Source organism: Cuculus canorus, chromosome 11 (genome assembly GCF_017976375.1).
Source record: "Cuculus canorus isolate bCucCan1 chromosome 11, bCucCan1.pri, whole genome shotgun sequence".
NCBI lineage: Eukaryota > Metazoa > Chordata > Aves > Cuculiformes > Cuculidae > Cuculus > Cuculus canorus.
In genome coordinates, this window is record NC_071411.1 from 141181 (window position 1) to 272443 (window position 131263).

Below are 131263 nucleotides of genomic sequence, written 5' to 3' on the forward strand. Positions count from 1 at the left end.
GTGGATGTTATGAAAAAAAAAAAAAAAAAAGATATTGCAAATCACTTTCAGGTTGCAAAGTCAAGCACTGAATAAAGAGGAAGTGCTGGAATTAAACTTGTATGTAAAACCTTAATTTGGCCCTTTTGTGCATAAGTGTTATGACATAGACTTTAATTACATGAACACAGACTATTTTTTCCACATCTAAATGCATAATGTGCAAATTCTCAAGTAGTTGACTTGATTACAAGTACGTATAATATAGAAGTTCAATAGTCCATTGATATTTAGTCAGATTGCAGAAATTCCACATATTCATTGGAGCTGATGACTATATCGAGATACTATGCCAAGAGCTGAACAAATGAAATCAGATTACTGCAAATGGAACAAATAGCCAGGAAAAAAAAATAGTAGGGCCACAGGAAAAAAACAGCATGGTGAATACTAGGCAACTGCGTTAGATTCAGCTGAAACAAAGCAAGAGTTCTAAAGCAGCCCACAGATAATATTTAATCTTTCCTCTATTTCCAGTAAAACAGACTAATCAGCATAGTGGCTGCTTTATATTGGATAACTCCAAAGACTAAACCATAAAAATGAGGTCAAAGTATATGTTTGAAATACACACAAAAAATTAGAGGTGACATCTTGGCCTGTAGGTCTTCTTCCAGCTACGGAAAAAAATAGAAAAAGGTTAATTTCAAGGTTAGAACTAACCTTGTTCTATTTTTTTCCCCAGAGCCCAAAGCAGAGCTCATGGCCAGCATGCCATCTCTAATATTCTTTGCTATCTCAACTGTGAGTTTTTTATTAAACTTTCCTCTTAAATTTTGTGGTCAGAATGCTAACACACTGTGGATTTTGTTGCAGTGTGAAAAAGCTGAGCTTGATCTTCTTTTAGTCACTGGTCAACTAAGCATAGAGGCTGGCAAACGTTGATGGCAGTTTTACCACTCTTTTGCACTTCTCAGAGAATAAAACAGAGCAAACCTGAACTCATGCAAGCTGCCTCTGGACAGTAACAGAAGCAGAGCAGGGAAAGGCTTTACTATTCACTGATTTATTTTTACTTTTAGTATCCGAGGGAAACACTTGGAGGTACAGGAACATTTTCAGTTCCTACTTGATAAGTGGACAGAGTACTCTCTACTCAGAGTACTTGGTAGGTGCTCAATAATTAATGCAGAAGTCTTGCCATCTCCCAGCTTGCTGGAAAAAGGTTAGAGACCAGACTTCAAGATGTGGCCTGGCAAAAATTACACATTGCATGTATTACATAGATAATAGAATCATAGAATCACAGAATGCCAGGTTGGAAGGGACCTCAAGGATCACCTGTTCCAACCTTTTTAGGTGATATATCATTTAAATGAGATAGCCCGCACCCTGTCAAGCTGAACCTTAGAAGTGTCCAGTGTAGACGAATCCACCGCTTCCCTGAGGAGATTATTCCAATGTTTCACTATTCTCATGGTGAAAAATTTTCTTCTGGAATCCAATCGGTATCTCCCCAGGAGCAGTTTATACCCATTATCCCTTGTCTTTTCCATGTGACTACTCTTAAAAAGGGAGTCTCCATCCTCTTGGTAGACACCTTTTATGTACTGGTACATAAAGGTACCAGTACAGTAATAAGGTCTTTCCTTAAGCCTCCTCCTCATTCTTCAGATAGTAGGATAAGATTGATTGAATCTTCCATACAATTTTAAACAAATCAGCTTCTCATTTGACATACTCCTTTCCTCTTACTTTTTTTGTCAGTTATTTTGTCAGTTCATTCTCTCTGGCTTGTCCTGTTCAGCCTACTTCCAGGAGCAACCCCTTAAATTCTATCCCATTAAACTCCTCTGCCCCTAGTCACACATTGAGACAAATTCTGTTTACTGGGTTTTCATTCTGTTCATATCACCATAAAACCTTGATGGAAATCAAACAGAGAGAGGCAATATCAGTTATCCTGCTGCAGCTCCAGTCAAGTTTCAAGTACCAGGAAACAATTAAAATCCTATGTCAGAGCTGCATGGCTCACAATGAATTCAGTTCCTGGCCACGTGATCTCCACATCAAAATGTTTTTATAACCAGTCTTTCTAAAACCTGGAAAGGACAGTACATCCCTGGGTATGCCATTGTACTGTGCCTGACTATGCTGAAGAAGTGGGAGGTCATCTCTGGGCAACCCAGCAGTGTTGATTTCAGCAGGTCCGGCCAACTCATGTTCTTAATGCTAGTAATACACAAGTGCACACCCATTCCCACTCACATCCCCTTCAGTCAGCAGGGAAGCTCAAATTGCCACTTCCAACTTAAAAGCTGAAAGTTGCTCTGACGAACAGGTTTACTCATATGAGAATCTAGGAAGTTTTTAGTATCAGCCTATTGTGTTTTGCTAAAGGTTACTTCTATTCTGGTATCTTCAGATAGGTGAGGATATATGGGAGGCTTTGTTTTCATTTTACATGCAGAACTCCCCATATCCCACCTCATTCAGAATCTGATATCCAAGTGGTGCGTTCCATTTGAAAACCATACTGCCACTGAACTTTTTCCTTTGACACAAGTGTCACTAGCATTTACCATGGCATTTTACAGTACATCACACTGGCCTGCAGAACTGCTTGAGGCCATCACCACTCACCTCTCATGACCAGTATGCTGTGCTGTGTATAAAAAATACAATATGCAAAGGCAGCATGTGTTCCTGAGCCCATGATAGTTTGATGTTTTTTTGAAGCATAGCAAATTACTGAAGCTGAGACTTTTGCTAATTTTTCTGTTACGTGAGAAAGTCAAGGAGAATTTCATGTTGTGAATACTTCTCATGGGCTTACAGACTAGAGCGTACCAAATATAGTCGTCACAGAAAAATGTCCTACAGGGCAAAGCTGTCAAAAGCAGTGTCACTCTGCTGTTAGTAGCAGAGCCATGTACAGGAAATGCCAAGTGGCATAGCTGGGCTCTGCTGTGCTGTTAGGGGATTTTATCTGGTGCATTAAAAGCCAAGAAGAAAGGCAATGAAGGTCAGGAAACAAAACATTAAATATTGTAGGGGCTGAACAATATTCCTGTCTTGTACAGAAATATTTTATGGCTGTCCTTATGAAGCCCTTACAGCTATTCTCTGTTTTGAAATGTAATGTGTTGGGAAGAGCCGCACAAATCAGATAACAGTAATCCACTGAGCAATTGGATTCTTTCTTTATAGGCATCAAAGGCAAGAGCAGAAATCACAAGAAGTTTAGCTGTGTAAAAGAATCAGGTCCATGACATGGACATAGAGCTAGATCTGCTTCATTAGCAGTCTGACACTTGTGGGTTTCTGTGGCTTGAAGCTGGTTTTGTGGCCCTTGGAAGGATTCTGGATGTATTCTTTTTTAAAGGAAATGCAATGAAGACTTTCTTGGGTTACAGAAGATGGGATGACTGCAAGCTTTTGTAAGAAACTTGGAGATCCTGTTCTAACATAATGTTTCTAGTAATCAAAAGCTCACTACAGCCAAGGATCTGCAGCATTCACGGGACAGATCTTCGGTTAGGAGCAATCCTCTGTTCACTCTAAAGATATTGCAGGCAAGTGGCATGGTAGCAATCTTAGTAAAGGAGCAAGCTGGCTGCAGGACCCCACATCACAGCCTCTGAGCAAAGCAATTCCAAAAGAACTCACCAGCCCTAATTCCAAAGCACCACACAAAAAGCAATATAGATGCTCCTTTGATTGTGCTTTCCTTAAAACGTAAAATCAGGATAGCTTCCAGTGTGTTTCTTAGGCTGGTGACATGTATTGTCCTGTTTTCAGTTGAGAGGGAAACATCTGCTATTGGTAACTGCCTCCTGTGATCATTTTCAATTCATGCATTGCCAGGTAAGGAACAAAACGTTCAACATTCCAAGCAGCAGAAGCAGACAACGTGGAAGGCATTGTTTCTGCATGAGGAAGAGAGTGCACAAGTAGCATGGGCTTTGCTGAAGCAATGATTTTCCAATCTTATTTGCAAAGCCTGAAACGTTTACCAGTTTTCTGGTAAAAGGGTGTCTATGTAGCAAATAGTGTTGACTATAAAGACGTGGGGTTACAAGGATGAAGAAGAAAATACCTTCAGTATTCCCATATGCTGTTACTTGTCCTCAATGACACAAATTTTCTGGGTTGTCTGTGGATCCAAGATTTCACCATGGTACCTGAAGGCTGACATACCATCTTTTTTATATTGCAGCAGGAAACCTATTTCTTTACTGTTCCAAGACAGCAGTTCGCAGAGCTTTTCTAAGCTAGCTGAGGATGACATTTTTACAGGATTAACAGTCGCAATAAAATACACCGCCAGCTCTAAAACTCAGTTAAGAATGCACCATAAATGGGATGTGACAGAAGAAAATATGAGATATTAAAGAGCAAGAAAAGGGCTGTAATTAACTTAGCTTCAAACTTCACCCATTCGGTGTCCCATTAAATGCTGACAGGCTGTATGCTAGTCTTGTGTAAGTGGAAGGTAGGCTGCAGTCATTGCGTTGCCTACAGTATGCACTTCATGAAACCAGTACAAAGTTGCTACGATCCCAAGCTAAATCACCAGGTTTACTGTCACCTAGCAATGACTGTTTGGAATAATCGTCCTCCATAAAGAACCCATCCAGCAGTATACAGCATCTGCAGTTTCTATTTACACATCAGTCTGCTGGTGAAAAGAGCATAGTGAGTAACAATTTTCCTCGATGGAAGTAACTTGAGATATTTATCTTTTAAATCAGTGAAGTACTCTTGTTTTCAGTGCTCTTCAGATGAGGTCACATCAAGGGCTACACCCCAGCTCTTCGGTAAAATGATACTACCTGAACACAGGACATAGTTATGTTTCTTTCCAAGTCGTTTAGCTGGCAGGCACACATTAGATCAGTCTTCTTGCTCCTCTCCCACAAAACGTTAACAAGCGTGTTCATTATTATTTTTTCTAAAGAAAGCAGCATCTCTGATTTCTCTTCCAATCACATCACCAGTGCCTTACAGCCAATGTGAAGAGTTGCCTAGCAACAGCACTAAGCCTGCTGGGATCGTCCTGCTACTGATTTTTACATTGATATTTGGTTCCCAAGGATGCTTTGTAATAACAAAGAAAGATACTATTAACCCTGTTTTCTTACCTCAGAATTCAATTAATGCTTTTACTAGTGTGAAAGTCACTGCTTTCCAAAACGTCAAACTATTCTATCAGCTCTCTCAGGGCATTTGGGAGCAACACAGAGCAACACTTATTTGGAGGAGGAAAGACTACACATTAGTAAGCATTTCAGGCTAAAGATGTTGCTCCAAGGACACCTAAACTCAATGATAATGTTTCTTATCAATACTGCTCCACAGTAACAAGCCTTGCCATGAGTATAAGGCCTAGGAATTGCATATTGACATCGGAGTGAATTTACCTAAAATCTAGAAAATCTAGGCAAAGGCAGAAATAGTCTTTATCTTTAAGAAAGCAGAATATTGTTCTTGGGCTAAGAAGTGGCAAATTTGGGTTCCATCCTGACTCAGCCCTAATGCACTGACTTCTCAAGGATGTTAATACGCTATTGAAAAGCCATCACTGAGCTGAGGGAGGAACTTTATTCCTCTTTGTTTCTGCTGGACTGAATCTCTTGTTGAGACAAGAAATATTTTTCCACTATTAATGTTAAATATTAAAATGCAAAACCATAGACAAAAATCCAGGTGCTCTCAGCTCCCGTGGCCAACACAATAAGACTCAGTGGGACTCAGACAGAGACAAATTAATTATAGATGGGCAAGTAATCAGAAAGATGTGAAGAAGATCCTAGCACTATGTCCTAGCACTTAGCTTTAGGGAAGACAGGCAATCTCCAAGGTCACAACCTGTAGCCCACAGAAATCGACTGGCGCTGTTCCCCCTATTTTCACAACAGAAGCAGCTCTCTTTAATGAGTCAATTCAAAATGGAACAAACTGTTTGACAATTATCATTCTGAATATTTCCAGCCACGCACAAAACACCATGGAGGAAAAAAAAAGCAAATATTCAATAAACAGAAAATAGATGATTGTTCTAAACTGACAGCTTTCATGCTGTTTATCCCAAAGGATCCTCCGAGCTTATGTAGTATGAAATAAATTTGCCACTGGTTAAAAATGTAAATTCTTTGAATGCATAAGACCCTAATGAAAGGGCTTTTAACATTTCCCTTTTCCTGATTTCCACTTTTCTCTTTTTATCTTCCTAGAAGAAGACGGTGATTATAATTACAGTGGAGACCAAAATATATGCTTGATTTTGTGTTTAAAAAATTATTTGGAAAGTGAAATGGGCTCTTAGTGTATGCGTGTGTGATCGGGCATGTGTATCTGCTTCAACACACGCATGCATGTGATATGAATTGTTTCATGGCTTTTAAAGAATTTTCTTTAATGCACCAAGTACATTTCTTCTTTAAACGCACATAATTTTCAGAGAGCACACAAAAGAGAGAGTCTGCCTATGGAGATGAGAGAAAAATTGCTCTGAGATTCCATGATCTCTTTACTGCTTTTGAGATGCAGAGTAATGCAGACCAGAGCGACTGACTGCCTCCCTAATGAAGCAATGAGGGCTGCAGGATCGGGGCCACTGCCTGCTACGTTCTGCTCAGTTCTGCTCATAGTTAGCAGGAGCTCATGATCATCATGGCAGGGTCAGCGGTTGTCAGGTCAGAGTATTGTACAACTTGTGCTCAGATGCCACTGTCCCAAGGCACAGCACGCAAGCTCAGCTCTGAGGGAACACTAGCACAAAACTCAGACTTGTGACTTAGACAGTGGGACTGAGTGCCGGCAAGCCAAGTCAACTGATTTCAAAGGCCGTTTTTCTTTTTTTTCTATAACTAGGGTTTCCAAGTTCACATATTTCTCACAGAAGTGAGGAACTAAAAGTGAAATTAGTAAAGAAACTAACGGTTTGCCTGAGTGGGAGCTGGGTGAAAAGAAGGCAGTTTGGACCCCTCACACGTCAGTCCTCCACATCCAAACACAAACAAGACAAGCTCCCAACTTTATTCGCAGTGGCTATTCTGCACAAAGTGAACACAAAGGTGTGGACTCTCTGGGTACTGGATTACGTTGAAAAACACTTGGTGACCCCTTCTCTACCAATTATTCTTTTCTGTCTTCTCTGGAGTGAGGCAGAATGAAGAGCCAAGATCCATAGATGGCTTTTTCATGGATGAGGTAAAGTTTTGGTTTGAAGTTAGCAACGTACATCTTTCTCTGCCTCTTTGTTTCTCAGTGATATCAGCCTAACAAGAGCATTAATGACAAAGGAATTTCAAAAAGTATAAAATAATTTGAACCAAACTAGATCACTTGTTGTCCAGTCTACATTTTTATGTACCCCTTGTGTATTAGCACTGAAACAGATGTTGAGAAGCTTTTTCTTTTGTTCCTATAAGTTATTTTTTTACATAGAGAATAAGAAGGGAGGATTATTCAGTGAAATGGTTATTCCCTATTCTCCTGCTAATACTACTGCACTGGTTGAAACTGGTGATAAATTAACATCAAAAGATCTATTGCAAAGATGATAGCAATTCTAGGTATGCTATTTTCAAGTGTTTTTTCCAGAGTTGGCTTCTTTGAAGACAAAAAAGGATTCAAGAGTTTCTCATGACTAAAAGTATTTAATACATTTCTTCCCTGTTGGTTTCCTTATGTCAAAACATGACAGTGCAGCTTTTCACTCTCTGACAAAATAGATTAAATTCTATAAATATAGCATCTTCAATAGGTTGGCTCTTCTCTCGTAGGCTACTTATTTTTCAGGAACCTTATAGGAGTGTTACTGTCTTAAGCTCTTTGTTCCTCTATCACATCTGCTTGAACTTTTCCAAGTACAGATCTTACAGAGGGCATGATGAAAAAAATGAGTGCTGAAATCTTACAAGATGCATTTCCTTAGGAACCTAGGATTAAAATGAATAAGTTCTCAAACACTTTTAGTTAAACCTCTCATTGAAGAACTTGGGAGGATACAGCTTTGCAGGCTTGCCTCTCAGCTCAGCCGGGAGCAGTTGATGCTGAGCTTCCCCGGCTCTCTCTCTTATTCCCACATCTCATTGTTTCTGTACAAACTAAAAGAACTAGAAATCTATTTTTATACTAAGTTGTTCTAGCTAAATACATCCATTGTCTTCTGAAGATATTATATGTGGGTGAACCTTCTCTTTTCATTCCAAACCAGGCTGTGTTTTACAAACAGAGTTTGGAATTCAGACAAGAGACCAGCAAACCTGACTATTCATCAACATGCCACTGTCAGCAGCACACAAGATATTTAATAGGTTTTAAGTTGTCTGACTTGCCCCTTTGGCTTCTAGTGTGGATTCACAGAAAAGATGTGGAGAGAACTTTGCATCCTGCCGCTACAGCTTGGAAGTCTCTGCGCGATAGATTTGTCCAAGTTACTTCTGTTTAAGCATTTACAAATAGCTTGCATAATGCCTTAAGTGTGTTATGGAATTATTGAGAGTTTTGCCTGAATAAAAGAAAGAAGGTAAAAGCTCCAAGTAGGGAGCTCAGGATTTTTCATGTTAGTAAAGAACAGTAATTGAAGGGGTGTGGATCTATTGATATACTTAAACTCAAGTGTTTTGCTCAGCTGGACATACTTTGCCTGTGCTTACTTTCACAATACAAAATTGGCCTCAAAATGTTTCACTTCACATATTGTGTGTGTTAGATTAAAACTTTTTGTTACTACCAAATAATTTATTCACCAGTGTTCTAACAAGACACTTGTTTACTCAGTGTGTTTGGATTCCCTTCCTTTCCTTTTCACACCCAAGATCTAGAAGCAATTTCTCAATAGATGCCTAGAGAGAAACAAGAAAAGGCAATTTAATGCTAGAGAACAGAATACAGCATACTTGGAGCAAAAGTTGCAGCAAACTATAGCTTACAGGTTGCATACACTTCCATGCCTACAGTCCAAAAGGGCATATCAGGGTTTTGAAGAGCACCACAGGGACAGCTGCTCCTACTAGCCATTAAACCAAAGGTGCAACCAAGTACCAATTGGTACTGGATTTTGAAGAACAAGGGGATAGTAATAGGGAGCCTCCCTCTTGTCAGAGGTAAATAGATACCCTTTGTAGCTAATGTAAGCCAGAAAGAATGCCAGATTTAACAGAAATTGCTTTCATGTTCAGGTCACACACTAAGGAACTGTCTGAGTTTCTTCTGGAGCATGGAGGGAGAGCAATCATCTTGCTCAAGTTAGTTATGTCCATCCTTCACAATGCTGTCTTATGGATTAATTTTAAAATATACTTTTCCATCCCTTTACTCAGATAATAGCATGCACTTTGGAGCAGTTTGATTGTATAGTTGCATGACTATGTCCCAAAGAAAATAATTCCCTTACATTGATCTCAATATACTTTACACTAGGCCTTGAGAATCAGTGTGATTTACAGGTGAGGCAAGAAGGACATGTCCATAGCATCTTATGCTACCGTACGTTCATTCTTAAATGTGGATCAGTTTACTACGATAGTAGATAGGTTCTTTTTTCTTCTGGTCTAGCACAGTCAGATACATATCAAGCCAGATGAGATGCTGGCTGAAGTGATTCACTAAACTGGAATAAATAGCTAACTCTGCACCACAACAGTACCACCACCTGGTATTTATACTATTTGTTTTCATTGAATTTGCAATAGGACAACAGGTCTGCAAAGCTCAGTTCTGTTTTTCTTCTGGAGTTGCAAGTGGCCGATTGCTTAGTTGGTGTACATACACTTAGAGGTGGACTTACAGCATGTCTTTGACAACCTCTTAGAGTTTCCTTTTACCTTGCACAGAGTTAAAGCTCCTTTCATTCCTCCTTTTTTAGCTGTGTCTGATTCAGTCATGAGTGGTGTTGCACGATAAGTTTTCAGTCTGAGATAAAAGGATTAGATGAATCTCACTCCTTTTCACAAACCCCCATTGTCTTTAATTCTCTTTTGTTGCAAAATCAGTGCAACAGCAGAAGCTTTCATAGCCGTGGGTAGGGAGCCACTGTTCTAATCTAAATTATATTGTTTTTTTGGTAAAGTGGCTACCTACTGGAATAGCTTTAGAAGTTAGTTTTGCATTCATATACCACAAATCCAAGAAATTCTCAGTTGAAAAGTTCTCTGCTAAAACCCACAGACTGTCATTATCTTTTGTAAACAGGGAACCTCAGGAAGAGCTGACCTGATGCCCACTAAAATCACTGAACAATACCTGTGACCTTCAATGGATATTTGATAAGACTAGCAGTGGCAGAGGCATCCTGCAAAAAAGAAAAGATAGCTCAACCACATCGATGCAGGAAGGTGCCATACTATCATTTGCTATGGATGACGGTAAGAGAAATGTGAGGGTTTTTTTTTTTTTAGATGGCCAAGAACATTACAAATGATTATTAATCTAAGCTCATCAAGAGCATCCATCATTAATGGCATCCAAAGAATGATTTCTAGATTTACTTATCATAGGATAAGTATAAATATCTGAAGAAGTGACCATTGTTGAATTATGGCCCAATACACATCGTCCTGAATAAATTTTAACAGCTTAGCTACCCATTGACATGGCAAGTAAGAGCTCTCATATTTTGCATGACTCAAGGCCAGACCTCAAAAGCTAAAGCACTAGCAAGCAAAGGGCTCCCATTCCCAGCCTTCATAACATTGTGTGGCCAGCTCTGCTTGGCATCTGAGACTTGACTATGGAAAATGCCATATACAGCCACCAACGTCCCCTGCAGAAGAACAGTTTTCCTCCCACGCAAGGAAACACCATGTTTTCCCAGTGTGGGTGCTTGGTATTGACCTAAACACAGAACGCAATATCTTAACATGCTCAAAACATTCTCATTGATGCGTATATAAAGCATTTTATTTTGAGAGCAGTAGATTTTGGCTCTCCTCACTATTAAACCCTTTAGAAAGGCTGTCCAAGAACGCTGCACAGAAGTCAGCAGTTTCTTCAGCCAGACAAACTGCTTCCAGAACTGAACATCTGTTACTTAGCAACTGTGGAGGCAATTTGGGAGTACACACCACCATTGCCACGCTCTTGCAAACCTGTCACAGACCCAGCTACTCTAAGCAAGTAATCCTTTCTGCAAAGGCAGAAGGCAAATGTAAGAAGATTATACATTTCCAGAAATCAAAGTTACTTCAACACTTCTCTAAACTATAGCCAGGGGAAATGTTTAGTGTATCATTTTCTCCACAACAACTGGTTACTGAGTACAACAACTGAAGAGTCAAAAGCTGTTTCTAGGTCAGAGACACAACTTGTGTGAAATGTTACAGTAGAAGTGAATTAATCTCTTGGTCAACAGTACGCCTGCTTGCTTCTACTGTTCAGCTAGGCCACGTCTGCAGGAGGATTTATTCTGTTTGAGAAACTGCCAATAATCTCAAAAGCATTGTTACTCATGTACACACATTTTTAAGGATCTCCATGTTAGATACTGATGGATTTAAGGATTGGCTTAGTCTGCATCATTCTTCCCAGATACAGCAGGTTGTGATGTTCTTGTGTTAGTTGCTGTATTTACTTGTGGTGCTCTGTTGCTGGTTTCCTTCATCCTTGGTTTTCAGTTGCATCTTTCTTAGTCTTCAACTAATTATTTCTAGAAATGATTTAGAGTTGCAATTGAAGATTCTACCAACAAAATCATGACTTTGACTAACTGGTTTGGTTCTCTTGCAAAAAGGACATGGCACATTTACTTTGCATTGTGCAATTTTCGTTTTCTTCATGGGAAGAGGCACTGTAGATGTTAAGTCATCGAGGTGAATTTTTTTTGATCATCAGATCAGCTATATATGTTGTTTTATACTTTTTTATTCTAGTTTTCATGAAAGTTATTGTTCCAAAAGCAAAATATTTTTATTTTGCTTAGCATGATTAGATGTTATTTTTTAAGCTTTCCTACAATTCACATAAGCAGACGTTTATACACAGAGAGGAGATGTTTAAAATTGTTGAACATGTTAACAGTTTTCAAAACAAAGATTTTCAAAATAACTTTTTTAAACAAATTGCTTTTTCATCAATAAGCAATACATTTCCTAGGAGTTCTAAGATTCCTCGTACTAACAGCTGCTTCCTATGTGACTGACAGTTTGGCACATTTGAAGATTTTATTATTGAATTGAATTTATAGGCAGGACAAGTCACAACTTTTCTTTTCCAAGTAGGACAGACAGGTTTAAATAATCAATCTCTTCTTCCCTGTATATCACTTACTTGTATAGAAAGGTATTTAGGTTCACTTTCTGTGGAAGAAAGAGGTATAATGAAGGAAGCAGGGACAGCAAAGACTAGGAATAAAGCCCAGAGCATCTGCTCAACTGTTTCATGAATATTAAAAATAGATTTAACAACACATCTTAATTTTATGGAAGGTTAATACGAGTACTCTTTGAAAATATGGATGTACAGCCTTGAGATATCAGTGCATTACAACAGGGCATCACATCAGGAGAGCAGCTGATTATATGGAAGAAACAATTACCGCACAGGTTATCTTGTAAAGAGATGAACTAGAAAAAACATGCAGCCAACCCCAGTGACTTAACATGGTTTTATTATCCTTCTGACTTTATTGCTATGAAGCTATTCTGACTAAAACTTGATTCAGATAGGTAGGCTACTAAATCCAGCACTCTTTTGGCTTGAAGTGAGTTAGAAGGCAAAATTAATTCCTTTCTAAATAATGTATGTAGGTGACTGCATTTGCCACTAGTACCTCAAGACAGCTGTTACACATCCTCCCATCATTTTTCCAGCATTCGTGGTCACTGTGTCTGGTATCTACAGCTGCCTTCCACTGGTTTTCCCAGCTGCAACTAAGAAGTGTGGTCCTCCAAAGGCTCTTGGGCCCAGGTCCTGAATACTTCTGAGACCTTCTATCACTGACAAACTGTACATTTGCAATCCTCCTTCCTTGTGTGAGATTGAAATTTGTACTTTGTGTATTTAGTGTGAGGAAACAGGGAGCAAGAGGTATCTGTGATCTACACTAAGTTTAGGTGTAGAAATTAATCTACCCTATTGCAGGAGTTTGCTTTTATATTCTACATTTGCAGTCTAGGTTTGTTGTCTAACTATACTGAGTATAATGATTACATCTCATTCCAGCTCTTTCCGGCAAAGACTCCTGCAGCTAAAGGAGCATGGTTTACTTAAAAAGAAAACTTCATTGTTAAAAATCCATAGAAGATCCAACACAAATTCCTAAATGCTTCTCTGATACAGGTAGTTGTTTCTGATGTGGTAGCTCAAGATCTACCCTACAGGTATAGTGGAAATGCATCAGTAAAAGTATGCATGAGGCAGAAAGAAGTGCAAATATTAATAAAGAGGCAGCAAACATTCTTTAATGAAGAAGTGTTCAGAAATGAATTGCTTACATTTCGGAAAAGGAATCTTTGAAACCAAAAATCTAGTGGTAACTAATGAAAGGAGAAGCAGGATTAGAAAACTCTTTTCATAGTTTTTCTGCTGTCACCTTGAATCTTCTTGCATAAACCCTTGAAGCTTGTCTAGGATGTAAATGAATCTGATTGTTCACCATCAGTAATGCTTGGAGTCCTCTAAACACATTAACGGTTAATGATTTCTAATTATGATTTCTGTAGCAATTAAATTATTGGTTTATTTTCAATTATTAAATCAGGATCTTTGCTTCTCTTCTCCGTGCTAATATGCATTTGTCGTATTGGTAGGTAGCCTGAACACTGCAGTGGTGGCATTTATAGATACAGAATGGCTCCTGTAACAGAGCTGGGATTTATTGAAGAAGTGAAAGTACTTGTCGCTGGAAAGTGGTCAGTGTTGGTTTTATGCAAGGCCTGCCACAAAGCAGGTCATTTAATCTGAAGTCAATTGCAATTTAAAATCTCAATGATTTAAAAAAAAAAAAAAATCAATATTTCAAATAGCAAAGAAATCTTATTTGACAAGGATTTGAAAGAGCTCATCCTATAATTACATTGTGAGATGGAGCCACAGCCATATCACTTTACACTCTAAGATTATAAGAGAGTAATCAAGTGTTAAAATACCCTAGCACAAATGTGATAAACACATTATCACTGGGGTCTTTAAATTAGGCTCACCATCTTTCTAAAGCATTATTAGACTTACTGTCACAGTCATTGTATGAAATTCTTGATTGGTGGTAGGCAGAGGCAAGATGATGATTGCAGCTGTCTTTTTATGGGAAGCAACTGGAAGATTTATTATAGGAAGGAACCCCTCATGTATTGCCAGTGAAAACTGCATGTAACTGCTTACACAGCAAGGTGTTACTGACACTATTGCAGGCTGAGAGACCCAGAGTTTCTGCAGACAGCTGCAGTTAAACACTGACATGAATGAGGTGTTAGAGAACTGATGGCACTGAGGTCAATACCCTCCCTGAGACCAAGTGAAGAAACAAAATTACTGCGTGTCATTAGACAAGTGAGTTTTCATTGATTAATTATTTTTACCTAAGCAAAATTTGCATCTTATATTACCTTACAAAGGAGGCTGGCTACGCATCTTTTGATATCACTTCATTTTCAACAGTTGAGTGTGATAAGACATGACAACATCTAAACAGGTCAGTATAATGAGCTGAAAGGCTTGATTCTCAAGCAGCGTGAACAGCTTAAAGGAACTATTGCTTTCAGCAGTAAAATTTAAAGTTACAAGGTGGTGTGGGCTCCAGACAGGAAGAAGTAAATTAAAGATCTAAGTTTTACCATGACGCACAGTCAATTGCATTTTTTGTGGGTTTTCACTGAAGAGTTTGTAGAAAAGGAGAAAGGTTGACTACAAGCTGTTTATTTACATCAAGAGAAGCAACTCCAATTTGAAGTGTAATATTAAAAGGCAAACAATACAAAATGCTTTACCAAAACAAATATTTGTGCTCTGGGAGAGCACTGTGTGCTATCTGTGATTGCCAGCCATCTTACTGATAAGAGCTGCATGAAATCTTTATCTAGACCAACAAATAACTAGATAGTTGTAATAAAGAAAAAGATCAGGGTAAATGCTTACTCTCTGAACTGGCATCAGGCATTCAAGTCCTACACTTGCATGGTTTTCAGTTTAGACTTCATGCTACATAACCTCACACTTACTGTGCTGCGTCTCAGCACCTTTCCCATTTTATTGCATCAGAGTTACAAGACAATTACATACAAGTAAATTATTTCAAACAAACAAGAAACCAAATGAAACCGTCCACCTGTGTTTAGGCTTTTACTGATATTTAGAAAGATTTTAAAAGGACACTGTATTTTTCCATAGATGATTGGCAAGTATCTAGAAATAGGATATTTCAATTCCTAGTGCCTATTATTTTCTGCTTTTAACTAGAGATGGGACATCTAAACACAGCAGGGCTGTCCTATGTCAGAATTGATCCAATTCAGAAAAGTTCCAGTGAGTTCTTAAAGTGCTTGTGATTTTGGGGCTCACTAATCATGAGATGCTCCAGAGTACACTCAGAGGCCACTCTGGATATAGAGTGGATCTCACTCAAATGAGAGTCATCAGTCTCAACCCCAAAGCAGCAAGTAGTAAGGTGTTTGGGGACTGTTGTGTTGGTTTTTTTTTTTACCATGGGGGTGGTGAAACACTGGCACAGGTTGGCCAGACAGGTAGTAGATGCCCTGTCCTGGAAACCTTCAAGGTCAGGCTGGATGGGGTTGAGGGTAGAATGTGTAGCTTCACTTGCATTCTGGAGAGCTTGCAAATACTCTGCAGTCCACTGCAGGTACAAAATAAAACTTAGCCCAGAAACATGATCTCACCATTTTGCTTTAGAGCTCTGCTAGAATAAGCAGGAAGATTTTCATGAAATCTCTTAAGCAGATTTTCATAAAGTCACCAGAAACTTCATGGAAAGCCTTTCTGGACTACTATCTTTTTAGGAGATTCATTTATCCGGATTTATGAGAGTTATGAAAATACACATATGCATGAGGACAGGTACTGCTAGCAGAGCTAGCAAATCTCTCTCTTAAAGCATAAGGTAGCCTGATCTTGGTAGGAATCTTGGTTCCTTCCTGGCTTGGTTTGTAATCCCAGCTCAGTGGATTTTTACATATACTAGAAACTTGTTTAGATGGAGCTGAGGTAGCTTTAAGCTACTTGCACAGGCCCAAGGCTCTAGTATCCTTATCAAGCTGATACAAGAAGCTAGATAAAAATCTTGGTTAGTACAGTACACGCCCAAAGCTCACAACTGAGCTACCTCCCTCAAAAGAGGGTCAATGACAATCCCCACTCAGTAGCATAAAGCCCTTTAAGGGCTGCTGGAGGGAACATGAGCTTGGAAAGTCACCAAAAAAAATACTGTAAACCAGTAAATACTGTTTTAAAGAACAAGTCAGGCTGGACATTAGCATAGACCTGCTTTTCTGTTCTGTAGAACAGAGGTTTCTATTTACACTAGAGATGGAGCAATTTTCCAACCTAATGAACATAGCAGATCATGTCACATAGGTAGACTAGACCCAAGGAGACCAAACTTCAGACAAACCGTCTCTTATGTTTCTCTTGCATCATAAAGACTTCAACTAGAGCTACATCTCACAAAGTACAACCCCCTATCCTTTAAAATTTTGCATGGCAAAAGTGGCATAATAATGCAAGCAGTTAATCCCTTTCGTAAAAGGACTGCTAGTGAAGGCTTCCATTGCTGCTCAGGCAGGACATTCATGACTGTTAGTTTGAGTCAGCTGTGCTTTGAAACACTTGCGGTTAAATGCACCAGGAATCAGCTTTATAATTTGGCTTCTAATCAGGAAAGTAACTGAAACACCTTGAAACAGACTACAACTACCTGTTACAAATTAATTTTTATTTTACTACTGTTTTAATCACAGTATGGTGAGGTTCAGTAAAAGATAAAAACTTTTTAATGCCCTCGGGGAAACAGTTGCCAAAGTGAGGCAAGGTATTAATACACTTGTTACTAAATGAGGCCCACATTGTTTAGTGAATAAAATAGAACACTTCTGTGGTGTTGAGATAGACAATCAGGGATCCTTTGCAAGAGAGACGTGCTGTCTCACTACTACCTCACAAGAACTTGTGTTTACCGCCACCACTATTATCCCCAACACCCCAGCAGTTCGGTGTTTGGAAGAGACCATCATAGAACCCTGAAAAAAAAAAAAATTACCAATCTTTGACTTCTTTCAGAGGACTTTGTCAGCAGCCTTTCATTCTTACCAGGTTAAATAGCTGAATCTTTCCCCACCTGGGGCAGAAGGAGGTACCACATAAAAGTCAAAGCACATTTCTGCTCCCATTCAGAAGACTTCAACATGCAGATCTTGGCCTATTCTCAGCACATTCACTTGCATAACTAAATTTGAAAATGTGGCTAACATACACAATCCTCCTAAATGTGTGTAAAGGCCATTTCTGTAGAGACTATCACATCAATCCAGATAGCTTCTTTAAGGGACATCTCATGGCCATGACATGACAGAATCATAGTAGTGAAAAACAGTATTAAATCTCAGTGGGAATATTTTCAGAATAACATGCAAGTCCCACCTTTGATACCAGCTATCGTCCACGCAATGGGGAGAGATAGGAGTTGGGGGCTTTGGCTGGGGAGAGGTCTGTCTCTGTATTGCATTTTGTATTAATGAGGTTTGGAAACCTGGAAATGTCTAAGAGGACTCTACTTTTCTGCCCATTTAAATGAATGATAAAGAGGCACACAGGGAAAATGCAGGCCCCTTCCTGACACTTATTAAAAGGATTGAGCTGTTTATGTATCTTGAGGGAAACATTAATTGATTTCACATAGATGAGCTGGGTAATGGAAATCAGAGCTTTTCAGCTCAGCCACTAAATCCACTGCAGGTCATTAGTGACAAAAAAAAAAAAAAAAAAAAAAAAAAATCCTGTTGCACTTTGGCAGTGTATGTTAAGCTACCTTATATCACTAATGCAGATGTCAGCATGACCTCATTTTGTGTCACCTCTTCAAAAAGAGCTCCAAACTACAATTTCTAGGATGGTCCCTCTGAGATTTCTACTGGTATCAAAATTCACAAGGAACAACAGCACAGATAAAATGATACCAGGAAATAGTTCGCTATGTGCCAAAACAATCTATAATAGGTATCAACGTACAGGAGCTCTGTCAACTAATTATGTAATCAAAATTTTGTGCAGTGCACTGACATTGTTATTGTTTGACACACATCAAAATTATTCAGTTTGCTATAGCAAGCACACATTTTAGTAGTACTTGCTAGATTTTTAACTATCTGTATTTAGCATAACATGTATTTTTTGAGAACTCAGTAAGTCTGTTTCAATTCTAATCAATGGCTGCAGCCTTTGCACAAACATTCCGGGACTCTTCTTTCATAGCAAGTGTAAGGGATGGGGGAAGAAAGCTACTTCGTCCCTGCTAAAGTGGAAAAAGTAGGAAGAACTAGTCCAATCTGTGTGAAAGTGATCATGGTCAGTGTTTTATTCAGGTTAGCCAAAATATAAAGGGTGGTAGAATCACAAAAAAATGTGTTTGGCAGAGATCAGGATGTTACTGTGCCTCAAGGAAGGATCAGCTGTACCTGGATAATTTAAAACTAATTCTAAGTTACTCTTACAGGAGTGAAGATTCTCTGCTGGCATACTTTAGTGCTTCTCTACCCTCCCTAGCATCTTGAGAGGATAGTTATCTATCTCTGTTAAGAGCACCCACACGCCATTTATAGCTTTCGCTGATTCATCACTTAAGTTCTTTGTGCAGCAACTTAACCCCACTACTTATTGTTCTGTCCTCAGATTAGTCCCTCCCCAATTGGGACATTTTATGTATTGAGCTCATAATGGCAGCATCGTTGGTCCCTAAGCTAATCTATCCTTTGGCAGATAACTGACCTACAACTTCTCACACTTCGAAAACAGAAAGTTGAGGAGAGGATTACATTTTATTGACTTTTATCTGGACTTGAACATGGAGCTTCCAGGCGGTCTGCTGCATTTCTTGAACACATATGGACATGGGACAGAAAAGACTTAGAGTTGACATTTGCCTTGCTTCTAAGTCCCAAACATTCCATGCAACAAAATAAGGTTCTAGAAAAGAAATTCTGAAAGATTCAAAATTCAATGTTGGTTTGTCATCCCTAATGGTTTACTGAAATGAATGAAAGCTAGTTGTGTTTTGCCCAATAGTAACTCTTGAGATGTTAATGGCTTCTTCATGGGACAACTAATACAACAACTTCCATGTTATTTTGCCCTCCTTTTGCTGAGGAATCCACAGCTTAATAGGCTGTATGCTGGTTATAATGGAAGTGTAAAGATTTGTACTGCCAACATACTTTGAGCTTTGTTAGAGTGACATCCAGTGGCATATAAAGTTTTCTTGCCTCTGGCAGCACACAGCAGATAAATATCTATTTGTGTACTACCAACTTTAACAACATTTCTTTTCATGATTACGTAACTGAGATGTTAGAAGGAAATGCATCAGCTGTAGTCTCAGACTGGATTGCCTGAAGTAGGATGTGTAAATTGATTATTAACTGATATATATAAATGACCTGCTAGAGTTGAGAGAAGCAGAACACTCCATTATGGAATTTGTAGACACCTGAAAATTCTGAAAAGCATGGATGCAGTACCCACTGCTGGAAATTTATGCATTTATGAAATAACTAGATACTCTGCTGGGAATTGCAGAATTAAAACCTGAGAAAACATTATCTCTTCTGGGACATATTTTTTAATCCAGCTGTTCTGACAGAGGAAAAATTGCTGGTGATTGTAGGCCAAGCTAGTACTTATCAAGTAGGAGGCAGCCACCATGGTGTCAGCAGTAGAGGAAGACAACCTAAATTAATTCTTTACTGTTCAAAAAAAACAGGGAGACAAAACCAGTCAAACACATCTTTGCCCTTCTCCACACGGGGCACACTAAAATATTGAAGGCTCAAAGCTGTGGTAGAAGTCACATGCCAGAAAGGAGGTTTTGGACCAACTTGGACAGGTTTTCCCATTCCAATAAGAATTAGTCTGTACTGCCACCTCCTCCTGCATGCTTATGTTAAGATTTAGTCATTGCTTTATTTAGCATATACAAACAGACATGCCCAATCTCTCTACCCATTTCAACATTAGATCATAAACATCGCTCTCAACAGCAGGATGTCAGAAACAGGCTCTGTCCAGCAAATATTTTTTATTTGTAACATTTTTATTTGTAATTATTTAGCATTGCTATGGAGAATACACTTCCATCGGAGCCCAGACCCTGAATGTAAACTGGTAGTGCAAAGAACAGAATAAAAAGGACAAAAAGGGAGTGTCTGGCTCAGTAGGCATGACTGGCAGAGGTGTTCATATTTAATGTTTTGCCAGCTTTTGTGATCTTTGTAACTAACTTCTCCCATGAAAAGGGTATTAAATCACAGAGGAAACTTCAAACTTCCCAAGCTTAGGGGGAATATTTTCCTCCTAGCCTGGTGTCCAAATGCTTTCAAAACATTTTTGCCAGGCAGCAAGAGAAGCCAAAAGGAGTCCTATATTCCAAGCAAAGGGCTAGTTTTAAGGTCATGTTAGAAAATGAGATGAAACAAATCCAATTGCACCTTGGCAGCAGCTGGAGACTCCATGGCAAGAAGACTGGCATATCTGCAGAACTGCATGGTGCTACTGAGCATGAGGTTACTGAGGATTTAACTAATGCAATTTCTTTTGTCAGGAGGAGAGGAAAAGTGTGCACATGAGGCGAGCCCTAGGCCAAATGTGTGTACGTCAAGCAGAAAGAAATTTGCATGTTTGAACACCAACTTTTCCAAGAAAGAAGGCACTGGAGTGGAGAGACAGCGATTGTATCAGAACAACTGGTGAGACAAAACCCTGAAAAGTAACAGCTAACAGGCCAGTGAATTTCTCTCTTCCTCTCTCCTTCCCCAACACTGCTCTTGGCACAATGCGGGAGGGGAACAGTGTAGAAAAGTCATTGAGGGCTGACAGATCTACTCCCCACTGAGCTGAGGTCACGGTCCTGACATTTTTACAGAAGTTCAGTCCTAGAGTGCAATGTTCCCTTTCTCCTGGTAAATATCGCTAGCAGAGGAAAGGAACCGGGAAGAGTGCTTTAAAACACGAAAAATTAAGGCTTGTTAATTTGTTACCAAATTGGTTTTGACGAATAATCTTATTCATACAATCATAGAATTGCTTGTTTGGAAAAGACTTTTGAGATTATAGAGTCCAACTGAACCTGTCCACTACTAAACTATCCCCGAGCACTTTGTCTGCAGTCTTTTAAAACCCTCCAGGGAGGGGGACTCTACCACCTCGCTGTGCAGCCACTGCCAGGGTCCAAGAACCCTTTCGGCGAAGAAATTTTTCCTGATGTCATTACTGATAGCTGCTCAGTTAATTTATTTTTCCTGACTTATTCATAAGTGTTCACATCTCATTCTTCTTGGCATGCATTTTATTTAAAGGAGATCAGTTGCAAGCAACTGTAGCTGTCAACCAAGATCTGTATTCTTACCAAGGAGGAGCTGGACTGGATCTCCAGAGGTCCCTTCCAAGTGTGCACGTGTGTACGTGTACGCGTGTGTGATGCAAGCCAAACTCTTGTGCTAGAATGGTGCAAACGTGGCTTAATATACAAGACAAGATTTCCTTTAAAAGACAAAATTCCTCAAGTAATTTTAAACATTTTCAGAAGCAAATGTTGTTCACACAGACAAATCTAGTTTTGACATGCACCCCCAAAATAACCATGTCAGACTCAGAATTTACATCTACATAAAGAAGGTTAATGAACCAGGCAAATTGTACTGCACTGGAAACAAATGCCAAATATTGCTCTTAGGTTTTTCTTGTGAGTCAGTGGCTGCTCAAGGAATGGGGGCACTAAAATAAATAGTGCCACATACTTAGTGTAGTTGGAGCATTCCAAAATGCCATGTAGCTGTCAGTCTGCATGTCAGAATCAATATGCAAACTTATCAGGAGAAAGGCAGGGTAAATTTGGAGCTTTAAATAGTCACCATCTTTTACAGTTGTTTATTAGCAGTAATGGAAGGAAGGCCTCCCTCCGATTATAAATTAGGCTCTTTATTCAGAACTGCACTGTAATTACAGTTTCATGTGAAATTTGTAAGGAAAACATTTATTTGTGGCTGAGGAGGAAAACTAGTCAGAGGTGACAAAACAATTCAGATTATTTGAAAATGCTTGGGGTTCCAATCCAAGAATAAACTTGGAAGCATTAACAAGATTTAGGGGAGAGGGGAGAGAGCGTTGAGAAACAGAACAACAGTGTTAGCTGTAACAATATTGGCAGAAACTTAAGTTCAGCAATGCATCTATCTTGAGGAATCACAGAATCCCTAGAGCAACCCTGAGGGTCCAACCTCAGTTTTTAATCAGCTGTTTTCAAAGAACTCTCAAACTAGAGCTGAAGGATCCTGCTAGACCACCAAGGAAGCCTCCAGTGAAGGCCAGTAAGGAAGCATCGGATTAGCTCAATGCAGCAGCAGAATGTCCCTCCACAATTTTGTACCACATGTATCACAACAGAGATATTTGCAAATATGTCCTTATTGTGGCTTAACTTTAACTGGAGGTAAAGTTAACTATGAGATCACTCATCAGAACTCAGGTGAGATTTAGTTGTGTTATGATCTAGACTATCTCTCAGACACAGATGAGAGCATAAACGCCCGAGAATGATCACACTGGTAATATTTGCTCACATACTTTGAAAAAGCCATGTCATTGCCCTTCCCTGCCTGTTTTCTGGTAGGCCGATTCTTCACTTGGTAGTCTGTTCAGTGCAAAGTGTGACACCTTTATTTTCTTCTCTATTTCATGTGAAAATTGCAGTTTAATTCCGCTCCAAAGAAAATGGCATGAAAGATTTTTTTTATCCCAAGAACACTATGGCAACTTTTAATTTTGATATGATACTAATGCCTCTTAATCACTGGGAAAAAAATATTACTGTGCACATCTACCTTGTCTTTTCCACAGCACATGTTGCGAGATGTCACTTTTTCTTATACTCTACATCTCTACCTTTGCAGTTTTGACAAAAAATTAACTCCACTGTGCCAACTTCTGCATAGACCTTTGGGGATATTTAATAAAGAAGACATTTTCTTATAGCTGCTCTGTAAAGACTACAGGTGCAATCTTCACACGATGGTTAGGGTCCAAGGAAACCTCTCTCGACTCGATGTCCCCCAGAGCAGTTGCTGAGCCATGGGAACAAACCGATTTTATGTTGGCATGTGCTGGCCACCTAATGATAGTGAAACCTAGTCTTTGACAAAAAGAATCAGAACTGCACCAAAAAAAGGTGCAACTGCAGAAAGGACTTGCAGATCGATTTACCTGAGATGGGGCACATCAGGTACATATAAAGAACGAGGAAAACAACAAAATTGGCCTCCACTTGCCTGCTGCAAACAGTGGGTATGCAGGTGGTTTTCATATACAAACCCTTATGTTCACCAGATTTAAGCTAGTTCTAACCAAGAGGTGTCCCCACGGCACTGCAGAACTGCTGCCAAGAGACGCCTTCCCAGAGCACCTCACGGCCCAGCAGGCTGCTGTTCTCTGATACCTAAATTCCCCATCCCATCGAGAAAGGGAACTCTTCCCAGGAAGTTCTCTGCATCGCCACAAAGCACAGAGGAGAGGCTGCAAACAGCATGAACTGTTTTCCCTGATTTCAGCTCTGAAATGGAAGTTTCAGTGGGGGAAAATGCAATTTGTAAGTCAAAGATTTCATTCATTGTTTCTATCTCAACAGGAAGAAACAGTCTCTCTGTATCAGCTCATTGCAGAGAGAATTGCATGCAAATGAAGAATAATAGAATGCTGCAAGAAAGCTGCTTGCAAAGAGCTCTGGCTTCCCTGAGTTGACACGTTCCTTGGGTAGTTCTGTTACTCTCTGAACTTCCCACACTAGCTTTTATTTAGTAACCAGTCTAGAGGTGCAGCAGGAAGTTCACTGCCCTCAGTGCTGCATCTTCACTCCATCCTACCTACACATTGTTCGCCAAAACAGAACAAACACTTCCCAGAACAGAACTGTCTATTCTACCATTTGATACTTTCATACAAAACCCCAAAACTCTGCAAAAGCACAGGCAAATTAAACTTCTTCAGCTGAATCAGTAACAGCTTGTGCTTACCCTACCTTGATATGTAACACCAAATCAAAGGACTGCTAAACCCACACAGGCTAGTGACATACAACAAGACTGCATCACACTAGGTATAACCGTTCCCAAGAGGAAAAAACAAGACTTTGGGAACCCTCTCTGAAAAAAAAACTTTAAAGAATTTTAAGCCATCCTACTTTAAAATCCAAGTAATTGAGATTATTTTTTTTAGCTAGCAACAGCACTGTAACACATGGAGCAGGATTACAATTGAAACTGTGCACAAGTGGGATAGATAATACAGAAACTTGTGGAGGTTGAACTTGGCAAGGTGGGATTAACTGACAAACAACCTGCATATTCTGTTAGTCCAAGTCCTGCAACAATTTTGCCAGTACAGGTCACAGCACACTACGGCCTCCAATGCAAGCCAAATATCCATGAACAACTACAGACTAATTCCCAAAGCTACAATGCTACAAAACTAATTGAGGTGAAACTCTGTAACACACTCCACACTTACCAGTCCCAAGCTGTTATGTCGTTGAGGAAGCAGCCACAGTCACTGCATCCATGATGCCAACAACCATCCAGAACAGTACTTCCTATACAATTCTTCCTAAAGAGCGTTTCTCCTTACCATCTCTTACATCAATTTCCTTTCCCTCCCCAATCATGGTTGCCATGTGTTGTCAATTACTTTTAATTAATCCAATCAGCTAGTAGCCTCCAACACCACCACCTCCTCCTACTGAGAAGCAGAGACTGTATTCTGCATTGCACTGAAGGGGAAGGCTACAGAATCAGTAGGCCCTAATTGGGGAGGGGGAGGAGAAATCTGTGCCACGAGAGCCCAACAAAGTGTTCAATAAAGCCTGGGGCAAAAACGTGGCAAGTTTAAATATAATCTTTTATATGTAAAAAGTTATATTTATATATAACCTTTTAAATATAACCTGGGCAGGTTTTCTGGAAAGAATCTCTAAAAGTAAGCAGTAAAAATTAAAAGCTGATTTAAATGTTCCTTGCAGTGCATCATGCTTTCATCCCTGCAGACAACACAGAGCTTAGTTGTTTCTTGTAACAGCCTATTCTTCCCTTGATTTCAACTTAGTGACCTGGTACTGCGTTATTTGGCTTGTAATTTTTGCCTGCATTTCAACACAGCCAACAAAACTAACTTCAATGGGAAAGTGAAGAAAAAAAAATGCAAAACGCCAAAGCCAAGCAACCTGATGAAGCACGAAATAGTTCCTGGGCATGTTTCTGTTGAAGTTAATACGTTTGTTCTTCCAAATTAAATTAGGAGCAAGTGAAGAGCAGGGCTTGATAAGAAAGAACAGCAGTGTTTTAGGACATCTAGTTGCAGAGCTCAATGCAGGGCCATGCTCTGCAGCACCTTCTGTGCTGCCACTCACGCAGCTGAACTTGCTTCTGCTGACAAGCCCAGTTCATAGATGGAAGGATGCAAACACCAAAACAACCCTGACATCTCCTGTCATGTATGAATAAACCACGTAATACCTTTTCCAAGTGCCTAAGAGTTGTGAAGACACAAGTAGTACAGTGTCTTGACTGTGTCCCTTTACCATGCCTTGTGTTGTCTTGCTCAGTTCTACCTCTCACTCATGCACGTGAGTGTCAGGGCTTCCTGGTGCCAGTGCTGATCAGCGCACAGCTGAATTCTGCATCACTGGCTGTAACCAAACTTAGAACTGCCCCTAGAGGTGGCTGCCTTGCTAGCTGTACTTTGTTCTTTTGAGCATGGCATATTTAATCGCAGTTTTTAGCTCTTTTGGGGAAGAGCAGAGGAATGATTAATTTCTGTACAGTATGACACAAAATGGTGGGTGTTTTCATTTAAACAAAAAGCGATTCAGCCAGAAGCTCTTGGTATTTCTGATAAAGAGGCTTTGCCGATATGACACTAAGAAGAAGCACTAGGCTTTCATATGAGTGCTGTAGCTACGTGCTGGGCATGGACAGTGGGGGTGGCTGACTGCATTAACAGCAGGCTGATAAAAGAAATAGAAATAGAAATATAGAAAGCACACCCTGATATTTTGTCACTAACCATTTATAGCAAGGAACTCTTCTCTTTCTTTGTGCTTCTCTTCTTGTTTAACTAGAATACCACAGCTGCAAGCACTCTCATTTTAAAAGCTCTGTTGCCAGATGAGGCCAAGAACCCTGTAATGCTGCTTGGCTGAGTCCTAGGTCTACCGAGGGCTGCTGCTCCAGATGCAAGGACATCAGCCCTGTGGGAAGGGTGCCCATCCTTTCTGCAGTGTCTCTACTGATAGGTAGAGTAGCTGGTACAGTCAGAGAGGAATCAAAAGGCTTTGTAAAAAAATCCATAGCACATTTTCCTTATTATAGCCGCGCTTCATTAATCAATATGAGAAATGGCCTTTAAGAAAAGAACTTGATTTCCTGTGTGGCGGGCTCCTGTGTATAGGTGCCTCAGGGATTAATCAGTGTGCCATGTACTAACGCAAGCATTTTTCCCTGTAAATGGGCCAGTGACATAGAAAGAAGCATATGAAAGCATGGTACCAAAGACGTTCAAAGGGGCAGCATTGCCTGTGACAGTGGCCATGGTGGGAAGTTTATTTTAATTCATCATGTACCTAGCAGCTGGGAGAGGTAATTCACCTCCCCTATACTCCCTTTGGCACTGGTGTCTGCGTGGCTAGGCAATATGCTGGCCTTACAGAGGGATGACTGCACGCTCTTTGTGGGTTGAAGTCTCAGCCACACAGTTCATGAGGTGGCTCTGTACAGTGCTCTGACACTGCCTGATACAACGCAGGCCATGGCAAAAACAAGGCCAGAAATGGGGAGGGGTGGGAAATGCAGCAGGTCTGCTCTTTTCCATGGCAACAGGAAACATACAAACATACAACATGTTGTATGAAATAACAGAGACATATTAGTTGGGAGGTCAGGAAACCTTCAGATTGTTTCAGCCACAAATTTACTGGATGAGCTCAAAGAAGCTGCTAAACCTTCTCTTACTGGCAAGTTCCCAATTAGAGTCAAGGGGACAGATGTTTGTCCCTAACAGGGTAGCTGTGATTATTTGTTAGGTGAAGGTCATGTAAAATACACAGAATTACTTTCGCCCATTTCCTTTAATTTTTTGAAAACAAGTAAGTAGACGAATCTTGTGCCCTTCAAAACAAACAGAATCTTTCTTTGTGTGTAAATAAAACCTTAGTGGCTGTTCATTTTTATTGTATTATACTTAATACTGCAGATATTCAGCAAAAGGGCAATACTGTTTCTACCACATAAAAAATCATGATCGTGTTTTTTGCATTTTCCCCTTCACATTGTTTAAAAAAACCAACCCAAACACAAATACTATTAGGAAATGTACCCTCCCATATCCCACAAAATAATACATTTTTTTGAGTCAGTAGTGTGTTAAATGAGTCAGATATTAAACTCACACATTTATAAGCACAGCATGTTAGCAACTGTGAAATGGTTTGGACCATGCCAGACCCTCTGTATGTGTATAAAGCTATGGTGAAATTGTTCATAGCAGCAGGATAGGAAGCGTGTTCCATATGAAGTACGTAGTTTCTGTTGGAGATGCTTTGAGTGCAGCAGACAAGCTAAAATGCACAAGTCAATTTTTGCTGTTACAGCAGCATATTATGATTCAAAGGGCAATCTGGACTCATCTGGGGTCTCCACTGTGTGTCTAATGATGGCCAGTTAAAAGGTGTGGGTTCTACCTCTTGGCACACTTCACTGTCCTGATTGCTGAAGAGAACTGCATTGAAATCACAGGCAAGTGTAACCTAACAGCACATCTACATTTGGACATCCCACACTGATAAGAAAATGTGTTGACGTTTACTCTGGGAAGGAACATAATCCATGCCAAGGTCCCTTTGTGGCTTTGGGGCCTTAGTTCTGCAGCTCAGGGACTGGAATAGAAATATTTATGAGTCATTGGAACTTCCAAAAAATGTTAAGGCTTTAGAGTGGGCATTTTTTCAATGACGACATAGAGCTTTCATGTGCCTTGTTGTATTTTCTGTAGTTAGATATCTCAATCTGTGCTTTCAATCCTGGGAGGATTTCTCATCCAGAAGCATCACTTCCCAATGGGATGGTGATTTTTACTGGTATCCTCCAGGTTTGGGTGCCAAGCTGACGACTCCCTCTGAGGGAGGCCAGCATTCACATGATGATTCTCTACCTTCCTAAAGGCAGGCTCCTTCAAAATATCCTTACCTAAGCACCTAATGAATTGATGACAAAGAAGCAGGACTTTGATATTTTAAAGTGGAGTTGTGGTAGAGAAGTTCTCTCTTAGACTTCCTCTTTACCACATGGCAAATACAAATAAGATTAAGTAAAATCAAAGATCTATTAGATTTAATAATGTGACAAAGTGATTATATGAAAATCCTTTTCTAAGAGGTAACCATAGAACCTCAAACAAATGCTGACCGTGCACAGCGCTATTTAGTATTGAGATACACTTTGTGACTTCCAGTGAAATGCTCTCCTCTGCAGCAGGCCAGCAGCCGCTCCCATTTCTAACAACTCCAAATGCCAGTAGCTGAGATTTGGTGATTCTGAACTGCAGAGAAGACAGTGGATATTGTAACATTTCCTCTGAGCTGTTCTTAGGCTGCTCCTTTGTCCCTCCCTATCACCACACTCTGCAGTGTGATACTAGCATTCTACCACAGGTCTCTCATACAACCATTAAGAAAAAACAGGACAAGAATAAAAAACTAATGTGTCTGGAACAAATAATAAGGTTTGGAATATCAGCAGGAAAAAAAGAAACAGAACAAAGATAGTCTGGAGATTTGGCTATTGGGACTCATATGCACACCTCGTGGCAACAAGCACCACCAGCTGGAGTCACATACAAAACCTGATTTACATCAGAGGGTCAGTGCATAGCGCTGACAGAATAAAATGGCCTTATCACAAGCTAAATCCTGCTCCTTTTGTGGAACAGAGAAACCACAACATCCCTGAGTTCCCTTCATCCTGCACCATAGAATCACCTCCTGGAGCTCTTGTAGAGATTCATCTCCCTGGAGAAGTGGTGGATTCTCAGCACTGGAGATATCTCAGAGTTGTCTGGACAGGGTGCTGGGCCCTCTCGTCAGGATGGTGCTTTTGCTAAGGATGGATCAGATGATACTTGGAGTCCCTTCCAGCCTGGTATTCCACAAGTCTATGATTAAGGACTGATTACTCTACAAAATCAACTCCTAGTCTGAATTCAGCGCAACCCTTGGTACCACTCAGCACTCAGGGCCTCATCTGAGAGTCTCTATAAAAGTGCCTTGATGATGAGAAAAGCTCCGTCATTACAGGATTCTTGGTTTCTTTAGGGGGATGAGCAGATGTGCAGACAGGCAAACGGATAAAGAACAGAGAGGCCAAGGAATGCAGCGCGCTAAACCTATGCTGTTCTTCCTCTCAGAATGTCTCCATGTCTCTAAAGTAACCTTGATCTCCTGTTGTACAAGCACAGTACAAATGCTTGTACATTGGGAATGAGAAGTGTCAAGCAGAACGAAGTAGTGGCACATAGTAGAGGTCTCCTGATGCAGCACACGTCATTGTAGAGACCATTAACTTAAAAGAGCAGCAAAATTCATAGCTTGTAGGAAATGTTCTCTATCCAGTCTCCAGAAAAACAGTGACTCAGAAGTGGGCCCATCTCACCACATTCTTCAGCCCCGCTGAAGCAAACTGAAGGTGAAGGGAAGGCGATAGAAGCAAGCTGAGGTGAACCTTAAGAGCTTTGTTCGGTTGCAAAACTCAGGCTGCTCTGGCCAGGGGAAAGGCTGAATCACCATGGCGTGAGGCAAAGTCCCTGGAAAGGCTCCCTCCGATTCCAGTGGGCACCAGACACTAGCCGCAGTTAGATAGCAGCACGCAACAGCCGTACAGTCTTCCCCCATCCCCTCACAATTTCTTCCAGTATGAACAGGATATTCTGGTCCCCTCTATATACATACATTGAAAGCTGAAATGGTCTGAATGCTCACAGATTAGAATGCAAAGAGCTATATAACATTACACCTGCCAGAAATCAAAGTAGAAAAGTTTTACAGCACATTATACAGGTTGCTCTAGCTTCTAAAAAACATTTACTGAAATCACCATATTACAAGAAGCCATCGCTAACGTACCGTATAATACTAGTTCTTTTTCTTGTACATAATCATTACTTACATAGTAATTTAAAAAAATCACTTTTAAACAAGTATACAATTTTCACTTTAAAATTAACTGGTTAATAAAATCTTGTGCAAAACAAGCCAACTTCTATAATTAAGTGTATTTATTTATTTATAAAAAAAAAACCAAAAAAATAGTTCTTTCAGAAATGTGTCTCTTTTTCTGTAATCGTTGAAATGGTGCCATCTCCTTTCAGTTTGACATCGCAGTCATTTATTGCTGCAATGTAGGCTCCTCCTCCAAGTTTGCCTCTCATTTTCAGATCTGAGCTAGGTGTAGTCAACTTCCTGAATTTCTAGAAAATTTGAGAAAATGGAAATTGTCATCTTTTTCTTGGTCACAGACTCACATTCCTTGAACAGATGAACTATAAAACTCTTTTCTCTTGCATGCCTGCTTCTCATTTCCCTGCTACAGATACACCCATAAAACTGCCCTGCTGCACCAGTTCTTCACAAATCACACCAGACCAAAGGCTGGAGAATAAAGGAGAGAAAAAGTCCAAGTGCATTTTCATGCTGATTTAGAGTAACGTTCCCTTCTCTGAATAAACTCAGCACAATGGTCTGTTGTATACATTTTGTTTCTCATGGTACAGTCAAAGGCTATACACATTGAAAAAGTAAAGACGCCAACTTTGCAGAAGTGCATTAAAGCTAGAAAAATTCATTATGGACTTTTTTTTTGTTTATACAGCCACATTTTTTTTTTGTTTATACACCCACAGAGAAGATTTCCTAGGAGTCTCCAGGCTGCACTGAATCAGCTTTAATGGAGTCATTTCAGCACAGGTTGCCATCAGCCGGCTCAATAAACTGCACGTTAGCTTCTCTGCTCAGGAAAGCAGGGACTCTTACATGGAGATACACTCAGATATATTCAGAAAGTCCTACCTGTTGATTCTGAGTGGAGAACAATTTTGAAAGTGTGGCTCTACACTGAGAGACAGATCTTTCAGTCATGTTAGATAATAAGTTAATGAGCCCTGCCTCCAAGATGCAGAAATTCCTACTGTCTTGTTATTCATGCTGGCATTATTCAAGGGAGTATCAGAAAAGGTCTTATGCTTTATAATCTTAACCTCAGCCTAGGCTTGAGAAAACTTGATACCAAATGTTAATACATTGCACTGAACATTTCTTTTTGCCTCTATTTCTCACTTAGGCTGCAATCAGGAAAAGCATCCAGAAGAAAATGGAGAAGACTCAAATGCCTCCCTCCAGCAGCACGGAGAGGCCACCCCAGCTGCCACGGAACAGGTACTTGGCCTTGCTTTTTTGATTAAATTGTGCTTTGTGTCAGATTCATACTCCCTTCCCACTTCTTTTTTCAGTATCATTAATCTGAAATGTACCTTACCTCTATCAAAGTGCCTTCTGTCTTCCACAGCTTAATGCCAATCCACAAAGGGATGCAGATCATGGAAGAGAGTGCCATCATCCACCCTATGCCATAGCCCCAGTCAGGGTATATATACACATTGTTGTATTTCAAAGGCTTGTATTTCACTAGGAAGAAGATGAAGATTCCCTGAAATAAGCAGGGACACATATTAGTGGTGTTTGAAAAAAGTGCCTATGTAACAAGAAAATGGTTCCCTGTTTAAGCAAGGCCAGTCTCCCTAAAGATGGAAAGTGATCAGAGAAAAAAACCCAAACACAGCAATATCTTCTTTTATGCACAGCTTCAATAGCATGACTCAGTAGCTTCTGCAGAAACTAACAACCTTTCAAGTTTAAATCCCATTTACCTCCCTCTCAGTGACAATAAAACCTGCACTTTGATGGCAAACAGTACCTGGGCAGGAAAGATTAAGTTTTGCTACTGTGAACCAGCTGTGATTAAGTAACAGAAGCTGCGTTCTCTCCAGCCTGTCATGATGAAAAAGGAAAGCCAAAATTTTCAAAGTTGCTTTAATCCACTGCATCTGCAGCTCTGCAGGCCAGCTCTTTCATCCTCACAAAAGCTCAAGCCTGTCTGAATTTGACAGGAGTCTCATCAAGCAGTTTGGACTATTTAAATGTATGAAATACAGAACAGTTACTGCATGATTTTCTCTGAAGTGGTGAAGACAGCGCGTAAGAGCAGGTGATATGATGTTGATTGCAGAGTTGGTGAAAATGAGTCAGAGATTTCCCCGCGTTTGCAAATGAACTGGCAGAGCTCAAGGGAACCTGGAAGTGCAGGTGCCCCAGCATCACCATTCTGCAGGTGCTATCATTTCATAGAATCATAGAATCACTATGTTGGAAAAGACCTCTTAGATGATCAAGGCCAACCATTCCTATCTGCCACTAAACCATGTCCCTCAACACCTCGTCCACCCATCTTTTAAATACCTCCAGGGATGGTGACTTAACCACCTCCCTGGGCAGCCTGTTCCCGTGCCCCATGACCTTTTCTGTTAAAAATTTTTTCCTGATATCCAGTCTGAACCTAGCCTCTTCTGCTACTTTTGCTAGAAGAAAAAATGTCCTGTCTTTGAGAAGTGATTACTCACCCCAAAGAGAGGTAAGGAAATAGGAGACCAGAGCCGCAAGGAAACCCGCACAAGCTTGGAGAACCTTGAGTTACACTGTGTAGACACAAGATGCACTAGCAGTGCAGTGAAATAAAGCCTCTGTTGTACTTGCAAATGTAGGGTCCTGAGTTTTTTGGGTTTTTTTTCTGTTATTGTAAATGCTAAGATTCCTCACAATTCACTGAATATTTAACAATTTTTACAGCTCCTACAAAGCTTTTTTTAAATTAGAACATGCTACAAAGTAATAGGTGTTTTTCTCATCTGCTCTGAATTATTAGCAGCAGCAAAATTAAAAAAAAAATGCACAGAAAACCCTCTTTATGTCTAAAACAAATTATTTGGATATTCTGTACTTACTGCGCAAATACCTGGAGTTAAGACCATCCAGCACCATTTAATCAGTGAGAGAGGTTTGTACCCAATCATATCTTCAATGTTTTCATAAAAGCGATTGCTGCCTGCCCCAAAAAAAATGAGAAGCAGATGTAGAATGTACAGGTAAGAGGTTGTACAGGTCAGTATTTGAAGCAGAAAAGAGAAAAGCACAGGTTCTGATAGAGCTGCAAAGACCAAAGCTGTTGTCTCTTTCCCTGACACACCTCTCTATCACTGCTCATACTTGTGGCAGAGATTGCTGCCTACAGCCTTATCTAACCAATATGAACAAGAGTGGGAGTGGGTGAGTTTCCAACAGAAACAGCTCCTGGTCACTAACAGTCCGAGCAAGCCCAGGTAGAGGACACAAGTGCTGCAAGCTTGTGTATGAATCGCTGGATAGCTGGGAGATGTGTGATCTGAAGTTCATGCACTGTTCTACAAAGTAAAACTGTCAGCCCTTTGCGTGCAGAGCCTCTTGAGGATGTCACCATGAGCAGACACAGTGCTGGGGAGTCCTCTCTTGGCTCTGCTGGCAAGCAGAAACAGCAGAGCTAGCAACACTGCTATGTCCCTTGTATGTGAGTAAGGTGGGAACTCCCACTTCCTTGCATTTACCTGTGGGTGTCAGAAGTGGAAGGGAACATGCCCTGCAGAGGCACTTTGTGAGAGCAGACAGACCCATTGCCACCCCTACTTTCCAAGGACTTCCTTGGCAAAGCAAGATAGACGTCTGTCTGACAAGGACCAAGGTGTGTGGGGGCAAAACTGATTCCACTATCTTTGTTAGTTGGAGTAAAAAAAGAGGCATTTCTGATTTTTGTAGGGTGTGGGAATGTGGAGGGCCCCACTCCATCAGGGTACAAGACTTTCAAAACAGCTTTCATGCAAAGAGAAAACTTTAGTAAATACTGAAGCCCACAGCAATTTTCAGCAACTCACCATAAACCCAGCCTATGCAGACACACTCAAATATGGCAACAAACAGAAGGCACATGCCACTGGCTGCATAAGAGTCAAATAACTGGAAGACGTACATCCCACCCTGAAAGGCAAACACACAAAAAGGAAAAAATATTGTGTTGGCACCACTAGGAATATTTCATAGCAAATACGGCTTTAATTACATAGTCAATCTGTTGGTAAGAAGTAAGAATTACCGTGACTCAAAGCAAGCTTTGTAAAATGTTTTCCTAACAAGTTAAAAATTGTTCTCCAGATGGTTTTAGAATAGCAACCTCTGCACTTCCAGAAAGAAGAGCAAACAAAACCCGGGCAGAGTCCTAAGCTGGCAGAGCATCCATACACTGAGCATGCTGTGCTGTCAGTGACCCGCACATGGTGGTGCCAGAGTTCCAACTAGTATGAAAAAGGTAAAGGGGCTTTAACTGAGACTTCCTCACTGAGTTTGGCTATGACTCAACTGTTACATCTATCACAGACACAATTCTTGTCTTCTTTCCCTGTATTTTTCACTCACTTACAACAGTCGGATCTGTCTGGTTTTCTAGAGCCTTTGCCTCAAGGTATGATGAGAAGAAAACCTATGAAGTCCAATTAATAACACCATGGATAACCTGACTAATAGAATTATATGAATAGTATGACACTACTTTCTATGCAAGATACTTAATCTTTTATCACGACTTCAGGTACTGATCAAACTACTGCCAAGTGCAGTCTGTGTAACCTCACTAGGAATCTCATTGCAGCCACTGTCTCCTTTAACACCAACAGCCATCCTCTCTACTTTGTCCAGTTACTTGTACCAGACCTTTTCTTTTGAATAAAATTAATAATCTTTCTTATGAGGAATTTTCAGTTCTTTCACTGAAGTATATAAAACACAACTGCCCCTGCTTCATGCAGTGTGTCATGTCTCTTATCAGAGAGAAAAATCTGGTTAGCCTTATTAGAGAAAGTGATAACCGATTAGCCTGGTACAATCTGGTGCTGGAAAAACAATAAAAATTCTCTTTTGTCCTAGTCTCCACTTCCCTCCCCATCTGTAGCTATTCTTTCCTTGAAAGCGTATCTAACGCCAATATATTCTCATTAGTTGATTTATTGTATTCATTGTAAAAACTCATATACTGAGAACTAACATGCTTACAAATGCCTAACACCTTTTTCTGGGGTGGAAATTGCTCATTTTCAGTAACAAAGCAATTTGAAAGCACATAGACTAAGGACTGTGGATCTCTGTAGAGGGAATGTAAGTGATCCTAGATGAGTCCATGAAGCCCCATGATTTTGGTTCACTGGGAAACCCTGCCCGAGCTTGCTGCATAACAGAGATACAACGTGGCCCTTCACGGGTAATACAGCCAGGCTTCCTCACACAATCATTCCTAAGACACGTAATTTTGCAGCTGCTAATGTGTGGAACTTTTTATTTGCCTCGCTCCCTGGTACAGGGAGACTCTGAGGACCCAGCAAACAGCATATGGGCTGCAGAGAGGGAATGCGAAAGAGGCAGGGACTGTTGGTAGAACTCTCACTGTAAGGCAAGCACTGAGCAGCAAGACCAAACTCCTACCAAGTTCCAAAGGATACTTCTCGGGGAAGCAATTCCTGCTCAGAGGTTGGCTGTACTGATTGACCTGGTCAGATGGTGTCAAAATAAACGAGGTTTCTATTTGAGTCTTCAATTTTCACTTCAACTTCTTTTTTTATCTGTTTCTCCAAAATTAAGTTGTTTTGGGCTGGTTGGTCCAGAGCAATCACGCAAGAAAACACAATCAGTTTATCTGGTTGGCTGGTGCAAAGCAGATGGAATTTCCTGGACATTAAAGTATTTCCTAAGCTCAGATGAAAAACTGAGGATACTTTTCACAATTCAAATGTCACAGAGCACTTGAGAACAGTCTCTCAAGTATTTTGTAGTCATATTCCTGACTACTAAGTTTGTCTGTGGTAAATGTTCTTGCATTTTACCTGTTATGATTATAAACAGAAACCCATTTCCTTTTTTCTGTGCTGGTTCAACAGAGTGTGTCTTACCTCAGTTAACATTATTAGGCCAATGAAGTATGACACAATGGAAAGGCCGAGGATCAACAGCTCTCTTCTGTAGCCCCTGCGGAAAATCTTTGGGTACATATCTACAACAGCTGTCACGATGCTTTCAACACACACGAACTAGAAGAAATGATAGGAAAGTACAAATCAAATAAGTGTCTTATCTGCAGTTGGGATTTGGATTTACTACAAAACACATGGAATATCTTTCTATGTTCCCATCATAGAGAGCGGATGATCCCTGAGGGCACTCTAAAAGCAGAAGATCAAACTGAGAGGAACATCATTTCGGAATTAACAACACCAAAGCTATGGATTTCCAGTCCACCGCCAAATTCAGAGAGTTGAACCCACTAACACTGTCTCACAACGTGTTTGTCCTGTAGCAGATGGATTACATAATAAAGAATTTTTTCAAATCTGGCTTGAATGGGACTTAAATAATGTACACACAGTTCACAGGACTGCAGCAGCATGTCACTCTAAGCCTCTAAGCATCCTGTGCATCTGTTACTCGAAGGACACACAGTGCTATGTACCTGCAAGCACTGCTGAATGAACCGCTTTTTTCTTGGAGTTCTCTCCGTGTTACAGGAGAGAGAAGTTCAACAGAGCTACTGAGGGCCTGAGCCATCTGATGGTGCAGTGAAGGAACAGTCTTACTAACTTTACAAGTCAGCAGAGAGCAAGAGGCTCGAGCTTCTGGCTCGGGGCTCGAAAGCAAGGTTTCTAATGTAGGCACCAAAATTAATGCTGAAATGTAGACAATATGAAGCTGCTTCACTGGAACAGTCAAGAGTAGAATTCAAGAATTGCTCATTTTAAAAAAGACTTCAAAACTTTTACTAGATTTGGAAAAAGAACAGTTACTGAAACGCTAAGTTTAATGATTGGAAATGTCATGCAAAATATGCACTGAAGAGCTTTATTCTATAGCATACAATCATAAACTTTCTGAACCAAATCATACTGAGAGCTGAGCTGCATGCTAAAAATGCCATCTACGTTACATTTTTCATCAAACAGTTTTTACAATTTTTATGGTCACATAGGAAGGACAACTCCTATGCCATCACTTTGCTGCAGAATGTGACTGCACATTTCTTGCTATGATATCTTAAGTATAAATACATCACAGTAATGTATATTATCACTATCTGATGTTCAGATTCAAAACTCATTGCAAAGTGCTTTAAAAATAGGAAAAGAAGACATGCTGATATTTTACTGGACTGTGAATTTTAATCACCCATATTTAAGTTCAAACTAGTTTCCATGTTAATAATGAAAGCTGTATTCAGGCTGAGTATTCACGGTGAATCATATAGGAATCTCCACTATGACATAAATAAGATTTAATATAAGCAACTTGAATCAATGGTTTTAAACAAGGAATTAAGTTAGGGTTCATTCTTTTGTCAGGTTAGATGCTGTTTACATCAAGGACACTGATAGACACAAGATAGCAAACCTGACAAAATAGTTACGTGGCATTTGTTTCATACCTGACTGTCTAATCCAAGGAATATAAGCATCATGAAGAACAGAGCTGCCCACAGAGGAGAAAGGGGCATCATGGTAACAGCTTTAGGGTAAGCAATGAATGCGAGTCCTGGTCCTGAAAGGGAAGAAGAGAAGGGAAATGGTTTCTATTTGTGTCTGTGTCTGGCTGAGATGGAACCAACTTTGTTCATAGCAACTGGTACAGTGCTGTGTTTTGGATCTGTGGATAGAACAACAGTGCCAACACCAACATAGTGGCTATTGCTGAACAGTGCTTACACAGTAGCATTTATTAACTGTCTTTGTCTGGACCCACCAGTTTTCTCACTTTTTCCTCTTCCTGTTCTCTTCCCCATCACCCTGGGGTTGGCACATGAGCAAACACCAATGTGGATGCTTAGCTGCTGGCAAGGGTCAAACCTACCACAACTGGACTTTTCTTTTATGGCTGATAAGAGGAGCTAAGCATCAGATTGAAAACCTTGACAAACTGCATCTCTAACAGTCTCAATTCTAGGTGATGAGGCTCATCACTAATGAAGACTTGCTCGGCACATCAGTTCTTCCTACATCCTGTCCAAGTGTCTGACAGTCCAGAATTTTGTTCAGACATCACTCTCTATGTCCTTCTTCTTTGTGTGCATGTGCAGCAAGACTCACTGACCAGAATAAATAATAGCATGTGGTCCTATGATTGCCTTAGATGACTTAACATATTCTGGAATCTTTTTTCCCCCTAAGACAGCACTGTACCTGACAATTTGTGCAAGAATGCAGTCCATGCTAAGAGCTGCAATTTGGAAGCCGCACTTCCTGCAAGCCAAATGTCTGCTGGTTTGTTGACAATTGGCTCCGTATGCCCAAGTGCTGCTGCTGGCACCTACCGTTAATTCATTGGCTGCATGCTCACAGACAGAAATAAAGCATTTTGGTAGCAACACTGACAATTTCTCAGATGTGCTAAAATACCATCTCATGTAGCTCATATTTTCCTGCTCTGATTTACCTGTGCCCATTTTTTCAGCTGCTGCAAACTCTCACGCTATAAGAGCTTTTATTGAAGTCAACCAGCTTTCACAGCAGGGGTGCAAAGGCAGGATCACCAGGTTGAGAAAGGAGCACCTCTGTGCTCCTACTGCAGTAACTTCAGCAGAGACCTGTCAACACGATACTACTTTTCATTTAACACAGTATTTACAAGCTCCTAAATTTCCAGAGTTGCTGCAGTCTTTTTACCTTTTTCTATATAGTTTCTCTTAACAGTGTAAACCGGTTGAGGGCTTTAGGAAAAGAAATATTTTCCATGAGAATATCAGTGAAGCTGTACTTGCTTTGCAGATTTCTTTAATTTTCCTGCTAAGCTTGACTCACTTCATGAGAGTCATTTCTCCTTCTCCATAGCTCAGCGTTCTACTGCTTTTCTTTCTAGGCAGCTCCCGTTCTTTCTCTTCTGCTGAATTTTAAGTGATGCTTAAAGATGTCACATCCACAAAGGTGCTACAGAACATGTCCAGTGTCTGCCTCACTCCAAAGGATTGTAATGAGTATTAGATGGTCAGTTCTAATAGAGCTGAGCCTTTGTGCCTTTCTGGACTCAACCCAAGAACTTTTATATTTCATGAGCCAGTGTGTCTCAGTGAGTGTCCCTGGGAGAAAAACTTACTGATGCTAGGAAATGGCATCAGCTGTCTGACGGTTAGAGATCTGGATTTGAGTACTACACATTAAGAGATTCCAAAGATTTCTCCTAAACAGCTGTTTTCTCATCATGCTAACTGCTACACCATTTTTGTCTTTTTTTTATTTTCTTTCCCCCCAGAAGGAACAAATATTTGTGTGGATTTCAGTCATTTAAAGGAAGCTGAAAGTTCCTTTCATGAGGACATAGCTCTCAAGAGGCACAACTGAGCAATGAATCTCTGCTGGAAAATCTTCTGGGTGCTCAGCTGGAGTAAGTTGGTGTTACAGTAGCTTCTTGACCATCAACTTGGTGCTATGCATGGTAACACCAGTGTTTGTCACCCAGAAATGCATGACCATAAAACCAGTTAGGAACTCTTCTTATAGCAGTTACTCCAATGAGTCAGGTAACAAGCTTTGTAAAACTAGCTGCAAAATGGCCAACTTACCCATAAGACTAAGTATTCTGACAGCAGCCTCTGGGCATTTTATCTTTACCCAGAAAACTGCTTTTGGAACTCACCTGATTCTGCAACTTCTGCAATGGGCACACCTTGTTCATAAGCCATAAATCCAAGAACTGAAAAGATAGCAAAACCAGCAACAAAGCTTGTGCCACTGTTCAAGCAGCAGAGCATGATGCAGTCTCTGGAAACAGAAATAAAAACCAGTGTAGTTGATCTCCAGAGCCTGGGTTGCCCTCATACACTGAGCCCTAGGTGTAACAGAATGCCAGGCTGCACGAATGGGCACAAAGTTGCTCATTAAGAGTAAGCTCCCAACTCTTATTATGGCTGAGAGAAATCAGTCAGGAGTAACATTTGCAGAAGATACCATCATAACACCCTTGCTTGTGTTTTAACTGGCTGAATTGCAAACCTGTTGCTACTCACTATTTTTTGATAGAAACTTTAAAAATATGTAAAAATACTATGAGAATAGTGTTAAGAACAATTTTTCTACAGCAGTTGTAACAATGTATTCCAGAGAGCATGAAATGATTTATAAACTATATAAAAATTGTTCCTGGAAAAACATCCAATGGGCACATCTTGGCTAATTCCATTCCAGTTACAGTATGTTGGCAATACACATCCATACAAAACACAATTCCAGTTTGGTTTATAAACACTTTTTAAGAAACTGTGGTAATGAAAAGCACCATAAATAATCTAAAAACTCTGTCTATGCCTCAAAAAGGGGCTAACAAGTAGGCAATGCCAGTGTGCAGACACTGATCTCTCAGCCCTGTGTATCCTGCACATCAACCAATGACAACTGCAAGGCCAAGGAGAAGAGAGATTTATCTTCCCAGATTGGAAATGTCACAATAGTAAAGTCACTTTAAAAAAAGGAAAAATAATCTTGCAGAAAGGTGTGATCTTTCCCCAGAGCTCAGTGAAATACTGTTCATCCTGCTTCCAGACAGCACTTCAGGCTTGAGAGATAATGAAGCAGGAATGATTTCTCATGATATGCAGTCTTGTAAGATGGTTTGCTATGAGAGACAGCTGCACACTTGAGAAATCTAACGTAGACACTTGTAAGCAAATGAGGATTCTAAGCCATTGAAACACAAGGCAAGCCTGTAGCTCTGCCAAACCTACAGTGCAGTTTAGTTTATCCTACTACAGATCAGAAGGAAATCTTTGCGCAAGCTACCTCTGAGAACAAATAATGCTGTAAAATCTAACGGGTTCTGAACTCACATCTGCGATCACCATTCCCATCTTTGACAGATTGGTAGTTTTTTGATAATCAAAGACAGTTTGTACTTTCGAAGTCCTGGCATAGTTTCTGGGTCCTGGTGCTTGTTTCATTTGGGACTTTTGTCCTGTAACTTTATTTCGTCAACTCATTAAGCTGAAAGTGAGGTGACCGGTTCCAGCATCTTCTTCCTTCACTAATGAGCCTGCACTGCCTCCCATGTGTTCAAAGCACTTCCTGTTTCTGTGCCTCACCTTAGCTTTAGGCATGTACCCTCTGAGAGCAGGAAGCAGACACATCTCAACACTGCCAGTGAGTGACCAGCTGAACTACAGCCATTGGGCCAATAGAGGCTTTGGCTTGCTCTCATCACCTTATCTACAGTTAATTTTCACCATTATTTTGAGTTAATTGATATATTTATCATCAATAAATTGCCAACATTTGTCCAGATGTGAAACAGAATTCAATGCTCCCATTCGTAGATCAAGACTCAAACGTGGAGAAGCCCATGGATATCCACACTTCGTTAACGCATGGACTCTCTAGCACTGTTTTGTCTGCTAGCAGAGGTAAATACGTCCTTTAAAACACTTTCTGCAAATTCTGGAAACGGTCAGAATTCTAACCTGTTATTAATTTGCTTTTCATATGAAACACCTTCCTGTAGTTTTGCACAGCCAGGCCAGTTACACACCTTGGATATTTTACAGCAAAACAGCCATCTAAAAGGAAAGTAGGAGCACAGAGCTCCCTGTGCATTGCAGAGCAATACAGCAAAGGAAAAGATCATCTTCCTAACAGTCCTTCTCAGTGCATTTCAGCACTCAAGTAGCTCTGGAGAGATTCTCACCCCAGCTTATCTCACCTAAGAAACTGTTGAGTTCAGTGGTGAGAATAAGTGCAATGAAACCCTGTTTGTGTCAGAAAGATGTATTTTTCAATACTTTTTTGGGGAAAAAGGAGATGCTACTTCAGTGGGATGGACCTGGTTCTTCACCAGTCCTTGGGGAGCAGCCTGTACTCCGTAGATAAATTTTAAATAAACCCGGGTAAGTACTTGGGCGCTTCCATCACTGAAACCATGCAAAACTAAGGTGTAGGAGACGTTACCTGTAGCAGTTATTATTGTAGTTGTTGTAACTACCCAGGGCTGTCAGGCACCCCAAGCAGATTGCGTAAGAGAAAAATATCTGAGTACCGGCGTCCACCCACACCTGGAGACAAAACAATGGAGTGGTTAACAAAGGCCAAGGAGGAATCTCCTTTATGCATGTATTGACAGCAAACCTGCAGAGGCAACTTCACAGGGTCTGGGTAAGTTTTGTAAGGCACAGCCTTAAAACAAAATATGCTGTGAGTTAAATTCCCTTCTCCTTCCCAGTGGCATAAACAAGGAGTAACTCAGCTGGTCCTTATGAGTTCAACCTAAGCTCTGTATAGGAGAAAATTTCTGGAGAAGCACTTCACCCAGCGTAGAGTCTTTAACAGTTTTATTAACACTATCAGGTGTTAGCAATTGCAACCTAAATAGAATCTCATAGATAATGGACTATCTCATTCTCACTTGGTAAGATTTATTAAAATTAAAAAATTTAGTGTGAAAAAGTACTCCAAAGACAAAATGTGCCATTCAGGGATAATACTTTTATAAGAAACATATTCTGTGGTCAAATTGTTTACATATTCGATAAAAGCTGAATCAGACAGAAGAGCCCTTTGTTTTGTTGCACTACATGACATCAATCTATAAATTCCATCAGCACCTACAGCTAATGTCTAAACAGGAAGGAGGCAGTAATGTTATATATAAATGGAACAATAGAATCAATGTAGCTTCTTTGGGGCTGATACCAAAGAGAATCAGTGATGTTTAATTTGTGATGACCATTAATATTTCAATTTCAGGTTTCTGGAATGGTAAAACCATCTACAACTGATCAAGGAAATGGCCAATAGGGAAATAAATTCAGGAACCATAGGTAGATATTTGGTGGCCGGAAAAACACAAGAGATGGACTATCTGTTGTATATTTGTCACAACCTTAGACATGTAAATGTTCTGAAGCCATGCAACTGATATTACAGATCCGTTATTCCTGTTTGTGCCCCAACAGCTAGTGACCGTTTTTTACTTACAAGACTATTTTTTCCAGTCTCAGAACCCACACCTCTTAAGTAAATGACAATATCACTCAGATGAACTTCTGAAGTCACTAGGAAACTAAGAGTCGCTCTATGGATTGAAGTGTGCTGACACATTGTAGGGTAATGTGCAACTATAAAATCCATTCCCAACACATCCCTTAAATTGCTGTTTATTACATTCCTCTGCCACAAGTTACACTTTCAGGTATATATGAATGTATCTTCTAAGAAAAATGATAAAATAAGCAGTAGGAAGAGGACCGAATATTCTACCTCTCAGTCAAAGTAAAGTACTTTTTTTCCCAGCTTATTCATGATGAAGACTCAGCTACATCACAAACTATTACATGTGGCATGGCATAGCATAGCTGACAACAGCAAGGAGAGAAAACCAGGATGGCAGGCAGGCTGTTGTATGCAGCCTGGATTTCTGTGTGCTGGAAGGACAGCAACAGGTCTATGTGTATGGTTTGGGTTTGTTTGGACACCTTCTTGTGTGCTAACCAAGGTGACATGTTGTACATACACATGACACCCCACCAGCCAAGGTGGCGATTCATTCTGGGTATTTCCAGTGTCAATGCAGAATGCTGTGTCAAAACAGGTGGAGAAGAGGCCAAAGCGCCTGCCCCAGAGCCACATGGAGCAGGACACGCAGTGCCTGTAGATCCTCCTGCAGACAGCACCAAAGTTTATACCCTGGGCAACTCACTGCCATCAACTGAAAGCTCTGTTCAAAGGCAGGAAAAAGAAAATTGTAACCAGTTTTCATTTATTCTCTAATTGCTGTTCTTGTAATCAACTGAATTTTTTTCTTCAATAGCAGCTAACACAAAAATCAGCTGAATATCTGGGCTATGTAACTGCACAAAATACATATTACAGCTCAAAGTACTGTTCTGTTCTCAAAACAACCCAAACTCTTAGAAAATGCAGATGTTCTAAGTGAACCAACCCATTTCTTGCACGCATTCTGCTCTTTTTCTGACTAGCAGCACACTGATAATGTATCTTGTCCTATGAATCCTGATGAAAATTCAAACAGGGAAGAATAAACTTTATTACTTTCATTTTCCCACATAATCAAGACAGTTATTGTAACTGCACAGCTTTTCATCTTTGACTGTAATTCAGCAAAAAGAGACTGATTTTCTGATCCTGGTATAACTTTAGTTTTTTAAAAAAGGTCCACAAATCTTTTCAACTGAGTTAATTAAAAAAGACACATTTATTTAGAAATCAGACAAAAAGATACTTCCCAAAATTAAACTGGTTAATCCCAGGGCTCACAATGAAAAGCTTCTTACTGCCTAGTTCACAGGTTCCTGACTGGAACTGAAATCTTGGAACAACTGGTGAGCAGTAGGGACTGTTGCAATGCGATTTTATTCTGAGTAGAGTAGGACCTTAACTAAAGACACAGGTTAAAGCTTCTCAGAGGTTTTAAGATGATATTCATGATAAACCATTCTGGAAGTCGCTGCCTCAACCAATATACTTTCAATAGTAGTTAAACATATTTTTTATATACTTACATTCCATTAACTATGCTCCTTTAAAAGAAAAATTTCGATGGCTAAAGTTATCTAATCTGCACCTATTGAAACTGCTAGAAGTGGGATGTAGAAAAATAAGGCTTGTAAATCAGACTATTCACTGGAAATGTGCCTGTCCTCATGCTGCTTCAAAGTCGCAAGGATGTAAAAGACTTTTCAAAGTCGCAACGATGTAAAAAGTTGCAGTGGATGTAAAAGAGTTTAGCACAGAGTTTAGCACCATGTTTTATTAGTGAAGCACAGCTCCCCCAGGCTTATCCGGATGGCAAGAAGTGCACTAAAATATCTCTCCGTTAGCTCCACTCAGTCACCTCCCAGGAATCGTGCCCCTCCTTCACAAAAGTGAAGTAAAAAAACCTGCTGGATCCAAGTGCGCTGGCACCAACAGTGTTACCCAAAATAAATAAGCTCTTTAACCCCTGCCCTCTGTCCCCAAACGCCTTCTGGGGGGGGGGGGGGCGAAAAAAGGAAAACAAAAGAAATAAAGAAAAATTACCTTGCTGCTCTCTCTCAACTCAATGGGAAACAACACTAAATGGGAAACTAAACCAAACCAAAATATGAACTGTGTATTGTGCAGAAGCAGCAAAAAATGTTGAGTTTTGGACACAGGACTTGGTTTGTTTCTGCAGTTTACTACCCAGGGGGTTTTAAACAACACAGTTTCTGAAAGCTGAGCCTTCATTAGAGCAGGAAAACACAACTTAAACGGCCAGGCAGAAAATGGCTGAATTAAGCTCTTTTTCCCTGTCTTTAATGGTAGTGATTCTCAAAAGATTAAAAGTAGGTTAGACGAATAATACAACAGCTATGTTTCTAGTGTCTACCTGACACCAGCTTTTGTAGAAGTGAATAATTACATGAAAATAACTTCCTTTCCACCTCTCTTTGGGATTTCTGTGGGTTGCTAGGCAGTCTCTCTCCTACCTTCTGCTAATGTTACTTCCAGACAGGATGAATGCAGGGTATTCATTATGAGAATGGTGAGCTGAGGGCAAGAAAGACCTAAATACTTGAAGTTCTGTTTATTCATTGCTGCCTTTGGAGACCAACACTATAGCTCAGATTACTTTATGCATATTTAAATGCTAATTTTCCGAGGCATAATTGTTAGCCAAGTACCACCCTGTTAAAACCTGGCGACTCTCCTCGATGCAGGAGCCACACCAGTAGCATGTGTCTGCATTGCCAGCCGATGTTGAAAGTCAGGTGCTGGAGCAGTGCACACTGAAGTTCCTCCTGGGCCCCAGAGGAAGAACTCTTTCACTCCTTTTGACTGCTTTTCATGACTGAAATGAAGTTTTCTAATGAGACTGGTTTACTCTCCTAAACTCCTTAACCCAGAACTTAGGAGATATTGTAATTGCTTTGGCACAATTCCACAACCAGCACCCACCAAGTACTGTTGTACATCCCAGTTTGTATGATCCTGAGTTCACTCATATAGGTTAGAGTGTATGTTCATTAAAAATAGAAATAAACTTTCTCCAAACCCCACTCCTCTCTGCAGAGCTACCAGCTAAGACAACTCAGGCTTACCTCCCACTCAGGGCAGTGAGCCTAGGCAAGGTTTGTGTACTCTTATATATGGTCTTTGATTTCCAAACTCTGATCTCAGGCTTCCGAACCTGTTTCTCATTTTGACATCGTCAGTTACCTCACTCAGCACAGCATTATTACAACAGGAGAGACAAAAGAGATTCAAGGCTTTGGATTCACTTCCTAGTCAGCATATCCCAATGGCAGGTTTCACACACACAAACTAACACCCTGATTAAGAGAAATCCCAACCTGGAAAGAACTAAGGTGCTAAACATATTGCATTTTGCATTGCTATTTTCCCAGTTTCCTACCAGCTGTCTCCCTCACTTGGCAAATACCAAGGACAGCTTGCTGCATGTCTTATGCACCCCACACATCCGTACAGCTTTGCCTCCAACGAACATCTATAAAGGAGCAACAGACGGTAACAACTTCCAGCTGTAAATCTGATATATCATTAAAATTCATAAACTGTGACTAGTTTATTAAAAGAGCAATCTCTGCCTCCTACTTCACCTTCATTCTGGCAGGGAGAAAGTTCAGATGCATCCAATGCTGTTCGCCTACTTCCATTCCAACTTCTCTATTACCTTCATTTCTAACGGGCATCTCAGATCTCAAGAGGGCTTTGTACACTGAATACTCATGTGCCTCTGGTTCTCCATAGCACTGAGCTGGAAGCTGGTGGTTTCTGCGTGGTTATGAGTCCAAGAATTTTTCACTAACTTTATGATAAAACTTGTCTGATTTAATTTACAGCCGATAGCTACAATAGTTACCTCGCACACACGTAAAGCGAGTTATCTCCTCGTACAGAATCTTCCCTTGAAATACATACATCGGTTTCCATTGCTTTAGTTCTGGAGCCTAAGGTAAGGAGATGGCTCATGCTATAAGATGCACAGAAACATTCAGGAGATACTTGTATAAAAACATTTTTGTCCCTATGAGAAACACAATTTCTGAGGAAAAAAATGTCACTAAGTAGCTGGAAAAGTTCTTCTGTCACTGAGCAGTAAGAAATGAAAATTGTCTTCAGTAAATTGGCAGCTTCAATTTGGGAATCTAGCAAGCTGGAAATCTTTTAAAAAGGTACTGATAAGAGGCAAAAACATCATTAAATCCTGCTATCTCATGGGAACAACATCTGTTTTTCACAGAATCATTTCTGTTAACTGCATACCGAACATACAGAGTTCGGATCAGCAGGACAGTCTGCGTCATTCCTCTACGATGAAGGCTGCCTGTACTGACAGTTCTTGGTTACTGAAAATACTCCAGCATTGTGGGAAGGTGGAGGCACAGACTGCCAGAGCACTGACACATTCCAGCTGTGCTGTACAGCTCTCTCACAGCATGCCTTAAAAGTATCAGAAGTTTTGCCTCCTTGCATACTTGCACCACATAAAGCTTCAGGAATTTGGAAATAAAAGAATTTGATTTTTTTTTCATTCTATGCACAACAATAAAAAAACAGAAAAAATAGCCATTGCCTTTCCTTTTTCAATAGAGAGGATATTTTCAGTGTCCCAGAGACATCAGGCTTTGCAAGGCCCTTTGGGGGTGTGCCTGTGGGCTGAGGCAAGCTCAATGCAATTTGCTATAAGTGGTAAATAAATAAATGCAGAAAGGGCAGATAACTAATTTCTAAAATGAGAGTGTTAATTAGTGTTCCTCTTTCCTAACACGCTACCACCAAACACTCTCAGAGTGTGATACATGGCTGCTCCCACAAACACTGTAATGTGTACAGACAGTCAGAGGAGATCCCAAATATTGTCCCCCAGTTGTGCTGAGGGACTGATGAGAGAGGCCATTCTGACTGATTCCTGGAGTATTCCAAATCAAACTTGAAATGTTCTCACGTTGTTTTTCTTCAAATATTCCATTTGCATAACATGTACCAGAAAGCTGGGCTCTTGGGGCTGTTTTCATTCTTTGGTTTTTGGAGGGAGGGTGAGGCAAGGGTTTTAGCAGACATGGCAGGGTTCCACATCCTTGGGCAAGCCGGTCATTTCAAGATGCCTACTTGCTGTTAAAGAGTTGTGTGACTGCAGTATCACAGTGACAGAACAGATCCTTCTCTCGGGATTCTTGTTCAGCGTCCTCAGAGGCTGGGGGACAGTGGAGATACTAAATGCAGTGTTCAGCCCTGACTGAAAACACTTGCAAAAGGTAAATATTTTAGTCATGAATCATTATTCAAAGAATTCACTTAACCCAGAAATTAAGAGGAAACTATATTTAGGTTATATAGCATTAGGTTAAATGTTATTTAATTTAACTTCTTTAAAAATAATAACTCTCAAGAATTCTTCCTAAGCAATCTTCATAAGAATACTTATCTTTGAAACTGTGCTTTTAATAAATCATCTGAAAATAAACAGTTTGAAGCAGAAGAAAACACAATTATAGGAGCATAGGAATTATTTGATCTTGAATTCTTCTTTTTATTGAAAACAGCCTAAACGTCATACTAAACTAAGTTTTCCACAAGTGGATTTCCACAGCAAGGCCATTCAGTGTGTCTGAATCCCTGTTCGGCAGCCTCACAACAACGGAAGATTTTAAAACCACTATGGCCACATGCAGGCGCAACTATTCCTTCCGCGCATGGATGATGCTGTGCTGCAGGGCAGAATCCAGCTGTGCAGGCATGCCTGAACTGGAACAAAACCCAAACACTGCTACAGGAGCAGGTAAGAAGTGGCTTAGAGTGCCTGCTCAGTCAGTCTCTGCCTAACATGATGCCAGAAAGATACTCCCCAAGCAGATTCAGTTTATGTCAGCACAACTCCTGCCTGTAGAGCAAACACAACTCCTGCCTGTAGAGCAAACCACTGGCGCCATCAAAGGGGTAGCATCCAAAGCACCATTTTCCTAGAAAAGCTACTATTACATTGGGTTTTTTTCCAGAATTCTTGTGTAAGTCAAGGGTTCTGCTCCTTCCAGCTGGTGATTATAATATAGTTATGATGCCAAAGTCTGTTTGCCACCTCAGTTAGAGTCTAATGAGGGTGCTGAAATTGAGAACAGACTCGAGTTCTGTTGTAGCCAAAGGAGAGAGATTGGCTTCTCAAAAGTTACTCAGTCATTAAGTGGAATAAACTGCCCTCTAGAGGAGCCTGGCTTCTCTCTGCTGCTTACACGGAGAATCGACAGTACCACGTTAAGGTTCTTCACTTATTGCGTGAACTCTGACCTTCAGTTATTCTGCTACTCTCATGTAGCAGTTGCCAAAATTATGGGCTTGAGGGCTCTATATGCAAAGTAAAAGAAAAGAAATACTTATCTCTTATATTAGAAAGACTTTAAAATTGAGCTGGATTGGAATAATTTAATTTAATAATTGAAAATAATAATAAAATTGAATATTTTCTAAGTGGTAAATAAAAGCTTGACATGACAAGCTTATCATGACATCTTAAAAGCTTATCATGACATCTTCCGTTCAGAAATCCTTTTCATGACACAGAGGATTTTCCTGACTGCAAACATCTTGCTAAAGAAACTCTAGTGCTGGCATTTAGGTATCAGGACAATTGTAGTGAATACAGTAAAATAAGCATAAACAGAAATTCCGCCAGAGAAATTCCCCATTTAGGTGACTGTGCTATCTGGTCATTTCACTCAGAAGGTATTGTTGATCTGCAGATCTGACAGATCAAGACTTAGTATGCAAGGTGTTCTGTCTCTGCAAGTGCATACACAGGTCTCGCTAGCTCCTGATAAGAACTGACTTCAGCTGGAGAGTTTGTGCCAAGGGATAAATGGAAGAAGTTTGGCTCTATGTATCAACTCTCTAGCTTGTTTCCCAGGTCGCATTCTGCAATGAGGTCCAACAACCCCTCTTCCGTAGAGCAGGCTGTGCAGAGACTGACCAGCACCGTCCATACAGAGCAGCAGGCAGAGTGGAAACACCTTTCTCTCTCAAAACTTGTTCTCCATTTTTAAATATTTTTTTTTTGTTCTGGCATTTTCTACAGTTGCAGCACCAGCACTGAAGGCTGTTCAGGGCGCTCAGTGCACTAAACATTTGATTGGTCACTTTCTCAGATCAGATCAGATCAGATCACTGCCTTTCCCCAACAGAGTCAGGGAGATGGCACTGAGACTCAGTCAACTTGTTCACAGCTGTAGTTTCTACTCACACATCCTCTTTTTTGATGACTGCAGTCAGCAATAGACTGTATGAATGTGCTCTGTCCCTACTGACTCCCCACCGAAAGCAGCTGTAAGAGCACGGCTCCCTGACCCACAGCATTACCTTCTCCAGCTACTGACAAGAGCATAAAAGCCAAATGGCAAAAGTCTGCAGTGTTGCGTTGCTGAGAGGTGAAGAACTTATTTTCCCTTCTTGACTGCTCTGGCAATATGCCGCAGGTGGGCACCTCAATGCTGGATTTGCGCCTGGCTGCTGGAATTGTGCCACTGGCAGCTGCATTTCAAAAATTAAGAAACCAATCAAGTTTCTATAGCACTACCCAATGCAGAGTTCATCGCTCTCTACTTCCAGAACCTGTTCCCTCTGCTCCTTCTGTCCCTTCTATACTTGTCACTGGAAACATGACAGAAGCTGCTGGTAAAGCTCAGAAACTGCAGAAAAAATAAATTCCATTGGTCATTGGCTCCTCATTTTTCTTGGAAGTGGTCAGCTACCGTGTGGCTGAAGGTGATGTCAGCCTACTTTGATTTTCAAAAGCGGTTTGGAAAGAATCTGTCACCAGAAGCTCTTTAGGAAATCAAGTACCTGTGGTTTAAGAAAGGTGTTTCTGGAAAACTATCCGATTAGAAAACTCTGTGATTCTGTGTGAAAACAGATCAAATGGGCTAGAACTTCTTCAACTGAGGTGGGATATCAGTGCAGCTTAGCAAGTCATGAATGAGAAGGAAAGAAATGTACTTTGTTCACTGCCACTGCCAGTGCAAGAACTTTTGAATCATCAGATGGAGTTCCTAGGAATCCAGTTCAAAAGGAATGAAAGCAGGTAGCTCTTCCAGACACTATTAGCAAATCTGTGGAACTTGTTGCCAAGAGATGCTGGGGATACCAGAAGACTTCCTGGGCTCCAGGGAAGATCAGAAAAATACATGGAAGGGAAATCCATTGAGGATTTCTGAAGATAAAAAGCCACACAGACCTCAGAAAATCACCTGGGCTGAAAAGACCTGGCTGTCCAAGAATTCAAGGGACAAATATTGTATATTCCCCCACAAATCCTCTTAGATCCACTGCTGGAGACAGCATACAGGGCTACATGATCTTTGTTCTACAGAAGTTTTTATGTAAAGTATCATTTCATACACTTTCAAGCCGATACTGTGTGGTTTGATGCTTACTTTCTATTCTATTCTGCAGAAGAAATCATCACAGTGAGTTGACTGTCCATCCCACTAACGCTATCTAGTTGTCTTCTTACACTCATTTCTAAAATTTTCTTAATCTCACCTGATAACACCAGTACCCAAGCAAGGATGATTGTGTTTCCAGGCCTGTATAACTCCTGGCACAACTTCCCCACCAACCCATGCACAGGATAATGAAAACAATGAGTAATTGCTATGAAAAGATTAAAGACATCAGTTAAACTATGAATGTGTAGCAGCCAGCTACTAATATGTTATCTTCTATTCCAATAAGCGTGTTCCGACTAGCTGGCATATAGTTCATCTATTTTATAGCAGGGAGGCAGGACAGTGGACCTGCAGGGTGGACACCCCAGGACAGGGAACCTGCCAGCAGAAGCTGGATGGAAATGATCCAGCAGAAACAAGCTGGAACCAGGTTATAAGTGGACTCTCGTATTTTGCAGTTCACAATTGACCAGTTTGTAATTGATTGAATTAATTTATACTTTTGGCCTCCCACATCCTCTAGCAGTGAGTTCCACCATCTAGTTATTCATTGTGTGAAATAGCACATTCTTTTTGTACTTTTCTAAACCCACTACATCTCCATTTTCATAGACTTCTGCCAAATCCAAGGCTAGGTTCCAGCAGGACCTCCTGAGTTACTGGCCAACTGCCACACGAACAGAGAACAGTGCTTTGGCTGCAGAACCAGGAGAGCTGTGCTCCAGTTTCAGATCCAACAGTGTGTAAAAGCCTTTTTTCTGTTGTCTTTTTCACAAAACCCCACCAGTGACTGTTGGCCATGTACTGCTCTTCAGAACCACCACTGCTGCTCAGTGAGCAGATCAGTCTTCCAAGGAGCATCACAAATACAATACAGTTTTCTGAAAAGTTACTCCAACCACTTAATTGCCTACAATCCTAGAATCATGGTCTGGCTTCCCGCCAACATCCACTGAGTATCTTTACTACCGTCTGTTTATTTAAAAAAAAATTTATTACCTAAAGACCAAATGGAAAAAGCCTCAGACTCCATATTCGCAAACAGAAACTCCACTTCTTTGTCCTGTAGCCTCTTTCTCCCTGAATTTCATCAATGATTAGGTACTGAGCAAGCAACAGTCACTAAGTTAAGTATTTTACAGAATCATAGAAGAACCAACTTAAGCTTTAATCTCTCCCCATGCTCTCAACTTGCATGTGAGTCAAAGGCCTGCAATCCTAAATGTACCAGCTGGGGAGAGGTAGGGATCCTGGTAGCGTCTGCAGGAGACAGCTGTGCTGCTGTCAAGGGTGTGCAACCAAGACTTGCAGGAAGGAACTGGGTCTGGTGCACCAGGGTCAGCTATGGCTTGTTGTCTGGCCTGCGACAAACCTGACTGTGGGTGAATGAGCACAGCCATAGCTCTGCAACTGGCAGGGCACCGACACAAAGATGATAACTTGGTATGTGTCTCCGAGTGAATTACTGGTGAATAGTAGCTGGAATTTGCTTGGAACCAGACTGAGAGCCTGGCATCTGCCCAGAGTTATGTGCCAAGAATCTCTGAGATTCCTCTAGCGCTCTTAGAGCGACAACTTATCCAATTTATCTCAGATATTGAGATTCTTTTTTGAAAGGTGCATTTTGGGTTTTCTGATTGTTCTCAGTTATAAGTCACGGAGACTCCACCTGACAGTTCAATGAAGTTTGTATCACTCAGTGAGGAGCTACTGACAACATCCAGCTCCATGAGGGGATCAACAGGTACGAAAATTAGGATGAGTTCCCTAGATAATTTTCATAATTAAATGCAAGGAGGGGGTGGAGAAAGCCAAAGTAATGAAGCAAAGTTGGTTTAGATTTTCAGCTATAAGCTTGCCATCTCTTCCCTGCGACAGATTTGTCTCAGAAAAGTTAGTTTGGGAAATAAACACTGTACTGCTGATATCTTAGGCTTATTTTAAACGCTTATCTGAAATGTTCAAAGAACTGATGTGCTGGCAGATGTGCTGTATTTTTCCTCATACCCAGTCAGGAGCATGGAGTGATACATATGCTGCTCCAATCCACAATCATCGTTGATACTGTCGGTCCCTCAGAATCACTCCTTGCATGTCCTCCCTTGATCTGAAGGACGACTTCCTTCTCCCTGATACCTCCCATCTATAGTACTCAGTACAATAGGATGGAAAGAAGACAAAAAGAGACCATGTTTTGGTCTATTTCTACCCCCTTCCCACTTGCTGCCAACTCATTTAGTCTTGCATGCTTCAACTCTACACTTTGGTAATACACACTCAGTTCTTTCTTCTGCTGCCACTCGGATGACTATGCAGCTAAAATAAAAATTTGAGCCAGTCTGTAAAAAATCCCAACATAACAAACCATTTCCCTTGGACATAAATAGAGTGCAATATTAATATTTCACTATTTGGAGTTGTGTTGACAGACTGGGTTCTTTAGCAACTGACCTATTCAGTGACTGCATATATTATATTTGTAAACTTTTTGTGACCTAAACTACAAGAAAATCTGCAGGTCAGTGGAGTTATAGAAATACATAAATACAGCTATCAGAGATATATCAGTTCTGAAATCATTGCCTGATCAGTCTCACCTCATCCAGGACAGTAAATGAGCCCCTGTGTTACTTAGCCTTTGCCTCATTCACTCGAGCTGAGGTACCTGCCTCTGCTTTGGCTGCAAGACTGGGGCCATTCCAAGTGCTCTACAGAATTCCTGCAAAAAGGAATTTATAAGATTGATAGCAAATGGTCAGTAACTGAACTACACTTCTGGGACACGTCTCCGTCTTCACTGATGAGAGGCAGCCATCTACACAGAGCCTTGCTTACACATGCCAATTACACACATAACGTTCAGTACAAGGGCTGTGGACCACCTTATCTACTTTGTTGTTATTTAGATCAAGATACAGAACAGATCATTTCAGACTGTAATCCCTAATCGTGTCCCCCATTTCCTGCCTTCCTCCATAAGATAGTAACTCCCTGAAGGCTAGTGCCCCATCTATATCTTCGTCAGTGCTTCAGCTGCTGCAAACATTTCCCACCTATGTTCTGCACACCTGCGTGGATCGATAAACAAGTTCATCCAGACCTCCAGCCTAGGAAAGTAGTAGCTTTCACTGCACCTTTCTGCAAACATCCCTCAGAGTCACCATGGTGTTTTGTTATTTTACACAGGGGGATTTAAAGTATTTCAAATGTATGAGTTGTTTTAGAGTGACAGGAACTGTATACCCAACTGGCAAATTTTATTAAACAAGCCACTCAATGCTCACTAAAATTCTGCTGCAAACCTAGTCCTTTTTAGAGAGAGCTGGGCAATGAAAAAGCTTTCATTTATGCCATAGAACTGTCAGAAACTTAAAGTGAAACTGAGTTCAACACAAAAAAAAAAAGCACTGGAACAAAAAAATGCCATTTAGGAATTGTATTCATGATCCACGCTTCTTGACACTAAGGGGGCTACCAAAATATTGACATTGATCAATACTTAATTTTGCATAAGAATGAAGATTCAGTTTAATTTATATTATTTGTACATTCATGTCAAACAGTAAAAGCATTTGGCCAAAACCTATAGAATCACAGAATCACTGACATTGGAAAAGCCCTCTCAGCTCATCCAGTGCAACCGTCACTCCCAATCCCACCGGGCCTGCTAAACCAAGTTCCCAAGTGCCACGGCCACACACTCTGTGAACCCTTCCAGAGATGGAGACTCCACCACTACCCTGGAAAGCCTCTTCCAACATTCACCACTTTCAGTAAAGAAATTTTTCCCAATATCCAATCTAAACCTGCCCTGGCACAACTTAAGGCCATTTCCTCTCATCCTATCCTAAGTTACTTGGGAGAAGAGACTAACACCCATTTCATCACAACCTTCTTTCCGGGAGCTGCAGAGAACAATGAGGTCTCCCCTCAGCCTCCTCTTCTCGAGGCTAAACAGTCCCAGGTCCCTCAGCCACTCCCCAAAACCCGTGGGCTCCACACCCTTCCCCAGCTCCATTGCCTTCCTCTGGATGCCCTCAACGTCCCTCTTGTACTGAGGAGCTGAAACCCTCTGAAAGGTTATTTTGAGAAGTCAAATGTTATTTCTCAGTTTTTAAATGAAGCATTTGACTTTTAATTCCCAAACAAGATTTTGTTTCAAAATGTAATGAATATAGTTATAAGAATAAAGAAAAACACCTCTTTAAAACAAAAATGCTTTTAAACCTCTGGTCTGTGAGAAATGTTTTGTGTTTGTTCTACTAACCCATCAATACGTGAACACAGAACTTAGTGCAAAATCACCAGGAACCAGATCCTGCTTCCCACTCTTAACAAGTTCAGCCGTGCTTTCTTGATTCCAGTATTCTCTGAAAAGTTCACACAGGTTGACAATAAACAAACTAATGAAAGATTGGCAAACCCCTACCCCAAGCATCATCTGCATCTCATGATTTTCTGCCAAGTCTGCAACAAATTGACTTAATGCATTTTACTGCCTCTCTCTTTGAGACAGTCAGAAGCTTTCTTTCCTTATCCTGATTTACAGACCTAAATTGAAGTAGTAGGGTTTGGTTGGCACCAGTGTGACAAAACACATTATTGCCTCTGTTCTCTGGTGGCATAAAAAGATACACTTGCAGTCAGGATTCTGGTGCACATGGTCACAGAATGCTCAGGTTATTTGAACCTCAGTGTTCAAAGTAGCTACTATGAACACCTGTATGGAAAAATATGTTAACATATGGAAATGCAAGACTGTGAATACAGATAAGGAAGGTATCTTTAAAAGTATTAATGACCTTTGCAGGAATTCCTATATTACAAAATTCTTTGCAATTTAATGTTAACACAGTAATAGAATTTGTTTCTTAGAAGACTTTTATTTCAGAGAAAAGAAAATGAACTGTAACCTCATGTCATGTGTTGCACTGCAGCACAATCTGAAGTTAAGGAAACATGTTGACTATCCCATCCTGCCACTTATCATCACGGGCCATTTCAGTGATGCAACTTTAGTATATTTACATATGTGTGTGTGCGCATGCATACATTTTATCAAGCATATGGAAAATACAATTATGCAATGCTGGGTAGTTGACCACTAAGCCAGCTTTAATGGCCAAACCAAAAAACATGGTTTTTTGGGGGTTGGAAAAAAAAGGGGGTTGGAAGTGCATGATCTTTAAGGTCCCTTCCAAACCAAACCATTCTATGAATGGAGTTACTTTATGCATAAGGAAGCAACACCTAACGATTCAGCACAGGCACTCAGAGTAGAAAGCAACAGAAAGCCACAGCTGCCCATACACAAATCTCCTTATCTTTCCCACTTGCTCTTCCAGATCTGGATCGTGGCTGTGAGCTGCCTGGCAGATGGTGACCATTCACAATGGGAGAAGCACATTGTTTTCCCATTTGCACATTAAGGCAGTGTGCCCACAGCTGTCACCAGTCACTTTCCACCTTCCTCTCCCACCTTTACGCTCCTCACTTTCTGTCACTTTTCCTCCCCTTTCCCACACTGCCCTGGTGAATAAATTACAGATGCATGCACTACTGTCACACCCTCTATATGGCAGCAGATACAAAAAGCATGGTAAAACAAGGGAAGAGCAGCAGTAAGGGACATGTGGATGTAAGATGCCTACACAGCCCAGAGCGCAGTGCAGTTCCCCCATCTTGCCTATTCTGCCTTGCAGAAAGGCACCTTTTCTGTTCCTGTCTGCCTCCTTGTTTTCTATTTCCATTAGTTTGGAAAATACCTTCAGGGGAGAACTTCTATACCAATCTCCTCTGGGCTATTTTTCTGAGGGAAAAACATGTGTGAACCCAGCCCCATTTGAGTCTTTCAAGGCTTGGGCAAACCCGACAGCATGGCACCTCTCCAGTGGCAGTCTGTGGGGTGCACACAATACACTTCAGTATTACTACTACTTTATGTTGGATTGTTTTGAGAATCCACTTGTTATTCCATCTCTAGGATGGAAATAAAACGTTTCAGAAATGTCTGGGAGATCAGAAAGCATACGCTGCACAGGTCTCTAGAGAATAATTTTTAGAAGCACTCAATTTTTTTAAATGGTAAAATAACAGATTTTCTGCAAGCTGTACATCATTCCACTGGTGGAATAATCTTTCCTTTTGTTTTTCTTTTTTCTCTCCTTGCTCTGGAACAACAGCAACAAGAATCCTGCTAACAGTTCTTAAAATAGCTATATGTTTCCAGTGCCTCTGACTATATGGCATCATTTACTCACTTGTGACCATCTCAGAACCAGCGTGGAATATTTATTTCCTTCACTTACTGACTATTCTCACTGTGCAAAAGGTCCTTTATTATTATTCCTTCATAACTATCCATATATCACTTGGTATTTTTTGTACCAATGCTTAATATCATCTGAAGCAAATGACTTTTTAACAACAGCTTTCCTCTCACTAGGAGATGGTTGCTAGAGCAGCTGACAGGCTGGAGTCACTGATGTTATTCACAATTCTTGAAAATGTTCCTAAGAATGTTAATTAATTTATGCACAAAATGGCTTCTCAAGTTTATCTGATACTTCTTTTCAGGTGCCATCATTGCGAACAGTGAAAGATCTCTCACTTTTACACCAATACACTGAGCTAATGCGTGGATCTTGTCTCCCTCCAGTGGCACAGCGCACTGGTCATAAAGTCTCATATTGAAGTGCAATCAGAGTTTCCCCGAAACTCAGGTGTCTCTCCATTGCCAAGGTTGCTAAGGGGTTGCAGGGACAGCTGGAAGAGATTTCGTGTGGCCTAGAAGTCCAAGGGAAATTATTAAATGACCTCATTCTTTCAGCAAGTCTCTTCTAACTGCCAAAACCTGCTGTTGCCTACTCACTCTGCTGTTGCTTGTGTAGCAATAGCAAGAAACAACAAAAAAACATGGGGTGGAGGAGACCAACCATTTGTTCAGGGCTGGAAATATCTCTCCAAAGCAATAAATACTTGGACTCCTGAAACCACATTTGCTATATAAAAATTAACAGGCACAAATTTATGCTGTTGAAAAAACCAGTTGTATATGGAGGCACAAAAATGGCATGTGATGTTCACTCATAGACACCAGTGCCTTAGCAGTGATGTGTTCAATTTACACTGCGTCCATCCCACAGCACAGCTAAACATACATTAAATCTTTGCATAGTGCAATGACTTTTGTGGAGAACAACTAATAAGCTGTTCCACGCATGGCGGAAAGTCATCGTTTGTCATAGAAGAAACCCTGTAACATTTTCAGCTGAAAACTCTTGAAATGTATGTGCACAGTCACTGCGAGAGAGTAGTGCGCATGTTCCCTCACACAGTGGAAATGAAGCGTGTTCCCATGCTCACCTTCAGTCTTTTATGGGAGTAGTATCACCCCAGGAGAGATTTATGGCTTTGTTAAACAACTCTGCCTTTTCAGTAAGAGCACTGTCTTACACCAATTTGTTGGTCTCCCTGCTCTTTAAAATCGCATAAACAACTGTAATGACAAAGCCCTAGCACACCGTAACATTTCCTCATCGTGGAAATTCTAAATTGCATTGTAGGGCAAAGTGTTTCTAAATATCACACCAGCATATAACCTGTGCTTACCTTGCAATTTAAAATCTCAGTAATTCGTACTGATGGTGCGAACAGCAGACTTTGGGAAGAATTAATTCTGTTGCAAGTTTAGATTTAAAAAGTTTGGGTAGGGGATTATTATGCCACAACAACATGAGAGCTTCACAATCAGCAGCAACACTTCTTTCCTTTCATAGAAATAAGTTTGAAATTCAGTTTCCATATCAAATAAAAAAAGACTGTTCAAAGATGCATGCATAAAGTGAGAGTTGTAGTTATATAGGCAGTGAATTCAGCAAAAGGTTTTCATACCTATGGCTCTTGTATGGATGAATTTCTGGCATTTCACTCTTTTTTAAATTCACTGCAACTCACACGTGCCACCACAACTGGTTCAGAAAGTGAATACAAACAAAACAGGGAATGGGAAGAAACTGGTAGGAAATAGAAAATACCACAGAACAGAACTGCGTGGGTGTGATCGGAACTGGACATCCTGCTCTGCTAAATTACTACTATATTTCCCAGTTAAGAGTTTGGGTTTTTTCAAAAGGCTGCATGGACTCTTCTAACAGTCACAAGTGCAGTGGGTTGCTGGAGGTGTTCCTAGACTGTGGAGTATTAAAAGGCTGGTAAGATGCAGGGTGAGTGCCCTGCCTCTGAACCCCACCTCCAAGGACTATGCTTAAAAAACAGGCTTGTCCCTAGAGCTGAACATATCTCCTGAAGCCAGGTTCTCATTGGACTACAAGTTTATCACTTGTTACATTTCAAACAAACAAAAGCATCAAAAAATTCTCCAGCAATCAGGTATCATTTCATTGCCAACACATGACAGTTGCGAGGTTTCAATGTTAAGGAGTAGTATGCTTTGATACATACTGTACAGGCCCAAAACCCACTACTTGGGAATCCACACAGTTCCCTTCATTTTCTGAGCATGAAACCACCCAAAAATTAAATCACGATTTCTTCTACAGTATTTTTCTTGAAAGCAAGCAAGCCCTAACACTTCTGTTTAACGCTGTTTAACGAACAGCTGCCTTCGCTGTGAACAGCAGGAGGGAATTTTTATTTCCCCTACCCTTCGAACACACTGGTCCCGTCCAGCCTCACGGTGGCGATCATATAGTGAGAGTCGCTCACTCCCAAGGCTGCACGGACCAACACTGAATCCAGCTGGCTTGTTTCTCCTCCTGTTAGGAGACTTCCCAGTGAAGAACTGGAGTGGCAGCACTGCTGCAGCTCTCAGTGCTAAAACGACTCTGCATTATCAATCACTGGAAATAAAGTGTTCAGGGAAGATAAATTCCTAAATGGTTTTCCAGTTTGGATTTTCAGACCAGGATTTAAAAATACATTATCTCTCCACCTATAGAGTATTCTGAAATGTCTCTGACACATACGCATATTCTAATTAGCCTAATTTGACAGCAATTGGTTATAGCTTTGGTGGGTAGCATCTTTTTTAAAAATGTAACTTTATGCATATGCACAAACATGCTATGATGATGTTAAGGAAGGACTGAATAACTAGCAAAAAACCCTCACGCTAACCTGGAAATTAAGGAATGTATAATGACAGCTACTATTTCCAGGGGAAAAGAAAAAGTGCATTTTACCAAAAAAGGCGTTTTCCCTAAAGCAGACAGCCCAAGTACCAAAATGTTCTTTCTCTCTCTAAATACAAAGGCCATGGAAACTCCACCTCAGTGCCACACAGGAAAACACAGACGTTTTTGAGGCAGAAGGCAAGGTAAAACCAAGAATCAGCATTGTACTTTGCTACTGCTTTTTGGTTTAAGTTGATGCTCTTTGCTGTACATTTAGGTTTTGGTACTTGTTTTTAAGAAGGGCAAGAAGATCCAGTCAGCTACAAGCCAGCCAACCAAATTTCATGCCAGGGAAATTTATGGGAGAAGTTCTTTTGGAAGCCATTTTCAAATTGGGCGGAGAACCCATTGCAAGAGCACCCATGGAAAACAATGGAAAGGTCTGCGCAACCGCCTGTGCAGTCGTGGCTATCTCACAGCCCAATTCTCACAGCCCAGCTACTAGAGGTCAGCTCTGGAAGTGGTTCTGCCATCAGAAATTTTATTGCCATTTGAACTCTTTCCCACTGCAAATAAAAGATCAGAGAAATTTAAAATCAATCCTAACTGCGACGGCTCAGATATTCCTGTACCTTATGTGTAATTTGCCCTGTGATTCATTTATTATGTTTAATATTCACAGGAGAGGATATCGGAGATGAAGCACAACCTGTATTCCTTCCTTATAGCAATGTACTCTCATGTGCAACTCAGCTGCAAAACCTACATCAGTCAAATTTGTTCAAGATGCTAGTAAGCACATTACTCCTTGATCCATCAAACTGGTATGCCTGTCAGTCCCCAAACAATTTAACCTCTTCCATGCACTAATGTTTGGAAAATCTGTTATGAAAAACCAAATGCTGTTCCCAAGAAGGAGCAGCAAGCACCACACACAAGAACAATTACATATTAAATCACTTAAATCTGTTGAGAGACAACCAGTACCATATTCTGAGTCAAAGTTGCATACAAAACCCATAACAATCCAATTAAATTTGTAAAATACTTTCTTTGTGTAAGTTATAACTCAGGGAAGACCCCATATTTAAGCTATAAGCAGTACCTGTATCTTCCAGATTGGGGTAGAGGAGCCAATATTTCAAGCCAATTTGAGCATGAAGGCTATAGTGAACTTTACTGTTAATGAAATAGCATTTCTGATGCTAAAACATTGTACTCCACTACTATAATGAAAAGTGATTGATATGAGCTCTACAGATACACAAGACAAAAGATGGCATTTTCAGACCCAGGGGATTCAGTCTGCTGAAAAGACAGAATATAAAAATGAAACAGAGAACACAGCACTTGAAAGCTAAGAGGAACTGAAAAAAACACATGAATAGCTGCTTAGAAAGCTATAATGAACCATGGAATGCAAATTATACAAAGACAAAAGATTCAAGAACTTCAAACTAAAGTGAGCCTTGAAGAGAAAATTTATTTAATCCACAGTAAACATTGTTGGCACTGTGGTTCCAATACCGCTCTCCTCATACAGACACAGTGGTGTCCCTGGAACTTTATTTAAACAGACCTCCAACTGAAGAGGAAAACAGCTCCTGCCAGTACACATGCATTATGTTTTGTATTTGGGGAATAAATCCAAACAAACAAGAGTAAAGATGAAATGCCAGGATTATTTTAGTTGTCCTATACCTACTTCTTGGCAAAAATCTCTAGGATAATTTGAGAAGAGACTTATGGAACACAGATTTTTGATGCAAAAATGCGTGGCTTTGTACATTATTAAGCTCTACATTTCCATAAAATGGAAAATGTCTATATATCTCTCTTGTTACCATTAAAAGTTGCAATAAAGCTCAACCAATTTAATTCTACTTTTTAAAAATAAAGCAAGTTGTGTTAAATTCTGGTTTTAAGATTGAGAGCCAAACTTCCTTTATTTCTTGAAAACTGACCAGAGATCTTGCCCATAACTCAGAAACCTTTCTTCAAAACTTGATTAGTCTCAACAAAGTATTTCTATTTCAATGAAACAGCTTTTTTCAACCCCAAAATAATTCCTTAAAGCCATTTCATCACGCGTATTACAGTTACATTACCTGTATTGGCGTTCACAGTCTCTGTTATGGTCCATTTTACTTCAGCTTCTCTCTTGTGCTTGAACACTGAGTCTAACATACGGCAACGTGTCAGCAAACGACCCACTGAACAAGAGCAGACAGTCGGCTGGCTGCAGTGATCTGTTAAAGCCTTCCCAACACATTCTAGCATCAGCTGAGCTATACGTGTGTGACAAACAGATACACGCACACGTGTCTGAAGCTCTTTGTACCTCACAGACTGCCAGGGTTAACACTATGTTCTTTGGGAATTGTCATGGCAACAGTGTATTTCTTTACAAAAGGAAACACTACAGTAAATAGGCATATAAATCCCTTGTAGCCTCACAACAAAGTTGCTTAAGCTTGTGTGCCCTCCCTCAGTGAAAAACAGAAGCAAGGATGTCCATGGCAAGTGAAAAACCCACCTACAAGGTGGATCCTGTTCACTCCACTCTCACACACTGATGGACCAGCAGAAGAACCACCTCCTACTCACATGAGGTCGATAGACTTTGCAGGGGGAGGGATCACCATGATGCAGCACAAGAGAAGATTGCTCAGCGAATGCTTTGTGAAAGCAGTGGGTAACGAGTTGTCAGAACCACACAGAAGGGAAAAACACCAGTTACAACTGGACAACATGAACAGATGCCATCCCTGTTCTTTGAAGAAGCATATGACAGCCACATTTCTTGTCTCTGCTAAAACAAATAACCAGGCATGCACCAGAGAATCCTGTTGGTTTTCCGTTACTAAGCTTATTCCTCGGGTGAACTGAGGCCACCCCTAAGCAATCCAGCTGCTGGAAAGCCACAGCACAGCACCAGAGTTCTCACACCACTTCCATAACTCTTCTTTCCCTTCCCAGCTATGCTGTCACGGGATAACGCAACCATGGCCAAGTCCAAACATGGCAACACGATTAAACTTAAATTTAAAATTTTCTGCATCTTTTTCTTTGTAGATGATTTTTCTGTAGAAATATTACTTGTTTAAAGTGAATTTTACATGCATCAGTCATTAGAGACGCTTCAAGGAAACAACCTGAAGGGTCCCCTCATGTTGACACATTTTTACTAAGTGGGTTAAAAAAATATTTTAACAAATATTCCCAAGCTTCCTTTCTGCCTCTGTCTCAGGACTCATTTAATATTTTAACAGTCTTACAAGTAACACCATTCAAACATCTTTTACACTGCCAAACCAGATCAGTAAAATGCTGTCTGCAACGCGTCAGGTTTTGTAGAGCTTGTGCCATCTGATATCAGACAAATGATATATAACAACTGTTTTACTGTAATCATCTGTCACTGAAAAAAACCAACTAAATCCAGTATCTCCATGTTCAATTCTACTCTGGAAACAACAAAAAAGACATAGTTGCTGGTTTGAGTACTTCATTCATGCTTGATTGCGTATAGAGCCTTCTTCAAAGACAAAAATCACCTGAATGGTTAATTTCTCTACTGATCTTGACTGATATTGAGATTTGGAATGAGCAAAGTCTGTGTTCAGACTTTAAAATAAAGAAACTCTTGCATTTTTTCCCAGTCCAAGAGGAGTAAGCCACATGTAACTTGGTCCTACCTGTGGGTCAGACAGTCGGGAAAGGTCAGGGTACAGGTAGAATTTTATCCCCTCAGCAGCACCTGGTAATGTTACTCCACGAATCAGAAGAATCATCAACATGATGTAGGGGAACGTGGCTGTTACGTACACAACCTAGCAAGAAGCAGAAAACATTACAAAAACATTTTCTTCCAAATGCAACAAAACTACCTTGTTTCAACATCCATTTTGCCTTTAGATAAAAACCAAAGCCTTTCCCGGAGAAGTATTGATGCACTGTTTGTAGGTGAATTTCATCCTCCAAACATATTCCCTTCTAAGCTGTTCATGTCTTGTAGGAAAGGCTAATGTTTTTTTTTACAGAGGGACTGGGAAGTTCTCAGTGTATTCTTCACTCTCTCCCTGTGACAGGCGATCAGACACTGTGCTACAGCATACCTGTACACTACACCACGTACTGTTCCAAACACAGAAGCGGTGAAATTGACTCCTAACAGCAAGGATTAATTGCAGCATGAGTATTGTATAATGACATATACAATGAATTCTCCGTCACCCAGTAACTGCTAAACTCTTATCTCATACACTTGCATTGCCTGCATCCCTGTTTTTGAGGAATAAACATTTCGTCAAGTCTAAAGGTTCAATGCTGTGTATATCTCCTTGATATTTGCTTTAGTACCCTTATGCAAAGCAGCTTCAGGCAAGATTTCCAAAGGGCTCAAGCCCAACAATTTCTATTTTCACAAATATGGCCACATTTTTTTTCAGATATGTTTGCTCTGTGTCTGGGATTAGCAGAGCTTCTCTGGAAACCTGCAAGAAGTGTTGTTCTCCAATGGAAAAACTGAGCAGAACTGATCCCATTTTACAACCACAAACCTGAGAACAGTATATAGCTATTCAAACTTGGAGATGGATTAAATAAATTCCACATCATTATAAATGCTTCCTTTAAAAAATAATATCCTTAAACTTAACTCCTCACCATTCTCTATAGCCATTTTTGCCTGCAAGATGTAAGTATAAAATACCCTAGCACAGATGATAATCTTACACATCTGCCTTGCACAAGTCAAAATTACTTAACAAGCTGCAACAATGGGGAAAATCATGTGGTGAAATATGTAATCCATATGGGCCTCAAAAATATGCATTTTGAATTCAGAAGCTCATTACCTGTCTCATTCCTATGTAAATGACAGATACATCAGAGAATGTACTCATGAAAAGATTCCCAAACAGAGTTTCACGACTCATGAACTGACTTTTGATTTTCAGACTGTGCTGAGTATTTCGCCACAAACATGGAATCACCTCACGTGTGTCTCAGCCAGCACATGCAGAAATGGAGGAACAGGGCAGATCTCCAAACAGGTCCAGCTGCCCAAGACATACTTACACAGTTGACTGCGACTGACTTTCACGGGAGGGAAGCACCTAGGTATTTTTCAGGTGTCTTACCCCTTTGGAAAATACAAGCCATGATTCTCCTAGGACAAGGAGACCACTATTTCCTATAGGTCTCAGAAGCCTGAACTGATGAATTCATTGATCAATAAAATGCAAAATGGCAAGCTTTATCCCACTGCTTACATTTAACATCAATGTTAATGGAAAGAGAAACTGATGTGACTGGCTGAGTTCAAACAGACCTTGTCTCAAAGATACTGCTCTTCACACTTAGGTTTCAAATGAACTGGATCATCAGTCAGTGAGAAGTAAATAAGAAACACAGGGAACAGATATGGTCCTGCTCACAGTCTTATATTGGCCAGAAAGGATGGAGCAGCCAGCAACCGGTTTTCATGTTTCTGTATTTAATTCTTTCCCAGGTACTTTTTTTCAGCAGACATACACATTTGATGACATGGAAGGTATTGAATCTGAATATCTGTTATGACATTAAAGAATAACATTTCTGTGCATCATCTTTCATTAACTGCATTGGTCTGCAGTCTGCTATAGTGCACATTCTGCCACTGCCCTGAAATGTTTCACACCAGTGAACAGACTGCAATTTTGTACGGGCAGATTTCTTCCCAGGTTTTTTTGGGTGCATTTCCTCCACCAAAGAAAAGCTGAAAGCACCCATCTCTGTGCCCAAGGGAGGTCAGGACCCTTGCGCAGCAGTCTGTAAGTCTGCAGCAGCCATCCAAGCTGGTGGAGTTATATTCATTTGCTTTTCCAAATACCTTCTGCAGTGTGCCCACAGCTATTAACAGTATTGCAAGTATGAGAACCACTCTAGCACATTTTTTTTTTACCGTGAGGGTAGTTGTGTCTCAGCTTTAGAGAGAGATCAGAATTCTTCCTTTCTGGTTACGATGCAGAAAGCGGATACAAATAGTGCACAATTGGCTCAGTGTTTCTGGCAAAAAACACTAATGCAGGCATCCAGAACAACAATGAAAGACACAGCAAGGAAGTATGTGTGGAAAGAGCCCTTCCTGAGGCAGCTGACATTGCAGACAATTAATCTGCATCAGTGCTGCTAAAACCCAATCTGTACTGCAGTAGGTCTGTGTGTAGTGTTCAGAGCAGGGAGGGACAGCCACCGCTTGCAGGAGGTGTGTGAATCTCCTAGCACTTTGAGCCACTTCATTTAATTGCATCCAGTGTATCAGTTGCTCATTCTGTCATACTTCTCAGGAGCTCAGAGGTGAGGGAGGATGAGGCATTTTAGAAATCAAATGCCATTATTAGTATCAGCATCACATCTGTAGGCATTAAAAGTTTCCTGAATTGTTTTCTTTTTTTTCAACACATCAAACCTCTCTGAATATAAATGTGGACACAACTGTTTCTAATTACACTGCATCCTGTTTTAATTGACTTTAATTGCTTGGTACGTTAATTTGCATTCCAATGCGCCAAATGCTTTTTTTAAACTCTTGCTGGAGCAAGGCCTGTGTTTCAGCGGTTGGAAACGGAATAAAAATTTCTGGCATGCTAGTTTTTGTACCAGGTTCTCCTATTACAAAATAATTAAAAGACAAATTTACAAAGGTATTTAGACATACAAGTATGTAGAAAGGCACCTCCTGGGACATCTAACAGCTCTCAAGCATATTTAGGTGCTTAACTGAAAGCAGATTAGAACCAAAGATCCTGAGAACAGATATTTCATTGACCACTATGAAATTAGGTACCCAAGTACTGGAAGTAAGTTAAGAATCAAGTACTGCAGCTTCAGATACCAAAACCTTAAGAGGCTTAGATGGCTGTATCATCCAAGGTTAGTTATGAAGGTATCAAGGTATCTGTGCAATGATTTCATGAGTAAGGCACCACAAAGATCTTGAGAACTGAACCAGCTGCCAGTTTCCATCTTTTCATACTCAATTATCTTTACAGTGCCAATGTGGTGCACAGGTTCCAATCTAGCTGCTGGAACTGTTGAACGTCTTGTCCTAACTGAAAAGGTGCTTTTCTGAGCATCTGCCCAGGTCATGCCCTAGAGGTTCAAGCGAAGGTGACTTGGCTTGTGAGAAAGCGTGGACGAAATACACTGTAGCTCTGCTGAGAACAAGGAAGGAGCCCTGCATGCAATGAACTCAGCCACAAACCACAGAAATCTAAAAGCCTAAGAACAGATTCCTCCGGCTAGAGCCCCTGAGCCTGATGTTCACACACTACCTCACAGTAGCATCTTCGTCAGGTGAGTCATGAATAGGGAGCAGCGAATGTTAATCCTTTACTCGGCTCTCACTGAGAACGTAACTGAGCTACAGTTCAATGAACAAATAGGAACTTGCTGAGGCTGAGAAGCCTAGGAATTCTTTCCGGCAAGCTGCGATGTTTGAGCCTGTTTGCACTATAATGACCCGACTGTATTTTATAAAGGGAACAGAAGTGTTTAATTTTACACCCTCCCCTCAAATCTTCTATTGCTCGTTAGGTTATAAATGCAGGTAGTGCCAATGCAGGAATTGCCATCAGTGTGCCTGAACTCAGTGTCAGGAGAGGTACATGGAAAATGAGACCTGATCCCATGCCCTGTTCATCAGTATAATTCATTCAGTGTTTTGAGCCTACTGGCCAGTCCTGTAGCCTGTTTATTTAGCTGACACTGTGACACCAAGAACCAGACTGACAGCACCAACTTCCTCTGTCAAGAGGAACCCACTCCCACTGGGCAGTCCTCAGATCTCAGTGATGTACAAGGTTTGCCTACACAGGACACAGAAAAGAAAATAATGCCCACACTATAGCGCACTCCTGTGTGGAGAAACAGTTTGGGACCAAAATTGCACCACCTGAGTGATGTGACAGGGACAAGAGTAATTTTTTTCCTCCTTTACAGCAGTGATGCAGAAGAGCACACTCATGCAACTACAGAAATCTTATTATCTTACCCCTCCTGGCAGATCTGTTTTGTCTGTGGGCACACCAGGTTGCACCAATTTGGACATGACTTCCATCAACATTTAAAAGAGATCTATGTGCCAGAGCTAAGTGGGACACCTTGGCTCAACCAATATTTTTCCAGTTTCACAAAGTCTAACCTCCTAGAAGTTTTCAGCAGATAACTCTATACAAGCATTTCTTTTCCAACCCATAATGGTATACAACATTGTTCGAAAAAGAGTCTTTTGCTGATATGACCCTATAGCATCCACAGACAGATAAGTGACAACTGAAAAGAGGTATTTTCAACATTAATTGGATTTACAAGAAAAATAGTACAAAACAGTACAAAGGAATGACCGCTGATTTATGAGTTTTCAAACAGTATGTCAAAAGGGGAAAGAGAAGTTCTAGATCTGTCTATATTTTAAAGCTAAAATTATATGTGCAAAGAAAGAAACTATACCAAAAACCCAACAAGATACCAGATGGGATCTGTATGATGTATGATTGCGGTAGGGGACAGGACATAACACAGAACCAGCAAAAAGGCCGATTTTTCCATTTTCTCTACATTTTACAGATTTATTCAGTATCATCTTCTGTTTGTCTTGTTTGTTTATCTACAGGACAAAGTCTGCTGCGAAAGGTCCTCAATGAGACTGCTCACCAACTGCAGAATTTCTTCTAAGCTAAGTCACACCTGAATGCAAACAGTTTCACCTGGAGTAGAAAGAGCTCAAAACACAAGAGGTAAGCAAATTTAATGAGATTTGAGAGGTGAGAATGAAGTATCAAAGAGGAAAAAATTCACTGGGAATGCAAGATGAGTGAGAAAATAGGGGCCAGGAGAGGACATTTAATGAAGGTATGAAAGAACCTCATTAAATGCACAGTGACCATGGGAAGCAAACTTCTGCATGACACCACAACAGCAGAAAGGAGTAAACGCTTAAATACCACATCACACTGAAGTCATTGTCGGGGGGGACAGAAAAATCTCTATCAGAGCTGTGCGAGTCCTTATTTTCATCCACGTTGTGGTGAAGGCAATAAATAAATAAAAGTCCAAGTCAAACCAAAACAGTTTCCTTTACAATGAAATGAAAAATCAACTCTATAATTCATTTTGAATCAATAAAAAAAAATCTCGATTTTCATTCCACTTTGCCATTCTTTTTACTGAATGGTAGGAGGAGAGATCGCTCTCAACTGAAAAATGCTTTAACAAGCCAAATTAATTATTTATAAGTTTCATTTCAGTATTAAAAAATTGGTGAAAAAATGTTTGTTTCCTATTTTTTTCAGCAAGAATTATTCTTTACACTGAGTCTGACTTTATGAACTTTTGAGTAATTCCCAAATTCCATTTCAACAACATATTCTGTATTCAAAAAACTGTCTACCTGCAGTCAAAAGTTCTAAAAGGAGGGAGGGAAAAACATGGTGGGAGGTTTGTCTCAGTGCTGGACCCTAGTGCTGTAGCAGCCTCTGCCAGGCCAATCCAGGCATCAGGTGAAATTAGAAAGCAGTGACAAAGTACCAAGAGCAGACGATATCAATGCACTGCAGCAGCTCACATTCCCAGTTGAAGTGAGTGAAAAATTCACTTAACATGATAAGCTATTTCTCCTCATAAATACTCCTTTAGCAGCATTAAGTTTTCTAAACATATTACTTGAAATTACTTCTTGGCTAATTACCACAGCTGGTTTTGTTTCCAGATTGCCCAGGACCACTGAAATCAAGGTCTGTCTTATTTCTGCTAAAATTGCTCTTCAAGCTTGCAGGTTAATTTGATGGGGTCTACAGGCCTCGTATTTAACCAAAAAAATGAACCGCCTACACCAAATGTAAAGCTAGATTTCCATGTATTTCTGTAAAACCCCCCGAATTTAACAGATACTGCTGCCTCCAAACTTTCCTTTGTTAGACTACCAAGAGAAACCAACCAGAAATGACCACAGGAATGGCCTGAGAAATCTCCAGACAAATGTCTTGGAACATAGCTGTATCTACTCCACAGTGCTGGTACATGTCTCACCACACTGCAGCAACACGTCGGGTCCTTGGTTATCCCCACTTCTCGACTTGGTGGTTGAGTACAATGAGAGGGTGCACAACTCCCCATGTTTCTGAAGGAAACTTGCTATGTGAGCAGAAGGGAGTTTCAGTGACTCTGCAGAGACTGCCCAGTCCATACATCTGGAACACTCACATTAAGAAGCTCTGCTTGGACAGATTTTCCCCTCCAGGTGGACATAATCAGTAAGGCCCAATCACAGGGAAGGAAACACACCAAAGTACACATGTAAAACTGACCACGTGCATGCACAGCTTAATAACGACCTCATAACTTACAAGGAATGTGCCAACAGCATCTGAAAAAGTGGTACTGATGATAATAGATGGGCTGGAACCTGAAAGAATATCTTTAAAACAAAGCTCCACGAATCTGTTCCAGACTGAAGAGGCTTTCATCAAATTCATAGTAAAATTTTACTCAGGCATCAAGAGAAAGGACTCACTTTCTCTAGATTATGACTTATGGAAAACTATTTGCATGATTACCCTAAGTTTATACAGTCTACAAGATAATGCATAGGTCTCCAGCAATTTTTGAAGACCCTGCCTGGCTTAGGACAATCCGCAATTTCAACACAGGCTGGGGGACAACGTGATTAGAGAGCAGCCCTGCAGAGGACTTGGGGCGCTGATCAACGAGAAGCTTGACATGAGCCAGCAACGCGCACTGGCAGTCTGGAAGGAAAACTGTGTCCTGGGCTGAATCAAAAGACATGTGGCCAGCAAGGCAGTGGAAGGGATTAACCCCACTAGTCTGCTCTCATGAGACTCCACCTGGAGCCCTATGTCCAGTTCTGGAATCCCCAACAGCAGAAAGATATGGAACTGTTGGAATAGGTCCAAGAGGCCATGATGATGATCCAAGGGTTGGAGCACCTCTGCTACCAGGATTGGCTGAGAGAGTTGGGGTTGTTCAGCCTGGAGAAGAGAATGCTCTGGGTAGAACTTATAGTGGCTTCCACTACCTGAAGGGAGCCAGAGAAGAAAGCTAGGGAGGGACTTTGTACAAGGACAGGTAGTGATAGGATGACGGGGAATGGCTATAAATTGTGAAGGGGGAGATTTACATAAGACATTAGGAAGAAATTCTTCACAATGAGAGTGGGGAGGCCCTGGCCCAGGTTGCCAAGAGAAGCTGCAGACGCTCCAACCCTAGAGGTGTTCAAGGCCAGGCTGGATGGGGCTTTGAACCAGTGGGAGATGCCTCTGCCCGTGGCAGGAGGGTGGAATTGGATGGGCTTTGAGGTCCCTTCTAACCCAAACCATTCTATGATGCTATGATTCACCAGTGAATCCACACGGTGCTAACCTGGCTGGCCTGAGAGGGACATAGCCTGAAGTAAGAAACTGCATTACTGCCAGACTGTTTCATCATTGCTGATGCATTTTTTGTGTTCATTAAGTGCCAAAGGAGGAGGGCAAGAAGACTTACTTCTTAAATCAGCAAATGCAACTCAAGTGCCACAACTTGAAGCCTTCCACTACTGCTGTTTCCTCATCTCCAAAAGTACACTATCCAACCTCGGTATCCATCCTACACTTTCCAACCACCTGAGTGACTTCAGAGGAGTTATCTTGATAATAAAAAGTAAAGGATGCAACAATTATAATCTCTAACATGCCTAAGAGTGTGCTATCACATTGTTAATACACTGCCAATGCAAAAATTCCAACAGTTGTAAAAAGTGTGCCCAAAATAATGTGAGGCAAGGGGAGTCTGCAGTGTAATTGTCAAGTACAGAAAGTTGCAGAAAACCCTTAGCAAAATGAGCACTATCGTTTGGCAAGCACATACAGCTCTGCCAGCGTACGTACAAGAGAAACCACCTGATGATACAATCAGGGCACTATTGTCCCTAGTACCTACAGGATGTGGCGGATTTTTTGTCTAGGGTTTTGGTGGGTTTTCTTACCGTGAAGAGGCTTTTGGTTAATTATTTTATCTGCACTACAAAGCAGCCAGCTTCAACTAGAACGGTAAATGATATAATGGCATCCTGTAATTATGATTATCTCAAGGAATAAAGTTAATTTATTGGTTTTGTCAACATTTGAGCGCACAAAAGGGAAGACCTGCCTTGTGGTTGTGGGCAGTGAGCAGAGGACTGAGAGAGATGAAGCAGACTTCAGCATCTCAGCTAAGGCTCATCACTATGAGAAAAAGTGTTTACGGAGAGCTCCCTTCAAGTAAGGAATTTGCAGAGCCACAAATATCTCAAAATTAAAGTCTGCTATTTAATCAAGTAAAAGCCAACTTCAAAAATCAATCAGGAAGAACTTTAAATATAAATTAGGACTAATTAATCAACTGAAGGTTTTTTCATTTTGAAGAGGTCTTTTAAAAGCTCAGGCTTTTATAAATCAAAGTTGTTCCTTTACAGAATCTTCCAGGATTTTCAGACTTGTGGATGCCACCGGGTTTCCCTTTATACTCAACCAGCCAGATACAGATATTAGTTACATGTATGCACAGAAACACAAACTCTGCTTAAATTACGTTTAATACGGGATGACTGTTCCCGATATAGGACAATCCCATTTCTATGAAAATAATTCACAGAGGGCAGGATTACCCCATACCAGCACCTGCATTTCCAATGCTGTTACTGTTCGCACGGGCCGGACTAGGGGGCTCAAAAGGTGCTGAACGAACTTGATTTCTTAGCTGCTCCAGCCAGGCCTTCCAGCTCTCACTGGGGCATCAGTCAGTAGGCTCTGACAGAGTCTACTGTTTGATGTGTAAAGCAGATAAAGATGCAAGGATCAGAACAGGGGATGATTTTTCTGTCACACAAAACATTTGTCAGATCTTAAATCTGAACTGGAATAAACTCAAAATTTGTTGCCAACTCAATCCTCTGACCCAGTAAAGATTCGCCTGCCCTCAGACCACTTACTGGATCTCATGTAATTACCAATTGCTCTGTAGAATGACTAATTTCAGGGAATCAATGTTTCCCAGTGAACTAGAGCGCTACCAGAACGTTCCTTATCATTCCCAGCTCAGACCCAGTTCTGCTGGGTTTTCTTCACTTGTTTTGGAAAAAAATCAAAACCTCCAACACTCCTTCTTCTCCCAGATGGCCATTTCCACTAAGGAAAAAAAAGATGACTGCACGCAGCCTGGAAAGCACATACGACACTAACAACCAAAAGGGCTGGAAGGTAAGGGCTTCTAGCTAGAGCTCTTCCTCCTTCAGGAGATAAAAGTGCCAGTCAGCAAAGATCTAATACAGCAGTTTGAATGTCCTGTCTGCAAAAAGGCCTTCACTAGGAAGGAAGCAAGAGATCAGGCACTGAAGCCAGCATCTGAGTTTTCAAATAAATGCATGACTACATCAGAAATTATTGATAACTGCAAATATTAAACCATGAAATATCAATACAATGGGAACAAGAAATTCCTCTGCAACTTTGCACCAAAACTAGTCACACACCAGTGTAGTGTCTCAGTCTTCCAGGCACCCAAGCAGATATGTTGGTGGCCAGCTGTAAATGATTTATGAGGTCAATCCTGCAGTTTTCGTGGAGTACTGCAGCATTATTTAATGCTAGGCAGTAAGTGCTGGGAAAAAAGTGATTTGTCAACAAGCAGGCAAAAAAGCACATCCCTGTAGCACACTCATACCTCTTCTTCCTCTTCTTTCTTTCTTTTGGTAATTTCTGTAATTGTGAAACTGCCTTGTGTACAAGACCAGGTGACCTGTAGAGGCTCTTCCAACTGAAATGATTCCATGATTCCATTGGGAGGTTTATGATTTTTAGAGAATAATAGAGACCTTACTGTTTATTATTGGAAACGGTGTGTGTCTGCACACAGGATGACAATTTTCTGTCATCCACTGAGGAACACAGGCCCTTATCACCATGGTGACATCTGAGAGATGTATTCACCATAAAGCATTTGCAATACTACTTGTGTATTAAGTATAATAACTATAACAGAAACATAATGATAGCCTTACCACTTAAACTAACAAGTATCCTTGTCCTTCAGACCCCAATTCTCCACATTTCCATGCCTTATGGCTATAGCATCCATTATAATGCAGTCAGTCACATCTTTATTTTATTTAAAGGCTTATGACACTGTAACTTCCCTATTAAACAGCCTCTAAATCCAGCCCCTGTGCCACCTCAAGGCTGGCCTGTAGGACACTTATCTGACACACTGTGCTGTGCTTTAACTGTGTTTTTGATCTGAGTTTCAGTCTGGGAAGAAGAGGTGGTATGACGTGCAGGAAGACAGGGATGATCACACGATGCAGACATTGGGCTGGAAGCCAGTGTGACTGAAGAATATGTTACAGCCACAGATTTAACTTTCTATCTTAGGCAACTGCTTCAATCTCTCTGCTCTACCTTCATCCCCTTGGTTCAACAGAGATCTCTTTTGTGCAGATTTCAGGGCAAGCTCTTTGGGGAAAAGAGCCATCTCGATGGGTTCGTCCAAGACTTGGTACACTGCGATTCTCACCTCAGTGAGGCACTCCAAGAACACATGACATGCAAACTAAACCACAAAAATATGTACTAACCTGAACTGAGGCGAGTCATCTCGGATAGCAATGAACACACACCCACAGGAAATAACTCACATAAGATGTTATTACAGTTAGATCCCTGTGTCAGACTGCTATAGCAGTGTCTTACACATCCTACATATGACACAATCAGGCTTCTACAGGGTATTTTGAGGTTTTGGGGTTTTTTTTTTAACCACATGAGTTTTTTTAATTGCCCAGCAGCAGAAGTGAATAGCAGGTACATGGCAGCCAGCTCACTTCTCAGGGACACATTTCAGTTACCAGCATAGCACTAGCAGCTGTCTGAGGCTGCCTTTGTTGCTCGTGGAGCTATTTGTTTCATTAAGCTTTCCCGTTCTTAAGACTGAGTTTGGATTCAATCCATGCTAGCTGACACCAGGGTGGCATACAGAACTAAAGTTTGTAAATCTCACAAAACAGCCTTGTAAATAAACCTTCTACTACAAAGACATCTTTACATTGTAGATAAAGCCTGTGCTGACTGCAGAAGCTAAAGAGCCTGCCTTCCCACTAGCAGGAATTCGATGCAATACTAATCTTTGCACGCAGTGCCATGGGGACCGATAGCTACGAACTACTTTGTAAACTGCTATGAATGAGCCAATCATGAAACTATAGAATAGCACCAGCCGAAGACAAAGTCCTAGGGGAGAACAGGGGACTCTATCTACCCTACTTCGGCTGAAGAAATAGGAAACAGAAGCATTGCTAAAAGAATCAGCACAGTAAATGGATACCATCTCTCTTGTTTCTGTATTCTAGTTGAGGGAGCAAGGAGATACCTCGAATGCTCTTGCTGAGTAAAAGATGCAAGTAATATTCCAAATATATAAACCAAGATCCAACAAAAGCAGTATCTGTAAGGATTTCTGTGCATACATGAAGAGATGAGGACATGGGAAACCACACAGTTTTGTAGAAGACAGGTTTGCAAAGCCTCAACAGTTCTAAATCACAGATACAGGCAGTGTGTCATGTATGAATAATGTTTTAGCCCTGACACATGTGCATCAACAACAATCACACTAAGCAGAACAATTCATATTTTGGCTCCTGTTTGATTTTCTTCTGTATGGCACTGTTCACTGATCAATTTTTGAGTGGGGGATGTGGTAACTTGTAAGGAAGGGCAGATTCTGTGAAAGGATAAATGAAACATGAAGAGGTCACATAGGAACAAATGACTGAAACTATTGTATTTCACCTATTTTATTGGGTGACCATATTTACTTTTGATAATGGGTAAAAGTGCCTAGCAATCTCAATGGAAAAAATAAACTTGTGTTACTTTTAGTCAATCAATACATTTCTCCTATAGAGGTACCTCCATGTCAGTCTGTGCCTTTTGGCTTCGCCTTTAATTTTCCAGCAAATTTCACTTCATCACCACTGCAAATACCACAGCTGGCTTTCTGCCTTCCTCACCACCCCTATTTCATGCATTAGGTTGACAAATAAGTGATGTGTCTGCCCCAAAACTTTCACATCTGCATGTGCCCTGAGCTGCCCTGCAGTGCACTGAAACATGCTTTGGACTTGCATGAGCTGCAGACCAGGGCTTAGATCCAGTCTAAGCAGGCATTCACAGAAAAGTGGATCTCCACTGCTAAGGTGAAGCAGGGAAGGTATGAAATCACAAAGATATGACTCTGATTTCAGTTTACTATTTCACAGTCTCCGCAGCTGCCAAACAGAAGTTTTGGAAAACCACTCAAGAGAGGCACAAAAATCTCCTTTTTTAACAAATCCAAGGTGTCCTTAAATGCTCAGCACACAGGAGAGGGGAAAAAAATAGCAGTAGCTGTTTTAAAACCTCACATAGTGGAGGCGGACAGCAGGAACTCTGCATGCATCTCATGAATGTTCTACTTTTTCCTTTGAATACAGAGATCAGTCTTGGACAGAGTGTTAAAGCCTCTCCATGAAGGGCTATTCTTTGCTATTGCTTTAGGCTAAAACAAAACACACTTCAGGAGATACAATCATTGCTGCCTAGTTCCTTTTCCTGGGCTCCTACAATGGACCCCAGTTTGGTTTTTTTTCTCTTCCACACATCTCTTTTTCTTATTTTTTCTTTCTTCTGTCCTTTACTCTTTCTTTCTGCCTCATTGAATTCATTAAGGCCTTTACATAGCCTGCTATTGAGAAATAAATTTTCTTTCAGATTTCTTTGGACTAGTGAGTAAGTGTTAACTGCTGGCAAGCAGGGCTTAACTCCTGATGGGAGGGCAGGGAAAAAGGTATGAAAAGTCCATATCCAAATGTGGGGTCTTCAAGCACAGGAGTTACCTTGCAGTGCCTTGGTGGTAATCAGCTCAAGTAAAACATCCCAATCTTAGAAGTTTGTCCACCTCTGTCATGCATTGGTCTTGATACTGGGTTATCCTTCTGTTGACATTTTCCACCAGTTAACATACTTTTTTCAGTTATTTTCCTTGGTTTAGGTCCACATCCAGTCCTTTTTGCACCACTGTAAACTAGAAGATGCTCTGACGCAAACAGACACCTACGGATCTGTTCACTCCTGGGGGGTTGGACTGGAGGAGTTCCACCCAAACCATTCTATGATAAATTTGAAAACTAGCACACAGATAACTTCAGATCTAAGATTGAACAATCAGTGGCAATAACCTCAGAAAAGGCACAAATACTACCTGAAATTACTTTGATGTTACACGTCTCTTGGAATGGAAAACTAAACTTTTTTGTGAAAAAGTGATGACTTTCAAGAACAGTAATGGAAAAGTATGAAACATCTCATTAACGTGCCATAAGCACTTCATTTGGAACTAAACTTTGTTAGCTTTAACATATTTAGTATCTTAGAATATTAAATATTCATAATCTGAGTAGATGAGTTCTGTGGTAGTAGTAGATGGAGAATGACAGTTTTAGTTTATGACAGCTTTTAAGACTTGGATTTTTTTTTTCACCATGCATTAAGATGCAGTGTAAAAAGAAGAAAAGAGTAAACCAGCCTCTTGAATATTTCACAGAACACACCTGTATCAAAACAGTAAGTCCTTCTCTCTCCTCCTTTATTTTGTCTGCTTCCCCTGTCCTTGTTCTCTCCAGCTATTCTGACCCAGACACCTTCCTTTGAAAATGTTTCCAAAAGTGATAAAACCTTCAGAAGTTTTCTGCTTTAAATAAATATCATTTAATTAAAATAATTCAAAGTAGTGTTTAGCAAAATAACCTAAACCCACTTTTACTATTATGATAAAACCCCAGAAGTTAATCTGCTATGTTTCCCTGAAGTTAGCATATAATAAATTCAATCTAGTGTGTACAGCTATGATTGACTGAGTGTAAATATGAACTTTTGCAATGCCAATATATCAGAAATGGAAACTGCAGCCCAGAAGACTGCTCTGTCATCTGTACTCCGGAGCATTTCATTCCTTTGTAGCAGTCAGGTGTTGTAGATGCTACGTCTTTGCCTCGCTGCTCTGGGGAGGCAGGGAGATGGCACCAATTTCCAGTGACTTCGGCTGTAATAAGTGGCAAGTGTAAGAATATTAAAATCCTTAAATACATCTAAAAGTATAAGCTGAAGGAATCTTGTGTAATACATTTCCAAAGAACAATAAAAATCTGAATGTAAACTGTAGGAATGCAGAAATGTAAACTACCTCATGTCTAAAATCACCAGAGGCTCTCCCTGTGTGCAGATTATTTTTATCAGGACTGTTTTGCAGAAGTTCAGCGCAGTTTTGCACCACCCTGCCTGTGTGCATGCATGTGAATTTCCAATACATGTTTTTCCCCCACCCTAGGGTCAGATTACACTATGGTAAAATAGATCTCCAGCTTAAGACATTTTTTCTGATGGAAAAAAGGAAAATGAGTTTTGCTCAGTTTCATTTCTCCACTGCCAGCTGTCTGCTCCTCAGACAACTCTGAAATTCCTTATGCCTCCTTGGAGTGCCAGCTTCAAAGACATGTGGACACTTCTCTTGTTATTCCCTTACATTACCTTCACTTTTCTAGATTTTTCTCTTTAGGTTTCTCCCCACCTTGTTCCTCTAAACTATTCATGCCTACATGTATCCCCAGCCAACCTTCCTCAGCATTTTTCCTGCAGTGACTTGATAGAAGTGGAGCTGCAGAAATATGTGTTCAAACACCGAGATGAAAAATGCAGTCCCAGATTGCCTGGCACTGTTGGCAAATACAGACAGAATTCAGCAAACAGCTTCAGCCAAAATGCTGATAGGAAGAAGGATGTGTGTGGCTGAGAAAGCTGAAAAATTTCACTCAGACATTTTCTACATTAAAAACCACTCTGTATTGCAAATATTTCATTTATAAACACAGACTGCTAAACCAGAAACAAACAGAAAAATCCAACCATGATTCCAAACTCAGCCATAAACAATTGAAAACAGAAAACCAGCACAACCCAGTTCCGATTCCAGAGTTCAAAGATTGGCCAGTAGTGTAGTCATTAAATTAACCAAATCAAAAGGAACCAGTCCCATATAACAGAATGAGGGAAAAAGAAAATCATTAAACCCAAGAGGAATAAAACAACACCAAGTATGACTGATTGCTAATTACCCAGTAACAATTTATATGCCACCAAGTACAGTTACTTACAGCAACCCAAGACACATGGGAAATCCTACCGTTCCCATTCGCACAAACGTAAATGCTGCCACAGGTTTGGAACACAAAAGAGTCATAATCAAGATGGCACACAGTTACACAGTTTTAGCCTCACCTTTCCAGTAGACTTTGTTCCTTTCCAAATGCAGAAATAGCAGATAGTCCAGGCAGCAAGGAGGCACAGTGCAAGCTCCCAGCGAAGATTCCCAATATGTTCAATACCATCAGATATAGCCAGCACCCTGCGTCTTCCAAGGGGGGGAAAAAAAAAAAAAAAAAAAAAGAGAGATGATAATATTGAAGTCAGCCAGCACCACATATAAAGCACTGGGCTAAACCAAACCAGCTCCAAACAAGGAGACTCCCGGATACTAGATACTGAGCACGCACCGTGCGGAGAGATAAGAGACGGAAGAAACAGAATACTTTCAGTGGATTTTACATCTGGTTAAAAATGAACAAATGTTTAATTTTTCCCGGTCAAAACAAAGTATAAATCATGTAAACATTGCTTTTGTACAAGGTAAAAGTCAAAGAAAAAAAACCAAAATTTCTTTGAATTAATAACTGACACAAATAAGTCCAAAATAAAGAAATTCAATAATGTTTTTCTCAATTGTATTTTTTAAAAAAAAAAGTTCAAACCTTTATTTTTACTTGTAACATTTATTGTCATAAATTTCATTTGCTAATTGAAACTATAATGTTAAAAATTTTCTTTTCAGATCTGTCAAACATCATGACATTTTCTAGATGTTTTTTTTTTAGAAAATGGTAACATTAAAACATTTTGGTAACCACCAAACACACCTCTTTTTCTGTGAAAAGCAGCCTGCGAAAATACGTATTGCATTTACTGTTTGAAAATAGAGTATTTGAAACACCAGCCACTCAGTTCTAAAAACAGAAGTCCTCATGTGTTTTAGGAACAACCCTCACAGCTCAGACACTGGGGCCAGGCTTCACTCACTAAACAAGAACAAGTGAGAGCAACGACTTCTTTTAAAAAAGAAAACAAGAATTTGGGAAGTAGTTAATGAGAATGATTTTTTTTTTTTTTTAATGTAAGAATTACTCTCTTCTCAGGGAGATGTGCTGTCCTTTTATGCCCTTTAATTTTTACTTTAACCAAACACTCAGATTAAAGAAAATGTAAGTTATTTACCAGCCCATCAATAAAACACAGGTACTCCTGGGTTTGTGGATAAAGAGGTTAAAAGCAAGAGCAAAAACTTATTCCTACAGTGCTCAGTGATTTAATGAATTCTCTTGAAATTTTTCGATTGCTCTTCACACTTGAAAGATATCCTATAGACAACTAAAGGAATTTATTTTCAGGAAACTCAATTTTCCACAATAATAAAAGCATGATTTATCTGCTATGTGAGTCAGAAGTTGATATGGATTGAAATTCCATACATTCAGAGATTTAGAAACACGTCATTATTTTTATATAACTTAAAGACCGCATTTGGCAATTTGCTAGTTCTATAAACAAAACTATTTGTTTCAGTCATTTGTGCGTTTCATCAGCTTAATCAAATGTCTCAGGGACTGGCCATGGCTCATTCCGTGTGCATTTCCATAAATATATTACAGAATCACAGAATGGTTTAGGTGGGAACGGACCTCAAAGCCCACCCAGTTCCACCCCCTGCCATGGGCCTTGAACACCTCCAGGGACAGGGCAGCCACAGCTTCTCTGGGCAACCTGGACCAGGGCTTCCCCACCAAATACAGGTATTTGCACAGAAGATGACAGTTGATCAGCAGCAGCTCAACTTCTACCTAAAAGCTGCTATGACCTTGCCCAAATTACACAGGTAACAAAAAGAGACAGCATAGCTTTCTCTCTGCTTCCTCCTCTTCTCACCACTGCAAGTCCTCTATACTACCTTGTTCTCCCCTTTTAATGCAGGGAAGGAGAGAGAAAGAGCAGTAAAATGAGCACTGAAAGAGATGTGTTTGATTCAAAATAACAAGCATTTGGAAAAGAGTTCTACAACAGCCAGGATGATGGTTGTTTCCACCAACATTTCAGCAATTGTGATTGCACACAGTAAAGCAGAGCAGAAGGGAGTAATCTATGCAGATTGCAATGGAAAGAGTTTGCAAACGCCTCATGAATGCTGTAAGTGAAACTACTCTTGAACAGAGGGTATCAGTGACACTCTAAGCAACCCCTGGCATCAACTCCGTGGTCTTGTAAAACAAGGCGATGAGATCCTGAGACAAACTACAAACTTACAGTGGTTTTATATTCCAATTACGAGATGATATTAAAAGTCAAAAAGAAAACCAGTGATTTTTCTGAGCACAAGGTGCCCTAGTTAGGTAACTAGAGAAGCCTGACAAGTCTCAGGAAAAACACAGGATATAACTGACACAGCCAATTTCTATAAGTGAATCAGACTCATAGGTTAAGGGATGAGTTCAAGACATTTCTCTGTGCTAAAACTTTCCATCTGTAAAACTGGAATATCCCAGGAGGGGTTAGAACACCAGCAACCACCTGACTTAGCAAATCTGCCAGACACAATATAGAAAAGCCGACAAGTTCAGTAGCTGCCTCCTAGATTTTGCTTCTTGAACTCTGCACATTTTCCCAAAGGAATCACGCTTGTCTGTCCTGAACAGCGCTATTATAAAATACAGATAGAAGCTGGAGAGCCTGTTTTCACTTCAGCTGGTTTGGCTCATACTTGTGCAAATGAGGAAAAAAAAAAAAAAAAATCTTTTTCCTTGCCTGTCTCAGAGGCTGGGGACCTTTCACTAAATCTAATCCTACTAGAGCTAGGGAACTTTAACTAAATTCCCCCAAAACTACATGAGAAGAAATACCCTAACAGCCGTTTCATTGGAATATCTTGAAACTTCATCGCTAGAATTCATGCCTGCCACTGGCCTAAGACCAGAATGTGCTCACCTTCCAAGGAATACTACGAACACCTCTGCCTCGCAGGGCACTAAGGAGAAAAGACACTGGCTTCAGGAAGAGGTTACCTAATGTTCCCTTAATAGATGCAAATGTCTGGAAATCATCACAAATTTAAAGAAATAAAAATAACCAACAAGGCTGATAGACAAAAGTCAGGAACCCCGTAGCTGCGAGTACCAGGTGGACGCAGCTGTAGCTAACCAGGTGAATTACTACGGAATATAAGATCACTGGTTATTACAAAGCCATTTTAAGCAGAGTAACTTTGAGGGTACCAAGTTTGCTGCCAGCAGCTTCAGACTATGTGAAACATTTGCTGTAAAATGATTTGTCCTGCATGGAGTCTGAAGATACCAATCATCTATTTTTGGCCCTCAGAGAAAAGACAAAGGGATGAGAGCTTGAAAAGATTTATTTTAGGTATTGTGCTTGGTTTTCTGTTGTTGGAGGTGTTTGGGGGCTTTTTGTTTTGTTGTTTAAAAACACTCAGCAGTCCAGGTTCTTGAACTAGCCTGGGAAAGAAGCCAGGGGACTGGTGGTATCTGAGCATATTGAACAAATATTGAGGGCCACAAGCTCCACTGGTATTCAGGTTACCATGGAATGCAAAGGTTAATTCAAACTGGAGCAAGGCTTTTCATTCAGTAGTAGCAAACTATTAATTCTACACAGAATATTTTCCTAGTAAATAGAAAATGGAATTTAAACTAGAGTGGATACATGATGCGTCTCACACCCAAGGCACACTATGTTTCAAGGTTTCACCACCTCTAGTAAGACATTTATACCTTGACTAAATGCTGTTGAAGAAAGATCTTTACTTTTCTTCCCATACATAACACAGAAAAGAAGCGATAAAAGTTACAAGAATCTAATGAATAAAGTTAAATTTAAGCGGAATAATAGGACATGCACGTGCAGGCTGGCATTCTTTATGTTTCTTGTTAGCTGTTGGAAATGGAGATGCTTGTTCACAAGGTTATTTACAAGCAGACTGAACAAAATCATGACTTTATTACTACAATATATTTATCCTGGTCATAGCTTATAGTGCCAACTGTTGTATGCCTATTGTAAGCTTACAGTTTAACTGGAATCCATACAGAAGTGTTGGTATAAACAAATAAACATGGAGAGAGTCTGGGGATGAGAAGGGATAACGGAGCCACAGAAAAATTTCAGCATGCTGCAAGTACACATAAAATATCCACAGCAAGAAACTACAGACCGCACATCACGACCTCTTGCTACCTGCATTTGAGGAATATACCGTCGCTAATGGTTTCCTCTGTTCTTTCAATCAACATCATTAAACATGTTTATGCCTGAGCAAAATTTAGAAAGATCAAATCCCACGAGGATATTATTTCAAACGGTATTATATTCTAACTGCAAATGCTTTTAACTTGTTTGTGGCTGTACTAAAACACCTTTCAATGTAGCAGTTCAGTACCTCTGACGGGACCAAAGGACCCTACACTGTTGGAATTGCTGCAGAGACACATATGAGGTAACTGCTACTTCTGACTACTCCTAGCTTAAAAGTAACCGTTTACATCCAAATTTGAAAACTGATGTTTTGAAAGCTTACAACACTACACTCTCAGCTGGGGGAACACTACATTGTCCTGAGAAAGAGCATTGTTATTAAAGTGTTCCAATATGCGAAGCTGTCCCAGGCTTTTGGGTAGAAAGAGGATTCACTTCGGCCAACACATTGTTGGAAGGAATGTACCAGGAGTACTTATTGCATTATTTCATGATCTGGAAACCTGAATAACAGATTCAATCTATTTGAGGAAGGTCCCTTCATGTTCCCTCTCTGATTTGGAACAGTTTCTAAGACATAATTCTTTAAATAAAAAAAACCCAAAACCCAACAAAAACAACCCAAAGAGACGAAGAGCATCTCAAGGACACTTCTCCATCTGTATTTGTTCAGCTAGGAGCATAGTTGGCAATGTTTCTTTGTGCTCTGGGACAGACCTTGTCCTCAGAGCATTCTGTGGTGAATGAAAGAAAAACAAAATGAAGCCACTATGCAGCAGTGGTACTTCTGTACAGTGGCCTTTCTTACGATATGCTTTGGTATGCTCCTATGCTCCTCTCATCCCCACAGATTTTCAGATCCAGTCCATATTCAACTTGTGAATCTCATTACTGAGCTCCTGGTACAAAGAAAGCAGAAAATATCTGAGTGCCAGTTCTGCATAGATAACCCATCAGTTGAGTAGAAAATTATCAACATCCTCCAGACACCCTCTATTCCTGTGTTCAAATGAGTTCAGGTTTCTATCCAAAGACATGTTTCCTAAACCCTCATCCTTCTTTCCCTCATTGCCTTTCATACAGTTAATATTTTCAAATTTTTGTGCGAACTTATTGGTTTGACTATTTCACATCCAAATGTATTCAAGTATTATGTGCAAGTATACAGTTTCTGACACACAGAAACTTGAGCAGATATTAACTGAATTCTGAAAATGGTGGGATTCAGATTCTACACACCAGAATCCTCTGTGGGTACCAGAGAGCTACCAGCATCCAAGTTTCCGGTAAACATCTGCACAAAGACAATCACACTGCGGATTGTTGCACTGTCAGATGCTCATTAGTAGATTCTACAGTTAGCAGCCATAAAATCAGCCTCCTTTGTATGACCATAGCAATTGCAGTACTTCCAGACACACTGAAAGGCCGAGATGTTTGCCAGGGACACACAGAGAAGTAGAAGTTACACTCATTTTGTCAGAGATCAGAGGCAGCTGCTTATCTTGTGTATTTGTGACACATTATTTTATCGAGAGTGCTCACTCTACACCTATAGCAAAGGCTTCAAAACAGCAATTTTTAATTATTTCCCCACCAGCCACATTTGTCCTCTCTTGTCTGAATCACAGCAGCTTTCCCACCATTAGACAGAGAACTTAAAATCCTGAATGCTGAGGCTCACTCGACAGCACACCCTCCCCAGGCAGCAGTTCTCCAAGTTCTTCTGTAACTCTTCCAACTGCAAGTGGCTTTGAAGGGTCTCTCGTGTAGTGAAATTGCTCTTTTAATTCTATGGAACCAACAGCCCTGCTGAACAACACTAAAGTTCTCCTGTGCTGAAATGTTTTCAGGAAGCTGTGACATTTCCCTGCAGCTGTCAAATCTGTGCTAACTGGTGTCTAATATGGAAGAAAGGCAGATCCACGCACCCAGACTGCATAACTCAAAGGTGGGCAAGGAACAGCTGAGAAGGAACAAGCACATTGGAAAGAACGCTTATTTCAATAGTAATAATACATAAACATATAGGTGGTAGTATATATATAGACTCTTGCTTAAGCCAAGAGTCTCCCATTTACTGACCAGATACACTAAAACCTCACAAAGTAAGAAGTAACAGCTAGGAGAAGGTGAGCTTACCAAAATTACATGCTTCCCACCTTTCTTTGAATACAGAACACTTTTCTCTCATGCAGTAAAACCCCCAGTATTAAATAGGGTGTATAAGGTGCTAAATATTTGAGATAGAGATACCCATTGTCCTACATACTCATAACTTCTGATAATGTTACTTATATGGTAAACTTACAAAATCTTTGCTGAATGCAAAGGATATAAAAATTTGAAACCAAAAGGTTAACAGTTTACTTACTATACACCTCAGGATTTTTTTTCTAAATATATATACACTATACAAGGTAAAAAGAAGATTTATCTGTTAATAAAATGAAGGTAAAAGAGGTAGTCTTGTTACTTCCTGAGTCAATTTATTATGGCATTTATTACTCACACTGTTTTCCACTGTTTCCCTTCTCTGGTGTGGTTTATTACCTCTTGACACAAGAAAACATACAGATTGGTGCAAAATTGCCTTATGCATAAGGTATAGCAACGTTCTACATACTAGCAAAATGAAAGTTGTGAAACATTTCTCAGTTTTAAAACATAAATCAAACACCCTATTCCATACTTTGCTGGACTGTTTATTAAAAGGTAGCAGCCAAATAAAGTAAAGGAGATTTTCCAAGCTCCACTGAGTAGCCACAATCAACAAAATGAAGAAAAATTTTGGTTAGAAGAGAACTTACCTGATGCAGGGCTTTGACAAAAATGTGTAGGAGTCCTCTGCCTTTTACCAGAATGGAACATACATTTCAACAGTGACAACCCTTATAATTGCAAGTCCCAAAATATAACATATACTACATACTACTCCCATACTACATGTAATATGCACTGCATTGCCTACACAAATGTCAATATTTAGTAACACATATGACACAGGCTGCATATTAAATTGGTTCTGATCGTACTTGCATCTGTATTGTGCAATCTTGAACCTTAGTAGGAGCAGTGGAGACAAGTGTTAAGAGGGGACATGGCACAACTGGCCTGTGCAGGAACCCTCATTTGGCTGGCAATCCTGTGGAGCTCTGGTTACATGATGATGTCATGGGAAGGAATGACCTATTAATACCACACAGTAGGCATGTACATTCAAGAGAATGTAATGCCTTAAAAATAAATCTTTCCCCTCAATATTTTAACCTGTAGGAAGCTAAAAATGGGCTGATTGTGTTCGTTTTTTTTTCAGCAGTGTGGCAATCACTGACACACCTCCAGAAGAAGCATGGACATAATCATGAAGCTGAAGAAAGGTGATCGATCTTCCAGTGAGTTTGTTGCAGATTTAGTTGCTAAAAGTACACGTACTTCAAAATGAGTGCTAAACTCCCACTGGAAGTCAACATAGCTGACATTTACACCATTCTGAAAGTTATACATGCAGAATTGACAAAGGATACAGAATCCTTGTCGTGTACAAACCTCTCTCTTAAGTTTTTATGTAAATTCTAAAATAGGAAATATAACTTACCTGCAAGGCTTCTAGAAGCGCTACAAATAATCCTTGCCAGATATTGCTGGATACCCACTTGGGCCATCAGAGCTCAACAGTTAGAAAGATGTATTTCAGCTCTTACAAGTACTTAAGAATCTATAATAAATTCTCTCAAAATATGAGAATTCTTTTCCGGAAATCCACTTAATTCCATACTTGGCTTTTTTTTTTTTTTTTAAAGCAGCAGACAATTCCCGGGGGTAAGATTAGTGAGAATCCCTCAGCTAAAGCATTATGCATAGCTCTAAAATATTTACCTCTTATGGCATATTCTCTGTGACATACACATATCAGAATGAATTATTCCTAGTTGAACAGCATTCGCTCCTGCTCAGCCTAGTTCCTTCTTCTTCAGGTCCTGAAGAAGGGTTGAATGTTGCTTCCATTCATGATCCATTTTTAAACTTTTAAGAATGATCTTGCTTCAACACACTTCCCTCTAAAATATCTAGTACTGCTTGCTAACAATGACACGTTGGTAGAGTTGAAATCATTAAAAAATAGCTGTGAAAGGGACTTTGGGAGAATACCAGTCACCTCCCTTTCCACGCAGAGGATAACTATGCCTGCATCATCGTTTCAAGACCTACACTGATTAATACTCTGCAACCTTTATAGGAATGCCATAGCAATATTTAATGAGTCTTCCTCAGAAAGTTCTCTTGACACTGCAAATCAATCTCCTTGCTGCCACAGAAGAATACAGTGGAAAACAATGAAAAAAAATAATAAAAAAAGAGTGTGTTCAATGTACTTTTTTTTCACAACAAGAACATTTCTCCTATGAGCATTTAATGAGCAAAAACCCTAAGCAATCATCCTTTCTGTTAATACTCTAAGTCTAAAAAGCCAAAGTCAGGAAATAATCCTTAGAAGTATCTAAACCTTTTTCTTTCTTTTTTTTCTTGTGATGATACCTATCTCAGGCACCCACCCAAGAAGCAAGAGGTCAGGAACCCATCCTGTACGCCAAGACGAGCTAACTTTTATAAAATTAGAACAAGTTCAAAGGGAGATGGCGAAATTCCCACCCAAGACAACACATTCCAGGAAGTGGAACACATGTACTCCATTTCTTGCAAGCAAAATACAACGAAGAGAGCCTTCTAAACACCAAGTCATTAAGGCAAAGACAACAAAACATTATTGCTTTTTTTTTTTAATAATTCCCTCAAACGTGGATGCAAGTGCACAAAATCAAATGTTTTGTTTAGAATGAAATAGCAATTACTTGTTTCAAGCAAACATTATGATGCCTTCAATTAAAGTAACTTTTTATCTTTGGACAAAGCTGACTTGCATACATTTTCTTGTTTCTTAATTGACACAAAATTTGCGCAACCTCAATGATAAATAGCATGAAAAATGGCTTAGGCCTCTCATACTTAGCACTTTGATTCTTTCTGTGGCTCAGAACCCCTTATGCAAAATGGGAACAATGACCTCATTCAGATTATGTGAAGGTAAACTGATGTGTAATTAATCAAGAAAACTGATTGCAAAGCCACTGATACCATGAACAGACTATGAAGCCTTGATTAAATTAATACCTTTGTCAGCAGAGCAGGAAACCAATAGTAATGAAAATATATAACATAAGAAAATGAACAAAGAGAACAAACTACTGAATACTTGCACAGTTCTGGCTCCCTGACCATTCTCCTGCAAGAATAAAGCAGATGTACCGAAAAATATTAGGCAGCCCCAACTAAAGATGATCATATTCACAAAAGACGCAAATTTAAAATTGCCCAATCTTACTTCTACTATTTGCTAATACTCAAATACTTGACTTTGCATCTTTTAATGTATTTTTTCTCTCCACAGTAAAAACACTTAAGACAAAAACCAAAGAACATGGAAGTCCACTTGCCTGGTTTATGGTAATGTTTATCCCTCAATATTAAGAAAGTGATTTAGCATTTTGACACCTATCCCAATTACTTCTTTCAACTGAAACTGGCAAAGTCAGTATTTGTGAGGCAAAACCAGATAAAACCTCGCGTGACTCCAAACAAAAGTAATTTTCGCACTGCCTCTTACAAACTGAACAGCAATGAGAAAGTCTGGCACATCTTGATGTCCTATGAACCATGCACAAAGGGCACAGTTCCGAGGGGTGCTGAAAGTCTCTAGTACTGAACCCTGCAAGATCAGGCCCAACTTGCTAATGACTTTTCATAGGGCAATGGGGATTAACCACAACATGGCTTCTGCAGTCATTTGCAGCCTGAATGAAACAGGAAAAACTCTCTTTTTGACTTTGCGAGGCAAGGGGTTGTGCCTTTTCCTTTTCACTAAGAATAGACCCTTTTCTTTTCCCTGGACAAAACATGTTTTTTCTCACTAGGCTTTACTTGGAAATGCTAAGGATGTCACCTCCTTCAGAGAATGACAGGCCAACAACTAGACCTTCTTTTACAGAGGACTAAGTTGTTGTTATACAGCCAATAAAGAACTATTGAGATGGAATCGACCACAAAGCCATGGGTCCTCTGTCTGTCTAGCTCCCTTCTCAGGCACTCGAAACTTCAGATTCCCATCCATGGTGACAGACTGGAGGAGCAGCCAAAAGTGCACAGAGACGTGGCTGCTGCCCCCATACCTGCCAGGCAACTTCCTCTCTTAGGGAAGCATATAGACAATGGGGTAGAGCACCTGCTCCTCTCTGTTCTGTTTCCCAGTCTATAAATACAGCCTCATCCACAGTCACAGCTCTCTTTCATGGGACTGCTTAAACATATCGAAAATTACCCAACACCTCTACTATTACTGCAGCTATCACTATTAACTACTTAAAGTTTAGACATGAAAAATTCTATACGTCATACCTTGAAATTATTATTATTTTTTTCTAAGAAAAACCTTGACCAAGCTATCCAATTTGGATTAGAGAAACGCCGTAAGTGGCAGTTAACTGGACAGTTGCTGAATGCTACGCACCACTAAGAAATGAAGAGTGAAAGTTTCAGACTATTACCTGCCGTTGTTTAGAAGAAAGCATCAGAGTTTGAATAATATAAAGTGAATTTGATCAATTCAGCAGCTTACCCTAGAAAACTGCACATGCAGATGGAATGTTACACTTAACAGGGCAAGGTCTTTTTAAGTAAGGTAAGAAATCCTTCAATCTCCAAATTTTTCCCAGAGTTGTCAACACTGATAACTGTAGTCAGCGGCTAGTCTGCTAACTCAAATGAAGTTTTAAAACTTTAACATGGACAGACATTCCTAATCAGGAAAACAAGTATAGTCCAAACTCCCAGACTCTGCCTATTGCTCCTTCATCAGGATCAGACCATTTTTTGCTGTAGACCTATAGAGAAGTTGTTAGCAATTACAGGCTCACAAAAATATTTCAAATTTTGAGGTCCTTGCACATAGAATAAGATTCTCTGAGTGTATCAAAAGGAGAATACAACCTACTGTAGCATTTCTCTTTAGTCTTAACTTTCTTTTTCTTTGAAATATCAACCAATCCATCCCTGACAACGAACAGGCCTTCACTCTGTGTGATCCAGCCATCAGAGATGGTGGAGAGTGTTGGATTATCAGAGGAAGAGAGTCCATACCTGCGAGGGCAGCATAGAATCAGGATCCTCTGTGTGGACCTCAGGAAGAGTAGCTACTCGTCTGCATGCCAGAAAAGCTTCATGGAACTGCAAAGTACCCTCTCAGTAATCACTGCGCTTGGGTGAGTTTGACTTCAGCTATAGCAGTAACCAAGGCCACAGAGGCAATAACAGCTAGAAATGTTTCAGCAGACAGCTGAAGCCTTTATCTGCAATCCTGAAACCAACCAAGGATTTAGATTTGCTTCCAGTCGTGAATAAAGAAGGGCTGAGCCTTCTAGGGCAGATGATGGAAAAGACCTAGTAGTGCTAGTTAAAAGGGGGAGGGAACACAGACAAAAAAAAAAAAAAAAAAAAAAGACTCTTTTTCAAAGCCAGAAGTAAAGTCATCTTTTGGGACCTGGTGTATTTATGCACACACACACAAAACCAAATCCAGCTTGTGCCCCTGCTACTGACCTCTGCTGGCATTTACAGAATGCCAGGCTACTCTGCTGTGTGATATAGAGCAGCCTGTCTACCCCTCATCATCATTAATTGAGTCAGAGCACTGGGCTTGAAACACAGCGCACTGCCAAAACAGTAATTTGTGCAAATATGGAGTCCTACACAAGCATTTGGGGTTGGGTTTTCGTTTTTTTTTTTAATTTTTTTGTTTTTAAATTAAAAATTTAAAATTAATTTTAAATTAAATTTAAAAAAAAAAACCTGAAGATAATGCGACTACTCTAGAAGGCTGTGGTAATGTGATATAATTATCAAAGGAAAGCTGTAACATCAGCCCAACAGTTTACAAATGCAGTATTCAGTTCTACATGCAGTGAGATGGCATACAGTAAGCAAATAGGGTCACTACTCACAATAATTGCCACTTTAATTCACAGATTATCTCAGATGGTAACAGACAAAATACAAATCAAATGAAACCCACAAATCCCAAACTTTTTTCCCCCAGCTGACCTTTACATCATAAATTGGCTTTATGTGGCCACAACTTAGAGGAGTTTCAATGGCAGACTTGACACCGCAGAGAGCAAAGAGTAAAGGTTATGAATGGTGTGATTGTTCATAAGGAAACCAGGGCTCCCTCCTTCCCTTCACAGGCATCAACTGAATAAAATGTGAGGAACCTGGTCATTACGCAAATTAATTCAGTGCTGTGACTGGTTACTGCAGCAATGAAGATTCTCTCCGATTAACCACCAAGTTCTGAAAACAGGAGCAGGCATCTGCTCTGCACAGGCTACCCCATGAACTCTCCTTTCACTATATGTTTCACAAAGAGCTTTTCCATACATTTATGATTCCTGATACTACAATTTATAAAGTAGAGCAAAAATACGTGAACAAGACCTCTATCTCAGTTAAATAACATTTCTGGGAATGTTTATCTGCAGACTACAAGACAACTTACTGGACAAATTAACTAGTTCAGTAACAGATTTACTATGTGGTAACTACTCTCTGATCTACACTGCCCATCTACACACAAGGAGCGCTACTGTGCATTTATGTACATTTAAGGCATAACTTAATTATAATCTTCTGTTCTTTCTTATTAGTTATTTTAATGCAAATCCAGTCCTGATACTTAATAAAGCTCATTCTTCCACTTCTAAACTAGTTTGTCATATCTATTTTAACTTTTCAAGTCACGCCAACTTAAATTTTAACAATGCAAACACCTTCAGCAGGAAGAGTGTACATTTGTTTTCACAGTGGGTAAGACTAGTGCTGGAGAAAATACTTTGCTCATTTACTCTAACTATATGAAATCTTAGCTGTAGTGATCCCAAAGAACTATAAGATATTTTTGTCAAAAACAATGAATTCATAGCAATAAGAGATGCCATCTGCGTGCTTGTTTATTCTCAAACGTTAGCTGGGCAGTGGGTAGAGTAGGTATATTTTGATTTAGCATGTTAGGCGTTCAGATTATCCAAAATTTTAATGAGAGAAGTGTATGCATTTTTATGCCTCATTCAGATTTAATTTGTTTGGGTTTTCTTTTCTTATTCTTAAGCAAAACACTATTACTTCCTGAAGCAACAACTACTATCCATAAGGTGACGGTAACTGGTATAGCAAGATAAAGAGGTTCAGACACAAAGACAATAGCACAGCACATACTAACATTCAAGAAAATGACGTCTGCATAGAGTTCTCCATTCAAGGATAGTCTGAATTTACAGTCCTTTTGAAGCGTAGCTATTGCTGTCCCGAACATAAACCAGAACTCTGAACACAAAGCCTCAGAATGAGGCTCTATCTCAATAACAACATTAAAAAGATTAGAATGGGCCCTTAAAAACTTTCAGTAACCCAGAATTTTGCAATACACTGAACTGTGAGATGACTTAGTTTTAAAAGCAGCATTCCATTTCTGTAGCTGTCCTAAAACACACTACACACTGCAAGGAATAAATACACGACTACACATGCACTAGTTAAATTTTTATAGTAAGAAAAAATGTGTGTCATCACAAAAGCAGACTATATTTGTAGAGATATAATTCTCCTCTATTACTCTAACTACAAATCAGGAGCAAGGAGACACAAGAGAGTTAAACTCTCCTATTATTACAGCTTAACAACTAACCCTTACATAGTCCTTTAAAAAATAAATGAGATACAGAAGCCACAGTATTATTACCTCAAACAAGGAAGAAGATGCAAATCTCAAACTCTTAAGAAAAGAAATGTCCTGGAAAAAAACCAAGAAATATTTAAATATTTCTTTCTTTCACCTCTGTCTCCTCATTAGTATGGGTTTGAGGTTCTTTCCTCCAGCAGCAGGAGCCAAGCTCCCAAGCAAGTGGCACACTTTGTTCTATGTTCTTTCAGGATATGGAATTCCTTTCCTTGTATCCTCTAAAAAAAAAAAAAAGTGAAAACTCTCACCCTGACTCTCTCTGGCTGAAAATTTCCACGTGAACTCACATCACTAAGTGTTACAGGGTTACATGATACCTAAACACATATAAATGATCAACATATTAGAAGATAACAAATAGTCTAATCAAACAAAGTTTATGTGCACTTACTCCCAGAATTCCATCACTGGAGAAGTGGCATTTTGTAAAGAGACTTGACTGCAGTTGGTCATATTAAGTTTTTGAAATTCCACACAGTTTTCTATAAAAGAACAAAAAAGAGATTTCTATATTGACATGCAAGTACATTTCTTCTTATGCATCTTCTAGTTTATGCATCTTGAAAAGCTCCCATTCTGTAATACATTTCCGCTGTGTGGTTAAAGGATTTCTGGGTATGTTAAATGCCACAGCTGCTACTTCTGTAGAGCAGTACTTTGGTCATCATATCCCACGTCTCTCCCAGAAAAATAACCACGCAGTATGATACATTCTCTGGTAACACTTTACAAAGGCACAGCTGTGATCGCAAGGGCCAATAAAATATTTGGGGGAGGAAAAGGTCACTTTGAGAAACCAAGGCAATTGATTGGGAATTACAACACACTCCTACTCTGGCCGCTGGTTCAAAGGCTAATGGTAACAACTGGCTTATGAAACACTGCTAGCAATGAGAATCCACTCTGGATTAACACAGCATGGGGAGAGTCACTCTAGATTATGATGATGATCTCTAACATTAGAGAAAGGATGCCAAAGCAGCTCAGCATTGTTGAGGTGACACTTGGTATTTGAATAGTGATCAATACTGGCTGCCAAAGCTGATACTGAAGTGCTCCATATCCACTGGGCCCAAGACAAGTTCCCTAGCCTAACCTGAGCCTCAAGATTTCAGCTAGCTTTAAGTGTGCTCAAAGAATATGAGAATTGCTGACAGACAGTGCAATTTGTACATGATGCGAAATCAGACAGTAATAAAAATAAATTAAAAAATAAAAGCTTCAGGAATATGGAAATATGGGCATCAGTGTGTATTCCTGCCACAGATGTTTGCAATCTTTATGTGCAATAAGCAGGGCATTGCAGATAAAAATATCCATGAGAGGACAGGTGCAGAGCCCTACACTGCTAACACAAATACACACCTCATCTTTCATCTAAGAGGCTGCTTTGCACACAGTAAGGATTATTTATCTGACTAAAGTTTCGTAAGTAGCTTGATGAACATTGTCCCTCAACATTCAGCATTAAAAAGAGCGAACCCAAAGCTCCACACGTAATATTTTCTCCTCCATTTAAATTTCAACTGATTTCATCTCAGTGAAAGAGCAAGTCATCAGCTCTTCAGCAGAATTCACTTACTGTATTCAGGCAGAATAGATATGATTGCAAATGAGAGTCTTGGGATTTAACCAGAATACCTTACAGAATTAACAAAACCCAAAGTTGTCTTCTGCTATCTGACATGATATTCTGCATGAACAAATGCTTATACAGTGACCTAAACTGAAAAGGTATAAATCAGTCTTCAGGATTCCTTTGTGACTGTGTAGTGTGATGTGACTGGCCCATTTCCACAGACTTTTCTACCAGAATAGTGTTGTTCCTGACATTTTGATATATGAATCAACTACTTGCAACTATTTGCATAGCAACAATCTCTACTGAGGTCATACCTGTATTCCAGTCATGCCCACAGGTTGCCCAAGGAAGCTCTGTAGTAAAGCAGTTAAACAAATAGAAGATGGCCCACGCTAAAATGATGATGTAATATACATTTAGATGTGCCTCTATAACTTGGGTAGCATATCCGATGCCTAGAGAAAAAAAAGTGAGACAGAAGAAAGATTTTACTTTTCAGGTAATTTTAAAAGAATTACTTACTGCTTGAAGTTAAGATATGCTTAAATTTTTACACATTTATTTTATTTTACTTCATATTTAACGCATCTTCTTGTGGCAGAACACAGAACTGTTTATTACCTTCAAACAGGGGGCAAACTTTCCTCCAGCACGTAATGCCTCCTTCACTAGTAAACTGACCCAAAGCCGTCTCCAAGAAAAACACTGGTATTCCACAGCAAATGAAGAAAACCACATAGGGGATGAGGAAAGCACCTACAAGCAAACATGGGTGGTGGTGGTATTGGTTACAATGAATACAGTTTCTTAGCAGCATAGTGAGAAATTAATTTTCTTTATAAAGGAAGGTTCAACTATCAGCCACCTCTCAGGCCTTGTGCTGAAAGTACAGGAAGAGTTTACTCCTAGCCCCCAATATCACATGTTAACCTGTAAGCCAATGTCACAGACAAACAAAGACCAGACCAAAGTTCCTCAGTGTACACTGAATTCCGCTCATGTCTCTCAAACACAGAAGAGACCACAGTCTTGCTCAGTCACAGATAGTTCTGCTCTGACCATCACCAAGTCAGTCTACCCTATGTTGTCTTTCTCACAGTTCTCAAGAAAGCAGGAATGAAGAAGTGTTATGAAATTAAATCCAAGAAGTCCTTTGCATGTTATTTAGATAAGCCTAATGATAAGGACCATCAAGAAAGGCAATGATGAAACAAACTTAGGAGAACAAATTTATGATGATCTACAGGAAACCAGGACTTGGCCTTATCAGCTAGAAACATTAACAGAAAACTAGGAAAATAGCAAAGCATCAACATTTTTGTTAGATGCTGACAGTGAACTCCAGCACAGATAACAACAAAATCTTCTCTGAATAATACATAGAAGAAGGATTGCATTATTATTGATTGATCATGTTGTTAGGTACGGCACCTGAAGAATGTGGCTGTGAAGTATACCAAAGCAAAGACATCAGAGATAGGTATGTTAGACATAATGCTACTTGCTAATAAAGTAGATTTTAGGTATTCTATTTAGAATTAAACCTAAATAATGGGGAATAAAAAACAACCTTTTGACTATGCAGAGAATTGGTTAACATATAAGGCATAAAGATTTTTTTTCCTCATTCCCCAAGTACTCAGGCTTTCTGATGAGTCAAAGAATCAGGTGAAAAGCAAGTGACTACATTTTTAGACTAAAAGAAGGAAAAAAGGAAATAAATACTGAGAAGAAAGCACAAAATAACTGATTGTGCTATTTTTACTTACAGTGAGAAAGCTTTACTCGTTTAACCATCAGGCTGGCGCAGCAAAGTACTGCACAGAAAATTTTATCTGAAGGTGCAGGAAAATTCCAAAGCATTAACTTTCTAATTATGCTATCAAAATAAAGGTTAGTACCACACACAGTGTGTTATATCCAGACCTCAACCTGCTTGCTCCCAAACAAATAATCCCAGAACACTAACTTCCTTCAAAGCTCCCATTAAATGATGTAAGCATCCCACCGTTCACTCAATTTCAAATCAACAACATATGCTAAACATTCAGAAGTTCTGGTGGCTGCAGTTTTTCCTAGGAAGACGTGCTTTACAGTGCTGTCCACCATCACTTGCATTGATTGGTTCTCCTCATTACCAGCAACAGTAGCATCTCCTGCCTCCATTGGGAGTCTTGAAGACCCCTTTGATCATTAATGAACAACACCTTAACAGCTACCTCTCTAATACTAAATCTCTTTCAGAATATTAACTATGAACAAAATGTTTCTGAATATACTTCAGGAAAGTTTCTACATCTACAAGGCAAACATGTATCCTATTCATGATCTTAAAAAAAATAACATACCAAACCCCAAGCACCCCTACCTGCAGCCGCTGTCATGCTTTACTCACGTTGATTAGAAAGCTGAAGCAACTAACTATAGCTGCTTTGACTTTCATCTTCCTCAGACCCAGCACCTCAAGAGAGATCTCCCTCTGAGTAGTCTCTTCCCTTAGCCAGGAAATTTGCTTACAGTTTAATCTCAGATGCATCTCAAAGCAATAAATGTGGATTTCACACAGAATGTAATCCTTGCATCTAAACTATGGTTTCTCTGGATGATTTACTGTGCAAACAGTTTGAAGAAAATCCTCACAGACCAGAACTGCTCGTCAAGATCAAATTCAGCTTGGCCCACTCACACACTCAATCACAGCAAGTTTAACATGGCAACTTGTTGAAATTGAAAGTACTAGCTTTGACTCCATTTTCCCAACACTGTTCTACAACAGGTATACATCATGACAATTAGAGGACACTAGGCTTCCTAGCTTGCAAACTGATCATATTCCTAGAAATATCTAATTCTAAACACTCAAAGAAATTAATTTTCCTAAAACCCACTAAATATCCATTAAAACAAATTAAAATGATAGAAGCTTATATCTACCCTTCCTTCCTGTTACCTCTCAGCGTGAACACCAGAGAGAGGTCAGACCTCGGAAGTTCCACAGTGCTGCTTCCATACTCACCATGCACTAAGTAGTTTTCAGTATTTACATTTCGTGCATTAAAAAAGTGGCACTCTGGTCTAATTCCAGCAGGACATTCCAGAGAGTTAGAAAAACACCAGTCACAGACCAAATCCTCACTGAACAAAACTGAAGGTGATGGCAAATTTCCTATGGTGCCAGGCCATGGCCAATTAAACCATGCACATTAATTCTGTTCTTAAAGAAAGAGTGGTGATGCAGTATGATATTTAAGTAATTACTTTTTCACTAAATCATCCAAAAACATGGTTAGAATTTTTTCTACCTAATGTTAGCACCTTAAAAACAACAGCAACACACTGTGAATCTACAATGTACACAAAAATTGGCATATAAAGGTGACTGTATGAACAGAGAAATCTTCCTTATATGCCAAGAAAATATTTCTAACCCTCCCTCTGCCAAAATTTCTCTGGGAAAACTTTGACAATCAACAAAAAAATGCATATCATACCCAGCATGTTAATATATAGTACAACAGTACTTGGTAGCATCATTCTGAGAACAGGTGAATTCCCATTATCTTAATTTTGTCAGCATACAGATACATAAAGAACAGAGCTACAGATCACGAATACATCTCGCACAGCAGCATTGTCCTTGCACAAACAGCACAGAAGACGGGCCCAAACCACAACTGAGTTCAGACAATCAGCCTAGTTTTAGAGGGACAAGGGAAAGAAACTTGGCACAGCAAACCAAACACTGAAGAACAGACCTTTGCATGTCTGCAAAACATCTTATTTTTCTCCCAGACTATATGCTTACACTAACACTGATTCAGACCTTAAGTGGGGAGACTGCTGAATCCAGTCCACAGAACTCCAAACTAAATTTCTAATCCACTTTCTTTCCTCATTCTCAGAAAAAAAAGAAAGTAGTCTTCAGCATTATCAAAAACATTATTCATCTTCTCCAAAGTACACTACAGTGAAAACTAAACTGACACATTCTTATATATGTCAGACAAACCTACTTAAGTCTGCTCAGGTCTGTGTTAACACAGAAGAAAACACAGTGTACTGACGTAACCGAACACTAGCTTCTTCTGCATTAAAAATCTTAACTATGTCAATTTACTATCAGAAAAGAGACTTGTTAAAGTAAAACACACAATATCTGGGCAGAAGAAGGAAAGAGAAACACCACAACTTTTTCTTAGTTGTCAGATTCTGAATACTTCTCTAACCACACATCAATCACTGATAATCACACTGCAATCCTGATACCTGTCTCTTACTAGCGTAAAAAATCACTGTATTTTTAACTGTTTCTTTCCCACATGTTTATGGCAAGCTGTAAATCAACATATGATGCCATCTTACCTCCTCCATTTTTGTAGCAAAGATATGGGAATCTCCATACATTGCCCAACCCAATAATCTCCCCTGCCACAGAAAGCACAAATTCAACCTTATTGTTCCAGTGACCTCTTTCATGAACTTTTTTATCATTGCTGTGGACGAGGTTGGTACTTGAGGCTTCTTGGTCCAAAGCATCTTCTGGTTTGCCATTAATGATAGGAATAGTCTTTTCAGCTGTCATGACTATTTAGCCTAGGGGAGAACAGAAGAAGAACATACAGAGTTTTTAAGCCATTTGTTAGTAACAACTTTTAATGACTAAAGAAAGCCCTCAGCATATCACTGTCTTCCAATTGCCTATCACTGTCTTCCAATTGCCTACGTGAACCTGCAGGTGAAAGTGAAGGAGGCAACTCTGCGAGGCTAGAAAAGTTGTAAAGAAAAAAGGGCAAAGGGCGAGGGGCAGGGGAAATCAACCAGCTTAGCAGTACAAGGTTTTAAGGCGCAGATAGAGAAGCTCTTCAAAAATCCCTCCCGAGGCGAGTATCCTAGCTTGACAGACCTACCAGAGGAGAAAGATCTGCACCTTCCAGAGTTGTGTTCTCACACAACTGAGAACAGAAGGAAGGCATGTGGGAAGGATCCCTGAAGGGCTGTGGCCTGCCTGGAGCAGTACGGGAGCTCTCGGAGGACTCACCCAGGGCTCTGTCTGCGCGGCTCGGAGATAGACAGGGTCTCCGCGGCTGCCGCTCCTCGCCGCAGGAGGCACAGCGGCAGAGGGAAGGATAGCGCGGACAGCGCTGGGATAACGAGGATCCGGGAAGCTTCGTCCTGTTCTGCGACTGCTGCCCGGGGTTAGGATGCTCCCCGCTCTCCTCCGCAGCCGGAATTTGCAAATGCCGAGCCTTCCTCGGAGCGATGGGATACCACCGCCTCCTCCCCCTCGAGCTGCCCCGCCGGCTACCCCCCCCGCTCCGCCCAGCATCCTAGCCCCGTGCTCCCCGCCCCGCGCAAAGCAGCCACCCAGGGACCCGGGCGAGCGGGGGCTGCGCAGAGGCGGGGAGTGATGATAAAGAAATGGGGGGGGGAACACTTAGAAAGCGGGAACGAAAAAACAGCCAACACGGGCACTTCTAAATGGGGGGGCGTTGGTTAAAATTCAATCTAAATAGAAGCAAGAATAGAAAAAAAAAATGTAATTCAAATCGAGACTTTTTTCCATTTAATAACCCTCCCTTCATTTTTTGTCCGTTTTTTACAGGTCAGTGATTTCCATGTCTCTCAACCCAGACCAAATACCTCTGCTATCGTCTTCATAGCTTCTCCTCAGCAAGCGACAAGCTCCTACTCAGGTTTTAGCTTCACATCTTCACCCGCATCCAGCTCTCCACAGCAGCTATGATCACCAGTATGCTGCTCTGCAGCTACAGGAGATGCACTTCGGAACGCTGGCTCTGAAATCCTGGATCACATTTAAGTGTGCCGGAGGATCCTGCCCCAGAGACAGGGTACTCTTCTATGTGAATTCCTCTTGCCCTCCAGCTCCTTGGAGTTTATATAGTGCCAGGAAACCTGTTATCCAGTGCTTTCTGAAGACAATGCAGAGATGCCCACGGATGGACTTTGTATTAACGCAGGCTAACTCTGGAAGCTGGAGACTGCTCATACCCTGCTCGCACACATAGCCGCACTGTGTTTACGCACTGAAGCTCTGACTTGCATTGAAGTTTTCAGAATTTTGATTTTAAATTCTGCATGCGGCCAGAGCCTGCGTTGGGGCCTTGTCCTACACTCTGCTTACAATATATTACAGAAACACCTGTGTATCTGCATGCAATATATCATATAGCGGGTGCAGGATGAAGCCTTTTTCTTATTAAATACAATCATACACAGCACGAGTTAAATATACACTGCAAAATTAAAAATGCCAGCAGTAACACTATGATAGAACTGCAGAATTCTAATTTTCTTTGTTTTAAAGTATCCTCCACAGATATCATTACTGGAGATGGGGTTGGGTTTGGCTGGTCCTTTTGTGGGTTTGTTTTAACACAGCTGGTATTCATTAACTGAGGATGGAATAGACCCTTTTTTCCCAACCTAGCTTTGTACACACAAAACTCAACCTTGAGGGGGTTTTGTTCTTTTATTTCCCCCACTTCTTCAAGTAGTTTTCTGCAGGAATGAAAACGGGCATTGTTTTTATGTGTTCCAGCCAGGCTAAGCAGGCTCAACAGGATACACTTAAACATCAAAGCTGAAATGAATTCTCATTTCATCCCTGAGAGAGTAATTCTAAAAACGAAGGGAAGTTAAGGGTCAGAGAACATTTAACTGATGGTTCAGCACATGGGAGACCACTAGACTTCAGACTCCTAGTAACAGACTGAGGAGGTCTGCTCCAAAGAGGAGTGTATAGAGTGACTGGCAGGTGCAAAAGGTGTTTAATCACTGCTGATTTGTTCAGTGTTTGAAATTATTAATTCCCAGTGACAAGTATTTTATTCACTGCTGTATTCTTGCACAAACTCCCATTCAGTTTCCTGCCAATTTAAGGGTTTATGGAAGTAACTGCTAGCTGCTAATCTTTGTGAATATTGTACTGGAAAGCAGCACAGTGTTTGCAACATAAAACTTCCCAAATTTCAAAACAAGTTGATAACTTTTTTTCCCCCTTTTTATCTGGTGTAGCCTCCTCTTTTACAATGAAAAAAAAATAGTTCTTCAGTTACATGTTACATCTCAGTTCCTGCACTAACCTTGTGTATCACATGCTCATAAATTCATGCCTGTTTCTGTCAGTCTGCTAGGAGGTCTGCATGGGGCATGCAGTCAGAGCTCAGCTTGGGGACTGGGATGAGAGCAAATCTTGCAACAGGACTGCGCTGCAAGGCAAGAAACCGATAGTTACCAATATCAGAAGTCTGTTATTAGTAAAATCAGTATCTATTACTAAAACACTAGCTAGATAACTAAATCGGCATATATTCTGTAGAAGGGCTAGCAGCATTGTACATCAAGTAATCTAGTCATGTGAAGCAGATTTCTTCTGCATTGTCTACTCCATTCCTGATAATGTAGCACCAGTTCAGCAGAAGCATTTAGAATTGCTGCCTCCAACCTCCTCATGAGAAGTAAGCTTCCTGGTGATTCCTCTCAAGTCCCATGTTAAAATGGTGTGACCTAACGAAGCAATTCAAGTTCTACCTTATTCAGGGTTATCTTGATGCTCCCAAGGAAACCCTTAAAACACTGTATGGGAAGTAGATGAGGTGGGAGGGAAAAGCAGATGTTTCTGCTAGCCAAAGGTGCTGTGAAGTAACAAAAACTTGTAAGACTACATTTAATTAGGTTTATAAACTAAAATTAATGAAGATGAGGAATTGATATATCAAGTAACTTGGGAAAGGAACCGCCAAGAAAATACCATATTCCCACAGGATTCTGCTGGGATGCTAAAATACAAGGCCTAGGTAGACCGAGGAAAATAACACTGTACCCAAGTTTGTTTGGTTACTGCCAGAACTCATATTCTGCCTACTTTTCCATTTATTCTGTTCTGAGACTTTACCTGGTCCATACTTTCAAGACACAAATGCACATAGAGGAAGATTAACGCTTCTGCTTTTGTCCTCCTTAGTGCCCAACTTTGACGTAATTCCAAAAACACACTAAGAAAACTGCATGACACAGTTGTGCATTTTGCTTCTCATGCTTTGGATGTATAACTTTTATTGGAAATCACGATGCTTTGTGTACCCTGTGCTTCAGATCCTTGTTAGGATGTCTCATTTTCTGTAGAACTACAGCTGAACAAGAGTGAAGTATCTGCTACACTGCACAATCTTTTGGCCCATAGAGTGTTGCAGTTCTCCTGAATAAAACAAAGAGGTAATAAATAGCTGTCCAAACCAGAACTCATTAGAATTAAAGCTCCTATGAACAGAGCTGATTTTCTAACGGAGACATCAAAACTATGATCATGCAAATATTTAATGTCAGCAGAAATCACGTTGTATAGCTTTGGAAATGAAAAGGCTTGGGCTTGGGACTGTTTCTTCTGCTTATTAAGCCACTGTAACTGTTGATTTCTGTGTTGTTTCAACAACACAGAACCCTGTGTCAATATAACTGAAGGGAAGGAACAAAAATCCCCTCCAGATTTAATAGCTTTAGTTTAGATTTGATGTAAGCCAAATCTGCGCAAGCCTTATGTAAAGATTTCAGAAAGTTAGAATCCTCATGGGTAAACAGCTACACAAAAGCAAAGAAATACAATAAGCATTTCATTACTGATAGTGATCTGACACAATGCTTTGGATCAAAAGCCCAAGATCACGAAGTAATCTGTAAGACACCCTTAGCTATGCTATTAGATAGGACTTAAGTCAAAAAGCAATAGGCTGTGTGATTCGTGCCTCATCAGTTTTCTGCAAAGGGGGAAAAAAAAGATTTCTTTATTGCAGATTACAACTTTAGTTAAACACCAACTGATTGTTGGGTTTCTATTTAGAAGGGCTTAACAGCTATCACTGTAGATCTCTCTCTCATATTTACTGCCCATGCCTCACAATGGTTGCATACTGAATTTACAGTTCAATAGAGCTGTGAAAACCACCTTTTCATCTATTGATGTTGCCCTTTGAGGGCCTTCTCTTGTCCCTTGCTGCCAGTCTGAGATCCCCATTTTCCTTCTGCTGCAAGCATATTATTTTCCAAACCATCTTACCTTCTAAGCAGGAGCTGGTGAGCATTCCACAACACTTGGAGGGAACCCCCAACAGTGAGGCTGATATACACCTTTTAAGAGTTAGCAGTCATCTATCCAAACTGGAGACAGACCTTTTCTATGTTGTGTCAAAGCCTAATCTGCTGATTTAGCTCACAAAAAGCAGGTTTTAACTTTTGCTAGCACTTAGAGCAGTAAGAAAACCAACAGTAGGTAAGAAGCGGGTTTGGGTTTTTTTCCATGAAAAAAAAACATCCTCATGCCTCTGTCCTCTTGTATGAGGACAGGCTGACTGAGCTGGGGTTGTTCAGCCTGGAGAAGAGAAGGCTCCAGGGAGACCTTAGAGCAGCTTCCAGTACTGAAAGTGGCTACAGGAAAGCTGTGGAGCGGCTCTTGATCAGGGACTGCAAGGACAGGATGAGGGGGAACAGTTTGAGGCTGAAAAAGGGGATATTGAGATGAGAGCTCAGGAAGAAATGTTTTCCTGTGAGGTTGGGGAAGCCCTGGTCCAGGCCGCCCAGAGAAGCTGTGGCTGCCCCACCCCTAGAGGTGTTCAAGGCCAGGTTGGATAGGGCTTTGAGGAACCTGATCCAGTGGGAGGTGTCCCTGCCTGTGGCAGGGGTTGGAACTGAATGGGCTTTAAGGTTCCTTCCAACCCAAACCACTATATGATCAAACACACCCTATGTATTCAGTATTTGTTTACATTTCAGCTCTGTAAGGATTTTAGAGTTTTAGAGACAGCAGCATGTGTGAAGTTCTCTAGAGCAGAACCTGTGTATTTATACAGACACTAAGCTACTGCAGCTGCTCTAGCACATGAATTACATATGGCAACTTGGAGTAACTCAGCAAACAATCCTTTCTTGAGCTGTCTCGTGGTATACCACTAATTAACAATTAATTGCCTTCAACAGGATTCCTGCAGAGCAGATGATGTGGCACTGCAGAAGTTTCAGCCAAGTTGCATTTCTGTGCGCTGCTGAGAAGTAACTAAAGATTTTTTTTTTACTACTTTGCTTTTTAACATTGTATTTTTAATCAGAAATATATTCCTTTTAATTTTTTTATGATACTGCAGAACTCAAGTACTGAAGAAAAAATTTCTACTAAAATACTTTCTTTACACCTGTGAAAAATCAGCTGTTAACTGACATCAGGCCAACTCCCATAGATTTATATTTTGTGATTGGGTCAAAATGCAACATAGCTGGTAGACTGGAAAAAAAAAATTGCAAACCCACATCCCACTATGCCCAGCAATAGCAACATTTCAGCGTTTTAAGACACAAAATAGAGAATACTCTCAAATGTTATAATAGTCAGCTACTAAAAAGTACAGCTTAAATCCGTGTTGAACAGAACACTGCTGGAAGTACTTGGTGCTGTTGAAATGGAGAATAATGGGTCATTGATTTCTGGAGTGAAGGAGCAATGAAAATGTTAAAATGAAATAAAAGTATCATTCTTTATTAAAACCGGTAAATATTTCAGAATAAGAATAAGTGGACCTTTTAAATGCTTAATGTATCAAAGTTTGGAATTTTTCCTAGCACAGAAATGACTAATATCTTGCTAGGTTGTAATTCATCCTGGACTATAATGTAACTCTATTAGTTTTGGTAAAATTATGCTCTCAATTAATGTGTTCCAATATCTCTAAGAATAAAAGCTGACTTGTCTTTTTCTGTAGGAAAAATTACTTATACTGAGGAATGCTAGGCATCAATTTAAAAACCAATTGTTTAAAAGTTTAGATTTTTCTAAATATTGCTCTAGTCATCATTTCCTGATGACTAGGGATGTCTGGTTAACTAAAGCAGGAAGAATACTCATAAAACTGTCACCAGCTTAATCTCCTCTTACTAGATGTCACCTTCTCTACTTGTCCCATTGAAAAAGGAAGTCTTTGCTGATGGAGTCGAGGCAATAGTCTAACATCGCCTAAGATGGAAGAGCACGAGTGACAGAGTCACAAATAACAGGTCTTCATTAGCCCAGGTATTAACAAGGGTACATTTTTTGAGCGTATCATTCTGTCTTGCAACCAGCCTCTCCACCTGTGACTGAGATTAAATATTGCTTTAAGAGTAGAAAACTGCATACAGAGCAGAACAACTATTTGATCTGCAGAGGTGTCCATAATCACAACCTTTCATCTTTTTACTGGCTACAGGAGGTGCTGCAGGTAAGCACTATGCAATTTTTGACCACTGCATCATTTACAAAACATTCAGCACACTCAACATCTAATGCCTGAAACTAATTTCTTAATAGATACTTTGCAGATTTGGGACCTAAAGATAAAATTTTTGGGAGCTAAATTTGTAAGGTGGCCTCCTCTCTTCTGCTGCAGAGAGCCAGGACATGGCACTGGATCAGTTGTGTGCAGTTTGAAAGGGATTTGTGCATCTCAAACATTGACTGTTGGGATGATTAAAGTAGCTATGGTCCCCTTCAACCCAAACCACTCTATGATTCTATGATATGGCTCGTATCTCATGGCTCTGAAAGTGCATTTATCTTTCCAGAACATGTGAGTTTCCTCAGTTCTTTACTAGCATTACATAAGTAATAGAAAGTCATCATAGGCATACTTAATAGAAAGTTTTACACCAGAGTTTGTTTTTAAAAGGAGCAGTAAGGGTTTGGAGTGATTAACTATTAAATGTAACTAATTTCAGGTCCTTGTTAGCAATAATAAGAAAACACTACATTTCAGATGCTTGTTCTCAATGGATTTTCAATTGTAAAATGTTTTTTTTGTTTTACATCTTTTTAAGCTTATTAAGAGTTTCCCAGTGCAGTTCTGGGTTTCACAAGAGCCTTGAACAAGGAACCATGCGTGGTGACCTTCTGCTCCTGCTGAGCTGGTCAGCCATTTCTGACAGAGTGACGGTTCTGCCTGCTTTCAGTAAAGAGAAAACTTCTGGGTGTGAGACATGGTTTTACAAAGGCAGAGAGAGAGTTTCCAAAGCAGCTGCTCTCTGCTGTATTGCTTGCACATTCAGCTAAAAGGAATAATAATGCTTGTTCATTGCTGTGTGGTCAACAGATCTGCATCGCAGACTGAACGTTACACACAGACTTTGTGAACTGCAGCACAAATCACTGCACAGCAAACGCTACTTTACATGGAGAAGGACACTGGGTTTCCTGCACTGACCTTTCTTGCAGGATTATGTGATTGTGTCACAGCACATTAACTAACGGAAGCAGAGTGACAGCCTCCAGCAAGACACCAATTTAATGGTGTGTTGATTGTGACAAGTGTCAATTGTATACTTGCATGTATGTAGCATTTTGTTAACAAAGTGGCTCTATGTGATTTCTTGAATTACTTGTTTCAGTGCTACTTTGCTAACAGCATCCTGAAGTTCTAAGTCCCCTTTTATGTTTGCAAATCAGAATCCTGGCCGGACATAGAAAACAACCCATCTATGAGTCCATTTGACTACAACAAATTTGGCTGCTGCCTAATGGCTTGCTCAGGAAGCGTTTGGGTTGCATTAAAATGAAGACGCCAAAGAAAGTTCCTGAGCTGCATTCAAAATCTGATGTTAAAAGGTCAAAATACCGTAGTGACTGGCACCTAATCTGTATAATGGCAGAGCAGAAGCTTTCAGGAACGCCTTTTAACACCTTCAAAATTTTCCACTGTTTATACACAAAGTATACATCTGGACATGATTAATGTCATAGTTCAGAGCTTAAAATGGCCCCTTGCTTTCACTGTGTTTTTTTTTAATTAATATTGATTGACTTATTACAACATATACCAGATCATGCTGGGTATTTGCGGCACTTTCCAGATGTGATACATAACTATTTGTATGTGGAGTATTTCTACAGTCCCCTACACTACTCCACACCATTTCCACAGGCACTTTCTGAAGAATGTAAACATGCTATGCACAGGAAGTCCGCTTTTCATCAACGAAATTTTGCTCTGTCCATTTATGTTGTTAGCTTGGGAGCACAACGCCTAATTGCTGTAAGGAATGATTCATGGAGCTGAACAATATCTCGGCAGTTAAAAAAGAAACACAGCCAAAATTGCTCATTTTCATTACCAGCTCTGAACTCTGCCCAGATGTGCTGTGATTTCATAAACCTTCTAAGGGGATTTGTGCAGACAGTAAATTCTGTCAAACCCAGGCACACCTCTGGCTGAAGCTGTTTTCTCATTAGTATTTGGATGCTATCTGATATCAAAATTAGACTAATTTAAATGCCTCACCTAGCCAGAAAACAGATTTTGAACTAAGAATTCTGTTTCTACAAGGACAATCAATGTGCAACGGCAGATTAAGGACAGAGGTAGCAGCAAGAATGCTCAGGAGAGTGAGCTTCCCCATCTACAAGCATTCTTCAGCCGGGTGAATCAGAAGTGCCTCAACATGACTGCTCTGATACCTTTTCAAAGAGGCTGGTTAAGTCTCCCACTGACTCTAGGAACAACTTAGAAAACGTATTCTACGACTGTTTCCCTCAAAGGGCCGAGACCTACAATTTATAGCTAAATCCTTGTTATGTCATTTATTTTTAAAAAAAGCCTCCTATTGTCAAAGCGTCATGCGTTGAGAGAATGGAAAGATACAGTTGTTTAAGTCTATGGTTTGCAGCAGCTAGTTAATTGAAATTAACAGCTATCAAACCAGGTCATATGACTGCTGCTTCCTTGAGAACAGCTTGCTGCAATACAAACAGATACCACAGAGTGCTGGTAACGCAGAAGTTACTTGCTCCTTGCTGCTATTTAACACTACTCCAGCAACAGACCTCTCTAAACAGTCGGCTTCCTCCATTCCCTTATACTCTTGAGTGGTCACTCCATTATATAGAAAATAGGTTTCTCAGCAGGAGGTGGATGACAACAAAGTAGGCCCTTGGCTCAGTCACACAGTGTTGTCAGAGCTGAATATCTGGCTAGAACACAACTTGATATTCCTTAAAATAAGTTCATTAACTCTTTGACCTTTTCTACTTCCTAGGAAGATCAAGCATCAATGCAAACCAAACACAACACTGGACCACCTAGGATGCCACTGCCTCAGTGTAGAAATGAGTGTAGAAGTAGGAACCAGCCTCCTCTTGCAGGCTGAAGAGAGAGTACACTGCACACAGTGAAACCAACAGAAGAAACTAACATTCCCAAATCCTCTTCTGGTAGGTACACTGTTACAGAAACACGCTTTCTCTGCCGAGTTACGGTACAGATAGTCCCCTTGCACGGACCTCCCCACCTTCTGCTGAATTCCCAAGCTGACAAGTTGCTTCCATGTTTATCACTTCCGCGAGGAACAAAATTACTGGAAAAAAGTAATAATTCTGCCTCTGCTGCAATAGCACGCAGTTTGTTGCTATTGTTAATCTTTAGTAACAGTCTAAACTGAGCAACTACATACCCTGGGTTGAATGAAGTAGAATGCAGCAATGTCAGACTTGCCAGAGCTTTGCATTTATAACACAGTCGAGCACATTTTCAGATTTCAATTACGTGACTGATACATGCAGAAAAAAAATGCATAAGAAATTACTTTCAGCCTGACTGCTTTCTTGAATTATTTTGCAAGGACTTTTCAGGAAGTCCATCATGAATTTGTCAAATGCTCTGAGTAATACCCAGACTTATACAGACCAAGAACGTAATTATATGCAACATTTTGCAAATTTCATTAACAGAATTTTTGTCTGAATGTTAGCATTTTGCAACACTGTAGTGCTTTTCATGGAGAGCTCCTGTGCCCAAGGAAGAGCAGAATTTATTCACAGGAATTACGCTATGGTAGTAATAGGTATGCAGACTAGCTTTCACAGACATACACGTCAACATCCTTTCCAGTTTTCTTCCACATACACACCGGAAAAGCAGACCTCCCACTATACAGATGTTGGCATATTTCACTGTGGTTCAGTCACACCTTTGATTCCGAGCAACAGTGCCCCAAATCACACAGAGATTCTCTAGAATTAAAAACAAGGGGTATAGAACATTATGCAACTAGAAACCAAGACTACATTGAAATACATCCCAGGAAAGGAAATGCTGTATTTCATATAAATCTTCCCTGGAAGATCAAAGTAATATGCATTCATTTGATAACCAATTTACTTTAAGTGTGCCCATGGACAGGAAATGATCCACAACTAATAAAAGAAGTTACACACAGTATGGAAATAAACACATCTGGCAGCCTTACAGGGACACTTTTCTGGCACAAGAGAAATATACTGCATTATTCTTTGTGGAGTAATCTGACCTTTCAACATCGAAATCAGAGGAGAGGAGGAAGAGGAGAGGAGGAAGAGGAGAGGAGGAAGAGGAGAGGAGGAAGAGGAGAGGAGGAAGAGGAGAGGAGGAAGAGGAGAGGAGGAAGAGGAGAGGAGGAAGAGGAGAGGAGGAAGAGGAGAGGAGGAAGAGGAGAGGAGGAAGAGGAGAGGAGGAAGAGGAGAGGAGGAAGAGGAGAGGAGGAAGAGGAGAGGAGGAAGAGGAGAGGAGGAAGAGGAGAATCTTAGAAATTGGGAATCATCAAGACGTGAAATGACAAAAGCTTGTAAGAGAGTACATTCTCCGAGCCAGGGGAATTTCTGCTTAGCCTTGGTACAAAAGGCCAGACTATAGAAACATTCAATCTCAGTGTTTTAAAAGCAGAATTGCTACTGCTCTGTAATTAGACGATGTGTATGTGGAAACTTGCGTTATCACGGTTTCTACAGATGTCCAAAAACACTACCTGGGGTAAACAAACAAAAGGGATGATTAGACCCAACTCCAGGAATCCATTCAGTGCTCCAAAAGGAAGCTTACTATCTGTCATTGTTCCTAACTTCTAGATTTTTGTTCCCAGGCTGGTCAACAATTTGTTTTGATAGAGATGAGATAGGGGAAATAACCTAGAATTATATTACTCACACTCATTTCATTAAAAATTAATTGAGCCACAGAGTTAATAAATAGCTGTTGCAAAGTTAAACACCTCAAGGGAAACAGTCTGGAGTTATTATTTGTCAAGAAATTAGAGCTGTATTAATAAATTCTTCTTCCCCACATCTCTCCCTTCTCTAAAAAGAGGAAATGGAGATAGAGCTTTGTAGGGAGCCAGCAGATCATGTTACTACGTTTTAGAATTACGTGTTGGAAAAAAATGGTTAGCTACCTGATATGCAATTATTTTTAGAAGCTGAACATATCATCAGACAAGTCTGTTCTGCATTCCCAGAATCAAGACAATACGTCACACTCAGACTGGATACATTTGTGAAGCCTGTGGACAGGGTTCCACTAGTGACAGTGCATATCAGCACTGGAACTGCACAGGAGGGCTATGATGCAAACCATAAAATTACTTCAGGCAGCCAGAAAACATACTAGAGAAAAGAAAAAATCTAAATGGCTTTCTTTATACTAATTCCTGCACTTCTTCCCAAGAAAGGCAGAACAGGAATACACTAGAAGAGTGTATTAAGCAGAGAAGCTTAATGTGGCTTATTACAGGAAGGGAGGCTTAAACATAGTTTGTCCTCTTGGCAGGAAGAGAAGCAGTCGTGTGGAGGATAGACAGCAGAATCATTGAAAAGGCATTCATTTAAAAGAAAATTAACTGTAATTTCTGGAGGACCTTGACTTCACATTACAAGTTAGGCACTCAAAATGGTGCCTAGAGTGTAATTTTAGTCTTGGTTCCACAAAGAATAGAACTGCTCCAAGAGGAACAGAAATAGATTGAGTGCTACCACCAAGTACAGCCTCCCAGGCTAAATATCTGCACCTCAAAAACCCCTCTGCCAGGCTGACTCTCTAACGTAAATGCACAAGTAATTCTCCTCAGGGATCTCTGGGAAGTTAAATTCTTTCCTCAACCTGGAGATTCTTGCTTTGCATCTCAGTCTTGCTATAAGCAAACCCTTTTCTTTGTGTTAGAACCTTCCAGGCTGAGAAAGTTTGCTTCAAATCCCCATCACTCAAGCCATAAGGTATACAGCTGGTTTTGGGGAGGAATCGTCTCATCTTCCCGGCAAAAGCTCAGCCTGACCTATAGGGTAGCAGATGAGAGTGTATGAACATGCATGCAGTGCTACTGTCCTTGTACTGCAAACTGGGAATAAACATATTAAACTATCATCTGTTGCAAGATGAAAATAAGAAACGTAACTGTCTCATTTAGTATAAAATATTGATATTTAACAATAATTAATCTCAGCACTAATTAATGTGAAGATAAATTGTTCAACTGTCCGTTCTATCCATGATACTAGCAGTCTTAGACAAGATGCTCTGAAACTGCTTATTTCTAACCCCATAAGAAGGATTAGGATAGAAGCAAGAGACGACAGTGCCATTCCAGATCATAGCTAATCATTCTTGTTTTCAAGCCGTGAAACTAAAGTTTCTCCAGTATCCATGTTGTAGTGAACCAAGCACAAGATGGGAGGCTGGCTGCTGTCTCCACACTAAAAAACTTTTTGACCACATACTCACAATGAGTAACAAGCATTTGTCAACGTAGTGAACTTCAGCTTAGACAATATATGCTGAATTGTTCACCGAACCAGTACTAAAATACCCGGTGTATTTTCTGGTTATGGACCACCACCTATTTTTATACATAAGAAATGAAGGCCAAATCATTTGTCAGAAGTATTGTGCATTATTAAATGATCAGTCTCTCAAGTTCTAAAAACGTTATGAAGAACAAAAGATCTCTCTCACTCACAGACAGGCAGCGCTCACCATGAGTTACGGCAGCAGCAGAATTACAGTGACCGTGCTTACAAAACCATGCACCGAATTTAACAAGGTGTCCAAGTATTATTTAAAACTACTGTAAAAATGGAAGGTTTTGTTAGCCTCCTTTATAGATGGAATGGAACCTCAGTGGGTCTTCCTAGAAGAGGCTGATTTTACCTGAATTTCAGTGAAGTGCCCAGAACCACCTGTCCATCCCCTCCTTAGCCCTTACAGCAGAGCATCGGTGGAGGAGATCCAGCACCTTCGGTGACCTCGGCGGCCCCGTCCCCTCGGGGCACCGACCCGACTCGCTCTGGCTCCAGACAAAGCGACGCTCACCCGTGAACGGGAGCGAATCCCGACACACGCCACGCGTTCACTCGTCTTTTTCAGCCGAACTGGGAGGAAGCTACTCACGCACTTCATAAAACTTGCATTTTCTGGCAAAGACAAACGCGCCCGAGAAACGCTCGCCAAGCATGAGCCCGCGACGGGCGCAGCTCTCCGGCCGCGCTCTGCGCCCCGCGGGACCCCCGCACCGCGCTCTGGGGGGCTCGGCGGGGCTGCGGCCGAGAGGCAGGAAGCGCGCTCGAGGCGCGAGGCAGAGGGAGGCGGCGGGAAGCGCGCGCGGGGCGCGAGGAGGCGGCAGGCGGGAAGCGCGCGCGGCACATGCGGGGTGCGGTCGGCGGAAGCCGCGCGGGGCGGTGCCTCGTGGTCGGGCGTCGCCGGGGGCAGCGTTGGGTCGCCTTGGCGTTGGCTTTGTTCTCTCGCTGCCATAACGAACAAACTCCCGTAAATCTTTAATAGCTGACGTTTTTATTCTGTATTCGTTGAATTTAACGAGTTGCAGCTGAGCAGCCTCGTTGCCAGTGGATCGTGGGTGAAAGACATCCTGCACATGCACTTGGCGGTGCAGCCCCTTCTGCCGTGCCTCCTGGGGAATCACAGAATCCTGTAATGGTCCAGGTGGAAAGGGACCCCAAAGTCTGAATTGGGGACAGAAAAGGAGTAGCTATTGAACTTCTTACAGGCAATAAAAGTTGGCTGCCGCTGAGGTTGTGGGCTTGTAGCGTAGCTGTACAGCTGGCGTGGAAAGTGTATTATCCATCTCATAGCAAAGAAGGTAAGTTTTTATTTTTTTATTTTTTTATTTTTTTTTGCTGCTGATAGGAACACTTGTACCAGCTCAACAATGCAGGCTCCCTCTGGTGGGTCATTTCGTTAAATAACAAGGGTTTTCCCTCAAAAAGATTCAGTGCAGTCTTATTGGAGTAGAACTGTGTTTAAAAGTATGTAGGTTCGTATACGTTTTCTGTAAAGCTCTAATCAATAAATGCTTTTACTATGAGTAACTTTAAAGACTTCGGGCTTTATGTTGTTGCTATGCAAACTGTGAAAGCATATGGAAATGCTCAGGTTTTATATTAAGGCCTTTTAAAGTAGGCATAAGTGTAAAATACATTGTAGGTTTATTTCATTAAAAAATGCTGAATTTTAATTTCATCCCTGCTTTATTTGCACAATAACCATCCTTGTAATTACTTCACAGCAGATATTTACTTACAGAGATACAGGAATAAAATTAGGTCAATATAAAATTAAAAGGTTTTTAAAACAAACAGCATAAATGCTTGGAAGAGCTGGTCTTGGACGTGCATCTGTGTTAAGCACGTGTCTTGTAGCTCAAAAAGATCTCCAAGTTTAAAAAAAAGAATAAAAAAACCCCACAACAAACAAAAAAAAACCCCGACATAAAAGCCCATAGGATTGTGCAACTAACACTGCTTCCAGCAGCTGTGCCGGATTGTTCAGCCTTAATTCCATGTGGAAATACCCAAGACCTACCAGATTTTTACTTACGTAGTTAAAATTTCATAAATAGCTAAATATAGCTTCCTCATTTGGAACTGCTGTTTGGTTTAGAACCTTGAGCAGAAGCAAGCAGTCGGTAGGAATAGGTAACTTGAGTACACCCAGCATGGTTTCCTTCAGAGTGCAGTTAGCACTGGTGATGTCTAATATAGTCTGACAGCCCCTTGTGCCAGTGCCGACAGAAGTTAGGCTTGATGAGGCTAGTGTAATATAAATGTGTCATTGGTATAAATCTTAGCAGAACTGCAAAAGCAACCAGTGCTTCAATGGTACCTAATTTTGGCTGCAGGTATTTTGCTACAGCAGAACAAATTCTGGTTTTACATACATTTGTTTTGCTTCAAGTGTTCATCTCACCAAGTACTGTATTAGAGAGTTTGTCCCTGAATCTTATTAGGGAATGTTGCCTATTTCTGAGGTGACCCTTAAGCCCTTACTCAGTCTGATATTCCATAGCATTGCAAAATGTGGAAGTATTGCAGAGTTGTTTCTCTGCTTTCTTGTCCTGTCTCCCTTAAAGTGAGTTGGAATTGTCAGAATATTGCTAAAGTGAGTTGTGCCTTTAAGAAAGGTTCTTCAGCAGTTTGTTTTATATTTTAGGCCAATTTCTCTAGGATCCTTACCTAACCTTTATGGTACTGGAGAAAGGGGAGGGGGAAATGGTTGCTAGGATACTTGCAAAAAAAAGCAAATTAGATGCACTAGAAATAAAACAAAAGGATTTAAATCTCTAAACTTTTGAGTTAAACACCGAGTTTCAACAACTGCCAGAATTTTGTGGTTCCTGCCTTTGAGACAAAGAAACGCAAACTATTAATAGAACCCGAATTTTACAGGCATGCAGGATTTTAAAGCATTGCCCCAGTGCATCAAGTTTAAGATATGCTGAGCTGTGCTTTTATTTTTCTATCCATGTTTGGATGTGGAGCTTTGGAATTCCGGGTCTGCCATAAAACACCAAGCTTCCAGCTGAAGGAAGCTAAGTCTGTGAAACCAAGTAGAATCAAAGGCTTCAATGAAAGACTGACTTTTTAACAAGACTGCTTAATTCTGATTTTACATCATTTTAGTTCTGAGCTATTCTTCATTTATAGCTTTGGCAGCAAAAATTCAACAAGAAAAGTAAAGCTGAAGATCTAGGCGCATTTCCTACACTAATATTTACATCATCTTGATTCAAACTCTTGACAGGAAATCAGTCCTTGAATATTTTTTCTGCGTCTTTAGTGTAGTACAATTACTTCTTATCTCAAGAAAATGTCTTTTTACATATTGAAGTCCAACCATTCCTAATACTCCCTAAACCATGCCCCTCAGCGCCTCATCCACCTGTCCCTTAAACACCTCCAGGGAAAGTGACTCAACCACCTCCCTGGGCAGCCTGTTCCAGTGCCCAATGACCCTTTCCATGAAAAATATTTTCCTGATGTCCAGCCTGAACCTCCCCTGGCGCAGCTTGAAGCCATTCCCCCTTGTCCTGTCCTCAGTCACTTGGGAGAAGAGGCCAGCTCCCTCCTCTCCACAACCTCCTTTCAGGTAGTTGTAGAGAGCAATAAGGTCTCCCCTCAGCCTCCTCTTCTCCAAGCTAAACAACCCCAGCTCTCTCAGCCAGTCCTCATAAGACTTGTTCTCCAGCCCCCTCACCAGCTTCGTTGCTCTTCTCTGGACATGCTCCAGAGCCTCAACATACTTGTTGTGGTGAGGGGCCCAGAACTGAACACAGTACTCAAGGTGCAGTCTCACCAGTGCCGAGTACAAGGGGAGAATAACCTCCCTGGACCTGCTGGCCACGCCGTTTCTGATACAAGCAAAGATGCCACTGGCCTTCTTGGCCACCTGGGCACACTGCTGGCTCACGTTCAGTAGTCTGTCAACCAACACCCCCAGGTCCTTCTCCAGGCAGGTTTCTAGCCAGACTTCTAGTCTGTAGCACTGCATAGGGTTGTTGTGCCCCAAGTGCAGGACCCGGCATTTGGCCTTGTTAAACCTCATGCCATTGGTCTCAGCCCAGCAGTCCAGCCTGTTCAGATCCCTTTGCAGAGCCTCCCTGCCCTCCATCAGATCCATACTTCCACCCAGCTTAGTTGTCATCTGCAAACTTGCTAAGGGTACACTCAATGCCTTTATCCAGGTCATTGATAAAGACATTGAACGGGGTTGGACCCAGTACCGAGCCCTGGGGAGCCCCACTTGTAACTGGCCTCCAGCTGAAGTTAACTCCATTGACCACCACTCTCTGGGCCCAGCCATCCAACCAGTTTTCAACCCTGGGGAGTCACGGATGGGTGGAATTGCTGGCCTCAGTGCGTGGTTAGAGAGAGGTGAATGTGTGTCATTTGTCTATGCTACAGATGCTGTATAATAAAATGCACCTCTGTTCTTCACATTGTCAACAGTTGTCAGAATTCACTTTTCCTGCCTAGCTAGGGTTGTTTCCCATCGCTCTTCCATTCTGATGTCTAATGCCAGTAAGAATTTGTTCTGCACCCCTCCTGATGCTGTATAAGTCACAGATGAAAGATGAGGGATTCCTTACTTACAGAAGGAACTGAAGATTATGATACTGCTCTGGCTTACTCTTTCCTTTCTTCTGAATCAATACATGATACTTCACATGCAAAAGATGTATAGCAGGAGCCTTTCCCGATGTAACTGCTTTTTATTTAGCTCTTTGATTCCTTTTTTCAGCCATATATTTTTCTTACTCTTCTGTTTACCTGTATGGGAGTTGCAGGAATAAACTTGCAGGTTTGATGGGTTTTATTTTTTAAATTAAAAAAAAAAAAAAAAAAGCATAATCATTCCTGCATAAATGGAACTGGGCTATTTACAGTCTGGATGCCAGATTGGTGAGAATCCAAATGGCAGCTGCATAAAGACAGCAAACAGCACATTGGAATGGAAACACATTTGGATAATTACAAACATGTCAAATCAGGGAATGTAAATCTGTGTTAAAAAAAAGAAAGAAACGAGTGTTGCCTTTCTGCAGTACCTGCTGAATTAAAACTACAGAGGCTATAATCCTCTGGATTATAGGTCTGGGAAAGGTTTATAATACTGATGGGTTTTCAAGGGTTTCTTCTTAAGGAATGAAAACTTTTGGCTTTTTTTTTTTCTTGTCTGGCCAAATTGGAGTTTTCTCTACCTTTCTTTCCTGAAACCGGAGGACTGTAGTATGCGTTCAAGCTATCACCTCACTTGTTGCTCTGTCAGCATCACATATCCTGTATGCTATGAGGAAAAATGAAATCTGCGTATTGAGAAGTTTGTTCAGCCATTTTATTGGTGAGCTTGTAACTGCCAACACTTGTCAGGACTTAGTTCCCCTGTGCTCCCTATCCCTTGCCTTGTGAGGTTCATCACAGGACACTTGGAGATTTTGCACTATGCAGTATTACGAGAAGCTTTCTAGCGAGACCCAAAGTCTCGCTAGAGCAGAGTTTCTGAGTGAAACTGAAAGGGCTGAGTGGCTGAATAGTGTCAAAAAAAAAGAGGACACAGCCAGTTGCTTTGGAAGGAAAGTTCATTCAGTTGCCTGAGTACTTGGAGATGTTAAGACCACCCAGAAGGCAGGTAGCCTGCCAAATCAAGATGGAAAGTACAGCATGCATAAAGTGCTGCAGTTCGCTTTGAGAGCTCACAGGACTGTTGTGGGTTTACATTTTATGCCTTAGTATTTAGAACCATAGCGGAGATCCTGCAGCTGAAATTTTATACTTTATCATTACTTAATCCCACTTGTATGAGAAATTAATAGCTAATAATGACAGCAGAAGCAGTGAAGCAATGACAAGTACCTCCGCTGTGAAACTCAGCTAGGTGCTGAGAGTTTGCAGTTATGGTAATGCCAGGGCAGCTCCAGCATGCACTTCCTCTGCACGGCATTCAACTGCAGCAGAAGCAGGTGGCGGGAGAGGTCACAGTGAGGGCAGGAGGAGTGTTGTATCAGAGCAGAGTGGTTACGGCATCTCTAGTGCCATTGAATAATAGTTCTGAGAGCTGCCAGGTGAAATCTACCCAGAGTTAAGAGTTATGCTCAGGATTTTTGCACTTGCAATCTCTAAATTTCCAGCTATGACGTTACTCACTGTCTAATTCCCTTGAACTGGGCACTAACTGAAACAAAGCAAAGCAGATTATTGGTATTTTCTGGTCTTTAGAAACATCTGCCCTGAAACTGCCAGTACTAGTTGTGTGGGTCAATAGATGAGGGCATAGCACAATCAGAAATGTTTCAAGATAAATAGTGGCGGCAGGCATGGTTCCTCTGTTTGGGGTTGTCTTCAGGGTTCCCATACTGTTAACATGCATTTTTAAATGGAGGAATATAAGAATGCTCTTTAAGTTGTAATAATCTGATAAAATGCGATGTCTGTAAATGGTGATTCATTTTAACAATGCTACAGGTACACCTTGCAGGTGTAACTCAGGCAGCAGGTTCCACTGATGTCCTGTGCTAGTAAAAGCAGGGTCACTAGAGGCTGGCTTTCCAGCATGTTGCTGATGATGCAGCAGCACCTGCTCAGTAGCACAAACTTGCCCAGTGCCAATGACAAGTGATGTCTCATGCTTGAATCAAGTATTTCAACTTGTACTGGAATAAGAACAGTAGCTAGAGATGAGAATCTCACTAGAAATGCAGTTGTTAGGCGGTTGTAGCGTGCTGGTTAAAGAGATCAGATGTACAAATTGTTTTATAATAATAAAAAAAATGTAACTGCATATTAAATGAGGTCATGGCAACAGAATGCACTGCTCTGATGAATGACTGTTGCCTTTGGTATCTGTGCATTACCTCAGTCAGTCATGTTAGGAGCAAGCACAGGCATGCACTGAGATAAAATTGTAATTCTTTACACAAAAAAACCCAAAACAAACCTCGAAGTTTTCCAAGAATAGAAACATTCCTCCCTCGAGTTTTTGCCTGCTGTACTAATATGGTGAAATGTTAAAATAACAGATTTTTCTGGCCAGGGTATGATAATCTATTCTGACAATCAAAGTGGTTAGCACAGTTATCTGTTTTTCCTGGAAATTACTGCATCAAAGCAAATAACTGATGGTTGAGTTATAGACCAGATTTAGGGAAAAAAGCCTATCCAGTTAAAAACATGCGAGTGTAAGAGAAGTAGAACTTTGTGAATTTGTCATAGATTGGGTGATATGTCACTGGCAAGTTGTTCCTTTATTTGAGTGTGATTTTTGCAACCCCAAATTTAGTTATTCGTTAATACATTATTTTTTTTTTTATGCAGTAGTAGGTTCCAGTATAATATTTCAGACTGAAGAGAAAGATTGATCATCCTACAAATACCAAGGTGGAGGGAAAGATGAAATCTCTGTGTGAAGTACATTGGCAGTAACTTTTAAAAACATTAGAAAACATGTTTTGTGTGGGTGTCCTCTTCTTCCAAGTATAAACACAAATCTACCTCATTTTTTCCAGAGTTCTTGATGACCTGGCCTGTCAAAGTTATTTCCCAGTAATCTTGATCACAAATTCTTACTCTAGTCTGAGCGTTCAGTAACATATAGAAATACTATCCCGTTCATCAGGCTTTTTTTTTGTAAGTTCTGTAAGTTTGAAGAGGACGTGAGCAAAAGAGAAGTATTGGTCAAGTGGAGCAGAGAACCTATTCATAAACTGAGGCAGATAGAAGAGAAAGATATATGCCATTTTCAGAGGGGATCGTAAGTTTGATCCCTGCATTGCATGCAGTGGTGCTCTGCAGGTTTTAGAGGTGGCTAAGCAGCACAATTGAAAAAGCGATTGTCCAGTCTGTTTTCTACGGAGCAGAGAAGCGGAGGTGTCAAAGAGAGGATCCCAGGAGTTACCGTAGCATGTAAGAACCTCCGGTTTTTGTTTGGGCTTAATGCTTCCAGAAAAGAGAATTTCATCCTGGAAGAAATGTATCCTAAAAGCTTAGATATGTATTGTGCTCAGATAGATGGGTAACTTCCTCAAGGACATACGGTAGTAAAGCCTCTTCCCTGAAGCCCCCTAAAAATGTCATGAGTAACAGTTACTGACTACTTTGTATTGAAGATGTGAGCAGGAAAGCCACCTCAGACATAGAGAAATGCTATCTTCACAGCAACAGTGGCTTGGAGCAATGTAACAAAAGAAAAATATGTTATATTGCCTTTATTAATGCATGTACTAATTAAAAAAAATAGGTACTTTGGATAAGCCCAAGTAAAAAAATGTCACTTGGCATTTTTTAACAGCTGAATATTCTTCTTCAGCATCTGATTAAAAAAGCCCAGAAGACTAAGCTGTTATTCGAAAACTGGAAAGGTTTGAGTCTTCAATTGGATTAATTATTTTGTGCTGAGGAAAGACTTAAATTAACTGCAGCTAATGCTAAAAATTGTTGACAGAAAGCTCTGACCGTTCCATTAACCAAACTGTTGTGGTTTTTAATTTAGGCAAGCTATTTAATTTTCCTTTGCTTTCATTTTGATATATTGAAGATCATAACTTTCTAGTATGTCCGATTTAAGTTTTCATCACTGATGACAAATTGAAAATAGTTTTGTAAAATTACAAATGTCAGTACATATAGAACAGAGTACTGTAATTCTCTACAGAACAAATCATTAAAGCTAGATAAGAAATGAAACTGAAAATCAGCTGCAAAAGCAGACGTCTTTTGGCTCTGCAGACTCCTGAATGGCTCCATATTTAGAGCTGAGCTGCCAGTATCACAAATGGTTAATTCATTATTAACATCGTTGTTATCAGTCCTTTTAGAATCACAGAATCATAGAATAGTTTGGGTGGGAAGGGACCTTAAATCCCATCCAGTCCCACCCCCTGCCATGGTCAGGGACACCTCCCACTAGATTACGCTGCCCAAGACCCCGTCCAATCTGGCCTTGAACACCTCCAGGGATGGGGCAGCCGCAACATCCCTGGGCAACCTGTTCACGAGAAACTTATTTCTGTCTGGTGTCAACATTTTCTTATTATCTCTTTAGTTATATAGAATCACAGAATAGTATGTACCTTGTGACCCTTGAATATAGCAGTGGAGCTTTGTGGGTTTGTGAACCTTGGAGAAGAATGAAGACTCTATCTTTTCTTTGTGATTAATTGATAGAAGGACTGCATTCCCTTTCAGGTGTGCCCTTTGGACAATCAGTTTTATATGAACACTGCATAATTTCACAGAAGGTGGCCATTGCAAGTTGCATGTGGATTTGCTTCATAAAAGGTTCTAATCCCTAAATAGAAGTGTCTTAAGCCATCATGGGTGGATTTTTTTTAGAAGCAATTACAATTTCTATTTAAAATTAAAGTTTCTATTTAAAATAGAGCAGACCCTAGTCTGCAGACTGGAGTGCGTTCTGAGGGAAGCCAGAACCTTTCTGAGGGAAGCCCTATCAATGAGCCCTGCAAGCTCCTTGGCCCAGCAGTGAGCATGATTGTTGCAGCAACATGGCTCACGATGTTGGGATTACAATGTCAGACAAGAACAGGAAATGCTGCTTTTGTTTACTGTCCCTGGTGCTCTCCAGTTCACACGGTACACTCGCTGTACTGTAAAGAACAGCAGTGGCTATAGTTCGTGCCACAAAACGGGCACTGTGCTGAGGCTAGTAACCTGCTTGCAGCTTTCTCCTCTGTGGGTATTCAGTAATGCTACACTTCCCAGTTTTTTCTCTTTCTCAGCGTGTCCAGTACCCTTTGAATATGGAAGCCCTTGTGACTGGATTACTGGGGCTGGGAAAAAAGGCACAAAGTTTTCCCCCATTACTTTACTTCTGATATCTAATTTATCCATAAAATGATGCACTTTGCATGCTTGTACTTTTAATCTCTAAGGAAGTGCTAAACAACAAAAGGTTCAAGAAAAAGGGTAATTATTTTTCAAGTAAAACAAAACCTTTTCAGGACTTCCTTCTTAGTTTCTTTACCATTATCCAAGTATATGGTACGGCAGTGTTAAGAGTTACAAAGGACTGTAGTCCAGCAATATGTCCAGTCATGAACCAGGGACAAAACAATTCTAACGCCAATCCTATGGGGTTTTAAATTACATATATATATTTATATATGTGTGTGTATATAGAACCATATATACATATAATTTTATTTTTAGAGAGAGAAAGTCACGGTTTTGGCTACTTCTAAAGAACTATCAGAAACATTTACCTCAGTTTAGCAATGAAAAACAAGTGTGATTCAAGTGAGCTCCAACAGAGGTCTTATTCTTTAGGGAAATCAGATTGAGTATGGACTTGAATAAATTCAGATTTAAATTCCCATCAGGCTGTGGGATTCTGTGAATGGCACATTATGTATTCAAGACACACTGTTAGGTATGAATGCCAACAAACAGAGCTGCAGTACAGGGCTTAGATTCATTTTCTATCTTAAACCAGTGAGTTCCTTTCAAAAAAGATACCCCAAAAATCCTACAAAGACCAACTACCTTATTTTATGAATTTATCCTCACTTGGTGGTTGTAGTTTTCTCATCTTTGAATTGAAGTACTAGCAGAATACTGAGGCTATATACAACAAAAAAGAAACAGTTCACAAATAGAATCGAAATGATAGAAAAAAATCTAGTTATCTGTTTTGACAGGCAATCTTTTGCTGCTGTGATCTGTCATTTGGCTAGTTTTTCCCTTCTAACTGGTTGAAATTAATTTTGCTGAGATGTCTTTTGAAAGTTTACATGCAGGGAGACTGAACTTTCCCACAGGAAAAAGTGCATGTTGTTTTGTCCATGTTAACCAGGATTTCAGCACTAGTGGTCCACAACATGGCCAGTCACCTGTACCACGCTTTTACATATGAGGCAGCTCTCGGTGCTGCAGTTGAAAGCAGGAAACCTGGTGTAGATTTCAGAACAAAAGATGACAAATTAGCCTGATTGATTTCTGCATTGAGCATGCTCCACTAGCACCATACACCACGTGATTCCTAGTTTCTAAGGAAACAAATATGATGCTCAGCACATACTCTCCTATCATGAACTGCAGGATTTTTTTTGTCCTTGAAGAATTATTTTAAGACATAAATCCGAAATATTTGCTGCACTTGATTGGCATTGATTCATATTTACAAATATGTAATTATTAATCTATGATGAGTAGAAGGGATTATAAATCCATGCTGAAATTTAACTGTAGCATACTATAGTATACAGCACAATGAAATTAACTTAATTGTATTTGGGATGGAATTGCCCCAAGGGAACATATATGTTATAAAATTGCTTTCTATAGATGGTGCTTTTAGTTCAATTCTTCACATTCTTTGGAAGGATAATTTCTATTATGGGTGATTTATTGTTTTTAAAAAATCAAGAGAATAACTATCCGTATTATTCTGGTTTCAGCAGCAGCTGCTTCCAGCAGATGTGTCTGGACCACCTCAGTATTGCACCTAGGGTAGCACTGTGATTATGTTGAAAAGATGGGAACAAACTTGATAGAAAGGATGGCAGACCTGAAGGAAATTGTGCTGGTATCTATCAGCTATCTGTCATCTCCCTGGACGCAGTGCTGGTGAGGCAGCATCTCAAATCCTGGGTTCAGTTTTGGGCCCCTCACTACAAGAAGGACATTGAGGGGCTGGAGTGTGCCCGGAGATGGGGAAGGGTCTGGAGCATTGGTGTTCTAAGAGCAGCTGACGCACCTGGGGCTGTTCGGTCTGGAGAAGAAAAGGCTGAGGGGACACCTCATCACTCTCTGCCGATCTCGGAAAGGAGGCTGGAGCCAGGAGGCCGTTGGTCTCTTTTCCCAAGTAACAAGGGACAGGACAAGAGGAGGCTTCATGTTGTGCCAGGGGAGGTTCAAATTAGATATTAGGAAATACTGCTTCACTGAGGATTGTCAAACACTGACAGAGGCTGCCCACGCAAGTGGTGGAGTCACCATCCCTGGGGTATTTAACAGACGTGTGGATGTGCAGTTAGGGACATGGTTTAGTAGTGGAGTTGGCTGTGCAAGGTTTACAATTGGACTTGATGATCTTAAAGGTCTTTCTGAACTGAAAAAATTCTGTGGTTCTGAGGTACGATGAAAAAGGAGGCTGCTCAGGCAAGACTAGAGAAAGGAAATGCAGTAGGCACTTCAGAGACAATGAGAAGACAACAAAAAGCTGGTGGGGTTAACGTCAAGTAGAGGAAGATAAGCTTTTAATGGTCATTTACAGCTTTTCTAGTTTTCCAAGTATGTTTTTTCAAGAGATTTCAAGAATACCTTGTTGTGCTGTAGGTGTCAGTGGTGCAGTTAACCACCATTCACTGGTCTTTTTGCCTTGCTATTACAACGGGAATGTGTGCACAATTTATTTTTGATAAAAAAAATATCCCAACTGAGGAAACAAAGAAATCCAATACCTCAAAAATCTGAAACCCGACAAAAATCCTATGCCCACTAAACAAAACCTAAAAGAGCCCAAAACACCCACCTGCAAAACCCTTACATTTCCTTCATCTGCTCCCACAGGCTAATCCCCAAGGAAAAAGACAGAACATAAAATGTCTGAATTTTGCTGCAGGCAAAACATCAAAAAGATCAATTAATTTTGGTATGTGTTAAAAATCACAGTTTGTGTTTGTTTTCAGTGTAGTTCAGCCATCCAGTAGCTGGCTGTTTTGCTGCCTCTTTGGCTTTGTCATGGCTTGCACTTTGTTTGGAGCAATTAGTACAGAACTGGAAGTGTAAATACTATAATCAGATAGGTTATTAATGAAGAAAGTGTTTTTGTTGCCAAAAGGAGAAAAAAAAGTTTTATTTAAATTCTAGCTACCATCACTGTCAATCTTTTTCAAAGGGAAGCAGCCCAAAATACCAAGATAAAGGTGACTTCATATCTCCATGGCATCATTATTGCAGTACTTTGTAAAAATTAATAAACAGGTTCACAGAGCTTTCTCTAACTTTACTCAAATGGATTGAACCAATGACTGTTCTGTTTCCTTGAGCATACAGACAGTAATTAAGGAAGATTTAGCAAAATCCAGAATTTTTAAGACTAAGAAGTATTTTGAGAAAGCAAGCTGCACAACCATCATTACCCATTGTTTGGAATCTGAGTCAGATTTAATCGTAACTATTTTAATACATCACTGTTTATAGAAAGATAAAACTTGAAGTTTGGTGAACTTTTTTTTTTTATAAATATCATTCACGTTTTAATCATAGAATAGTTTGAGTTGGAAGGGACCTTAAAGATCATGTAATAAATGGTCGGTTTGCTTTGTAGCCTGGTAGTGAGAGACAGCTATTTTTTTTCCTCAGGATATTTCCAGTACAAATTCTCAAAGGTAGGAAATAGGCAGAATGCCTTTTATTAGACTTTTTGGTGGTCTAGGGTGACACTGTGTGGCTAATCTGAGCACTGGAATATCGATTGCAAGTTATCTCTTGGAATACCTCAGTATGAAACTGACCTACCCTCTTAACCCTAATGCTAGACAGGCAAGGTCAGAGTATAGCAGCTTTTATGAATATGTTATGTGAAGTGGGTGCATGGCTGAACTTTTTAATTGTAACCTTCACAGAGAATCACTAGGCATAAATATCTGCAAGAACAAAAGATGAGTACAGAAGTACATCTCTTCTGCCTTGAAGGCGATAGAAGAGTTAGGCTGTGGTCTAACACTTTTAGAAAGAGAAATAATATTTATAGAATTTATTTGATATTGTCATCTTCATCTATTATCAGCTGTGTTTTCCTAAGGCTATTAGGCTTCTGACTATAGGAATGCAATTTACAGTCTCAAGCCCACCTTGACGAAGGTCCTTTGCCTCAACAACTTGCAGCTTCCCAAACCCTTAAGCCCACCCTCCTTTTCCCTCCTGCACCCCTAGCTGGGTTTCTGTCTGTCCAGCACACAAAAAGCGCTAATAGTCATGAAGAGTGCTGATGAAAACGCTGATGCTTGAGTGAACTCACAACAGAGAAGGGATGGCTACTGAAATCAGTAAAAGATATCTGTGCTGTAGCAGTGGAATGTGGAATAAAGATGAATAGTAACTGTGAGACAGTGAAAACTAGAGAACAATGTGTTAAAAAGCGGATCATGATAGGTTTTAATTATTTGTAGAAATGGTTTCAATTGTAGGTCTCCAAGTGCAATTTCAAACTTAACGGGTTAGAACAAAAGTGAGAAGCAATGACAACAAATTAAATCATGTTCCAAAGAAAGGAAATAATTTTGGGGGTTCTGGACTAATAAGGTGTAAAAGCCCCACGTTGCCATTGAAGGTAATCATGATTCTGGGATGAGAGAATAAAAGTAGTATTCCCTCAGAGCAGCTTTGCTGCACTATTCTGACCCGTAAAAGCCCAGCTCTTACCAGGAAGTTCCTGAAAATCTCTAACAAGCAGCAGAATGAGAGACAGACAAAAAAAGCAAAAACATGATAAGCAATAAATCAAAGCAGGGCTAGGGTAGGGGAAGTGTCTATGGATGCAGCAACCAGTATTTACTTACTTCACCAGGAACACCACACCAGTCTGTTCCAGCCTTGCTAAGCAACACACTGCAGGTCAAAATAATCTTGAAGGAGATACTTGTACAGAAGTGAATTACTCACTGAGCCATTCCAAGAAATAAAATCCACACTCCTTTAGCACATTCTCTATTCATGGACTTTACCATGCTAATAAACCAGCGCAGAGCTGCTCAGACTGTAGTTTGCTCCATAGCACTATCACTCAACAGGATGTTTCTCCCCAGCTTCCTCCATGAAGTGCTGTCCTCTCTCCATGTGCTGGTTTGCTATGGTATCAGTGCTTCATCTCCAGTGGCTCCCACACCTGCAACTCCTACACCTAGTCAGGCTGACTTTCAGGTTTGGGTAGTTTTGATACTTGTTATAGCTGCAAATTAGATAAATCTATTAATGTAGCAGAAATAATATAGCTCAGAGGTTTGCTTTTAATAATTGCCAGGATACGTGCAGCTGGTAACAACATTATCTTTTCTGGATACCTTGTGTTTCTGCAGAACAGGACTTCAAAGGAGTTATTTTTACACCTGCTGGCTTTGCTGGTTTGCAACTGTTACAGTCCCTCTTACCGCAAGATTTCAAACACTTGTACCTTTTGGGGTAGCCTGTAAAAAAACAGCCTTTCTTTTTTTTTGTGCTGAAATTATATTGATCAGCGTTTGAGCTTTAGTGGCTTTGAAATAACACAGGACTTCTTGAAAAGGCTATTTTTTTTTAAAGCAGAGTCAAAATTTGCTTTTCAATTTTGCAAGCTTTATGACCATAGTAAACCTGTTTGTGTTGTAAGGGAGGGCAAGGGCAGTAGTTTTGTTCTTAGTTCAGTTTGACTGCTTGCAAGCAGTCATTGAAATTATAAACTCTATGAAGATGTCACTAAAAGAAAGACTTCTCAGAAATTAAAATAGGGAAGGAGGCCTATCTCTTAAGGAAAATTAATTTCTAAATAAAGCATAGAGAATTCAGGGTTGGGGTTTGATTTTTTTTTTTTTTTTTCTTTTTCTTGAGGCAAACTTACATATTACTTTAGGAATTTTGTAACTCATAGCAATGAGACCTAATGCAGAGAGCTGTGCTGGCTCTTCTGGCATCCCGACACCCTGTCCTTGCAGCCTCAGGAACAGACACAAGATTGTGTTAAAGCTGTTAGTGTACAAGCAGGATTTCTTCTCCTCTCCTTTGTGATGATGCCTTGAAGTCTTAATGTCAGAAGTAGGTGCTTTCTGAGGCCAGGGTAGTGCGATGGCTAGTTGCTGTTTTCTAAAACCAGGACATATTTTACTACTTTGATAACATTTTGTGAATGATGTTTTGTGGAACTAATTTATGAGAAGAGTTCATTCAGCATGAGATTTAACTACCTGCCTGGGTTCCCCACCAAATCCGGGGTGGGGAGTGTGGGGAGCGCGAACCTGGGAACCTGGTAAAGCCTCTTTTGGATTTTTTTATGAAGATGTGGTTTGTGCGGTGACACACGCGCAGACCCTGAACTAATAAACAGAGGAATCTCAAATTGTAGCTACAGCTCCATCCCATGCCAGGATTCAAGAATACAAAGGAACACCTAAGTATATGAGACTGCTGTTGTTTCTCCGTTGATAAAGATTTTAAACCTTAAGCAAACATATTATTGAATATAACTAGGTGGCAAAGTATTCATCTGATAGGAGGTAATTCAAAGTTCTATCAGAAGTGTTTGGAGGGACAGCACATTTCTTTTCTGCTGTACTAGCTCGCTGTTAGCATAAGGATGCTCTGCCAGTGGCATGTTGTAGATCAGCCTGCAGATTTTCCAGAACAGACTGTACTGGCTGCATCGGGTGGGCAGGCACACTGAGGAGATGAAATGCTTTGTCATTATCAGGTAGCACTTCTACCCTTAAACATGGAAGTGAAAAGGAAGGCAATTGAATCATCCCTACAGCATGCTCCACCAATGTGGTTTTTGTCTGTGTTTTCTTATACAGTGAGAATACAATTTATATCCTGGAGTCATGGGATAGAGGAGGCTGTTGACATTAACACAGGAAAAGAGGTAAAAAGGCACGTTTCGCTAAGGTAATTCTCATCACCTGAGGCTCATAGGTAATAGCATAGTTAATGTAGTAGAAAAACACTGAAAATATCCAAATCCCTCACCAGTGGAGAAAAAAGGATAATAAAAACAACTAGAAGTGATTTTAATTCTTCATAGTAGATTAAACTCCACCAGACAGGTATGTGTGTAATCAGGAATGGCTTTCCTAGATACAACTGGTGTTCTACCTCCCCAAGCTCTGTAATAGGGCCCGTCTCCCCAGCCCTGTCATACTTAAAGCAGGAATCTCAGCTAATGTGAAGTGTGATGGTATTTTGACAGATGTAAGCATCTGTCTGGCAGAAAATCATCTTGCTTTACAGCAACCACTGAGCATATGCTAGTGACTCTGAACTTTTGCTCCTGAAACCATTGTTCTCTCTGATAGGCTTGGTATCGTAGTGGTGAGACAGACACTGACTGCTCTGTCTTTGGGAGATGAGGAGCTTTAAAGGCATCTGTTCAGTTCTCTTTGTTGTAGGCTTGGCAGGACAGTCATTTTAATCTGAAATAACGATAGCTTGATTCTCTGATCTGTTGTTGCTGCTGCTTCTCTGTGCCAGCAACTCATCCCTACCATGTCACATGGAAAGACCGATCATGGAACTGGCTATAAACATCTGAAATCATCCACCAACAAAAATAAGCAGGCTGCGCCAGACCATATAACTACGTAAAAAACAATTCTGGCACACAAAAGAGCACGTGACGCTTTTTGGTGGAACAGCAAGTTTATCCTAGGTGGCAATGGACCAGTGTTATGCATTTGGCATGCAAATTTGTGACTGAAAGTGGTCCATTTAGCTTGGTTACTTCCCAAAGGTAAAGCACAATTTATGTACATGACAGGTAGCCATGTCCTATAACTCCTGTAATCTTTGTCTTTTGTAAAAGAATTCCAAATGTGGGTCGAATTAACAATGATAATTAATTATATCTATGCAAAGTAAGCACAAGAAAGCTTTCCCAGTTGACCTGCTGTGATGAGAAAGTATTGGTAACTTATTCATGATTTGTCATCAAATAATGTTGATCTTATTTTATCTTTTTGGAAAGTCGTTTAAAATACCTTTTGTGAAACTTAAATCTGAAATAATTTGAAGCAACCCGCTGATGAAAGCAGTAGGAGGCTTTACACGTACATATAGGGTCATCTTAAACAGACAA

General features: G+C 40.3%; 1 protein-coding gene across 2 annotated transcripts; it reads right to left on the bottom strand.

Annotated features, from left to right (window-relative positions):
• Positions 1 to 29985: 29985 nt before the first annotated feature.
• LOC104057207 (sodium- and chloride-dependent GABA transporter 3) lies at positions 29986 to 101643 on the bottom strand. 2 transcript variants are annotated; one of them, XM_054076216.1, is made up of 15 exons: positions 101505 to 101643; positions 100227 to 100457; positions 96486 to 96620; positions 96179 to 96319; positions 94674 to 94764; positions 80344 to 80476; positions 64654 to 64788; positions 42334 to 42437; positions 40037 to 40161; positions 37836 to 37948; positions 36313 to 36450; positions 34252 to 34354; positions 33292 to 33392; positions 31770 to 31940; positions 29986 to 30705 (listed from the first exon to the last, which is right to left on the bottom strand). In XM_054076216.1, the coding sequence occupies exons 2-15, from the start codon at positions 100444 to 100446 to the stop codon at positions 30553 to 30555; spliced, it is 1863 nt and encodes a 620-aa protein (XP_053932191.1). In that variant the 5' UTR covers positions 100447 to 100457; positions 101505 to 101643; the 3' UTR covers positions 29986 to 30552. The 2 variants fall into 2 exon arrangements, with proteins under 2 accessions (XP_053932191.1, XP_053932190.1); XM_054076215.1 differs by lacking the exon at positions 101505 to 101643 and adding an exon at positions 100903 to 101152.
• Between the last annotated feature and the right edge of the window lie 29620 nt (positions 101644 to 131263).

Coding starts and splice junctions, on each gene's coding strand:
- LOC104057207 (XM_054076216.1), bottom strand. CDS start 100,446: ATGACAGCTGAAAAGACTATTCCTATCATTAATGGCAAACCAGAAGAT. Junction 42,438..64,653: donor CCCGACTGTCTGACCCACAG/GTAGGACCAAGT, acceptor TTTTGTCTCCAG/GTGTGGGTGGACGCCGGTAC. Junction 31,941..33,291: donor TAACTCCAGGTATTTGCGCA/GTAAGTACAGAA, acceptor TGCTTATTTCAG/GGAATCTTCATCTTCTTCCT.